Below are 121896 nucleotides of genomic sequence, written 5' to 3'. Positions count from 1 at the left end.
TTTTCTTGTGTTTGATTTCTAGTTCCATACTGTTGTGGCCAGAAAAGGTACATCGTATGATTTTAATCTTAAATTTATGTGATTTGTTTTATGGCCTAACATGTGATCTATCCTGAGAATGTTCCATACACACTTGAAAAAAATGTGTATTCTGATATTTTTGGATGTAATATTCTGTATGTATCTGTTAAGTCCATCTTGTTTAATGTGTCATTCAAAGGCATGGTTTCCTTATTGATTTTCTACCTGATCTATGAATTCACTGATATAAGTAGGGTGTTAAATTCCTCTCTAATTGATTGTGTTACTGTCAGTTTCTCCCTTTATGTCTGTTAATATTTGTTTTGATTTAAAGGCTCAATATTGGGTGCATAGTTATTTATAGTTATTCTATGTTTTGTTGGACTATCATTAAGTAATATCCTTTTTTATTATCTCTTGTTACAGTCTTTGTTTAAAGTCTATTGTCTGATATACGTATTGCTACTCTGGTCTGTTTTATGTTTCTTCCACTTGCATGGAATATCTTTTTTCCATCCTTTCATTTTCAGTGTCTATATGTATCTTTAGGTCTAAAGTGAGTCTCTTATCGGCAGCATATAAGTAGTTTTTATTTTTTCCAGCCATATGGTGATTTAAAAATTTTAAATCTAATCATGCTATTACTTGCTCAAAATTCTACAGGATCAAGCTGAATTCCTTACTAAGCATCTCAGGCCCTTTGTAGAATAATGGAGCATAGGTTTTAACCTTTACTACTTGTATATTTGTACTCTTCATTTGAGTTGTTAATCTGTTAAAAATATTAAATTCTAATAAAAGGCTAGGTGCTCTAGCAATTGTTGCTGTCTTAGGCAATATTCTGTAGCCTACACATTGATCCCATAGGATTGCCCTTAATTCTCTGGATGTAGCTCACCTCTTCTATCTTGATACTTGTTCCAGTTTGTGGCTCAAACATCTCTGTCCCTCGTCTGGTTAATTCCTACCCATACTTCAAAATTATAATTGGGTACCATTTCCATGTCAAGCTTTCCCTGACACCACCTAGGTAGAATTAATCACTTCCTTCTCTCTTTTCTCACTGTACACTCCATAAATCTTGTGTCCCTTCTGATATTGCTCGGATATTGAAAAAGTTTGGTCCTTGGCTATTTCAGCAAGTATGTGGTTAGTTGTTGAGGACAGGTGTTCATCATCTCTGTATGTCTGTGTCAAGTCATTCACCTGCATGAGAACTAATCATCAAATCCTTGGTAAATAATCTCCAAATTATTAGGTAAAATAAAAATCAGGGATGAGAATATGTGCTAATAACTAGATTTGTTTTCTGAAATAAGAAATAACCACTTAGAAAATTCAGTCTCGGGACGCCTGGGTGTCTCAGTGGGTTAAGCCTCTGCCTTCGGCTCAGGTCATGGTCTCAGGGTCCTGGGATCGAGCCCCACATTGAGCTCTCTGCTCAGTAGGGAGCCTGCTTCCCCCTTCACCTCTGCCTGCCTCTCTGCCTACCTGTGATCTCTCTCTCTCCATCAAATAAATAAAATTAAAAATCTTAAAAAAAAAGAAAATTCAGTCTCAGTTGAAGAAAAAATTCACAGCAAGTATTTTATATACTCCCCCCCCCCCAGGATAACTTAAAAGAATATGCCAACTGTGCAAACTTATATACAATGGTTTGTTTTTCTAATGCCCCTCAGCATAGTGACACATAATAACCACTAAAAAAAACTGGTCTTTATTGTTACAATCATTCATAGATCAGGTGTTTGTATTCATCTTGTTCACCCAAATACTTCTAAAATCTACACTGCATGATCAACTAAATTTGGCACTAGTTGTTGAATAGTAGTTGATATATCAGTAACAAACTTTTTTTCTTTCTAAATTTTAATTTAGATTTAATTAACATATAGTGTATTAGTTCCAGGGGTAGAGTTTAGTGATTCATCAGTTGCATATAATACCCTGTACTCATTACATCAAATGCCCTCCTTAAAACCCATCTCCCACTAACTTTTAAGACAAATTAAGACAGACCTGTCTCTTTACCAAATAACTTTTGGCCATAAATCATATTAATCATAGATACTAACTATATTAGAAGTCCTAGACCCTCAGCTATCAGAATAACAAAATACACTATAAATAAGTCAACAGTATTTTTACAGCTGAAAGTTTATAATTTCCACAAGTGTTTTCATTATAGACTTATAAATTTAGAGGACAGAGCTTATAGTTATAGTTATACATGATAATGGAACAAATTAAATTATCCTGTATTTATCCTGATTTTGTTATGATTATAAAAGTCAAATAATATTTTATTATGCAGTAAAACTTTTTAGAAAACACCTTTTTAGTAAATCTTATCTAGAATTTAAAAATATTTAAAAAGTCTAACAAGCTTACTAGAAAAAAATGAAAAGCACTGTTTGTTCTAACAAAATTTATTATGCAGTAATTACAAAGGTTAAAGACTCTTCCATTTCAAATAAAAATAACTGTTATAATTACACACATAATATAGTAGACTGATTCCAATAAATATCACAGGAAATAGAGTATTTTCAAATTGGAAAGACAAATACTTTCTCATTCACAGTGTTTGACATAGGAAAGCCTGTACATGTAATGGTCTGTATAAGGTCATGCTTTTAGTAATTGTCCATACAGAACTAGCTGTTGCCAACACAATTCTTTCAGAATGTGAAGTACCGGGCAAACCACTCCTGGCGCTGGGGATCTGGAGAAGCCACCGGGGAAGCTTCATTCTGAGGAGGACTGAATTCATAAAAAAAGAGAGACATGTAACCCAGCATTAAGCTGTTTTTGCAAAACGAAGGGAAAAGCACAAAAAACATCACCGTAGATGACCACAATTGGTTCCCTGTGTTAGATGTGTTCTGTAGACCCCTCTACACTAGATTGGTTTCTCCACTCCATGAGAGCATGAGAGTGCATCAGCAGCTCAGATGAAGTCAGTTAAGGAGGAGCCACATCAAAACAATTACAAGAAGTTACAAAAAGACAAAAATCAGACAGCTGAAAAAAACTTTGAATAAAAAAATTCAGGAGGAACTATCAGAAATAAGAACAAGGTAACATTCCTCTTTTTCAGCACCTTTTTACTTAATTAAAATTTCAGAATCTGACACAAGCATTTGATTTTTTACAGATGTGCCCTCAAATATAACTAACTAAGCCATGGCATAGTATTTTTACTACATGTATAGTTATATTAAACTTTCATAATTCCATAAACAGTCTAGGGCAAAAGGAGTACCTTAAGAAGCCCATTTCCCCTCCATCTTCAAAGTTATATCATTTATACTTAATTCTAACTAAAGATTCTTTGGGCTAGTTGAGAAAATAAAAGAATCCCTACCGTCTTTGGGGGAAATTACAAGGCACGCAACAATGTGTAATGGAAACTCCAGTGGTCAAGTTCCTTGAGCTCATGCACATGCATCTTACTGATACCTGAACATACCCATGCACAAGGGAAAATAAGCAACACAAAATATTTAGCAGGAGGCACATTCAAAATTGTATGTGACTATTTTTATTCTTCCTACTTTTCTCTATTTAAAATAATTAGTCATCAACTATGTCATCACTTACCCTAGAAAAAGATTGTGTCTACCTGTAAGATTATTACTAGTGACACTGCTGAGACTTAGTAGGAATAAATTTAAAAAATTTAAAGCAGCACAGACTCAGTAACAGTAAGGCAAACCTAAAACAACAATACTTTGACATTATTTAATGGATAAACAATTGGATTTCATTTAAATTCTCCTTGTTAATATATTTAATTAAGTCTGAGGTTAACTTCAAATTGGAATATCACTTGTAAAAAAATTTTCTAAATTTATTTTTTGCTTATATCTATTGTTAAATTCCCAGAACTTACATATTTTTTTTATTTTGGCAGTAAGCATATATATTTGTAAATAAGCCTGGTAAACAAGAAAGTGAAAAAAATATGTAAGAAAAACAAAAAAAAATTTAAGTTCTGTAATAAAGATGGATTATTAGTGAAAAATTTGCTATAATATCAAAATGAAGCAGGTATCAATAAATATCAAAATTCTAAGCATACAAATTACATTAGCACCTCTTTCAGCATATAGAAAAATTGACAAGAAATTAGAAAAAAATCTTCAGAGCCAAAAAGGAGTTCTCTAGAGAAGTGATAAATGAATTTTAAAAATCTTTCACAGTGATATTTCTTTTCCTAGGCTGGTCTTAAAGTAGCAAATTTCTGCAATGTAAGAAGGTAAATTTTTCAAGTAAAAAAGAAAAGAAAAAAATCACTGGTGAGACGGGGCTCACCTCAAAAATGTCTTGGGCTCTTTAGGTGGCACTGGCTGTGGAAGTGGTTTGCTGCTGTTGAACTCAATATCGTGGACTGGAGAATTAGGAATGGGATCCAGGCGGTTAGGATGTCCATTGCCCACTCCACCAGATTCCAGAGCACTTAGATTGGGAACACTCACAAACCTGTTTGTTGGTGACTTATCATTCTTCTTCTTTTGCTGCATTAAAAATAATACATGTGAGGATAGTCCCTGCATAAGGACAAATGAGAAAATAGGAATAGTAGAAGATATAATTTGGCATGGGTAGATTTTGGAAACTTTATGTTAAATTGGATGTTAAAATGAACCAGTGTTACCCAAAGTGTGGTCTGGGGATCCTTGGAGGTGTTCTTTATCTACATGGAATCCTTAGGACAGACATGCTGCTGGGCCAGAAAGAATGAGAAAGAAACACAGAATGGTGTTCACGGGGAGGGGAAGAGATGGGAAGAATGTCAAAGGGAAAAGACTACTTAGAGGAAAGGGGAAAGGAGCAGGTCTTGCAGATACCATGTGGTTAAACAGACTTAGGCTAAAATTAGGAGAAGAAGGTTGTAAAGTTAAACAGTTTTAAAAGGGAGGTCGGTGAACTTTAGCTTTCTGTCAAAGGGAGGCACTCCTTGCCTGGAAATAAAAAGGGAATGGAAAAATACTTGGAGAAGTAGTTTGAAACATACCCCACATTCCTACTTAAGACCTAAAGGCTGACTCAAGTAACTGGTTTCAAATTTGCTGCACCATCTTTTTGAAGAGAGAAAATTAAATCTGCATAAATAGGTCTCTTTTCCTAATTGGTGGTATCAATAATTGGATCATAATCTTTTAAAACTTGTGAAAGATGGTATTAAAAATGTCTTGCAAAAGTAAAATTTTACTGTGTACAGCAAGATAATGCTCATTGATTCTAGAGGTGTGAATAAAATAGACTTAATGGTTTGCAAGACATTTTTAATACCATCTTTTACAAGTTAAATTTGTGCTAATTAAACTTATGAAATATTTTTCTGCAAAATGATTCAAGTGTTTAAAAAAAAACCAATAGCCTGATTGGCCTTTTTCCTTTATTTACAAAGTAATGATCTTACTATCTAGACATTGCCCTCTCTATCTATGTCATATTCTGTGAATCACAGTCTCTGACAAAAGGTCTACTTTGCATAACTGAAAATACAAGGGAAGAATAGTGTCTTCTACAATCACAATTATTAAAGCTGAAGTCTCTCAGAATTGAACAGATGTATCTTTTGCATTTTCTTGTTCTAGTCACTAGAGGTTGTAAATAAACCTACCGTCAGTTTCTATTTGAAGGAAACAAAAGTCTCGTTGGTAAAGTTCTACAGGAATGGTTTTATAGCTAAAAATTTTATTCCCAAAAATATATTAGAAACATTTTCATTTTATTGGGGCACGTGGGTGGCTCAGTTGTTAAGTATCTGCCTTTGGCTTCGGTCATGAGGGTCCCAGAATGTAGGGTCCCAGGGTCCCCGGATCCAGCCCTGCACCTGGCTCCCTGCTTGGCGGGAAGCCTTTTTCTCCCTCTCCCACTCCCTCTGCTTGTGTTCTCTCTTTTGCTGTCAAATAAATCTTTAAAAAAAAGAAAATATTTCCATCTTATTATTTGTTTCATCAAGTCTTGTAATCTTGCTTTGTAATTTAAAACATATTTCACCCTAAAATATGAACTTAAAAACTAACTATATTAATTCGTTCACCAATTATGAGAGCCTTCCATGTGCCAGGTAGTATTTTAAGCTCTGTAGAATCAGCTATAGGCATCCCTACTTTAGTCGTTCCGTTTCATAAAACATTTAAGTCATTCTATGTTAAAGGATTACTTAAAAATTTGGAGCAGTTTAATTTGTGAAGGGAAGATGTTCTTAACAGAGAAGTTTTTACGAGCACTGAAAGTAAAAATTTCTGGCTAAGGACGCAATAGAAATTAGGCATAAGGGGCAAATTAAATCTGAATCCCAAAATAGCTTTAGCACTAGTACTTTATTTCTACTACTGATTTCAGCCAAAAGATATGTAATCCCTGGGGCACCTGGGTGGCTCAGAGGGTTAAAGCCTCTGCCTTTGGCTCAGGTCATAATCCCAGGGTCCTGGGATCAAGCCCCGCATCGGGCTCTCTCCTTGGTAGGGAGCCTGCTTCCTCCTCTCTCTCTCTGCCTGCCTCTCTGCCTACTTGTGATTTCTGTCAAATAAATAAATAAAATCTTAAAAAAAAAAAGATATGTAATCCCTATAAAGCCAATATACATAATTAATTCATTATTTGCTTTATTCAGTTATTTGTGGCCACTTACAGAAAATGTGATGAAATTTGCAACTGAATACCTACCATACCATAGGAAGCTATGGTACAAAGATGTGTAAGACTTAGCCATGTCCATTTTACTTGCCTATAATGCTCTTCTATCTGTCCTGAGAGAGTAACAAAGTCTCAGAATAGACCATTTTCAATTTTAAGTGTCAAGAAATGTACTGAGAGAAGTAAAGCACTTCTCCAAAGACTGGTAGACAACAAGGCCTAAGGCCTTAAGTTAGGGAGTGCTGTTAGGTATACAGGGCTAGAGTACCTTTCAGGACCCCTCCCCATAGAGGATAGTGAACACCAACAAAATGATGTTAGTTTTCTTTGGAGATGTGAAAAACCAAATGACAGAAACCAAGGTTTTACAATAATGTCTTAAGGAGTATGAATTCTCAACAAAAAATATTAATCTCATTCTGTGAAAATGTATACATAAAATTCATAGATTTTAATCCTAAATACTAAATTTAAGATTTGGAAGGTTTATCCTATACTGCTCTGAATATTAAAAATTTTAAACAAGTTTTAAACTACATCCCTGTTTCATAATGTTTATAGCACGTACCTTAGTCAATGGATTAATAACACCAACAGTAGGGCTTGAGTTAAACACTTTGTTGAAGTTAGTTTCTCGATTGACTAATTCCAGCTGATAAAACTTATTATCCTCCTAAGCAAAAGAATTATAAACACCACTTAGACATTTTCTATTGAAAATTTAACACTGTTTAAATGCCATTTCATTCAGAATTTACTATAAAACCTGAGTGAGGATTTATATACCTCGTTCATCAAAGATTTCTAGACTTGACTGCTAGTGACTTAATGACAGCTGGTGGGAAGGTTTTCAAAACTTTTCAAAACCATATGCTTTGGGGTTCTTCTCTACCCATTAATAACTTTTTTCCCCAGGTGGATCTAAATATTTTGGCCCTATTCTCTGTTCCAAAGGGCTGACTATGCAGTTTGAGCAGCTTAACTTACATTCATGGAGTTGTGTATATGGTTTCGTTGTTTCTATAAAGGTGACACTGATTATCATTATTCTTCAGTACTGGAATACATTTGATCTTGTCTAATCTCCTCTCTGAGACCTCAGTGTTGACTTTTGAACAACAACGGTTTGATCTGCGTGGGTCCACCTACATGCTGATTTTCTTTTTTTGGATGAATGAAGTACTATAAATGTTATTTTGTCTAATGGTTTTTTTTAATAACATTCTTCTCTCCAGCTTACTTTACTGTCAGAATATGGTATATAATACATATAATATAGAAAATAGGTGTTAATTGACTTTGTTTTCAGTAAGGCTTCCGGTCAACAATAGTTTATTAGTAATCCAGTTTTCGGGCAGTTAAGTTATATGTGGATTTTCAACTATGCAGGGAGTTGGTGCCCCATAACCCCTGCACTGTTCAAGGGTTGACTGTACTACAGCAGTTCTAATCACTGACCAGAGAAAAAGTGACCAACATACAGTTAAATCCTCTGCCTTTTACTTCACCACCAACATGTGTCAACTGAACAGACTGTAAGAAGTAAACACATGAGTGTGAAATGCACGATTATGCTCTAGTAGAACCAGATACTTCAGCCCCTTCTTAGTTACCACTGTCATTTGCACCACCTCAGCCCATGTGCTTCAGAGTCTGCAGAATTGGTGTGTAGTAGGAAGAGTATAGAACAATCCTTACCTGGATTTCTAATCTGTCACCAACTAGCTACGTTGCTTTGTGTTTGCTTTATTCTTTGAAGTCTAATGCCTATCCTGTTGTGAGGATAAAATACAACTCTATCTTTAACATCTGTTCACTAAGAACTGGAAAAGCTATTTCTAGCATAGATGAAATAAATTACATTTAATCCCTGTGCTAACTTCATGTGTGGAATAAAAGGTAATCAGAGGAATCTATGAGGACTGTGCTCATGTTCACAATGCCTGGAAAATCCTGCCAATGTCTGCTCCTGGGTTCCATAAGGAACCCCAATTGATAACTGGCTGCTTTTAGCAGGAACTTAATAGTCCCAGCCAACAGGATGAGTTTCCTAAATGCCAGAAAAGAGAAAGTTAAAGAAAAGACTTCAGAAATAAATGCTTCTAGGCTCTCTTTGCATGCTAACATCCATAGTTTTTAGTTGAAGAGATCAATGAACCAGTAGAGTGATTAACATTCTATGTTAGTTTTACCCTGAAAAAAAAATTTTTTTTTAGTGACTATAAAAATTATTTTAAGTATTGATCAGGATATATAATTTTAGAAAACTCTAAAATGTTTTATGAGTTATTAAGACATTTGCATATTTCTTATTCTTCCATCCAAGTACTAACCAGGCCCTACCCTGCTTAGCTTCCGAGGTCAGATGCATTCAGGGTGGTATGGCCATAGACTGTATTTCTCATTCTTGAAGAATAATGAAGTCAGTTTATTTATTGTTAAAACTGTATTTCCTTCCCTAATGGACTGCTCAGAGACCCTAATACCTCATTGGACCAAGATTCTCAAGAGAGGGGCGCTGGGTGGCTCAGTCGTTAAGCGTCTGCTTTTGGCTCAGGTCATGATCCCAGGACCCTGGGATTGAGCCCCACAGCCCCAGCAGAGAGCCTGCTTCTCTCTCACCCACTCTTCTTACTTGTGTTCCCTCTCTGTGTGTCTCTGTCCAATAAATAAATAAAATCTTAAAAAAAAAAAAAAGACTCTCAAGAGAGAGTCTGTATCTTCTCTTAGTTAGAACCCTAAGAAAAATGGATCCCTTTCCTCATGGAGTATCTCCTTGGATCAGGGTAAAATAATACAACTAGCTGGAAGTACACAGTGCAGGCTAATGTGTGCATGTGTTCCTTCCTATCTAATTCTAATTCTACATGAACAATACACACCTTCAATAACATATTAACTGTATGTTGCCAAGGCACAATCCTCTTACCTAATACCAAATTTAAAATTACTTTATGTTTCTTATCCTTATTCATGAACATTTTTAATAAACTTTTAATCACAATGCACATATCTTATACTTTCAATTTTCATTTAGCATTACTTAATACTTAGCCAATAGACTGTTGATTGGCAAACATGGTAACTAACATGGTTACATCCCTCCCACCCCCAAATCTTACAATTAGTTTCTTTATGACTTGGTCTCTTTCTGTAAGCATGGCTTTTAATTCTGTAATCATCTGTATATCTTCTGGTTTTGATTCTCTCATTAGATATTTTTCTTCCATTTCTTCTAGTCTGAAAACAAGAAACCTTTTAGTTCATTGACAGGATTCAGACACATTCTTCTGTAATATCTACATTATTCAAATTAGTCCAATTGAACACATACAAAATTTAAAAGCAAACTTTTCTCCTTAAAATTTTTCAACATAATAACATGATTGTCTCAAATAGCTGTAGTATTATTAAAGGCTCTAAGGGGGTAGATGATGTTATTAAAGACTTTACAGATTACTTTCAGAAGAATTTCACCGATTGTAAGTCATTCAACAGTATGTCAGAATGAGGTGAGGTAAGCTCTGTAGAAGAAATGATATACTGAATAATACTAAGCTCTAAACATAGGTATGATGCTGGAATTGTGGTTTCACCATCAGGAGAACTTACCAAAAATACACTCCTGTGTGATGACATAAGGCTTGGTAACATAGAAGAGAGACAAGAAAAGATACAGAGAAAAGGGAAACAGGACACATACACGACATCATTCTTTCCTGGTTTACGGGAAACACAATTAAAAAATTCTGTATGATCAGCTAATACATAAACACTGTAAAAAAGATTAATCAGATAAGATAATTATTTTCTAGGCTGCTTCTGCCCAGAATGAGATAAGAAGGCAATAGGCCTGAATGCCACTGAAGACTCTAGAATAACGAAGGTTCCAAAAAAAAAAAGACTCTGGAATAGAGGCCACCTTTTATAAGCAGAGGCACCACAGGCCCTGCAGAGTCTAAAAATATCGATATCGGAAAGGGCAGAATGAAGAGAATGCAAATGGAAACTGCTGGCTCAACTAGGGGTTTGGGCGGGGGGAGCAGAAAATTTAAATAATGACAGCAATTTAAAAATTTACTGTTTTCAAAGTAAAAGGACAGAATGTAAGCTCAATAAAAATTATGGTGAATGAAGATACACAGAGAAATGTATTCAACACACACTGAGTAACTTCTAGACAATCTATCATCTATCAGTGATCTACTCCCACTTCCCAATTCTAGAGGGGTCCAAGAATCTCTGTATTTTAAGAATTTTAGTAAAAAACTCCACTAACTCGGCCCAACCTAAAGTTCTAATCTCTCGGGTTCGGGAAGATTTGTGGGTAAAGGGAGGTGTGGGGTTAGGAAGTCAATGTCTCAGGATCAGAGATGACTTTGTCAATTCAGTTTGAGGTTAGTTTCACTATCTTTTATTCTTTTGTGATAATGCAGGCTGAGTGAAAAATCTGCTTCACTGGCTCACACAGAGGGACCTTGCATTTTATCATGATATGGCATTTTACGGGCAAAATTTTAAGAAGCCTGAGAAACAATGATCTGGTCAAGGAAGAAGGCATTGGGTTTATACCAGAGTCGCCACAAGATGTCACTGTGGTACTTTATTGTTAAAAGCAAAAGAAGCTTTTTGAACTGCATCCTACAGCTGAACAAAAATACTTGGCAGTAAGTAAATAGTTGCTAAAAAGCTCAATTTAATGCCTTATTTAAACCTATTATTAAACAAAATGAAAAATGAAACTATTATTTCTATTCTTTTGTTCTAGTACAATGAGAGGTTAAAGTAAAGGGAGTCTAAAACAGTCACTTAAAATCCCCAAACCACCTTTTTTGCTCTGGTGTATGTTCTACATACATTCTGCATACATATGTTCTACATACACCTCAATTCTAGTGTATGTTTTCATTTACCTACAAAATTGTTATCAGTTAAATATCACCAAAAAAAAAAAAACTTTAAAAAGATACCTTGATATTAAAAGGGAAAAAATAATTGATTACATTGAAGAAAAAATTCATATAAACACAAATGGGAAAGCATTAAAGGAGAGAACAAGTAATATGATCTAGATTTAAATTGCAAATATACTTCCAGAATTGCTAAGTCTTTCAAAATTCTAATAGAACACGTGGCATTACTCTGATCCATTTCAAGTCAAAGCCTGGTCCCTTTCTTCAGCTGCCCCAAGCAGCTCTCTAGGCCTGCCTGGTTTCCCAAAGACTAGGTGTTAACAGCTGGTGCTACAGGAATGATCTTACTTTGTTCTTCTTTAATCTTTCTGGTCACAAGAAGGAAGAGTCTTAGTCTGGTTCTGTATCTTAAATGGCTTTCACAACATATGCGTATCACCTTATTTCACAGGGCTCAGGCTGGCTTGCAGCAGCAATAACTAGCTAGAATCTAATAATATTGGTTTTTTGTCACATAATTTACATATTTTTAATTATTGCCTAGCTTCTGTTTAGAAAATGGATACAATTTTTCAGTAGTGATAATGGTTTTACTGCAGATATAATCAAATCTTCCTGCTAAATTTTTAAGTTACAATGAATCAATTAAAAATATGAAAACTGTATCAAAGATAGTCAGAAATGACCAAATTCTGAAAGATTAAAGCCTGGAAAACACTGTTTTGAGGGAAACATACAAGTTAGTCTTTTACTCAAAATATAGATTTCCATTAAAAGAAATACAGAGAGAAAAAAACAAGTAAAACATATATAAATCTAATTAGGTCATTGTTGGATTCTCCCCTGGCATGCATGCCCTGATTTTTTTTTTTTTCTCCAACAATATATAGGTCAATGTCTAGGGTTTGTGAACAACAGAACCAAAAATATGAATACCTAAAAAAGTTGTATGAAATGCATAAAAATGTTTTCAAAGTGGCAGTTCTCCCATGCTTTTTTAAAAAAATAATTGACAAAGTCAGTAAACTGAGATTCTAGGCCAAACAACAGTATTGGCACAGAGGTATTTTAGAATCTTAATTGTATAAGGATAAACTCTATTATATCATCCTCTTGGGAATTTAAGAAAAGAAATATATAACGGAAGAAATTTAATGTTGCACCTTTAGTTCCCCATAATTTATGGGCATGGACTCTGATGCATGACAATAGAAATACTTTTTCCTTACATCACAAAGTTTATGAACACACCAGAATGGTAATTTAAAAATCAAACAACAACAAAGAACAATAAGGTATTATGGATAAAAGAACTCAAACAACTTTTAAAGAGTAAGCCATTTGGGCATGGTAGAGTGTTACTTTTCAATTAGGGATTCCTGATCTATGTAATAGCCCTGTACAGAAAATTTGATGTTTCCCCCAAGAAGAAACTATCTTTTGTTCCAGTACAGTGAGAAAAGTAAGCTTAGACAAACAATAATTATCTCTGAACCCCCTTTTCTGCATAAAAAAGATCGAATATGATTCCAAGTTCTTTATATGTTTAGATTTAGCTTAAAGTTCTTTAAAACCGTTCATTCTTTCATTTGTTTCTAAAACAAAAACTGCGACATACTAGACACAAGGTTTTTACTATAGTATCACTCAAAAATGAAACTATTTCTATAGAATATCCAAAAATCTAAGACTTTAGTACCCAGCATTAGAAAAGAGTTTTTTAAGTAATCATTCCATAAGAGCTACAGCACTCATTACCATTTCTACAATGTTTAGATGATACTTTCTGGTGTTTAAATTTCTAGTCCCCTCTTCCCTGATGTCCAAACAGGATTTGGGGTGGGAACAGAAGCAAGAAGCTTCCAGGTGCCCCAGAGGCCCCTCCACTCCAGGATTCAGCCCGACCCATGTTCGTTTCTCCAGTCCTTCCACTACCACCCACTTCCACAAATCCACAGGGTTTCTCCAATTTCAAAGATTTAAAGTCAGCCTGCAGTTGGTTAGGAACTTCGGTAAGATGCCCTTAGTCCTTTGCAATAGGCTGAGAACATTCAAGTCTTGTCCCCCAGCTTCTTAAGCTGGGATGCACTCTCCTTGCTCACCACCTCTGATCTAAGCTATTCAGCAGATTCAAGCAGGCTTCATTTAGGAATATGAAACAGAAATATCCAGTTGTATAAAACTGTGCTTTCCAGTATGGTAGCCAGTAGGCCATTTGTGGCTATTTACAGTTGAATTAAAATTAAATGAAAAATTCAGTTCCTTGGTTGTACTAACCACAATTCAAATGCTTACCTGCCATTGTGTGTGGCTAATAACAATTATACTGGACAGAGCAAATATAGGACATTTTCATTACCACAGAAAATCTACTGGACAGCACTGGTCCAAATATATTGGTATGTATGTTTGGCTTCAACTAAAAGAATAAATACCTAAGCTAAAGACTAATTAATTATATGATAGTGGTAGTTTTCTGTTGAAAAAAGAAATACAGTCGGTTAGCATGGACCTAATCTAACCTAGCATAAAACAAATGGTAGATCTAGAAAAACAGATAAAATATTTGACTCATGAGTAATACTAGTTCTTTGATCATTAAAAAAATCACAATATAAAAAAGTAATTTGTTATCTACTGAAAATTCATAATGTGTAAAACCACATAAATCAGAATAAAGTAGAAACAAACCTTTAATCTTTGTAAATTAACATTCCTAAGGAGACAGGACACATGGACAGACAGAGAGGTTCTTTTTGTGAGCATGTTTTTTCAGACTGTGAAGAGGGGGATGCCAGGACTTCAGCCTCCGTCCAATGAGGCCAAGAGAAGGGAAAGTAAACAGTAGGGTTTATTCTAACTAATTTTTGCAAAATGCCCAAGATTATGAGCACTTACTGTGGCTCAAAAGTATTTAAAAATTACCTCCCAAACACTAAAGAATCACTTTGACTGAGAAAATGATCTCATGAGTTTCTTCAACATTTCAAGTGTTACATCACGAAGTAGTACATGCTATAGGAAATCCTCAAAAAAATTCATTCAGGAAACATTAGCATGCCTATTAATGTGAAAATTCTGTGTGTATCCAGGAGAGGGTGTCTCACTTTAGGAGCTACTGAAGTAAACGCTAACCACTTGGGGCTGGGGGAGCAAGGAGAGGGGAGCAAGGTAGGGGGTGTCTGTTTTTTGTTTCAGCTTAAGTGTGGGTATATATACTACATATATGTAACACTATTTATCATGAGGCTTAATTAGTTAAATGGGTAAAATGTGAGAAGATGAGTTGGAGATTGGGGGGAAGGTAATCAGGTAGTAATGACACAGATTATTCTAGACTGTAAACACAGAATCAGAAGGAAACTGAGGTTGGTGTGGCTGACATGTGAGGATAAGGCACAGTGACACTAGGAGTTTTAAGTTTTACTTGGAGACTAAGGTTAATGGGATTAGTCACTATTTTGACTTTACTAAAGTATGTGGAGATATCTATATATTTTTATGCAGCTTTTTTAACTGGTTAGAAGAAGAGAGACTAAAGGTGAATAAATCATTTGCAGCAACAGCTTAGAATAGACTAATTCTGAGATCATTTAAGTTGAACTAGAGTTCAGGCCTCAGAGATGGGAGTGAATGCTATTTGTACAGTGGCTGTTAACAGTTTATAAGTGTGTAGGAAAGAGAGGGGCTGTTAAATACTTCTTTAAAACATTAAGCAATAATTAGAAATCTTGGTTTTAACAATATTGGAGTTATTATATATGAGTAACTATTTCTGATATTTTATTTTCATTAATTTTTAAAATCAAAATTAAATGCTTATTTGTAGGAACTCCAACAATATCTATACAGAGCATAAAAAATAAAAAAGGAAGATTTTGCTCTTCCCCACCTCTAATACGGTGTAATCTACTCCCTAGAGGGAAGTACTATCATTAAATTTTGTATTTGTTTTTTAAGCTCTTTTGATTATTTGTATATAAAACATGTATTATTAGTGCATGTATGGGATCATAATATTCCTATTGGCCACAATATGCTCTTTTTCCTTAACATTATACAATGGACATCTCTAGAGTTTTCAGCATAGCATGACAGCTCATGATTCAGACAAGCTTTAGGCAAGGATTGTCCTAGTGGAACTGCAGCCATGGCAGCTGAGAGCCACTCAACTGCCTTATCCTCATTAATGAAAATATCACATTACAATTACCATCTGTAATACAGCACTTAAGTTTTCTTTTTAAAGTATCAATTAGATTTAAAAGAGTAGCTAATCTGAGGTTAGACACAGTCTCCTCAATTTATATCCCACATATGAATTTTCTTTAATACAATATGACTTACGACACTTGCAAAGCTGCATTTATTTCCTTGAGTAGCTCGTTAGTCTTATTAAAATCTGCCCGCATGATATTTTTCTCTCTGAGATGGTCTGCTGTCATGACATCCAGCTCTTTTTCAAGTCTCTTGTTTAAATCTTGTTCATGCAACCTGTTTAATTTATTTTTAGTTAAGAATATGTTATTCTGAGGTCAAGCTTTCAAAACTTTCTATACTCTACCAAATTTGAAATGGTTTTAGGTATAATATATAGAAAACTAATGGAAACAGCCTAAAGTAAGTTACTTACTTTGCTCTAATCTTCTAGCTTGTTAAAGTTGTCTCCTTTAATGCTTTTTAAATTCTATTTTATAAAGAGTTTAGTTAATAATACAATTTCCAAAGTTACTGAATGCATACACATTGTTCAAAATACAAACACTTCATCTATGTTCTAAATTATAGCAGTCAAGAAAAAAAGTAAGAAATGGTCTTCAATATCTGCTAGAAGACAGTTTAGTCATAAAAATAAGCTTGTATTTCTAACTACTATACAACAGTCTTTTGGATTATGCTGTATATTGCTTCTATTGTAATTAATGGCATACCTCATCTGTTGGTTAGATTCACTTCGTATTCTGAGAATTTCTTTCCCCTTAAATTCCAGTTCTTTGGTTAGGGCACTTATGTTTTCATGAAGGTGCTGCACCTCCTTATCCAAGTCTGAGATGTGATGCTCTCTGTGCCTTAATTCCTCTTGTAGATCTGTTATTCTACACATATGTTCCTTACTCTGCAAGGTACAAATAATTTTTTTTTAAGTCACCTCTATGAGGATTAAGAGTCACATGCTCTACTGACAGAGCAAGCCAGAAGCCCTACAAATAATTCTTAAAAGTTTCCTAATATTTGCTTTCTGCATTTATCTAAGGGAAAGAAAATGACAAATGTAATGACACTGCTTTAAAACCAAACTGCTAAAATAAAACCTAAGACCTCCTCTCTTCCCATCTGTAAGAAGTGTTTATACGGATACAGTTTATATGGATAATATCAGGGTGACAAGAGACCCAAAAGACCATAAAAGCACATCTCCCACACACTTTACAGATGAGGAAACGAATACCCAAGAGATATCTGTTCAAGGATGATTTATATGAACAACAGAGCTGAGAACAGAATGCAGGTCCCCTACACACTCACCAAGTTATATGGGCTTACAATAAAATTCTGGCACCATTATCCCTTCATTTAAAAAGGCCCTGCATCACGGAGGCTAGGCCAAAACACACACACACACACACACACACACACACACATCCTATGGCTCAGGAAGCAGACTTTCTGCTTAGTGTTGATGTAGCAGTTGCCTTGTCTGAAATATAAGCTCCCTTCCATTTTCCTAGAAGTTACCATTTTCTACAATGTCTATCTATACATTGTCAATTCCAGTGTTGGCCTAGTTAGGAGAAAATAAAATTTCCCTCCATGGTTATAAAGTGACTCATTTAAAACTTCATAGCAGTGAAGAGAAAATTTGAGCTGATCATTTAACATAGCTAAAGACTAACAAAGTCAAAGTTTTAAGTCTAACAAATGAGGGCCTTCATTGCTCTATGCCTAGAAATCCATCCATCCAGACATTTAAGATCATAAACTCTCTAACTGAAGGAAGTACACTTGGCCAAAGAGTAAAGTTTAAAAAGCATAGGTAGTACCTGTGTTACAGTGATATGGAAATATCAGTTATCTTTTTTCTTGAGCACCTGCTACCTCTATAGTTATGCTATCCAGTATGACTACTTAAATTCAAATTTAAATTATTTAAAAATTAAACAAAACCAGACATATAAGTCACACTAGACATACGGCCATGTGGCCAGTGACTGCCACAGTGGATAGAACAGATATAGAACAGGTCTATCATCTTGGAAAGTTCTATATATAGTGCTGTTTCATAGTGTTCTGTCTTCACTCTTCATATTATTTATATTTTGTCTGCTTTCTTAAAATGTAAGTAAAACTCAAAATATTCAATTAAAAATTCATAAAATAAAATGAATTTTATGACCAATATGCTAAAGTCAAGTTACCGATTTCCCTTTAAAAATAAGACTCTTCAATATAGATGATAAATAATAACTAGTGAAAATACTAGTTATTACAAAATAATTTTCAGAAAACTGTCAACATTCACATCTATTCACATTTAAGGAATCATCACATAACAGAATGTCCTCCTTTACCTGTCTTCTGCTGATGTCTATGCTTCGCTCTAATTCCATTTTAGCAGCTGCCAATTCTTGATGATGACTATGCCGTAACAAATCAATTGCAGCTGCATGCTGATGGTTTAATTCTGAGCGCAAAGAGGCTGGAATACAAGGGGAATAAAAACTGTCCATGTATTTTAGAAATATTATTGATACTTCACATAAAAATTGTAAAAGTCACAGAATATTATTTTTTAAAATTAGGACACTTGTATATGCCCATTTAGATATCCTAGACGATCACAGAATATCATGAATTTAAAGGTTATCTAGTTTTGATAAGGATAAGAAAATTTTCCAACTGCTCAAAAGGATCAAGGTGTTTCATATAGGCTTTTGATTTGCCAGTAAGGTGTGAAAGGAGACAAAATGTTTTGTTTTGTTTTGTTTTTTAACTTTTCTCATTCACTATTGGAATACTAACATTTTAGAACTGAACAGTACCATAACATATGTTCATTTAGGAAGCACCTTCCCACCCAGGTAAGAATTCTTCCACATAGTTCTGAAAGATGTTAAAAACTGGCAGGTGAATGCTTTGATTTGTAAGTCATGAGTTTGATTTGAATTTGAGATTATTTGATACAATCCACACTTATTGAATGCCACGTATTACATGAAGGGAGAACAAAATATGGCCCTGTTCTAATAACTGCATGGGTTAGAGGGAAAGGCATCATGCCAGAGAATTAAGTGGAACAGCAGAGACGAATATTAGCTATAATGAAAGCACAGTGGTAGAAGAATCCAGATGTCCTAGGAGAAAGAAATTGGGAATGCTATCACAAAGGAACTATCACAATAACTCACTCTAAATCACTTGAGCAAGGGTTCTCCCAAGTGGAGAAAGAGAAAAGCATTAATGAGGAGGGGATAACATATGCAAAAGCAGAAAACCAAATCTATGAGGTAAACTGTAAAAAGATTGGTATGCTGGGTGCCCACAGAGCACGTGGTCAGAGTAGAAAGAAAATGGGAGCCAAGTCTGAGAGAGTTTTAGCACAAAATGCTGTTGACTTTATGTTTGAGTTTATGGTTCTCAATCTGGGATATATGTGGCAGTACATCTGAGGGAATTTTAGAGTATGCATGATCGTCTTCTGAAACATGATTTGTACTTGAAGATTTTGAGGAAAGCCATTACTTTCACGTTAATACAAAAGAGATATGAATAAAAGGCAAATTGTACATTTTAAAGCTAAAATATGAGACAACTTCAAAAAAAAAAAATGCTGTGCTTGGAGCTAGTCATGTTAGGCTCTTCCTGAGGCCTCCATGTAGGTTCAGTCTCCCTGGTGTTAAGGGCTACTTCTGTGAAAAAACTTGACAGGCACTGAGGTAGGACACGGGAGTTACTGAAAGATTTAAAGTTGGGAAGTTCCATGGTGAGATTTGAGTCTTAACAAAGATTAGCCAGATGGGAGTCTGGAGGGTGAATTGCAGGAAAAAGATCAATGAAAAGGTTATGGTAATTACCCAGGTGAAAAATGATATGACCATGAACTGCGTATGACAAAAGGACTCAAGAAGAGAACAGATATAGGGAATATCTAAGGGAAGGAACTAACAGGGTGTGGAAGCAAAAGAAAAGAAGTTAAACACATCTTCTACCTTCCTGGCTTGGGCAACTGGTAAACAGTAATACTCTGAATTAAAATGGGAGCTATAGGATTTGGACCTGAGGGAGATGGTAAGCTAATATTTAAAAATGTAAAATTAGAATATCTAACTTCCTAATGTGCAGTAAGAAGCAGAAATCTAATTCACAAGGAAAGCAGTTTGGTCTTAAATACATATTTGGAGTTACTAGCAAAACAGATGGTACTTAAAAGCCATAGTTGTGAATCCAAACAACCAGGAAAATCCTGAAAACCAAAAAACGGAGCAGAGCCCTGGGAACTAAATCCTGGGAAACAGCAGTATTTAACAGATGCATGGGAAACAGGACTAGCACATGAGATTAAAGAGCAGGGAACGGAAAAGTGGGAGTGCAGTGGAATTTTGAAGTTAAATGGTGACCTCAGGGAGGGTAATTTCAACGGATTAATGGGGGCAAACTTAGACCAGATGGATCCTGACAAAGGAATTAAGTATCCAGAATACATGAAGAACTCTCAAAACTCAACAGTTTTTACAAACAATCCAATTAGAAAAGATATAAAGATGGCAAATAAACACATGAAAACATGTTCAACATCATTAGCGATTAGAGAAATGCAGAGTAAAATATACAACACAGTGACATCAAATGTTGGTGAAGATGTGGAAGAAAACTGTCACTCATTCACTGCTGGTGAAGATGTAAAATGGTACAGCCATTCTGGAAAATAGTTGGGCAGTTTCTTTAAAAAAAAAAAAGCTAAGCCTACATCATCATATGACCCAGCTCCACTCCTGGCATTTATCCCAGAGAAATGAAAATTTACACTTACACAAAACTGGAAACACCAGATGTCCTTCAATGGGTGAAGGACAGCAACTGTCCTTCAGCAATAAAAAGGGACAAACTGCTGCTACATACAACTACCTGGACCAATCTCTAGGGAATTATGCTGAGTGAAAAAAAGCGATCTCCAAAAGGTTACATGCTATTACATTTATAACATTTTTAAAATGACAAAATTACAGAAATGGACAACAGATTAATGGTTACCGGGAATAATGGTGGGGAGGAAAGGGAAGTAGATATTGCTATAAATGGACAACAGGGATCAACACGGTAATGGAAGTATTCTATGCCTTAATAATGTCAGTGTCAATATTCTGGTAGAGATAAGAACTATAGTTTTTGGGAAAATGGATAAAGGGCGCAGAGTATCTCTTTGTATTATCTCTTACAAGCTGATATGAATCTATGACTATCTCAAAGTAAACTTTAATTTAAAAAAATCATAAAAAGTCCTTTTGCAGTAGAGAGGCACTGAAATCAAGTTTCAGTGGACTAAACAATGGTGCTAACACTGGGCCTGTTTTACTTCTCACACTGCTGTGGAAAGTCTGTGCTTCCTGTGGACGAGAATTTTATAGATTGCCTCTACCTTTGACTATAAGCTGCTTCTTTATAAAGATAGAGCTGCAGTTCATTTTTTAATTCTTCTTTGCTCAGCAGTTTCTGTAGCATGTAAAAAGATATCTCACAAATGTCTGATAAATAGTCTCAATATGATTTTCACCCTAGCTATCACAGTGGCTTGTAAAGGAGGAAAAGGAGAGAGCTCTGATGACTTGGCCTAGGGCTCCCAGCAACAGTAGAGACAATGAACTGGGTCAAATGGCTTTGCTTTTGGGGCCCAAGGTATCCACAACACTTTGTCTTTTTTATTCCCAATTCCTATTGGAAAGGGTACACCACTGAAATGTGACAACATACAATAAAAACTCTTAAGAGAATTAGGGGGAAAAAAAAACAAACAAAAGGAAAATGAGATGGTAGGAATAAAAAGTTCTTGAACAACACCAAAACAATTCTTTAAATACATATGCAGTTTTCCTTCAAATCTCAACTGATCTCCTTATAAAAAGGGCAGTGATTTGATTACTTCAAAGATTAAAATCCCATTAAAGAAATATCTGAAAAATATCTACATAAAAAGTCAGACCTGAACATGAATTTTCTTCTAAAAACAAAATCCTGGAGTGGAGAATACCATATGACCATCAAGTCTAAGGACATGTGGCTCCATGCCTATTTACTCCTTTCAGTCACTAGGGAATGGAAAGTTTGAATGTCCTGACTCCGTTTAGTCCCTTAGGGTAGGTAGAAGCACCAGTGAGTGTTGTTTACACAGCCAGAGTACGGGAAAGTTGAGGGGACCTCCCCTCACTGTTTCTGTTCTAACCATTCTACTCCTCCACACTCACCTCTTCATCTGGTAACTTCAAATATACAAAACACTTTGTATATACAAAATACATATTCATTTTGGTGTTTCAAAAATTTTTAAAAAAGCTGTGATTTCATACTGAGTTTTAAAGGAGAACATGCAAATAAATATGACAAAATTATAATCCTTTCAAAATACCAAGCATAGCCTTTCCTTCATCTTCTAATTCAAACCGAAGAGTCTGAAGTTCCTGTTCCATTTCTATCCGGAAGCCCTCCATTGACTCTCTGTGTGCATCTTTTAATGACTGAAGCTCTGCAGAATGTTTTTGTTGTAAATGATTTTCAAGAGCCTAAAACAGGAGAAACATACTCAAATTATTCAGGAAGCAAATGCAAACAAAATAAAAAATTACTAAAACTCAGTTATTAAAAAAAATTTTTTTAAATTAACATATAATGTTTTATTTGTTTCAGGGGTACAGGTCTGTGAATGATCAGTATTACACAATTCACAGCACTCACCACACTACATATCTTCCCCAATATTCATAACCCAGCCACCCTATCCCTCCCCCCACCTCAGCAACCCTCAGACTAAAACTCAGTTATTAAGAAAATGTATTCGTAATTCATTTTCAGGAAAATTAGATAAAAGAAAATGGCCTTTAGAAAATAAATCAGTAGGGTCACTTCAGTAGAACAAGCCTTATGAAATCAGTTTAATTCAATACAGCATGTCTGAATTGGGATATGGGTGGGCCCTTTACCTAAGGTCCTTTTCAAATAAAGTCACTGTCTGAAGTTACCTGAAGGGGGGTAAGCCACCTAAATTAATGCATAATTTCTCTGTGTGCACAAAGTTAGGAAAAAGAGAGGAGAGGGGCATTAATAAGAAAAGATCTTTTGATCAGAAAGAGATGGCGATGGCTTTTACAACTGCAACCTTATCAAACATTTTGTAGCACCTTTCTATAGGCATTTGCAAACAGAAGCGAAGGTGTGAAAGTAGGTAACTGGAAAAGTAAACAAACCTCTCATGTGATTAGTTCTATAAGACTGAACAGAGAAAACATACCGCATGTCACTGAGACTAAAAGAAGGTATGTGGTCACAGGAAAAAACAGAGCTCAGGGTACTTCAAGTTTAGAGACTAAACTAAGCCAGGAAGGGTTTTTCTTAGCATAATCAGCAACATGATGGGTTTCTGAGAAAGACAGGGTTATATTTCTTTAACCATTACTCTATAAAACTCTATAAAATACTGTTTTATAAATTAATATTTGGCTACTAATGCTCACTGTTTCTAAAGTGTTTTATTTCTGAAAAATAAAAGCATAGGTTTCTTCAAATACAGCAATATAAAGGGCTTTTAGTTTAGATGTTAGCTTAGCAACCTAATAACAATAAAATTGCAGGTTCTGATTTCTTTTGAAACAGGATTCAGATTTCACAGAGTCTGAATATATAAAATTAAAGTACTGACACAAGAGCTTATGTGTTCTAATTCACAAATGATATCAATGAATAGGTTATTTACCATTGAGGGCTTATTGTGTGTTTATGGGCCATACTGAAGAACAGTTGACATAAAATACTAGGCTCAGCTATACAACGTAGTGATTCAACACTGATGAACACTAGGAAATAATCACCACGGTAAATCTAGTTACCATCCGTCACCATTCAAAGTTATTACAATATTATTGACTACATCCCCATATCTTGTCTTATAACTAGAAGTTTGTACCTCTTAATTCCTGTCACCTTTTTTGCCCATCCCTCCCCATCTCCTCCCCTCTGGCAACCACCAGCTTGTTCTCTGTATTCATAAGTCTGTTTAGATTTTGTTTGTTCATTCGTTTTGCTTTTAAAATTTTCTACATATAAGTGAAATAATGCAGTATTTGCCTTTCTCTAACTTATTTCACTTAATAGCCCATAGGTCGATCCATGCTGTCACAAATGGCAGATTTCACTTCTTTTTAATGGCTGAGTAATATTCCATCACTCAGATTCCACAGCTTCATTATCCATTCATCTATCGATAGACACTTAGGCTGCTTCCATATCTTGGTTATTTTAAATAATGCTGCCATAAATGTAGGGCTCTATGTATTCCTTTGAATTAGTTTTTGTATTCTTTGGGTAAATACTCAATAGTGCAACTGCTAGATCATAGAGTAGTTCTATTTTTAACTTCTTGAGGAAACTCCATACTGTTTTCCATAGTGGCCGCACCGGTTTGCATGCCTACCACCAGTGCAAGAGGCTTTTCTCCACATCCTTGCCAATGCCTATTGTTTCCTGTGTCACTGATTTTAGCCATTCTGATAGGTGTTAGGGGATATCTCATTCTAGTTTTGGTTTGCATTTCCCTAGTGATAAATGATGTTGAACATCTTTCCATGGGTATGTTGGATATCTGTGTGTCATCTCTGGAGAAATGCCTGTGCATGTTTCCTGCCCATTTTTAATTGGATTATTTGTTTTTTTGGGTGTTGATTTATATGTTCTTTATATATTTTGAATATTAACCTTATATCAAGATATGTCATTTGCAGATATCTTCTCCTATTCAGTATTTCCTTCATTGTGCAGAAGCTTCCTTTTTTGATGTAGACTCAAAAGTTTATTTTTGAGTTTATTTTTGCTTTTATTCCTTGCCTAAAAGGAACCTATCTAGAAAAAAGTTGCTATGGCCAATTTGAGAGAAATTACTGCTTGTGCTCTCTTTTAGGATTTTTATGGTTTCAGGTCTCACATTTAGGTCTTTAATTCACTTTGAATTTATTTTTTTGTATGGTGTAAGGAAGTGGTCTAGTTTTCCCAACATCACCTGTTGTGGAGACACTTTCCCATTGGATATTCTTTCCTGCTTTCTCAAAGATTTATTGACCTTATAACTGTGGATTTATTTCTGGATTTTCTATTCTGTTCCATTCATCTGTGTGTCTTTTTTGTACTAATAGTGAAATGTTCTGATCACCACAGCTTTGTAATGTAACTTGAAGTGTGGAATTGTGATGCCTCCAGCTTTGCTTTTCTTTTTTAAGAATGCTTTGGCTATTCAGGGTCTTTTGTGGTTCCAGCCAAATTTTAAGATTGTTTTTTCTAGCTCTGTGAAAAATGCTGTTCGTATTTTGATAGGGATTGCATGAAAATCTGTTCTTCCAACCCATGAGCATGGAATGTTTTTCCATTTCTTTGTGTCATCTTTAATTCTTTCCTCAGTGTTTTAAAATTTTATTTTTTCAGAGTACAGGTCTTTTACCTCTTTGATCTGGTTTATTTCTAGGTATCTTATTATTTTTGGTGCAATTTTAAATGGGATTGTTTTCTTAATTTCACTTTCTGCTGTTTTGTGATTAGTGTATGGAAATGCAACAGATTTCTGCACATTAATTTTGTATCCCGTGATTTCACTGAATTCATTTATCGGTTTTAGCAGTTTTTTGGTGGAGTCATTCAGGTTTTCTCTATACAGTGTCATATACATCATATCATATCATCTGCAAATAGTGAAAGTTTTACTTCTTTCTTCCCAATTTGTATGTCTTTTATTTCTTTTTGTTGTCAGACTGCTGTGGCTAGGACTTCCAGGACTATACTGAATAAAAGTGGTGAGAGTGGACATCTTTGTCTTATTCCAGACCTTAGGGGAAAGGCTCTGTTTTTCCCCATTTTGGATGATATTAGCTGTGAGTTTTTCCATGTACAGCCTTTATTATGTTGAGGTAGGTCTCCTATAACTTTGTTGAAGATTTTATTGTGAATCAGTATTACACTTTGTCAAATGCTTTTCCAGCATCTACTGAATTGATCATATGCTTCTTATCTTTTCTTATTGACATGATGAGTTTTCTGTATAAAATATCATGTCATCTGCAAATTGTGATAGTTTTACTTTTTCTTTATCAATGTGGATGCCATTTATTTTTTTCTTATCCAACTGCTGTGGCTAGGACTTCCAATACTATAAAGTGGCAAGAGTGGGCTTCCTTGTTTTATTCTTGGTCTTAAAGAAAAAGCTTTTTGTTAAGTATGAGGATAGCTGTGGGTTTGTCAAATATGGCCTTTATTACGTTGAGGCATGTTCCATCTATACTCATTTTATTGAGTTATCATAAATGAATGCTGGTTTTTGTCAAATGCTTTCCCTGCATCTGTTGAGATGATCATGTGATTTTTATCCTTCATTTATTAATGTAGTAATTACTCTGATTGCAGATATTGAATCATCCTTATATCCCTGGAATAAAACCCATGTGATCATGATGTTCAGACTTTTTTCAGTGTATTGTTAAATTTGCTTCATTAATAATTTGTTAACAGTTTTTGTACCTATACTTATTAAGGATAATGGAAAAAAGGCCTAATTTTGACTAAAGAAACTTCCTTAACTTTTTGGACAAGATTGAGAGACTACAACTTACTGTATAGGCAAATTAATGGTTTTTAAAGGAATATGACTTTTTTGTTTTAACAATTTCTTTATAGCCTACCAGTTCTTTGGTAGTTCCACAACCAAATAAAGGATTAAGAGCAATCTATATCAGTAACAACTACATATGGGGAAAGTCATTGTTAGTAAAACTTCATTTTTCTATCAAATATTTATCTTAATTATCACAAGGTCCTTAGAAGAAATTGAAAAATATGGTATAAAGAAAGAAACCGAACCAAAATTAATTACACTAAGACTATGTCAAACTAGTGTTTTCAAAAGAAGGAAATAATGAATATGGGGAGATTTCAGCATACAATTTAATTCCTCCAATAATGTCTCTATTTGATTTAAATCTCTTTTGCATGATCTGTCCGTCACTACTTTTCACATAGCCTTTGGGGCTGTATATAGGGAAAGGTATCATTTTAAAAATGTCGCCAAATTTAATTTCATTGTGAATTTTGTATATAAGGGAGAAGAAGTGTAAGGAAAAAAAAATGTGGTATTAAGAAAAAAATAAATCCTGGATATATATGTGTCTTTTGTAGATCCAGCCTGAAAGAGGAAAATTAAAAATTTGATGAAAAACTTTTATAAAAGTTCAAAATTATACTAAGTGATTACTGTGGTTACAGCTCAGTAGGACCATGCTAAATTTATTTAACCGCTGTTAACTATATGACAAAGCAGATGGTGTATTAGTCTCATCATGAACTCAGCATTATGTTGGGAGACAGAAATAAAATGTTGGCCTTATTTTAACTGTGTAACTGGGGTGTATGTTTAATCATTCTGACCCCCAGAAGAAGTCAGATTCTAGAAAACACAATGAAATAAAGCAATATATAATTTGGAGGCAAAAAATGAATTCTTAAGAATTTGAAAGCTGGTGATTATTAGGCTGTTGGATTACCCTTGAACATATATCATATTAAACTTACTCTTTGTTCCTTTTCTTTTTCTTCTTCCATAGTTTGAAATGCAAGGACATGTGCTTCTTTTAAAGATTTATGTCTCTGTTGATGTTGTTCCTCTAACTCTTCAAGCTCTTGTGTAAGTCGTTGTCGTTCTTGTGTAAACTGGGCTTGCAGTTGCTGCAAAGAAGTCTGAGACTGGGAAAGCTGCATTTCCAGATTCTGTTTCAGCAAGGAAATCTATGCCACAGAATGGTACACAATGAAGAATAAGTACAAGGCATATTTCACAAATTGCCAGTCTAAGGGAAAAAAGCATGTCAACAATATTAACTATGGTAAAATAATTGCCTTAAATAAGTATCCACTTAAAATGTTTTAAAATATTTCATAGATACTTAATATCTATGGTAGTGATATTAAGTGATACTTAGGTATCACTACTTTAAAATCTATTTTTAGTAATTATCTTTAAAAATAGACTGTTTTAGTGGTATTAAGTTTGTGGACTCTCTAAAGAACACTGTAGCCCATGTTTAGGAATATACCTATTTGTTACAATGAACACCTATGTTACACTGCAATAAAAATTTATAATATGAAATAAAAATGGGACAACAAATGTTAATGTATTTATTAGGTTATGGTTACCTCAAGGAGATAGTATAAAAAGCTAAACTGCTTATTTGTGAGGTGGTAAGGTTGAGTAGTTAAGAATGTGGGCTCTGAGTTAAAATCCTAGCTCTGCCACTTGCTCTATTAATACTTCACCAGGGTGTTTCAGTTGAAGAGTGTTACTACACATAGTTCACTTAGAATGGCCCCTGACATGTAGTAAATGCTCAATAAATATTAACTAAGATTATTTGGGAATTTAAAAATTACTCTTTAACAGATTTATCCACTTATAACTTAGAATCCTTATGTAAACAAAAAGGATTTTCACTTTTGAATTTTGATTTAATTCAAAAGATTTGCAAACCTTCAAGCTTTTTAAAAACCACAAACATCCCCAAATCCTCTATTTATAGCCTCGCAATGACAGGTACTCTTCTTTAATTAAGGAAAGCTAATCTGTTACTCCTTTTGTACACAGACATCACGCTTAATATGTCTGCATATTATGTGAATTGCAGAATAGAAATATGAAACGCTTGTATATGTATGTGTGTGTATATATATATTTTTTTCCACATATACATTTGATATAACCATTTAATTTTATCTATTTCTCTTCTCATAAACAGAAAACTGTAACTTGGAATTAGATTACTCAACCATATTCTAATAGAAGTCTGAAGCTAAGGAGAACATAGGAGAAGCAGATAAAAGTTGTCAAATGTGTTCCAGTCAGTAATTTAAGATACATGTTTACACACAAGTAAAACACTTTCTATGGCCAAGAAGGCTAAGGGAGAAAGGACACTATAAAGTGAGTATACGTAAATGGGAAAAGATTTTTTGATTGATGGAAGGCAGATATAGGATGCTTCAGATGTTTCACAAAGGAAAAAGGGTCTGGGTAAGAAAAAAGGGGAGAATCACCACAGATGCAAAAAAACAAGAAGGAAAAATAAGGACAGTGTTACAGCAACAATTAAGGCCATATCTGTACAGCTGGAAGACTAAGACAAATTATACTATGTGACTTACCATTTTATGCAAAGAAAATCAGAATGAAATGAATATTAGGAACAACCCAGAAAGAAAAAGTAAATCATAAAAGGGTAAAGGGCAATAAAAATGTGTGTTTGTGAACACTAATGTGTAACTGGTAGAGTCATTTTCTTCCCAGCTAGCTGGTTCTTGAAATAGAAAAGGCACCTGCCTACCCTACTCTCTTCCCAAGTTCAACCCTTGTCACAGACCCAGCATGGGGACCCATGTGGCTGCCTTGTCTGTGGTGAAAACTTTTAAAAAACATATATGGGAACATTAGGAAAAGACTATGTTACATGTAGAATAATGATTGATATTGTCAAAGCTACTAATTGGCCCCTGGCTAAGTAGGGACAAAAATCCAGTCAGCGAACAAACTACTCATGAAGCTGTCTACCCTGACAAGCATTTGCATTGACTCAAAGGGAAGGGGCCCGTTTCTCCAATTTGCACACAGTGCTACATGCGCTAGTAGTAGCCCTGGGTCCAGTACTCCAGTTAAGTGTGCACTGAGGGATAAGCCAGTCAGTTCATAGCAGTGTATCTGATTTTCTGCAATACCCACTTCAAAAATTCACTGCATTTGTGGAATTTGAGAAAAGGCAGAGGATCATAGGGGAAGAGAGGAAAAATGAAACAAGAAGAAACCAAAGAGGGAGAAAAACCACAGAGGACTCATAATCTCAGGGAACAAACTGAGGGTTGCTGGAGTGGAAGGGAGTGGTGGGAGAGATGGGGTGGCTGGGTGATGGACACCGGGGAGGGCGTGTGCTATGGGGAGTGCTGTGAACTGTGTAAGACTGATGACTCAAAGACCTGTACCCCTGAAACAAATATGTGTTAATAATAATAATAATAATAAAAGAGCTCTTATATGTTAATCTGACTACAAGTGGCTCACACTTTAACTATTTAAGGATGAAACCTATGAAGAAATACAACATTTAAAATGAGGTATTATAGTCGTATAGTTATATATTTAAAATCAAAGCACACTTTCAAACCTCTCTAGCTTAAATAAAATATACTTAAATATTTTACTTAATATTTTATACTTAATATACTTTACCGTGAAAGAATTCCAAAGTATATTTTTCATTTTAGGATATAAGATTAATCTTTGCAACTATGCTGGATAAAACACACGCAAAAAGACATTATCATGCAATGTAGTGTTCAAATACACTTGGTTTAGATATTCTGTATTCTTAACTTTGAAAGCACACCAAAACAATATTAAGGCTATCTAAAATCTCTGGATTCATGCTCAAGACCATTACATGAATTATATGCAGAAAGCCTTTATCATGCAATACAGCATCAAAACTTCTTTGTTGATTTTATAAATAAATTAGTAGCACTGCATTAAATTGTCAGCCTTTATTCAACATGAAAATTACATGGCACTTTAAAACAGAAATAATGAGCAAAGCAATGTAAAATGAACTCCTGTTTTATAGCTGTAATTTAAGCAGCTGAATTTAGTATATTTTATGGAAATACATATTAATATACAACTTCATTAATTCAAAATAAAAGAAAACAAAAATAGACTATGTGTCAAATAGTTTGGGCAATCTTGTTCAGTATTTTTTTTTTTAAGATTTTATTTATTTATTTGACAGAGATCACAAGTAGGCATAGAGGCAGGCAGAGAGACAGAAGAAGCAGGCTCCCCGCAGAGCAGAGAGCCCGATGCGAGGCTTGATCCCAGGACCCTAAGATCATGACCTGAACTGAAGGCAGAGGCTTTAACCCACTGAGCCACCCAGGTGCCCCTTGGTCAGTACTTTTATTACAAAATTATAGAAAGGGATTTGTTGACTAAATGAAAATTGTTGTTCAAATTTTATGTTCAAAGTACGTAGTATATGTATTAGTTTCTACACATTTGTTCTAATTTTAAATGTTAATGCTTTTTATTTTGTTGGTTTTAAATAAACCAGAAGAATCCTTATTTCAAAAAAGAATTTTAGTCCTCTGTTAAAAATTCATACCACAGGTGTTTAATATACATTTTATAACATATTCTACTGATTGACAGATATGAGGTACTTTGTAAATAATTTTAAAGGCCAAAAGTAATTGCCACTCTGATCTCTACCATTTAAAATACTGATGTCTTTTTGAAAATAGTGCTGTAAAATTTTCAAAAACATGAAAATTAATATGGATATTAATATGTGTACATTTTTGTAGAGAAAGGAAAGCTTTACCTATTTACTACAGTCAGTTTCACAAGGATTCTGTCTCTTCACAGCGGTGCATGAAAAAACACCCTCAAAATAGAATCAAATCTGAGTTACCGGATCTGATAGGATGTCAACATGGGACATGGAATTATGTTAAGTCAAAATATTTATCATTTTTGACAAGAAAGGTCAACGCAAATTCTTAGAAAGTCTAACCATATGATATTCAGTTCAATACTTTCAAATATATAGGGCAACATTAAAAACTGCTAACAGAGGCTTGGAGGACAGTAAAGATAATTTATTAGTATGTCAAAAACTTAGATAAATGTTCACGTAAAATGTTTGAAGGTCCCTGAATATTTTAATTCCTTTCCCCCCCTTTTGAACCACTAATTTGCTATTTTTAAAGAGTCTAGCTAAGAAAATAAATTTAAGTGTAGGGTAATTATGGCCATTCTGAGAAAATTCTGAATTGCTCATAATTTCTTGTTATTTTTCTAAGAAAACCTATGAAGTGAGTTTATCAATTAAGAACCACAGCAATGCCTACTTAATGTCCTTAAGCTATTTTGGTAGTATGTTCCCACTCACCCCTTCATTCTTTGTTGAAAAAAATTAGAAAGCTTTTATAAAGGACAAAGGTATCCATAACCACTTGTTTTTTAGAACAAGACACTCTGTAACAGAAAACTTGCATGGAAGGCTGGGAAAGAATGTGTGGAAGGGGTGGGGAGATGCTCACCCTGCTCAACAGCACTGACAAGATGGTATTTTGTTTGGATGATGACAGAGTGGAAGAACTGATCCTCAGTGACTATGTTACAAAAGGAAATTAATTAATGGGAATTTCATTGTGTCACCAATCCCTTTTACGTTTTTTGTAAGAGATGAATCAAGGTGTTCCCTTTCTAGTTACTAACATTTAACTTCAATTTAAGATAGTTTTTCATTTATAACTATTTAAGAAAATGTAACTATGTTGTCACAAGTATTCTGAAATACAGTTAATTCTGATAATAACCTTATTTATAGATTCTTACTCCTACTCCAGTTAGTACATATGGTTTATATACAGTGGTTCTGGTTTAATATAGTGGCCCAAATTGTTACTATATGTGAATTTCTTTTTTTAAATATGTGAATTTCTAAATGTAGCCTTATTTCACCAACACTGAAATATCTTTGTTGCATATTTTTTAAATATATTTTTAATGGTGTTAAATGTATTCATGTATTTATTTTTTTATTTTATTTTTAATAAAGATTTTATTTTTAAGTAATCTCTCCACCCAATGTGGGCCTCGAACTCACAACCTCAAGATCAGGAATCCCATGTCCCACCAATGGAGCCAGCCAGGTACCCCTTTGTTCATGTATTTCTAATTATTTTTTACACAGAAAACAAGGTTTAATATTAAAAGTAGACAAAATGTTTTCTATATAGTAGAAAGAATTTAGAAAGGTATGACAAAATAGTTTCACTCCAGAAGTATCAAAATTTCACAGAACATCTCCCAACTCAAGCTTTGATTTTCTTAAACCAGGAGTTGGCAAGCTGTAGTCTGTTTTTATAAATAAAGTGCTACTGGAACATGGCCACCCAGATTCACTTGCATATTGTCTACGGCCACTTTCATCCTACCACAGCAGAGTCAGTAGCTGCCAGAGAAACTGTGTGGCCCACACTGCCAAAAGTAAGTACCATCTGGCCCTTTACAGAAAATGTCTGCAGACCTCTGCCCTTGGATATCAAGAAAAATATTCAAGGATGTTCAGCTCTGTTATTTTTAAAGAACAACTTTGGGTATGGTAAAAATAAATCTCATTTTTTTCTCTTCATATTACATATGAAGATTTTAAATGTGTGTTTACATTGGAATATTACTTTGAAGTTTAATTTCTACATATTTAAGAACAATAGCTTTGCCAATTCATAGAAAAGGGATTTGCTTCATTTCACTTAAATCTCTTAATAATTACAACATCAAAATGTAAATTATGTTGGGAAATCACATGAACCTTCTCAACTAACACCTGTTTGATACTACTTTCTTAAAAAAATAGTTCAACAAAAGAAAAGCAAACGTACATTTATTTGCATTGTTACAACAGTCAACTAGTTTATAGTTTTCAAAAATGTTTTTAAAGTAAACTTTAAATAATGAATTTTTATTCATGAGAGGTAAAATCTTGCTTGGCTCTGTAATAAAAATATACTCATTAATACAATGTGGTAGATGTATGCACATACACAAACGAATGGCTGAAAGCTTTTGTAACCCATATACAAAACATGACTTACTGAATGCAGAAGTGTATTTTTTATATCATAAGTTAAAGCTTTAAAGCAGTGATGATATTTATGCAAAATCAAAAGTGCAACATGCCCTTGTGTACAAACTGTAAGTGCCGCTCACTTACATTGTTGATAGATTTATGCAAAGCTTCACCCAGAGAGTGCCGCTAGGAAGAAAAAAAATCAAAGGAATAAAGGGAAAACATTCAGAAATCAACTAAGTGAAAGAAAGAGGGATATAAAAGGGAGAGTAAAACACAGGACATTATTTATAATATGCTCAAGAAAAAATAAATTGAAAACAGTTCTGAGAAAGGAATTAGACAAAATAAAAAAAACAAGACACACAATCTAAATTATCTGTAGTCCCTTAAAACAGTAGCTGATGTTTGTGGGATGGCAGACTTACCTATGCAAAATACTGAAGACCAGTGCATATAAATCAGAGTTCAGCTGAAAAGATAATGGTATTGAAGGATCTAGAAGAAATATTACTGTTCTAAGTTGCTCCCAGAAATCTAAAGCTTTATCCTCAGTACTGATATAGAATGCTCATGATAGATTTCTCAAGAGAAATGAGCAGATGAGAACTCAAACACTAACTTTATTGTCTGCATAATTTGGAGGCCAAATATTTAATCATTAAAAATATATGAATATTTAATAATACTCTGATTTTATGCTTGGGGGAAAGAAAGAAGAGATGCCTCTATAATCCTATTTTCTAGGATATATTCGGCAAAATTGTTTATGTTCTGGGTTTATTTTTCAGAAGTTCATTGCAATTTTGAGTAATATAAAACAACTGGAAAAACCCACACCCTCTCTTTTCCCCAAATATGGGGGAAAATGTGATTTCACTTTTAATTGCCTCATTTTTTTTTTTTTTTGCTTCCCCAAAATAGAAAATAGTATTTTAAAGCTATATTAGTAATTTAAGTAGAAAAGTTCCTGTGAAATAATTTTTGCTTTGGGCATTAATCAAACTTTCAGACAGAAAATAATCCTTTTTTCATAATGTGATTATTCCTTGGTGTATTAGAAACTAAAACTTGTTATCTGGTAAATAATTTTTTACTAATAATTTAGACTAATACAAGATGTAACTTAAGATATAGTATACTAGAGTTATAAAAATAATTTGAGAGAAAAGATTAATTTCTACCTGGTTATTCTATAGGTTCTCAATTTAAAGTTTCTCATACATACTACATAAAATTATGTAATGCATAATGTACATTTTATATATACATACACTTTTTCTTTTATATATATTAGTTGTATTAATTCTATTTACTTGCTCATACTTAATATTCTTTATATACTAATAAAACACTTTTCCAGACTTTATAAAATGTATGAAAACCTAAGGGATTTTTAGTTGTGTTTTTTTGTTTTTTTTTTACCTCTTTGTATTTCTCAGAACTGATGTCCTTGTAATAGAAGTTAATTTAAAATGTATGGCATTTACTTATGAGGCAGATTTTATTTTTCACTCTTTAAGTAAGGTATCATCAGACAAAAATATGTGTGTTACTTAGGATTCCTGAGCTAACTAATAAAAACGAGGCTAATATGACAGATCATAAAGTGGCATGCAGGTCTTCCCTTAGGAATTCTTGATCTTAGATTTAAAACAACAGAAGTATATTAAAACACTTGGAATCTAAACTCACAGGGGCACTGCCTCCATTAACTCACTGTCACAAGCTATGGAAATAGCTAAACCAAAAGAAACAGTCCTTGAGTGGTGACCTGGGGTGACTCACATCACTGACCTGGCTGTGCCAGTGGGGAAATGCACTAGCACTATGGGGTCATGACCCTTATTGGTTAATATATAAATGAAGTAAGATTTTTTCCATTTAGGAAGATCTTTATTGGAGTACTACTAAATTGCAGGAAATATCTTAAGTAGATACAGAGTGATATAGAGAGTTGAATAAGACAATAAAACAAATATACAAAAAACAATTAAAAATAAAGAAATAGTTGATTAAAAACTATGATGGGAAAAAAGATTGCTTTGATAGAAAAATGACTAGAAGTGATTCTGGGTTAATCATAAGAAAACATCTGTAGGAAGGAGTGACATTTCAACTTGGAATCAGTGAAAAAGCCAGCCATGAAATGTGATGATCCTATGATCCTGGGTAAAGTGTAACCAGGCAAAAGGATTCGCGAGCACAAAGACCTTGAGGTAGAAGTGAGCTGGGAGTGAGTGGATGTGTGTGTGTGTGTGTGTGTGTTGGGGGGGAAGGTTTGTAAGGATGACATGAGATGGGTGATTTTTGCAGGGGCCAGATGGCTTATGGTCTTATAGGTCCATGAAAACAAAAAGCCTAATTCAATGAAGTATCTTGAGAGCATTTTAAGGAGGGGAACGGCAAGATCTGATTAGTCATACAAGATTACTTTGAGTGCTCTGAAGAAAAGTGAAGGGAGACTATGAAAATGGTGGCTTGGCCTACTGTTTACTACGGGCGATGGAAGCAGATGAAGCTGGGGTGTTCTGGAGGCGGAATAAACAGGATTGAAGGATAACATGAGAGAGAAAGGAAAGAGAGATATCAAGGAGAATTCTTCAGTTTTTGTTTTGGTAAAACGAGCAGTGCCAAGAAGTAAAGATGATGGGTTGGGGGATGGTGAGTAGGAATCAGTATTTGAGTCAGACATGCGGAATTTGAGATGCCTGTTAACCTGCCATGTGATTCTGAGTTCAGGTGAAGATATCAAGGCTGGAGATTTGACTTTGGAAGTCACTAACATTTGGATGGTATGTATGCCACAACTCTAGATGGGATCCCCTAAGTTGAAAGAATACTTGCTGAACTAAAAATCTGTATGCAAAAATACTACTTGGCAAGCATTCTATATGAGCAAGATCCATGTTAGTAAAAACCGATGTGCTATATAATAGTCAATTTGTTTCAAAACATCTTAAACCAGTCAGTTTCCAAAATGAGTGAAAAGGGCCTCAGCACATCCCCTTCAACTGACAGCGCTCAGATACCTCAACATAGAAGGCTTACTGAATGTGTCTCAGGACTTTTTTTTTTTTTTTTTTAAGATTTTATTTATCAGAGAGAGAGAGGGAGCACGAGCGAGCCCAGGCAGACAGAGTGGCAGGCAGAGGCAGAGGGAGAAGCAGGCTCCCTGCCGAGCAAGGAGCCTGATGTGGGACTCGATCCCAGGATGCTGGGATCATGACCAGAGCCAAAGGCAGCTGCTTAACCAACTCAGCCACCCAGGCGTCCCTGTTTTCAGGACTTTTCTTGAAGGATGAATATAATCAGACTTTCACATAAGTGAGAAAGCTAACTAAAAAAGTTGCTGCACTTAATTAGAAATTTAGAGCTTTGTTTAGAAGAAACCATGCTCTTAGGAGTCATCTCACTGTTCTAAACTTGAGTTTATTCATTTAGAAAATAGCACAAAGTTTTACATGTTTGCGATTTGTAAACATATCAGTATATACATATTGAAATCCATTGAATTACCAGCTTTTGGAGAACAAAGACTATGTCTTATTCAGAGTTTGTATCCAAAGTCCCTAATGGTATGTGGCAAAAAGTAAATAGGTCAATAAAGGCTTATTTCAAAACTACATGAATGATACGAACTTTTATTTAGGTTTTGCTGCTCCCTACCTTACTTTTCCTCTCCCCCATAATAACAGAAGCAGCAAAGAAAAAAGTTCAGTTAAAAAGAAAAAAAGTTATTTAGAAAAAATACATACATCGGTATTATGTAGAAATTCTGTAGACAAGGCCAATAGATTCTAAGACTTAGAAATGTATCCCCAGAGAAATGAACGAATGAGTATACCAAATATACCAAATATACTAAATATTTGTCCAGAAAATATTAATCTGAACAAAGATTGCCTAGAGGGAAAAATATTCATTGAATGCACCTAACTTGTCCCAGTATAGTCTATTCTCCATAGTGTAACCAGAGTTCTGAAATTGTAACATTTGGATATTTCACACTCCTGATTAAAAGCTTTCAATAGCTTCTCACTGCTCTGTAGACCAAGTCCCAGCAAACCCCCAAGTTATCCAATCTCCCCAACCTCCTGGCTCTCTGCTCTCTAAGCAAAGGTATTTGGGGGCTGCCTGAAGGCCTTGCACATATATCCCCTTCTGCTCAGAATGTTATCTCCTCTTCTTAGCCTGACTCCTGCTTCTCTTTCAGGTCCTAGGTAAAGGATCCCACAGTCAAAGAAACCTTCCCCAAATTCTCATACTGTGTTTGGTCCCCAGGGTACACACGCTGTGTACCACAGTTGTAATGAGTTAATGTGTCAAACTATTATTTCTATTTGTCTTCCTTTCTAGATTATAAGCAATGAAAAGGCAGAGATCGTTATGACTCCATTATGGGTTTAGCACACTACATGTCAAATCGGAAGCACTAAATTTTTGACAAATGTCAAATGCCATCAAATGTCAACAGAATAAAATTCTCATTACTAACATAAGAAATGTCATTCATCAAATGTTTAATTTCCTTGAAATAATATTATACTGATCTTATACTGCAATTAAGGTAAAATATGTTAAAGCTTAATAAAATGTTCTAAAATTCAATTTAATATATAATGGCAATTTTTAAAAAGATTTTATTGGGGCGCCTGGGTGGCTCAGTGGGTTAGGCCGCTGCCTTCGGCTCAGGTCATGATCTCAGGGTCCTGGGATCGAGTCCCGCATCGGGCTCTCTGCTCGGCAGGGAGCCTGCTTCCCTCTCTCTCTCTCTCTGCCTGCCTCTCCATCTACTTGTGATTTCTCTCTGTCAAATAAATAAATAAAATCTTTAAAAAAAATAAAATAAAATAAAATAAAAAGATTTTATTTATTTGAAAGAGACAGACACAGCAAGAGAGGAGTGGGAGTGAGAGAGGGAGAAGCAGGCTTCCCACTGAGCAAGGAGCCCGGTGTGGGGCTTGATCCCAGTACTTTGGGATCATGACCTGAGCTAAAGACAACCACTGAACAACTGAGCCACCCAGGTGCCCCTATAATATGGTAATTTCTTAAAGCAAATTATGTAGTCTTTTTAAAGTATTAATTACAAGGTTTTCTAATATCTACAGAAAAGTAACCAAACAAACCTAAGTTTTAGAAGTGAAAAATCACAATTTAAATAATTCTCCTAAAGACAAAAAAAATCATGAATATTGATAAAAAAATCTTTAGTTCAATATTTAAACTAAAGTAGTAATAACAGGCATATAATAAATGAAATTAAGGTGAAGACAAACTAATATGTTAGATAATCCTTTTTTAAAATTTTTTATAAACATATAATGTATTTTTATCCCCAGGGGTACAGGTCTGTGAATCGCCAGGTTTACACACTTCACAGCACTCACCATAGCACATACCCTCCCCAATGTCCATAATCCCACCCCCTTCTCCCAAACCCCCTTCCCCCAGCAACCCTCAGTTTGTTTTGTGAGATTAAGAGTCACTTATGGTTTGTCTCCCTCCCAATCCCATCTTGTTTCATTCATTCTTCTACCCCCTTAACCCCCCGTGTTGCATATGTTAGATAATTCCTAATGCTTTTCTCAGAGATTTTTTAAAATAACTTTATAATCATATACCCAGTGAACCCTTTCATATCCCCAATGCTTTTTTTTTAGTATTTTGTCATCTGAAATTAGGAATATGCTAAATTGATTTGTTACTACAATGGTATCTTAATATTTGTAGGTCTTTTTCAGGTGTGTTCTGGGTCTTACTACCTCTGAAGGCACAAACTGTTGCCTACAGTATTTTGCAGAACAGATATATACTTAGTACACATTAATAATTCCCCAGTATTTTAAGCATCTCTTTTTAAAGCCAGTGTAGATATCACTGTTCTATCTCTTCACTCTCTTCTCTAAAAGGTACCAATTTAAGAACTGGATAAACTTAGTCTAAAAAAGGAAAATTTAAATTTTAAATAAATTTAGAAAACAATTTAGTGCTGTTAATCTTGGGGGAAAATCTCAAGAGCAGGAACACTAACAATATTAAATCTGATAAAAGAAGATAAAATACAGTTAAAGTAAAATATCATTAAATTTTTTTGACTGAAGATAATTTAAAAACAAACTTCCAAATTTACTGAGGAAAATGCTGCATATTAACTTTGGATCCAAGAACTGCAGTAAGAAGAATAATGGGTGTTGGCTGGTTTTTTGTGGACTTTAATCCCATTCTACATTTTCTGGGGTCCTGACTGTAATTCCGACTCTCTGTTCTAGCTGCTTTCTCTCTTTCTCCATATATTATTTCCCCTCAGTCTTTCTGCTTTTTCTTTGACTTCTCTTTTCCTTTCTCCAGTCATCTCTTTTCCCAGGGCTGAGGCTGGATCTCTGATGTTTGCTGTATATAGTTTCTTGTTCTCCTAATTTCTACAGAGATGATTCAGAACTGGAGGTCAGCTTCATTGATCTCCAGTCACTGCTCAGGACTCTGTCAAGGTCTTTAAGTTAGCTGGGAAGATCTGATTATTCCAGCTCACTTTCTAATCCCTTTACCTCCGAATGTATCTATCCTTCCGTTAAAAAGTATTATTGTTATTCTTTTAAAACAAACATAAAAACTGATGTACATATCATCTTCTTTCAGTAGGCACAAATGCAATTTCTAAAGAGAATTCCTTCCTTCCTAACATCAAACTTAAGTTAAGAGATGGAGATAGCAGAATGAGCACTGCACCAAATTTACCCCAAATTTTTGTGACCTAAATAGTGTAGGCCAGTGTTATTGAATAGAATTGTAAATGAGAGCCATGTGTGTAATCTAAAAAGTTTTTAGTAGCGTATGTTTTTAAAAGTAGATTTTTAGTCATATATTTTACCCAATATATCCAAAACATTATCATCTCAACATGTAATTATAGCTTATAAATATATTAGTGAGACACTCCATCTACATTTCGTACTATTTGAAACCCAGCAGACATTTTACAGTGACATCTCAATTTGGATGAATCTCATTTCAAGTGCTCAATGGTCATATGTGGCTAGTAGCTATCACCTTGGACAGCACTGGTCTAGAAATCAGAACACAGTCTGCAACAGCCTGAAGAGGCTGGCTTCTCAGCTGCTCTTGACCAACAGCACTTATTTTAATCTCTGTTGCTTACTCATGACATTGCCCTTTCCAAATGAGTGCGAAAAATTCTAAAATCTCCTGTGATGAAGAATCAGTATGTCTAAAACCAAACTTACCATCTCGTCACCCCACTTGCCCTCAGTTAAGTGGTTCATGACCTCCCTGTCTCAGATAATGCTCTTTTTTTTATTATTCTGGCTTTAAATCCTGAGGTAACTTTAACATTTCTTTCTCCTTTAGCAAAGTATTCCATCAAATCCCGTGATTTGTTCCTTTATAGTTTTTCTTGTAGTTTCAGTGAAATAAACTTAATTCAGGTCCTAAATGGGTAGAATTATTTGTACTTCATGTATTTGACAACTTTGTCTTCAGTCACTATGCCTCAGTTTTCATACATTCCATTCAACAACTATTGAGTGCTTACTATATTCCAAGCAGTTTAAGCAGCTGGGTATGCAAATGTGAACAGTACACACAGAGATCCATCTTTCACGGAACTACATTCTAATAGGGAAAAGAATCAGTATGAGGCTATGTAGAAATACATGCTCTGAAGAAACACAAAGAATAAGAGGACACAGAGTGATGGAGGGTGCTATTTTAGAGAAGGAGGCTAGGGAAGATCTTTTTGAAGAGTTAGGATTGAGCAGAGAATTGAACAAAGTAAACAAAGTAACAAGCCATGAAGATCTGGGGAAAGTGGATTCCATGTGGAGGGACTGGCAGGTGCAAAAGCCCTGCGATAGATTAAGTTTGGTGTGTGTGTGTGTGTATGCCAGAAACTCCAAGTCTTCCAGTAGGATTACAGAAAAGGAAGGGAAGAAGTGACAGGAGATGATGTTGGCAGGGGAAAAATCATAAGGCTACTACAGGCCACAGTAAAAGTGTGGATTATAACCTAAATGTAAAAGGTTTGAAGCAGGAGAGTAACATGATTCAACTTAATATTTTAAGGGCATCACTCTGGCTGGTTGAGAAACAATATGAAGGTGGCAAGAGAAGAAGCAGTTCCATCTGCAGCGTGGGAGAGAACTGCAAGTAGCTTGGATAGGGTGATAGTGGAAATGGGCAGATCCTGGGTGTACTTTGAAGGCAGAGCAGCAGGAAGTGCTGATGGACCAGCTGCACGTTGTGACAGAGAGAAGGCTGAGCAGTAGACGGAGGGCAGTGTCTAGGAGGAGCAGTCTAGCTTAGGTTGAGGGGTGATGGTTGGGTGCATGATGTATATTCAAGAGTTCTGTTCAGACACTTTGGATTATCTGAGATGTCTCCATTTCAACCTCACTTCAATATCACAGCCATATTAAGCTATGATAAAACTAAACTAAGCTAAACTAGAATAAAATAAAAAATTTCAACATGTTAGTCTCCTATCCATAACCTTACTGAGTGAACTATCAACTCCTATGATTAGAAGCAAAAATTTTTCACAATGACCTATCTCCCCAACTGCCCCACCTCATTTTTCTGTATTCCTCATAATGCCTGGATTATGAGTATATTCAATAAATGTCAAATGAATGAGAACATTTATGTTCATCCTTTACCCTATTTGAAAGTCACACTGAAGTTGATCTCTTTAATAAAATTTTTCCCAATCACATTGGCTGTGTCACTCTTTTTCTACTCTATACTCCCACCCAGTGGTATATTGATAAGTACGTAATAGCTCTCTGAAAAATAAAGCCCTGTTGTGCAACAAGTACTGGTACTGTGGTGTAAATACTCCCACCATCATGACTTCTGGCCACCAACATGTCCCAGAATATGGAGCTGAGAAAGCCTGCACACAATCAGGGCTATGTGAGCTGGCCGGAGCCAGAGCCAGCACTTCACTGTTCCTAGAGTACAAACTGTCCAGACCATTTATGGTCACTCATGCAGAGGGATTTTTACTGCAGGTAAAATCCTATCAGATTGCAAATAATGTGGAGGCTAAAAACTGTGTTACATACATACACAGTGGCTAACCAGCTAAATAACCTTTGGGGCCTCAAAGTTCAAAATGAGGAGTCAGACCCAAACTCCAGAGTCCCACAGTTCTATATGTGAATGTTGTATGTCTCCCAAATTGCTCAGTCCACTGCTCTGAATGCGGGAATTAGAATATTAAGTCATCAGACCAGACCCAAAATAAAATTTGCCTTGAAAAAGGTGAAATAAAGGAATATATGATATTTTAGGATCATAAACAGAAAATATAATCACAGAGCACTCTGTATACTTGCTTTTCTTTAGACAGAGTTGAAGAGTAAAAATGTAGTTATTTTGCTCTAAAGGAATTCAAAGATATACTGGTTAGCCCAGGAAGTGTACCTAGTTTTGGACTAAGGGGTAGTCATTAGACAGAAAAAAAGAACACAATGAAACATTTAAGGAAAACTAAAAATATGAAGTTAGACTCTGATCAGAGCACAGAATAAAAATAACAGCTTTGGGAAATTTTGATAAAATAAAGAACATCTGTTTGAAGAAAAATGAAACTGTTGTGCCTTTCTTTGCCCATTTCTTGATAGGGAAGTTTAAATCAAATTTAACTTTCAAGAGATTAAGGTCACATGAAAGATAAATTATTTCTTCTTTGCTCTAAGCAGAATGAAATACAAGTAAACCAAAGCACAAAAATAGCCGTGTTCAGTTTAGTCAGAAATAGTTAAAATCTGTGAAAACACAGATCCTCTGATACTTTTCACAATACAGGTTTCTGCCTAAAGCCTGGCTGTTCCAATTTTGTTCTCCACTCTTACTCCTTAAATGACCCAAAGTCCAAGGTAGATCTGTTTTCTCTAAGGGCAGAGGAATGCTGGCAGTGCTAGGAACAAGGAGATGAATGAGGCCAGTAGTAGCAGTAAATAGAATGAGATGGTTGTAGGGCTTGGAGCTGGGGGAAGACAGCATGAGGACCAGGACTCAGGAGTCAGGCAAGTGGAAAGTAGGAGAGCAGGTACAGCACTCTGGCTCTAGGAATCCATCCACAATATCAAGAAAACAAGATCCAAAGGCCCAAGAAGGATGGAGGGGGTTTTGTCCATAACAATGTTCCATTAAAAAGACTGCTAGTCCTGCTGGAAGTTTAGGTCTTCTGACGTACTTAGAAAGAGTGCAACTTTGATCACGTAATGCCCACTTTCACTTCAGTGTGGAATCATTTGTTCAACAGTTTTCCTAATTTTCTTCAGGTACAGAAGATCCTGAGGTGTAACAGCTATTTGCCAGTTTATCTATGGGAATGTGTAAGTCTCCTGGGTTTTCAAAGTGGGGAGAGGGGAAGATATTGTCATTTTGGAAATGGGACTGATGGCATAGAGCAGAACAAAATAGCTTCATCTTTGGAGACAATTCCTGGTTATACTTATATGTACAGTTAATCTGCTTTGAAAATTGATCAAAAATTATTTCTGTAAAGTTGGCAAAATTGGAACTATTATGTAATAAATTACTTTACGACAAAGAACTAAAATAATAAGCAAAACATTATGTTCTCTCAGGAATAATCAATGCAAATAGATACTAAAAAAAATATCAGAGAAGCATGGATGAAATCTGACAATTTATTATAAGAGAGATTACATGAGGAATGAAATAATTTAATAGAAAATAAGTGGGAGAATTTGTAGGTCCTCTTTAGAGTGCCAAGTTCAGCCAAAAAATGTCTATGTCAATACTATGTGATTAAAAAACAAGGCAGACTTTCAGGGGTGTTTTACATCTTTATCATACAACTGAACTAATCTTTTTAAGTATAGAACATCATAGTAGAGTAGGACCTCTCTACCCCAAGAAAATATGTCCTTTTAGGTCTCTGAATAAGAATGTAAAATAAGTATACAGAAGGTAACCAATAATCAATGTGAATCTGGTGCCCAACTTCTAGTGAGAGTGGTTTTCTTTTTTTTATTTTTGTCTGAATTTCAAAGGTTTCAAAAATTCATGTATATATACTTTCTTTTCAGGGTAACATTAACTATTATGAAAGGCCAGACACAAATCGGCAGGCCCCAAGTACTCTTGAAAGATACTGCATATATGTACCCTCTGTAATAAGTTATCTTACAGAAAGCCTATCCTGTTTATTTTGAAATTCATCATGATCACAAATAGAAAGATAATAGTAGATTTCTCACACTAAATTACAGAGCTGCTTCTTGTCTAAGTTCTGCACTTGCTTATCAACTAGTGACTCATGCAGTCAGTCTTATTTAATAACGGGCTTTGCAGAAAAGTGCTAAGAACTCAAAATTTAGAAGTTGTGTAAATGAGTGAAAATTCTTTTAATTATAGTGAACATGGATATAAGTGAACCTGACATAAGAAGACAGATTTAGGACGTAAGACAGACTTAGAAATATCACTACCTTTTGTTTGGATAAACACTGTGAAGTGTAACAGGCAACACCCTTTTGCTGAGAAAGAAGTAAATTGCTCACTTCTAGTATGGCTTTAGACAATCAGGATGCATTTAATAAATTTTACCTTCTGGGGCCCAAGTGATAGCTAATGGATTTTATACTTTCAAAATATGGGTAACTTTTCTATTTAAAAATCTCTATAATGTGTTCAGTTGAAATATTAAACCAAAAACCTATAAATTCTTCTCAGAATTTAGGACTGCATATGAACATTATTTAGTACAAAGTTTTTGCAAGTTAATGAATATACCTCCTTGATTTTATACATTTTTAAAATTTAAAATTTGCCCTATGAAAAATAACATAATACAGTGAATTAACACACAATGTTTTATAATGTTTTCCTGGCTACAGAATGTCAAGGAAAATGAACCTTCAGAATGTAAAGACTATTAATTACCTGGTTTAAGAGATCTTCTACTTTCTTCTGCCATGAATCTCGGGCTGCATTTTTCTCTCGCTCCTTTAACTGCAAAAGTTGAGACATGGCTGACTTTTTATCCTCTTCATGTTGAAGTCTTAACTCTTCACGAAGTTTAGAACACTCCTGTCTAAAATAAAAGGAATGCCTTTATTTTTAAACAGAATTATTCCTCTCAGTAGCTATCATATAGTTATTCACGGTTTTTTTTTTTTTTTAAAGATTTTATTTATTTGACAGAGAGAGATCACAAGTAGACAGAGAGGCAGGCAGAGAGAGAGAGGGAAGCAGGCTCCCCGCTGAGCAGAGAGCCTGATGCGGGCCTCGATCCCAGGACCCTGAGATCATGATCTGAGCCGAAGGCAGCAGCTTAACCCATTGAGCCACCCAGGCGCCCATTCACGGGTTTTTTAAGTATTCAATTGATTCTCCTAAAAAGTCAACTCAGAATAAAAGTTGATTATTTTTTTGGTCAGGCTTATAGGACTGTAAGGTAAGGACTGTAAGATTTTAACTTACCTAAGATCATTTGTTCATCAGTTATTAATGGCAGAACAGCTATTAAAACAAATAAATCTTCTGACTTGAGGTTAGTATTTTATAAAGAAAATAAAATCAGAAAAAGTATTGAAGCAGAAAAAGAAAATAACCATTTCTCTGCATCTAATCAGGAAACAAATTCATTAAAAATGCTGTCACTATGATTTTAATGATAAGACAACACATACCATATAATAGAAAAACATTTTTGCACATCTGTATTGATAAGATTACATTACAGAGTACAAAAGGTACCTAAGGTTTTCAGTCCATTTTATTTCTAAGTCATGGGCCATTCTGTCCACTCTGTGCTTCTCTTCCTCTTTCATGGCAGCAAGTGTTTCTTCATGCTGTTGCCTTTCTTGTTCTAGCTCACCCTGAAGAATAAAAACTTTTCAATGAAAACAAGTCTTCAAAAGCAAAGACATTGCTGGTTATTTCAAATAAGCAGAATGCTTGCATTATAACTTAAATTCCTATATCATAATAATTGATAGTGCCATCTACAATGATTACTGGAGATTTTCGAACAATACAGGGCATATATTTTATATTTTAAATGTCCTTTTGCAAGCTATGTTTCATTAAGACTTCTAATTTTACAAATCCTTTTAAATAGTTTAAAGCTAGCATAATTAATAATCTTAACTTTCCATATCATGGGTATCTATTATCTTCATATATATATATATATATATATATATATATACACACACACACACACACACACAAAAATTACATAGATAGATATCTTATTCAAATTCACTCAAATTTATATACAAAGGTCTGCTATTTATTCAGAACCGAAGCATTATAGCTATACCTCACTGACATGATTAAAATAATTGATAGTACGATATAGATGAAATGCCTGTAGATTAGCATAAATCAAGTGGCTCTCTGGAGCCTAGGGATAGAGGTGACCTGTTTGGACAACACGGCAACCTTCGGTCCCTGCCAGCAGTGGAGCTGCTCTTCGGCTATAGCAGAAGAGGAACAGTTGTAACAATGACCCCTTCTGGATCACCTACTTACTAATAGCATGTGTTGGAGTATTGCTGAAGGGCATATCCAGATTACTGGGAGAGAAGAAAGTCTGTTCAAACTGCCATTCTACACTGCTGACCTGACTATAAGCCATAAATTCTGAAAACTGGATCTGGCCATCTTAGCCAGCTGTCCTTTTCACTAAGCTTTCTGCCTCTAGGAACTACTACTTTTTCCAACACAGGCAGCATAAAATGGGGTAGAATTTCTTGAAAAGTATTTCTTTTACTGAATGCAAAGCATCTTATTAGACATTAGTGGGGTAAGAAAAGAGGTAAAGAAAATTTGCTCTTTTTTTTCCTCAAGTGTTTCCATATCCATCATCCTGGGATCCTCATAAGATATGGAGGGTATAGTGAGGAAACAGCCTCAGCAAGGTTTTAGTAATGTCAGAAACTATCAACTCCACACTACAGATTTGCAACTGTTAAACCAATATTACCATCATGGTCATCAGCATCTTACCCCTTGTTTACCAAACCTGACCTAAGAAGTCTTAGGATGCGGTCTTGCCCGTGTCTGGATCTCCCAAAGGTACCAACAAGGTGACATACAGTCAGGGACCAATATCCACTTGATGGCAGGTACAGTTATATCACTCACAAACGAAACTCAGCGGGGAGGAGGGAGAAAAACTCCTATCCAGGCAGAACACCTGTTAAGGAGCATTCCTAAAGTTGTGGTAAGCCTTGATGCAGCACCTACATTTTCTGGATGAAAACTGCCCAGCAGAACAAAAGATGAGCAGTTGCTAAGGTTTTGCTTACAGTTTTTTTTTTTTTAAAGACTTTATTTATTTATTTGACACATAGAAAGAGAGAGAGAAGACAAGCAGGCAGACAGGCAGGCAGAGAGAGAGGGGGAAGCAGGCTCCCTGCTAAGCAGAGAGCCCGATGCGGGACTCAATCCCAGGACCCTGAGATCATGACCTGAGCCAAAGGCAGAGGCTTAACCCACCGAGCCACTCAGGCGCCCTTTGCTTACAGTTTTTATGAAGTTCTACTACTTGATAGGAGAGTAATGTAAATATGTGCAAGGACTCTAAAGAAATGAAACTGATTCCAATTCTAAGCTAAAAAAATTAAATTTGAAATAATATTAATAAGAGGCAACACCTCCTAAGTGCTTACTATCTTACTAAGCACTGTGTTGTAAATGGTTTATCTCATTTAATTCTTATGGTGATGGTGTGAAGTGTATTATTATCCCCCGCCACTCCTGCATCGTGCAGGTGGGTAAATTGAGGGGAAGTAACTCATCGGCAGTGACACATTAAGCAGTGGATCAAGAATTCACACCCAACCAAGCTGACTTCAGGGCCCACACTCTCATATGCCTCTCTGAAGGAAGAGTAAGAACTCTCTGGATACTATCTTCTTAGTTCTAAGGGATGCTTTTCTCTATTTTCTGAGGCGATGTAAATATTTGCTCTGCTCTCTGAGAATGGAAGACCACAGAGCCTTTGGAAATTTGTAGGTCACAGAGAATTGCTTTGTTGCTATACATGAGAGTTCAAACACCTACCAATAAAAGAACTGTGCATCTTAACTTTAATAGGTTGAATTGTGATCCCAAAAAGATATATGGAAGTCCTAACCTCTTGTACCTCAGAACTTATTTGGAAATAGGGTCAGTGAAGATATAATTAGTTAAGAGGAGGTCATACTGGAATAGGGTGAACGCCTAGTCCTACGGGAAGGATATCCTCCTATGAAGACATGAAGACCCAGGAAGAAAGCCACTGACCACCGAGGAGGAAACTGAAATGTGCCACGAGCCACGGAAGACCTGGGGCTACCAGGGACTGGAAAAGGCTAGGAAGGATCTGCCCTCTTAGGTTTCAAAGGGAGAATGGCCCTTGATTTTGAACTTTCAGCCTCCAGTCTGTGAGAAAGTAAATTCCTATTGTTTTAAGCCACTTAGATTTAGTACAAAGCCCTGCAAAACTAATACACTTGGTAGCAAAGTCCTGCGAAACTAATACACTCCATACAAGGTGATATTTACAATAAACCTTAAGCAAAGTAACTAAATATTTTTACCTTGGTGATGTTTAGATTACAGTAGGTATTCTAAAATTACCTCAACATTTAACAGAGCATCTTTGGTCTCCTTCAGCCTGCCTTTAGTCAGGTCAAGCTCATTCTGAAGTCTCCCCTGGGTGTCCTGAAGACTAGCAATGAGGCCTTCTGCCGAGCCAAGGCCTTGTTCACTTTTCCTCACCAGATCTTGGAGACGGCCAATCTGCAAGGACATACAGCACTTTAATATACTTCACTGTTATAGACCAGCAAAACAGCCACGTTTGTTTTCTTAGTCTTTTCTTTAGTGGTAATTTTACTGAATGGATCTTTTTTGATGAATTTGGAAGAAGCATTCAAATAATATGATAGCTTTCATCTGTTCCCCCCCATCAAAGACCTCCATATTTATGATTTCCCTCTTTCATGACAATCATGTGAATAAATGGATGATTCAAGCCCCCATTTTAACAAAGAGAATTCCTAGTTCCATCAAATAATCAAATCCCTACAAAAAGAAACTAGAACAAGATGAAAATTATATCAAAGACAAAGGAAAAAATATTATTTTAGATAAAAGTATTTTTAAAACTGCTTTTTTTTTTTTTTTTTTTCCATTTATAGCATATTCACAGAATATGCTATTTTATTTATTTTTTTTTTTTTTATAATTTTTTATTTTTATAAACATATATTTTTATCCCCAGGGGTACAGGTCTGTGAATCACCAGGTTTACACACTTCACAGCACTCACCAAATCACATACCCTCCCCAATGTCCATAATCCCACCCCCTTCTCCCAAACCCCCTCCCCCCGGCAACCCTCAGTTTGTTTTGTGAGATTAAGAGTCACTTATGGTTTGTCTCCCTCCCAATCCCATCTTGTTTCATTTATTCTTCTTCTACCCACTTAATGGAATCACTTATACTTCATTTGAGCCCACTTTTCCTGCTGGTTATAAAGGCGACTGATTTAGGTCAATATTGATGAGCTGCAAAATGCACATTACAGTAAGTTGTGATTTCTTCATTTCCATACAAAATTTCCTCATGAAATTGTTAAGAGTTGAATTTATAGGGGGCGCCTGGGTGGCTCAACATAAGTGTCTGCCTTCGGCTCAGGTCATGATCCCAGGGTCATGGGATCTAGCCCTGCATCAGGTTCCCTGCTCGGCGGGGAGGCTGCTTCTCCCTCTCCCCTTCCTCCTGCTTGTGTTCCCTCTCTTGCTGTGTGTCTCTCTGTCAAATAAATTAAAAATCTTTAAAAAGAAAAAAAAAAGTTGAATTTATACATTCTTGAAATTAGGAGCTAATATGACAATTTGTTGATTAGGCAGATTCATATCTTCAAGTTATGAGAACTAAAACCAATATGTGAAATACTTTATCTAGGAAAGTGCTATGTAGTAAAAATCTCCTTTTTATAAAACAGCCAAATTTATCAAAACCCTATAGAAATGAAAACTTGTAATTTTAAAATAACACCTGAACATTTCTCATTGTAAATACAGGCATCACATGGAAAACTGCAAACATTCTCTTTCAGCCTCCTCTCAAATGACCACCCCTTTCTTGTCCCCTTTCTATGCAGATGTTTATGTACTAAACAATTCTGGTGATGGTAACATTTTATCTTGTTACTATCTTTAAATGGATGCCAGCCTGATACATTGAGCTGGAAAGAGTCCAATTTTTTTGTGCTCAGAAATATTTTCAGTTAAAATTTATCTGTTTCTCAAAATTTTAATAAAGTCCTCCATTAAAATCCTCTGGGCCGGGGCGCCTGGGTGGCTCAGTGGGTTAAAGCCTCTGCTTTCGGCTCAGGTCATGATCCCGGGGTCCTGGGATCGAGCCCCGCATCGGGCTCTCTGCTCAGCGGGGAGCCTGCTTCCTCTTCTCTCTCTGCCTGCCTCTCTGCCTACTTGTGATCTCTGTCTGTCAAATAAAAAAAAAAAAAAAAAAATCCTCTGGGCCTAGTGCCTCTCTAGATACATGTTGGGAGTATTTATTTCATGGTTATAAGTGGTTCTATCAGGTTGATCAACTACTTTGAGTCATTCTAGAAAATTAAAATATTATACAAAGACATCTTTTTTCCCTAATTTAAAAAATGTAATAGCATATTTACATTTAATATTCATTTACCATGTCTTAGAATTTTTTTTTGTCCCTGAATTTATGCCCCCTTTCTTTAGTCTATCTAGCTTATTTGTATCTTCCCTGCTTTTTATATTGCTCTGGCTTGCCATAAATGTGTCACACGGGTGAATGAATACTATAAGGAAGGTGTAACAGAGTTAAGGAGTATTGAACCTGGGGCTCTGCCAGCTCAGTCTGTGGACCCTTGGAGTTTGAGCCCTATGTTAGGGGTATACTTAAAAAAAAGAGTACTGAACTTAGGCAAAAAATCGAGTTTCAAGTTCTTGGTCTGCCACTATAAAGTAAGAATAATGACACCTACCTCACAGTTATTATAACATTTAAACTCAAGGATATATGGGAAAAGATTCTTTAATTAGAAAGCAACATGCAAATACCAAGCACCAGTCAGTCAGTAAGGGGGGGACGACCAAATGTATCAACATGGAGAAAAATCTTGTTCCACAATCCAGGTAATTTTCAAATGAATAAGATTATATGTACAAATGGAATACATGAAAAAACTTATAAAGAACAGTATTCTAGCTATTACACAAAGAATTAAAAGAGAAAGTCTGTTCAAGAAACTAAGTAGAGACACAAAAGAAAAAAAACTTTAACATGCTGCACAATTAAACATAATAAGCAAATAATAAGTAATGAACACAACCAATTAAACTTTGTTTTCTAAAACATAATGAAAGTGGATATGTAAAGGAACACATCTGTTGTCATATCAAAATCTCTTTTTGCCATGTGCATCATCTACCTTTCTTCTCTCTGGGTCCATGTCAACTCAAACCCAGGAATGAAAGTGGCATTTCCTTGAAGCATAAACCAGTTCGGTAATCTCATTCTGTTGGTCATGAGGACTGGATCAGAGGCAGGCACATGTAAAAGTTCATCTTTACACAATGATCTCCAGACTTTTAAAGGGGTTCCTAAAAAAGGTCTTTTTCCAGTTGCACATATAACCTAAGAAAATGTATGACTGAAACAGGAAGTCAACACTTCTAAACTGTTCTTTGTTCCAAAGAACAAATCCAACTGGAGAAAAAGAGAAGCTGAGTTCCAGTGTAAACAACTTCAGTTCTGAATCTGGTCATGCCTGATGCTAACATTCCCCCTGACTTTTCCAGTCAACATGATTCAAAAAATTTCCTTAGGCTAGGTTTGAGCTGGGATTTCTGCCACTTGCAATAGAGATCAATCCTCTGACTCCTCCTAACACTGAAGGAATACAGTATAGAGAAACCTCTTCCTTGGAATATTCATTCATGCATGCTCTTCTCTGATCAAATCTTCTTGCAGTGCCTGTGTCACTTTTTTATAAATTACAAATACAGACATGAGTATAAGCCCCAAGACCAAGCAAGCTTCCACTTATTTGTACTCAGCATCCTACATATAGCTGTCCAGCTTTCTCAGCACCACTTATTGAAGAGACTGTCTTTTTTCCACTGTATATTTTCTCCCATTTTGTTGAAGATTAATTGACCATAGAGTTGAGGGTCCATATCTGGGCTCTCTACTCTGTTCCACTGGTCTATGTGTCTGTTTTAATGCCAGTACCATGCTGTCTCAGCGATCACAGCTTTGTAGTAAAGCTTGAAATCAGGTAACGTGATGCCCCCAGCTTTATTTTTGTTTTTCAACATTTCCTTAGTGATTCGGGGTCCCTTCTGATTCCATACAAATTTTTGGATTATTTGCTCCAGCTCTTTGAAGAATACCGGTGGAATTTTGATCGGAATGGCATTAAAAGTATAGATTGCTCTAGGCAGTATAGATATTTTAACAATGTTTATTCTTCCGATCTAAGAGCATGGAACAGTCTTCCATCTTTTTGTGTCTTCTTCAATTTCTTGTATTCAGTATCCTCCAAATTCTTCGTGTTTCTCTTAAAATAAAACTCAAAAATCTTTCAAGGGGTTACAAGGCCTCTGAGGCATAGACCCTGCCTCAGTCTCCAGCTTTTTCTTGCCAACTCCCTTCCTCGGTCTTTACGCTCCTTGGGTTAAGAACTGAATTCTGAAATCACACTGCCAGGATTAGAATTCTGGCTTTACCCACTTACTATGTGACTTTGGAAAGTTCCGCAGCTTTTTTGTGACTTGATATCTAGTAATTACAGCATGGGGTTATTGAGAGAATTAAAGGAACAAAGAGTATAAAGGAGAGACTATATAAAACAACACCTGGAACATCGTAAGAACTAAATAAATATGAGTTATTATTATAGTTGTGATAACAGTCCCACCCACACTGTGCCTCAGGGCCTTTGCAGATCCTTTCCTCAGTTCATTCCTGTTTATCAGCAACATTTTGTAGTATTTGTCAGACTTGTTGTTTCTAAATTTCACCTATAAACAATGATGAAATTTTGTCAATAATATTTAATTATTTGCTTCAGTTAAATACAGTGAAATTCAGGAGTCAAAGGACATGCTCATGTTTAAGACTTTTAATAGTGCTAAATTCTTTCCAAAAAAATTATATGATTTTCTATTCCCATCAGCAACTTTTTGTGCTTATTTCTTTGCCCTTATCAACACTTCATGGTTTCAATTTTTATCATTAATTTTATGGTAATGGGAATGACATCTCATTAATTTCATTTCCTGTTTTTAAATTATAGCAGTTAAAATTATCTTTTTCATGTTCTCTTTTAGCTCATTAAAAAAATTCGGTATCTGTATATTTTGTATATATTTTTAAGTTGCTAAAGACATAAATTTTGTTACTCATGCAATTTGCCAATCATTTATTTCACCCCTCCCCAATTTTTCTTCTCTAATAATTTTACTTATGGTGTATCTCGATATACAAAATTTATAGCTTTCACTGTATAAATATGCTGTGCTTTTAATTTGTAACATTGCCATCATGTGTTGAAAGGCCTTCCTAGTCCTAAGCTTTATCACTTGCATTTTCCTATTTTATTTATATTTATATTCATGATTTGATATGACATTTCAATCTTAGCCCATCTTGAACATCTCTGGTATGAGGTTGAAGAACTTCATTTTTCTCTCTTCTTCCATTTATATATAGTCCTAAAAGAGCATTCAGATTAAACCTATTAAATCTAACTTTTGTCCCACCTTTCCACTGACATTGTAGGAAGGTCCTCAGAGAACCCTTGATTGCATGACCTTTCCAGGTCTCATACTTTGGCTTCTAATCATTGTGTGACTTTGTGAGGCCCTAGGCACTTCTACCTCTTGAAAGTAACTTTTCATGTTGTTCTCATATCCATCAATTCTCATTCTCATGCTTTTGATTTCTCCTTCTCCATCTCTTTCCCTGGATCTGTTAATTCAGTACTGGTGCTCCTCTTTGTTATCAGCAATCTTCTGGTGAGCTCTTCTGTGTTAAAGGCTTCAGTGACTTCCTAATCTTTAGCTCTAAGCCTGGCCTCTCTACTTAGTTCCAGCCTAGATGTCTCACAAATCCCTTCAGGTCTGAACAATTCAATATCTTGCCATTCTTATGTAGCTTTCCTCCTGTAATAACCATCTTCCTAGAGTGGCATAATTACCTGTCCAAACACCTGAGCCAGATACTGGAGTCTTTTTCTACTACTTATCACATCAGGTCCTGTAAATTTTATTTTTGAATAATCTTCTCCACTCCCCTGTTTTGCTTTCCTAGTCAAGAAGCTAATCAACTCTTGCCCAGACTAATGTAATAGCATCTTAAGTCATCTACCCAACTCTAATGACCAGTCCCCTCCCCATACAACTCATTCTCCTACTGCCACCAGAATTCTTTTCCTGAGATCATCTGAGAGTATCAGTTGCTGCTCTGTTGCTAGCACTCTATCATTAGGACAAATTCTGAAGCTTTGCTATGGCACAGTCACAATTTAGCTTAAACTTCCTTTTCTACCACATTTCTTGACAAGTGCCATATTGTCAAGTACACTAATTCTCAACCAGGGTCAATTCTGCCCCCAAGGACAGTGTCTGGAGACATTTTTCCTTGTTACAACTGAAGGGGAAACATTGTGGCACACGCTGCTAGAATCTAGAATGTAGAGACCAGGGATACTACTAAACACCCTAAAGAATTATCTGCCCAGTAAGGAGTTCTGGGGTTGAGAGACTGGTGAACTGAACTTCTACAGTTCACCAAGGCATTATAACGTGAGTGCCAACATAATCATACTTACACTATTCCTTGTATCTATATTATCTTTCATCATTCCTACATCTGCAAATTTCCATTTACCTTTGAAAGGCCACCTTTTATACCACATTTAAAAATTCTCTAACATCACATTCTCTGGAGCTTTTCTGAATGCTTACGGTAGAGAAGCACTTCCTCCCCTAGAATTTAAAAAATGCACTATATTTATCACCAGTCATAACAGCCACTTGAAGCCATGAGTTCCTTGACCTTTTGTCAAAGTATCCCTACCACCTAGAAGATACCATGCAGTCAATAAACATTTCCTAAATCATAAAAGATATGTAACTACTACTAACTTTTCTGGAGACCAATTTAGTAATAAGTGTCAGTCATACAACCACAAATTAATTAATTCTGACAAACAACTGACAAGCTTGAAAATGGACCCTGTGCCTCACATGGGACTGCAGTGTGGCTGTCACTTTGATTTCAACCTTGTGAGATCCTGAGCAGAGGATCCAGCTAACCTATACCTGGACTCCTGACCCATAACACTTTTTTTTTGTGGTAATCTGTTACATAGCAATAGAAAAACCATTAGCACTCTTATTTATAGAAGTTGACTTAGTTTTTAAGGATGAGTTTTACTCATTCAAAATATATTTCATTTATAAATACTGACCTCTTACCATGTGTCAGGCAGTAAATTAACAGTGATAAAACATTTTATAATAAATAAATCCAAATGATTTTTAAACAAATACTGAACTCTATATATATGCTTAAAAAACTTACATCCAGAAGAAAATCTACAACTTAAATGTTATAAAAACATTTTAAAAGACCACAATAGTTAGATTTATTGATCATTCCGCCTAGTATTCTGTCGTCAAAGGTGATCCCAAATAACATTTGATGGGATAATAGGATTCTCCTCCATCTGAGATTTTAGACTCATTAGCTTCCTTTAATATCCTAACACAACTCTGGCTTTCATGAATTGATCATTGAAATCCACAGTAGACCTACTTATGGTTTTGGTTTTATCATTTATAAGAGTATTAAGATCCATCTTATGAAGAAAATACATTCTTTAATTTTTTCTAAAATAATCATTTTCATCTTTATGAAGTACCCCCTAATTCTTTCCTCATGTTTTTCCATATACCTACTTTCTATCCAATAAATATAAATGGAATAAACTCTATTTAAAAGGAAAAAAATTCAAGGGCACCTGGGTGGCTCAACTGGTTGGATGTTTGACTTTTGGTTTCAACTCAGGTCATGATCTCAGGTGCTGTGCACTTGGTGCAGAGACTCCTGAAGATTCTCTTCCTGTCCCTCTCCTCCCTCTCTGCTCCTCCCCTCACTTGCTCTCTCTTAAATAAATAGCAAAACCTTCAGACTAGATAAAATGCAACCATATGTGTTTGGGAAGAGGTGCGTGTAAACATAAGGTTGCAGAACAATGAAAGGTTGGTCGATGGAAAAAGATATAACAGTCATATCAAACTAAAAGAAAGCTGGTTATGCAGTATCAAACAACAGAGACTAAAACAAAAGGTATGATCCATTAAGTAGTTAAAGAGTTTTATATTTGTATGGATATAAAAAGCTTCTAAATAGTCAAAGCAAAACTTGACAGAATGTAAAAAGAAATAAAGAAATCCACCATCATAGCATCAGTTTTTAGTAAATGATGGGTCAAAAAGATAAAAGTCTTGCGACAACATGGATGGAACTAAAGCGTATCATGCTTTGCGAAATAAGTCAAGTGGAGAAAGACAACTATCATATGATCTCCCTGATATGAGGAAGTGGTGATGCAACATGGGGGCTTAAAATTAATCTAAGGTACCACATTAACAAAGAAAAAAAGTATGATCTCAATAGACACAGAAAAATCAGCATCAGTTTGTGATTTCTTTTTAACTTAAGAAACTAGAATTATAAGAGAATTTCCTAAACTAGTTAAAGAGCATTTATAAAATAAAACTTTAGGGACGCCTGAGTGGCTCAGTTGGTTAAGCAGCTGCCTTCGGCTCAGGTCATGATCCCAGCGTCCTGGGATCGAGTCCCGCATCGGGCTCCTTGCTCAGCAGGGAGCCTGCTTCTCCCTCTGCCTCTGCCTGCCATTCTGTCTGCCTATGCTCGCTCTCTCCCCATCTCTCTCTCTGATAAATAAATAAAATCTTTAAAAAAAAAAAAAAAAAAAAAAAAAAAAAAAAAAAAAAAAAAAAACTTTAGAGAAGCATAGTATTTAACTTCACTTTAAAAGCAGGAAACAAAACAAGAAAGCTTATCTCTAGAGATCCTATCCAGCCAAGTAGGACAAGTAAAAAGATGTCCAGGCTGAAGGAAACAGCAGGTGCATGTGGAGGGATGAGCCAGGCAGATTCTTGGGGAGCAATTCTAATATGGCACCAAAACATTACCAGGGTGCTAAAGCATAACTGAGAACATATCTAAAAGGAAAATCAATTACGTGTTTCTTAGAATTCTTCTCAGTGAAATTACAGTGTGTAGAATGGAGAAATATTTAAACCATTTCAAACAGAGAGTAGACCCTGGGGACCTTCTTGAGAAACACAGATAGTTGCTAAACTGCCTTTTAATGAGAGTGGGACATCATGACTACAAGGATCATAGTCTTCTGGGAGAGGTGTGCAAATCTGGGGCCAATGGTGAATTATCTTGGACAAGAGGAGAGAGGCAGAGCCAATACAAATATAGCTATATCCCTTGCTTTTTCAAAGTTCATGTTACGTCACTTCACTTTCATAAAAGACCTATGATATTACTTTTTGCTAACCAAAAGTAATCTGGAGAGATTTTCACTTTTACAGAAAAAGGCAAAAAGTAAAATCGCAAGCCCTTATAGAGGCAGTGCAGTACGCATTGCAAACAGGGAGAGCAACCCCGCTGAGTCCCTATCCTGAGAACACTCAGCATCTCAGTATCGTGCCACCATAGTTGTGAACTCTGTGAGCATCTTTGCATCTGTTAGCAAGAAGGATCCTAAGGTATCAGAAAAGCCTAAGAGAGTGGGCACCTGGGTGGCTCAGTGGGTTAAGCCTCTGCCTTTGGCTCAGGTTGTGATCCCAAGGGCCTGGGATCAAGTCCCACATCAGGCTCTCCCTGCTTCTCCTTATCTCTCTCTGTCTGTCTCTCTGCCTACTTGTGGTCTCTCTCTCTGTCAAAGAAATAAATAAAATCTTAAAAAAAAAAAAAAAAGCCTAAGAAAGGTTAGTTTTGGGGTTTTGGAGTGCTCAAAAGTTTTTCTGTATGAATTAATGGTAACTACTTATTCATTTTATACCATTTCAGCTTACAAAATGTTTCACAGGGTGCTCCACTTAAAAGCAGGGACAATCTGCAACAGTCTTAATTCTATCATTTTCAAATGTGATGATTGGTGCCTCCCTGGATAAATGTTTAAAGATAATTAAAGAAGGCTGAATGCAAATGATTAGCATGCCCTGGAGCACTCATGTTTTGGCGTGGTTTTCCTGAGCAGAAGCAGAGTAATGAGAAAGTAGGATTTAAAGACTTTGGTAGAGGTGATGCTAGTGAGGTAGGAGCAGTTGACAAGATACGTCCAGGCATGGTCTTGTTTTAGGAAGAGCACTCTACAAGACAAGACTGTTCACATGAAGGATGAACTGGAATGAAGGACAAGAAGACAACAGGGAGGCTATTCTAGGGCATAGGTGAACCCAGGCAGTAAAGAGAAAGGAATAAAACAAACAATATTATAGTTTTTAAACTGTCTTTACATTTGTTTTATTCACAACTTCTTGATTTATAATATTCTTATTATACTCTATTCTTAGTCTTTCCTAAGCTAAACAATACTATTTTCTTATGGCATTTAAAAATTATGTTAATGTCACTCTGCAGAACTTATAAAAGTTATAAATTTATAAAGTCTCTCCTTTTAAAACAGAGATACAGTATAGAGGATAGTAAGTCACTGTTTTACAAAAGGTAGATAAACCTCTTCTGTTTTCTTTCTTACAAAGTGATGTCATCCTTGTTTTGCTTTTTCCTCACAAAGGCACCTTGGTCTGGTGTTTTGAGTAGTAAATTTTTATCTGGTGAGATATAACCAATGTATTATGAAAAACTCAGCATCAGTGAAAGCATGTGATTATTTTTATTCTAGATATTTTACCATCAGTGAGGCTCACCGACATACACAATGTTACCAAATAAGATATTACTGATAAGATATAATACAGGTGATAAGCCTAAAGAATTCTTGCCTCGTGATTGGCTGTATTTAGCTTCTCTTCTAATGCTTCCTTCAGGTTTTCCAGCTCTTGTTGAAGTTGACTTTTATCCTCTTCCAGGTTTAGTTTCTCCTTTTTGTATTGTTCCTCCAATTCCTTAGGAAAAGATGATAACAAATATTATATACTTCAAAAGACTCCAAGAAAAAGGCCATTCTGTTTTATATTTTGATACTTAAAAAAATATTTTTTATTTATAAATATATAATGTGTTATTAGCCCCAGGGGTGCAGGTCTGTGAATCGCCAGGTTTACACACTTCACAGCACTCACCATAGCACATACCGTCCCCAATGTCCATAACCCCACCACCCAATCCCTACTCCCCTTCCCCCTGCCTCCCTCAGTTTGCTTTGTGAGATTAAGAGTCTCTTATGGTTTGTCTCCCTCCCAATCCCATCTTGTTTCATTTATTCTTTTCCTACCCCCAAACCCTCCATGTTGCATCGCTACGTCCTCATATCAGGGAGATCATATGAGAGTTGTCTTTCTCCGACTGACTTATTTCACTAAGCATAATACCCTCTAGTTCCATCCACGTCACTGTAAATGGCAAGATTTCATTTCTTTTGATGGCTGCATAGTATTCCATTGTATTATATTTTGATACTTTGCTTTTCGAATCAGCCTTATCTTTAAACAATAATACTGGAGTTATTATTCTAATTAATCCTACGGGCTTAGAGTCTATCATTCTGAATCACTTATGATGTGGTTAAATAATTATTTTAAATGGTAAGAATATTTGACTTCTCTAGATCAAACTGAGCCAGCAACAGAAATATATGATGTAAGTGATAATTGGGGAGATAAAAAAATTCTATCTCTTGAATACAGAATTCTTTTATATTTACATAAAAAACCAAAAATCCAGGAACAGTTCTGGAACACTGGAACATAGTCAAGAACAGTGTATATTACCAAGTACAGTGGGAAGTTGGAGAAAACTGGTGGTGGGTATTATGGAGGGCATGTATTGCATGGAGCACTGGGTGTGGTGCATAAACAATGAATTCTGTTACACTGAAAAGAAATTAAATTTAAAAAAAAAGAATTACCAAGTACAAAATTAAGGTATCAAAAGAAGCAAGACCTGTAAAATAGATACTTACTGAAGAGAGCCTACTATTTGGCATGCTACGTAATACTTGGGATACACAGGCAGTAAAACATGAGGTCTGTCCTTAATCAGCTAAAGATAACAAGCAACTAAAGAATATGTGATGAAAGTTAAATGAGCATAAGGACTCAAGGGTATATGGATGGAGAACTGGTAAGTTCTAGCTTGGTGAGGAAATCTGCACATAGAACACAATCCCTAAGTCAAGTCTGAAGGAGTGCATCAGTAAGAAAAGGTGGTGAAGCAAGAGGGAAATCGGAGAGAGAAGAAACCCGTGCAAAAACCATGGCAGTACAAAGACCTGGTACGTTACACATGGCTCAATGTTTCTATAGCATAAGGTAAGAAGAGGAGTTAACAGCGCTCTATGGTGCTCCAAGGCAAAGTCCAGGTTTGAGGATTTGCTGGGATGACTCACAGGATTCGGCATCTAGTTGTACTCACAGCTACAGTTCATCATACACAGCAAAAGGACCCTAAGCACGATCAGCAAAGGGAAAAGGCAACAGGGCGAAGTCTGCAGGAAACCAGGCATAAGGTTTTTTTTTTTCTTCGAGGCATAAGTTTTTAAGAGTTCTGTCACTCAGGACTCTCCAGAAAGTTGTGACAATAATGTGAAATGCTGTCTATCAGGAAAACTCATGAGTGACCCAGTGCCCACGTTTCTCACTGGGGGCTAATGACATGGGTACCCTCTGACTAGCATGTGCCAAATTTCCAGACTTCAAGAAGGAAAGCAGATGTTCAGCACAAACCATATTGTTTGCATAAACGCTTTAGGCACATGAGCCATCCTTACCAGGGAATGGTGGAAACCCTCCTGAAATTCAAGTTCCCAGACACTAGCAAGGGCCAACATTGCCCCCTGCCTTTCTAAGAACAGCAGCTTCAGGCCTGCTATGTTAACTCTTTTCTGCATGGATTCTCTACATACTCAGTTTCAAATAGGGTGGATAAACTAGAATTATGAAAGAAAATATAATCCCTTTTGATACTAATAAGGAATGGAGAATTCACCTTTCAGTAAATGTTCTTTAAAAGATAACTTGACATTGGAGAAAGACTATTCTAAAAGGAGGGTGGTTTGAGCTTATGCTCAGAAATGAGCTAGCTAAGCAAGAGAGGAATGAAGCGGCAAGTGATAGGTTATTTTGAGAAAAGAGAACGGTACAGATAAAGCTATCATGAGTTTTGAGTATGTTCGCACACAGGAAATTCATGTCATCTGTTTTATAGCAACCACATTTTAAAGAAAGATTACAAGAAATGTAAATAGCATAAAGCAGATTTTTAGGAGGCTCAGAAATTGAAATTCAACAGGCAGGGGGATAATTAGGAGAAGTAAGGAGGAAAAAGTGATATTGATGAAAGATGCCTTGATTCTAGTACTTAGAATGTAATACAGAGGAATAAAGAGAGACAAAAAGCAGAACACCTGCAAGTTAAATACTACGAAAAGAGAGGATAAGGCTAAGATGAATAAGGGACGTAGAAATGAAAAAATAGTAACAAAAAATAGCTATGGAACAGCTAACTGAAGCAGCAGTTACCACTAAATCCTTCCCTCTAAATCTCTGAGCACTTGGCACATATGTATAGTCAGTGAGCACACACATCCACCACGTAATTAAAGCTGTACAAATTTGTTCCGGAATAGCAACCTGGCATAGAGAAAACAGCAACCACAATTTTGAGAAATAACATGTCATTAAGTTTTGTCTCCAGCTACATAAACATAAAATAGTAAGTTTAGATAGAAATAACACTCTAACAGGAAGTTTTATCTGAATTTTTAATTAAGTTCAGGTGTTGAATATTCTTTCCAAATAGCTGAATCATAAAAGGAAGAGACATAGAGGCAAAGATCTCAATTCATATCCAACCTCTTCTATTTACTAGGTTAGTGGTACTGAATACATCATTTAGGTTTACTAAACCTATTTCACCACCCACATACTAAAATGACATTAATCTCCAAGTCTTAAGTAATAAGAAATATACAATAAAGCTTGGGAAACTGTAAAATGCTATTACATAAAATATATAGCAACCATCATGAATACATGCCTATGTGTGGTGGTTAAATGTCTTAGGATTTGATATCTGAGACCTGAGTTCAAGACCTGACTGAATCTTATAGTTGCATGTGTTTGCACAAGTGTTTAACCTCTCTGTCCTCCACCTCCTCTCCAGGAAGAAAGGTAGAGCAATTAAGCCTATGAGAGTGTTGTGAGGATTAAATAAAACAGATGGAAAACATGACTGCAGCGCCTGGCACACAGAAAGAAGGACTAATAACTAACATTTATTTGTCATTATATGCTAGGACTTGTCTGAATTCTCAACATTTTATCTCACTTAACCCTCATAAGAACATTACAAGATGGATTTTATCTTCCTTTGTCCACTGAGGAGCCTGAAGCGTGGCTTTTGAGACCCAAGATTAGGCAACTATAAGCCAAGAGCTCAGTGTAAGGCCCACATCTGTCAGACACCTCGCTTTTTCTACTATGCAACAGGAAGCAGACATCTACAGGAGACTAAGTGCTCCAAGCAGCTGAGGCTTCCTGAGGAGCACACATCGAAGATGCTATCTCACGAGGAGACAGCTCAAGATCAAGCATGTATTTCTGCTACAGCTTAAACAAAGTAGGAATGCTTCATATCAATTTAATCAACTACATTCCATGTCAACAATTTTTAAGTTACTCTTTGAATCATGATTTACACAGTGATTATGAGAGAGCAGCCATCAGAATGAAGCAACTCATTTACTCCACAGTATGGGTCACACTGGATCAGTACAGAAACCCCTCCAGTTTACCAATGCAAGGCTACGTTGAATTTGTACTCACCACTTGCAGTTTCTTCTTATCCCTAATTGCATTACTGTGGACAGCCTCAATTGCCATGTGGTGCTTCCAAGCTAATTCTTCCAAAGTCTTAGAATGAGCCTCATTTAATTGAGCTACCTCCCCTTCGAGTCTATTTTGCAGGTTTTTGAGCTCCATCTCATAATATTCTTGCTGAGTTTTCTTTGCTTCATTTACTTTCTAAAATTAAAGCAAATAAAGATCAATAATTGCACCTTTTTTTTTCATTAATGCTATTAGTATTCTGGATACTCAATAAATACATAAACTTGAAAAAACTGAGCACTATGGGATTTAGACTTTGGACATGAGATTACATCATCAGTATTCTCAGAAAATGACAGGGTAGCACAGGCAAAATGAATAATTTTAACACAAGTGATAAAATAGACTATTACTAGGTTAGAACTAAGTACAAGTTAGTACATCTGTGAGCTTAAGAGAAAGGCTTCTCATATGTCAAAGCTGCACACAAAATGGCTTACCAATTTACCCATTCAGATTATATTATTCAATCCAATCTTTATTGAGTGACAGTTACATGCCTTTTAAGCAGTCACAGTCTAATGATGGGAAAAAAGCAACAGACAGTGCCAATATAATTTTATAAATTCTATGAAAGGAGTATATATCATGTGTTGTAAGAATATACAGTAAAGGAGCCTAACCTGGAACAGATGAGAAAGGATGTACATCAGCATGTGCATGTGTGTGTGTGTGTGAGAGAGAGAGAGGGAGAGAGAGAGAAAGAGAGAGAACCTGGAAGGGGTGGGAAAGGATGTGTGTGTGTGAGAGAGACAGTGACACACACACATGCACACATACATCAAGGAAAGCTTTCCAAAAGAGAACACATCTGAGCTGTTGATGACACATTCTCTCATTTAATTCTCACAAGCCCATCAGGAAATGAAAGATGAGAAAGTTTCAAATCTAGATCTGATGTCAAAAGCCTAAATTCACAACATTTCCAGCATTCTGAAAGATGATAGTCTGCCAGGTGGTCAAGTTCAAGTAAGATAGGAAGACCATGGAGCTGAGCAGTGTGGACAGAACAGAAGATACGTGGCTGACAGTGGTGAGGGATAAGGCTCAGCAGGAAGCAGGAGTCAAATGATGTGAAAGGGTCTTTTATACTAAGGAGTCTGCATTTCATCATGGTAGGAATGAGAATCATTGCAATTACATAACCGACATATTTTTGACAACAATCACGTTGGCAGTAGGCTAGGAAATTGTAACTGAAATCCAGGCCACAATGACCTAAACCTAAACCTAGAATCTGTAAAAGGCAGATGATGGAATAGTACATTAAAGGAGTAGAAAAACAACAGGACTTGGTAACAGATAAGAGGTTAAGGAAACAGTAATCAATAATGACTGACTTACCAAACTAGATGGACTGTCGTGCTACTGGTTGAAAAAAAGGAGTTAAAAAAAATACAGTACTTTTGAGGGAAGAAAGTTCTAGATATGCTGATTTGAAATGTTTGTGAGAAACCAACATATCTTGTGGGAGTCAGAGACATAGCACTAACTAACTAACTCTTTCATGTCTTAAGTTTAGGGAAAAGATCGGGCCTATACCATCAGATTTGGGAGCGATCCCTGAACAAATTTTATGCTACTAGAATGGATGAGCCTATAGAATGAGGTGAAAATGCTGGGGAGCATCAATGATTAGGGAACAGGTCGAGAAGGGAAGCTGCAAAACAAGACTGCAAGGCCAGGAGACAGGAGGAAAACATGTGAGAGTGTGAAACACCAAAACAGGGATGCTGTAAATCAGAGAGGAGTAAGTACCACAGTAGGACAAGATTCACCAAGTCCAGCAACCAGGATGTCACCGAGGCTGGGACAAACACAGATTCTGTGGAGTGGTGGTAAGAGAAACCACATGACACTTGGGTAAGGAGTGAATGGGAGATGAACAAGGGTCAAAGTTTTGAATATGCTTGGTTGTTGAGGGAAAGAAAAAGAAGTATCCAAAACTCCCACTCGATATTGTAAATATCTGAAAAACTCCAATAAATATTTAGCAATTACTCTACAAATGATATGTCTTATTTGTTTAATCTAGAAGTTCAATATGTTGGTATATGAATTTTCAGAGCTTGATGCTTTTTGTTCTTTTGTTTTACAGAAATTTCCTAGGTGGATATGCAATAATATTTTTCATTAGTACAAAAACATATATGATTACGCACAAATGTACATGCCACTGGAATAAGAATTTATTCAGTTTCTGGCTGAAATAGGTTGACATGTCTTGAGTTTTTACATTATAAACTATTAATATTCTGAACATATACACAATATGGGATAGTTCAGCTGTATACCATTTTTCTCAAAAACGAAAATTTACTAGAATTAAGAGATGGACTGTTATTGTCAATTTGGCATAAATACTTTAAATCAGATTTGAAAAAGATGAAAACTGAACTTTTTTTTCTTTTCCTTTCTTTGGTGGGGGGCGGGGGTAGATGGATTCCACTGCTTTTTACCTTCTCCAGTTCCAAAATCTGCTGCTTCTGCTCTTCATCCAGACTCTGAGTTTTGCTTTGCAAAAAAGCTCTTTCTTCTTCAAGCTGAGATAATCTCTCATTGGCCCTTGATTTTTCTGATTCTAGATCTTTAATTGTAACCTCCTGGGTCATTTGAGTTGCTTGAAGCATTCCAATATGACCTATGCCCCAAAAAGAAAACCTTCACTTTAAAATCTATTACATTGTGGTACAAAACAGTTTATATTTAATGACACAATTGTGATTACTACCTGAGGGAAATAAATAGTCTGCATATACAAATTGTACTTTGATTTCTTCACTGTATAAGATAGAAATACTTGCCATGGGAATACTTATCCAAGTAGACTATTTAAACTAGAAAGAAGTTCAGTTTCACATTACTGATGTCCCTGCCCCACCTGCCATACTCAAGAATCTTTTTTTAAGATTTCCAACTAAAAAATTTAAGTGGAAGCAACTCCTCAGGGCTGTATATAAAATCCTTAGGAGTAAAAGAAGGAGAGAATGCACTGATTAATACTATGGCGCTAAAATGAGTAATCTGTTCTTTTCTAATCTCTTTTTTCAAATTCTCATAAAAGATAAATCTGTATGTAGACAGTAAATATGGCAGGGAGCTATTTTGTTGAAATTGAATTTATTTTAAACAAGAGAAGTGATAAAGAACTAAGCTGGATTAAGAGACAGATAAGGACAGTGAGGTTATCAAAGAAAGAATAAATGGCAACCAAAAAAAAAAAGCAGAGTGGACGAGAGAAAGATGAAAAATGAGAATGAGAAAAAGGGTCTCAGAAAGCTTGTGTTAGGGCAGTGATCCTTAGTGTGCTCTGGACCAGGAGACCTGGAGCCCTTGCTGGCAGTGAAGAACATCCCCGACCTACTGTCTCAGAAGCTCTGAAGCTGGAGCCCAGCACCTGTGGTTGCACAAGCACTTTGGGGTAATTTTGTACACATTAAAGTTGAAAAACTCCTACTTAGGGGAAAGGTTGTATGGGATTCACTGATGAGCCAATCAAATGGCATCCTCAGAGAACTAGTTCAAATGGCTTTACCTGGCACCATAAATACTTGGGCATATGACATGGGTCAGCACTTCCTGTAGTAAGGGCTAAGAAAGGAGCACATTAGCCATAGTAGAATGGACAACTCAGGTTTTATATGTAAAGTGATCCCTATTAATAAACTAAATGAAATGAGATACTGTGATTCACATATAGGGTAATTTAAATACATATGGATTTTTTTAAACGTATGTTTTTAAAGAATAAAAGCCCTTAGAAAGAATGCTTCATTGTTTTTAGTGAGTGATTTATTGCTGCTAACTCTTAATTTTTTATAAATATATATTCCTAATAAGTTATTATTTGCTTATCTTACTTATGATTACGAAGAAGTTAGAGACCTTCAACATGTTTAGAGTCTAATTTTAAAGTATGAGTAGGAAAGGCAAATTTTTTCTTGAATTAACGTTTCAGTGTTGGTTTTAGCTGAGGAATAGACCAAGAACTGTGGTCACACATACTAGCTTTGAGGACAAGGTCTGAAGCTTGTTGTTGTAAACGTTCTCTGGCTGCTGCTAGCTCACTTTCCACTTCCTTGTGTTTGCTCAACAAGGCCATCTCTCCCTCCTTGGCATCATCAAGCTGTTTTTGAAGAACCTAAGAATGATCAAATAGCCATTATTAATATGCAAGAATGATGCTGACCTAATTAGCTAAGCTAATGATAATAATTCACTTAAATTACAAGCATCAACTTTCTCTTATTCAAAAGTCACAGTTAATAATACCTACTTTTAAATCTGTTTTGATAACACTTTTAACTTATCTTCATAAATCATATGACGCAATCATGAAAGACTATTCTACCGCTTCTAATCCACTCAAATACTGTATAGAAACAGCTATGAAATTTTCTATGCCAATAAAACAAAATTTGTAGGGACTTCTTGGCCTTCTTTTCAAATGTGACATATGCCTATTTAATTCAGGTTTATAAAGCAATCAATTTTTGTTCATTGTCTGGGTAGACCATTATTAATGAAGGTAAGGAAGAAAACACAACTAAACCCAAAGCCCAATATTTTAACTCTCCCAAGTCACTTGTGAAAAATATTAACATGATATTTCAATATAATCCTGTCATAATCAGTAAGATTTTTAACTATTCTTTATATCTGAAGTTCTAGTTGGAAATAATAACTACAGAGTAGTACAAATTATCCCTTTATTGGTTTTCTCACAAAGCAAAAGTTGGAGAAAGCAAAATGGAAAAAAAAAGTTAAAGTAGTCTAATTGGAAAGATAAAGACAAAACTGAGGGGTAAAAATCTGTATGTTAATGTGGCATTCTTTACTTACCTGAACACTGTTCTCTGCTGTAACAAGTGCTATCTGAAGCTTTTGGCATTTGTCACGAAGACTTCCAGCTTCATCCTGTACCATCTGTAACTCTGTCTTTAACTTTCCTATGGTTTTTCGTAAAATTGCTTCTTGTCCCTGAAATTCTTTTCTAAGATCAGCTTCCTTTTCTTTGCTAGCCTGTAGGCTTTCTGCAGTAAAAAGCTGTGACCTTTTCAAAGTATCAAGCTCATGCTCATAAAAAGACTGAGCTTTATTCAACTTGCCTTCATAATCCTCAATGAGCTTTTTCCGTTCAAGTCTTAGCTCTTCCAAGGTTTGGTTTAAGGTCTCCACCTCCATTCTGTGCAGCTCCTCTGCCTTCTCCTGCCCTTTACTGACCGAGGCACTGTGATCCTGCTGTGACTTCAACAGCTCTTGGATCTCCCGTCTGTGAGCAGTTCGCAAATCTTCCAAGGCCAAGCGTTTGTCTTTCTCAAACTGTACCTGGAGTTGTCCAAAACTCCGTAATCTTTCCTCAAATTTCCTTCTAATCTCTTCAACCTCTCTAGACATGGTTACTATGCGTTGGACATGCTGGGCTTCTGCACAAAGTTGCATGTCCTCAACTCTGTGCTTATAAGCTTCAAATTCTGTCAAAGCCTGCTGCTTCATTTTTATGTGATCTTCTAATGATGCTTCTAAAACCTGAATCTTTCGCTTAAGGTCTAACTCCTCCGTTACTTTGCTTTTATACTGCAGTATTTTTTCTCTTGTTTCTGCAAGAATCTGCTGGATTTCTTCTTCATGAGCATCTTTGAGGGCTTGGATTGCAGATTCATGCTCATCATTTTTAGTGTTTAAAGCATATATTACCTGCATGATTTTGAAAAAGGGAGAAGCAATTCAGCAAACCACATTCTTTTCTTATTGGAAGTTAATTCTTTCATTTGGACTGATATTTTTCAACACACATAATATTGGCTATGGTAAATACTAAATACCGAAGCTTCATGTATTGTTTTGGATTCATAGATTGATTTACTTGGCTACTTTTACCTTACCCCAACCTTAAAAGTTGCACCTGAAGACTCTGCTACAAATAAAACAGCAAAGAGAATAGCAAGGAGTTTTCCATATGGCCCTGTCTAGCTTGGGAGTGAGTGTCAGGAGAAAAACCTCAGAGTAAGTGTATGCCCTACATGAGTGTCCCAGAGGAAGAGAGGCTTTGCATCTAGGTCCTAACTCTTCCATCTGTTTAATGTCTGGTAGGTTCTAAATTTAGAGAGGTTCTTTTCTAATTCTCCTATGGTCTGTTTTTGAGGCTAATCCTCTTCAAGCTCATAGTGGTCTCCTTATAAAATCCATTCACATTTTTCTGCTCAACATCAAACACTGTAGTTTTACTCACTCCCTAATTCTTCCTCTGTTTCCAGGCAAGCCAGGTCCCTAGAGCCAGAGTGTATTGAGTACAGGTCTTTATTTTTATTTTAGTCCCTAGATTTTAATGATTCCATTAAGATTTTCCCAACCTTAATTCCAAATGACAACACAGTCCCTTTATAGTAATGCTCCCATTCTTGCATGTTCTTTGATCCTCTCCATCATACCATTGTGGTCAAATAGTATAATATTCATGACTATTACTTAACGCTGAGATGCACCCACTTTCTTCTGAAGTAAAAAGAAATGAAACTACACAATCCGACCAACCAGAAGCTAAAAATCAGTGTCCTAGAGCTTTGCTCATTTTAATGTGATCTTATTCTGGCTTTAAAAATGAATCCTAGCACCAAGAGCCAGAAACTGTAATGAAGATGCAAAAGCACTGCCATTTTTGTAGAGAACTTGTTTACATAGCCTGAGGCTATGGAGATAGACTCCCTGGCTCTTCAGATACCCTAATAAGCCTAGAACATACTGCTAAATCTAGGTGGTCACCTGCCTGGCCTATAGCTATATTTATGCAAGGAGAAGAGTCATTGGAGACTTACCCCACTACAAGGGCTTCACTCTCTCCACATAGGGCCCTGTCTTCCAGAATCAATTTCTTACCCATATATTCACTTGGTCTGCGCTATTTTGTGAGATGTAATCATAACAGAGGCAAAAAGATTGAAAGATGGCAAGATCCCATTATTCTTGCCAGCTACTTCTCCTGCTAGCTAACCTCCAAAAGGAAAATATATGCAACAGAAGGGAAATAAATGCTAATTTACAGCTTCTCTCTCTCTCTCTCTCTTTAAATACCTCTAATTCCAAATCCTAGGTTATATCCCTAATGAGCTAACAAAGATCCCCATGGAAGACTCTTTCATTTATACATTTAAGCTTAAAGGTAGCTTAAAATCCAGGAAAGTTGGTGGTCTCCTATAACCCTCCCTCAGGGTCATACCCACCTGGCATGTGGATGCCCAGAAAAGGCTAAAGGAGGCATTAAGGAAAAACACACCACCCAGATGGAGAGTCCATTTGCCAGAGTGGTGTAGAGAGAGCACAGCTCTAAGACCTTCCCAGGGCAGTCTGTGTGCTTCCCTTATCTACCACATGAAGCAGGTGGAAGGATGAGAGATAATGAGAAGGAATCCCTAGACAATGAAACCTGGAACACTACATCAAAAACTAATGATGTACTGTATGGTGACTAACATAACTTAATATAAAAAAAAAAAGTCACACTTTTCATCATTTTAACCCAGGAAATGATCTTGAAAAGAACCATTCTGTGGTGGGATTCCATATAACTAGGGATGAAACAGTATGGGAAATGGGAGCTTCCCTTTGTCAATAATTTATTTAAATACTCTTCTTTAGGGGGGCACCTGATGGCTCAGTCAGTTAAGTGTCTGCCTTTGGCTCAGGTCATGATCCCAGGGTTCTGGGATCAAGCCCCACATCAGTCTCCTTGCTCACCAGGGAGCCTACTTCACCCTCTCCCTCAGACTGCCACTCCCCCTGCTTGTGTGCTCTGTCAAATGAATAAAAAAAACTCTTCTAAAAAAATAATAATACTCCTCTCTTTTTACCTTTTTTAAAATTTTTTAATTTATTTAAAGAAAGGGAGAGAGAGAGAAAGAGTGTGTGTGTGATAGCATGATCATGGAGGGAGGAAGAGGGAGTAGCAAGTTCCCCACTCACCAGGGAGCCCAATGCAGGGCTCGATCCCAGGACCCTGTGATCATGACCTGAGCTGAAGGCAGAGGCTTAACGGACCGACCACCCAGGTGCCCCTAAATATTCTTCTCTTTTTTCTAATACTTAATTTCCCTGCGGTCTTTGAAGGGTCAGCTCAAGTTCTATGTCCTTTAATAAGTTCCAAGACCACCCAAATCCATGGGAGTCTATCTTTTCTTTAAATCCAGTACCTTCGTTTCCTTACCACCACTCATTCCTGAGACTCAGTAAATGTTCAATTGATGACATTTGGGGGTCTTGACAACAATGTTGGAAAGCTATGTATGGATGTTAGAAAGCCTACAAAAGTAGCTGACAATATAAAAGCACAGTAGCATGCAAAATGAAAGCATTAAGTTAAAAAGAATAGAATTTAAGTAATAAAGCAGCTGACATATAATAGGGAAATATTATGGTGAAGAGCTGTATTTCACTTGATATTCTAATCCAAGGGTCAGCAAAGTGGGACCTGTAGGCCCAATATGGCTGTTGCCTGTCTTTGTAAATTCTTTTATTGGAGCACAGCTATGCCCCTTTGCATATGGAGAGCCTACAGCTGCTTTCCCACTACAACAGCAAAGTCGAGAAATTGTGAAAGAGACCTTATTACTGACTTCTGTTCTGATATACACAGGCCAAGCCATCTTACCAGCCCAAACTGGCAGCCAAAAATAAAAAGTAACTGAATTTGCAGTGGCTTTGTTTAGTATCAAAGAGTCCATGGTTCTAACTGCAACAACTCATATGTTAAGAAAACCAATTATTTGATTCTGAAACTATATTATATAAAAGAAATATAATATTCTACTGGTCATACATCCTATTGGCTATATAACAGTATCCTGCAGGACAACAATGTTAAAATAAAGTTTCTAAAAACTTAAAAAGGAACAATAACAGGATGCCAAGCACAATAACAAATTAATAGTGCTTTTATTTATCAAAAGGATTTTATTTATTTGAGAGAGAGAGGGACAGAGAGAACATAAGACGGAGAGAAGGAGAAGCAGACTCCCTGCTGAGCTGGAAGCCCAAAACAGGACTCGATCCCTGGGATCATGACCTGAGTCAAAGGCAGACACTTAACTGACTGAGCCACCCATGTGCCTCAATAGTGCTTTTAAATGACCATTTAAAATATACCACTATTTAATGATATTTTTAAATAAGGATGCTAATATGAATTTTCGAATGACATTAACAAGATATATCCTCTAACTGCTCACTTTTCTATGTAATTACAAAGGTAACCGTCTTAAAGTATCTTTCTCTGATTAATTACCATTACTCAGACCAAAAAAATAGATTCTTTGAACACACAGAAAATATGACTTGAAGTAACAGAACTGATCCAAATGGAATTTTTTTTTTTTTAAGATTTTATTTATTTACTTGACAGAGATCAGAAGCAGGCAGAGAGGCAGGCAGAGAGACAGGAGGAAGCAAGCTTCCCCCTGAGCAGAGAGCCCCATGTGGGGCTAGATCCCAGGACCCTGGGATCATGACTTGAGCCGAAGGCAGAGGCTTTTAACCCACTGAGCCACCCAGGTGCCCCCAAACCGAATTTTTGACCCTAGGTAAGATAACTTTATTTCTCCAAGCTTCAAGTTTCTCAATATTGAATAGAGATCATATTTATTCTATTCTAGTGACATTGTTATAAGATCAATCTATCACTGACATTTAAAAAAATGATGTTATACAATGGTTTTTCAAAAAATATAAAGCACTATAAGATGGTAAGCCTTTTTTATTAGTTATATCACTTATGGACAGAATGAGACTAATCTTAAAAGAAACTTTGGTAAGTGATAATAATCACCCATAAAATTGGCTATTATTTTCCACACAGGAATAGGAAACTCTCTAATGTCTCTTCTCATAAAAGATAGTAAGAGCCACTTGCAGTTGTTCTGGAACTATGAACATTCAGAAAATAGGACAATACAATCATTTCAGTAATTTCATGTAATTTCACACTTCCATTTTACGCCAATAATGCACAATTTAATTATATATTCCATGATGAAGAAGAAATAGTTGGAATTTTTACTTTTTCTGTGAAGATTTTCAGATAATCTTACCCATGGATAATTGAAAACAATTCTATGTCCTAGTTTTTAAAATGTTACTTAGGGAACAACAAATAGTTTCTGAAATAGTTCTCACTGTTGGCTGCTATGGACCAAACTGTGTCCATCTCGCTCCCCAAACAAAATTCATCTACCGAAGACCTAACGTCCAATCTGACAGTATTTGGAGACAGCACCTTTGGGATATAATTAAGTTTAGACAAGATCATGAGGGAGGTGTCCTCGTGATGGGATCAGTGCCTTTATAAGGGACACGAGAGAGTTTGCTTCCTTTCTCTTTCAGACATGTGAAGATACAGTGAGAAGGTCTATGGTTCTATATCATGGCAGACTGAATTAATATATTGGCAATATATAAATATGTTCTCACTAAAATTTAACTCATTAGTAATAACATTTTTATTGATGAGTATATGTATATTAGCTTGAAATATGTTAAGCTATTATACCATTATATTTTAATACCATTAAAATAACAGAGTCATTGAATAAATGATGGTAAATTCAAACAATGTAATATCATAAAGTCATTAAAATGCATATCTCATTTAGGAGAATACTTCGTAATATAAGCAAAAGCCTGTAAGAGACCACAAATATGCAATGCTGTATCAATGAGATCCAATCTTATAGAGGGAAAAATGTGAGTGTGTATGTGTGTGCAGATACATATTAAAGGTATATAAAGAAATAAGCCAAATTTTAACTGGGGTATTCAGTATTTATGAACCTTCAATAAAGAATGCATGTTACTATTACAGTTAGAAAACCTTAAACACTTTTAGAAGATTAACATTAATTATGCTAAAATAACAATCAATATTCAAAATGCTCTCATTTTTAAAAAACCCGACAATCAAAATAGAGAAAATTAAAGGAACGCTCATTAATTACCAACAGATATCCTGAAATTTTCCTTAAAAATCACCCACTGAGGGTACTTGGGTGGTTCAGTGAGTCTTAAGTCTCTGCTTTCAGCTCAGGTCATGGTCTCAGTGTCCTGGGCTCCAGTCCTGCATCAGGCTCCCTGCTCAGCAGGGAGCCTGCTTCCCCCTCCCTCTCAGCCTGCCTCTCTGCCCACTTGTGTTATTTCTGTCAAATAAATAAATCAAACCTTTAAAAAATTTTTTTTAAAAAGCATAGCCCTTTAAAAAAAAACCACTGAAATAAAACATTTACAAATGTCATTCTTAAAATCTTCAAAGAATATTGAATATTAATCATTTAACTTTTGAAAAAGAACATATATTTTGAGAAAATTTTTCAAAAATCCAATTACCTAGTTAAAATTTGATAACTTACTGGCAAATCTTTAATGGTCATTTCTTACTTCATTTATTCTTTCCTACAGCAAAAATATATTGCACACCGGTTATGTGCCAAGACCTATCCCTGGCACAGTAAACATGACTGCGAACTGGATGCATATACGAGGTATTTGTTCTCATGCTTGGTGGAAACCGACCTTAAAGAAATATTTACTTCATTAGTCAAAGTAAAATTTCAATGAGTTATACATAGGAGAAGAAATACAAAATGAGTCTTTGTAAGGGGTAATGTGTTTCCCATTATTAACTGAATGAAATGAATGAAATGTGTTTCCCATTATTAACTGAATGAAATGCTTACTTTATCTTAACCAGGATCTCTTCATTTAGTCAAAATGATAAAGGGAAACCTACAGCGATAGAATACTGGACCAAAGGCTCAGTAAGAGCAGAAGGCACAGAGATGGAAAAGCCTATGACTCTGTGAAGGGAAAAATGGGTTCCAGAGCTGGAAATGTAGACATGCTCATGCCGCAGAGGTACTTGTAGCAGTTGGGCTGAATGAAATCTAGAGGGGAGAAACTACTGAGAAAGAGTGAAAAAGACTGAGGACCAGGCCTTGGACAGGGTTTGGGGGCAGCAGGGAGGATGAGGACCCACAGACAGAGGGAATGTGCTGGACAGATGAAGACCCTTAGATGGAGGACCAAGGTCTAAGATGTGAGGAATGGACAGTAGCTCTTGTCCAAGGCTGCATAAAAATCAAGAAAAATGAAGACTCAAACTCTCTGCATTCAGAACCTAAATCTCAGAAGTAGGTCTTTGAGAGCACATTTGGTAGAATGGTGCCAGAAAAGCTGGAAGACAAGTGGCAAAGTGGGTGAGTGGATGGTAAGTGAATGGAGTAAATCCATTGATAGAGAAAAACTCCAAGAAACTGTGGGTAAGAGAAACACCTAGGGACACTAGAATGATAGCCTAAGAAGCAGCAAAATCCAGGTAGAGTGCTTTTTTAAAAAAGAGGGTTTGAAAATATGAACCAGGAAGGGCCAACTAGGGAACCGAAGTCATGGAGAAAGTCTGAAATCAGGCTTCCCTGGCACAGGTGGAAAGACTGATGTTGGCTCTGAGTAGGAAAATGTCCTCCCAAGAGAGCAAGGCTGAAGACTGAGGTTTTAGGTAGAGAGAGAAGATGGACAACTGCTTTCTGATGGCTTCACACTCCTCCATAACAGGGAGATGAATTCATCTTCCTGGTGTGCAGGAGCCATCAGCACCTTCTCTCCATTGGCCATAAAGGCCGCCACTAATGTTAGTTAGTGAGGCCAGTCTCCGCCTTCCCAGCATGCCTCACTAAAGACAGACTCAGACACACAGCAACCGTTAGCAGATCCTTCTCATCAATTCTCTTCTAAATGTTTTCCTGCCCGTCTCAATCTCTATTTTTTACTTATTTGAAAATTCTGGAAACTTGTTCACTTTTCCTTTCTTATCAGTGTCAGAGACAGAAAACACACGAACAGGAGAGGGAGGGAGGAAGGATTTACCCTCAAGCACATAAGCACTGTATGAGGCACAAAGGAACTTAATAAGTAATAAAGGAGCAATCTCAGATTAATTTTAAAAAGATCCTATACATCTTAAACAAGTGAAGAAGATGGTTTTTTAAAATATTTTATTTATTTGACAGAGAGAGATCACAAGTAGGCAGAGAGGCAGGCAGAGAGAGGAAGGGAAGCAGGCTCCATGATGAGCAGAGAGCCCCATGTGGGACTCGATCCCAGGACTCTGGGATCATGACCTGAGCCGAAGGCAGAGGCTTAACCCACTGAGCCACCCAGGTGCCCCAAAGAATATGTTTTTATCATTAAATACTCAGTTCTTCTAATTGAGCTACTCACCAAAAAGTTACTTTCGGCCTTAAGGCACCAAAATTAAAGAATGCTGAAAAGAGACCCTCAAACTTCTCAAAAATAGTGGATTATCTAACTCTGCCATGTAATTTCTATCCTCTCTGTTCTAGAGCAATAACACAGACCATTGCTCTATACCACAATTTATATCCCAAAGTATTCCCAGACCTGCTGTATAAGTAAAATTTTCACAAATTACCAAATATTACAAATGAGTTCTAGGTGGCTTACTTAGGGAATCTAATGTTTCTATGAAATGGTTCATCTTTTGAAGCTGGTATATTATTAGCATACTTACTATATAAGGGCATGTTAATAAAATGTGTTTACAAATTCTCAGGATCTTGAGCTCACCTTCTCCCATGGACACTCTGATGTAACAACTACAAATATGCAGCTAACTCTGAAAATGACCTGAAGACTGGGAGAACAGACCTCCCACGACTAATCCTAGAGAGGAAGCCACACTGAAAAGGGTAGAAGGGCACAGACATAGCTGGGAACCAAACCCCTCTGTGAAACTAACCACAAGCAGGATAGACACCACAAAGAAGTGAGAGGATCAGACCCCATGCCACGCACTCTAGGCACTAGGGACCTATACTAGGAATATGAGTCCCCATAAAACCTGGCTTTGAAAACCAATGAGGCTTAACTTTGGGAGTTTTAAAATTCAGTGGGCTAAGGGCACCTAGGTGGCTCTGCTGATTGAGCACTGACTTTGGATTTTGACACAGAACATGATCTCATGGTTGTAGGATCAAGCCCTGTGTCAGGACCTGTGCTCAGCACAGTCTGCTTCAGATTCTCTCTTCCTCTCCCTTTTTTTTTTTTTTTTAAAGATTTTATTTATTTATTTGACAGAGAGAGATCACAAGTAGGCAGAGGCAGGCAGAGAGAGAGAGAGACTTCCTCTCCCTTCTGTTCTCTCCCTCTCTATAATAAATGAATAAAATCTTTAAAAAAAGGAAAAAAAGGAAAAAAAAAAACAGTGGGCTTAGCGCCAAAAGAACTGAAGGGCAACAGGAATCTGAGTCCCCATCTTTAATGAGCCAGTATAATAATTACTTCAACCAGAGACACATACCTATGGTATACATGAAGATTTATTTACTAATCTCAGAATATGCACTGGAGGGAGAGGGATGTTCAGATTTCTCCAAGAATAATAGTGCTGACAGACACCATTTCTCTTCCCCTCCTCCAGTCTCGATTGCTGGACACTTGCTGGAGCCAGAGCTAACACTCTCCATCTATGTTGCTGTATACATTCCCTGTAAACCCACCTCAGCAGGCATCCTCCAAAACAGCTTCTACCCCAACACTCCCCACATGCAGCCCCAGCAGGGACATGTACTAAAGTGGCTCCTACTCAGGGGAAAGGGGAAGATGGAATCTAACACACCAGCATGTCTGCAGACCCAGCAGCTGAACATTTTAGCTGCCCACACAGGAAGCAAGTCCTGTAGTTATGGCAGAGAGGCTAATGGTAGATAAATAGGTGACCCCAACTTCACCCACCAATGAGCTCTAGGCAACCTCAGAGAGGCCTTTCAACTGTGTAGGGACCAAACCCTGCCCAATATGCCTTTAGGAGGAAAAGCAAGTCAGTGCAGCCACCTGAGCTGTAGGTAAATATGGCTTAGTCACAACAGTAGGGGGCACACAGCCCAAACAGGAGACACTCAGTGAAAAACCTGATTTTGTACCAGGGTACAAAATTACAGGACACCACAGACCTCTTTTACACAAAGTCACTACTTTCAAGATCAGGAGACATAGCTGACCTCCTTAATACACAGAAACACAGAGTTAGACAAATTGAGGAGACAGAAGAATACTTCCCAAATAAAAGAATGAGACAAAATCATAGCAAAAGAGCTAAGTAAAATGGAGATGAGCAATATGACTGATAAAGAATCCCAAGTAATGGTCATAAAGATACTAGGTGACTTGAGAAAAGAGTGGAGGGTCTCAGAACTTCAACAAAGAGATAGTAAATATAAAAAAATAACCAGAGAAGAAGAATTCAGTAACTGAAAAAATTCCCTGGAGAGAATCAACGGCAGACTATAGGAAACACAAGTTAAACATCAAAAGCAAGCAAAAAAAATAATAAAGAATGAAAACAGGCTAAAGCAACTCAGTGACAACATCAAGCATAATAACATTTACTTTATAGGGATCCTACGAGAAGAAAGAAAGAGAGGGAGGGAGGGAGGGAGGAACAAAAACTTATTTGAAGGAAGAACAGCTGAAAATTTCCCTAATATGGGAAAGGAAACAGATATTCAGGTCCAGGAGGTACAGACAGCCCCTAACAAGATGAACCCAAAGAGGTCAACTCAAAGACACATGATAATTAAAATGGCAAACTGTAATGATAAAGAAAGAATTTTAAAGCAACAAAAGATAACAATTATATACAAGAGAAACCCCATAAGGCTACCATCCAATTTTTCAGCAGAAATTTTGCAGGCCAGAAAGGAGTAGGATATTCAAAGTGCTGAAAGAAAAAAAAACCTGCAACCAAGAATACTCTACCCAGCAAGTTTAAATGTAAATAGATGAAATGCTATAATCAAAAGACACAGAGTTACTGAATGGATTAAAAAAAAGAAGAAGAAGAAAAGAAGATCCATCTATATGTTACCTACAAGAGACTTCAGACCTAAGGAATCAAACCAGACTAAAAGTGGAGGGACAGAAAAATGGAAGGGAAAAAAGAAAAAAAAAAAAAAACCCAACACACAGAAAACACAAAAGTCAGGGTGGTAATACCTATATCAGACAAAATGGACTTAGAAGATAAAGACTGTAAGCAAGAGATCAAGAGAGGCACTACATAGTGATAAAGGTATCAATCCAACAAGAGGATATGACAACTGTAAATGTCTATGGACCCAAAATAGGAACACCTAAATAGAAAACAACTACTGACAGACATAAAGAAATTGACAGCAATAAAATAATAATAGGGCATGGTATTCACATCAGTGGATAGATCATCTAGACAGAAAATCAATATGGAAATAGTGCCTTTGAATGATACATTATACCAGATGGACCTAACAGATACAGACAGAACTTTCCATTCCCAAACAGCAGAATCCATATTCTTTTTAAGTGTTCATGGAATATTCTCCAGAACAGAGGACATGTTGGGCAACAAAACAAGCTTCAGTAAATTTAAGAAGACTGAAATCATATCAAGCGTCTTTTCCAACCACAAAAGTATGAAACTAGAAATCAAATTACCAAAACAAAACAAAACAAACAAAAAAACAGTAAAGAACACAAACACCTGAAGGCTAAGCACATACCACTAAAGAACCAATGGGTCAACCAGCAAGTCAAAGAGGAGAACAGAAGATACATGGAAACACATGAAAATGAAAACACAATGGTCTAAAATCTTTGGGATATAGCAAAAGCAGTTCTAAGAAGGAAGTTTATAACATGACAGGCCTAACCCAAGAAATAAATCTCAAAAAAATAGCCTAACGTTACAACAAAAGGAGGTTCTCTTTCTAACTTAGCTAGAAAAATAAGAAAAACAAAGCCCAAAGCTAGTAGAAAGAAGGAAATAATAAGGATTGGATCAGAAAGAAATGAAATAAAGTCTATAAAAACAACTGAAAAGATTAATGAAACCAAGAGCAAGTTCTTCAAAAAGACCAACAAAATTGATAAACCTGTGGCCAGTCTCAAGAAAAAAACAAATAGATAAATAAATCAGATACAAAAGAGGAAACTGATGCCACAGAAATACAAAGGATGGTAAAAGAGTATTATAAAAAAAAAAAAAAAGCTAACAAATTGGGCAATCTAGAAGAAATGGATAAATCCATACAATATTCCAAAACTAAATCAGGAAGAAATAGAAAATCTGAAGAGACCAATTACTGATGACAAAATTGACTTGGGTAATTAACTGCCAACAAACAAAAGTCCAGGACCAGATGGCTTCACAGGTAAATTCTATCAAACATTTATGGAAGAGTTAATACCTGGTCTCCAACTACTCTAAAAAATAAAAATAAAAAAGGAAAGAAAAGTCCCAAATTTATTCTAAGACTGCGTTATTCTGACAGCAACACCAGACAGACACTACAAAAGAAGAGAACTACAGGCCAATATCTCTGATGAACACAGATGCAAATATCCTCAAGAAAATATTAGCAAACCAAATTCAACAGTACACTAAAAGAAAAAAAAATCATACACCATGATCAAGTAGAATTTATTCCAGGGACATAAGAGAGATTTAATATTCACAAAATAAATATGATATATCACATTAATTTGAAGGATAAAAATCTCAACAGATGCATCCCAATAGATGCAGAAAAAGCATTTGACAAAATTTAATACCCATTCATGATAAAACAAAACAAAACAAACAACCTCTCAACAAAGCAGGCTTAAGAGGGAATATACCTCAACAGAATAAAGGTCACATATGATATCCACAGCTAACATCATACCTGATGGTGAAAAACTGAACTTTTCCTCCAAGATCAGTAACAAGATAAGGATGGTCCACTCTCACCGCTTTTATTCAACATAGTATTAGAAGTCCCAGTCACAGACTTCAGATGAGAAAAAGAAATAAAAGGCATCCCAACTGATAAGGAAGAAATAAAACTGTCACTGTTTGTAGATTATATACTATATAGAGAAAGCCCTAGACGCTCCACCAAAAATATACTAAAACAAATATGTGGATTCAGTAAAGTTGTAGGCTACAAAATTAATACACAGAAATCTGTTGCATTTCTACATTCTAATAACGAAGTAGCTGAAACAAATTAAGAAAAGGACCCCATTTACATTTGTGCCAATGAGAATAAAATATCTAAGAGTAAATTTAACCAAGGAGGTGAAAGCCCTACACTCCGAAAACTGTAAGACAATGATGAACAAAAATAAAGATGATGCAAACAAATGGGAAGGTATACTGTGCTCATAGACTGGAAGAATATCATCAAAATGTCCATCATACCCAAAACAATCCATAGATTCAATGGAACCCTGTCAAGAGACCAGTAAGCATTTTCACAGAATTACAACAAATACTACTTAAATTTTTAAACAACAACAAAAGATCCCAAATAGCAGGGCAAACTTGAGAACAAAGAACAAAGTTGGAGGTATCACACTCCCAGATTTCATGATACCCTCAAAGTGACAATAATCAAACAAGTACAGTACTGGCACAATACCAGACACCTAGAATAACAGAACAGAACAGAGAGCCCCCAAATAAACCCATACCTATATGGTCAGTTAGTACAGGTCAAAGGAGGCAAGAATATACAATAGGGAAAAGATAGTCTCTTCAGTAAATGATTCTAGGAAAACTGGACAGCCATATGTAAAAGAATGAGACTAGACCACTTTCTTATACCATGTACAAAAATAAACTCAAAATGGATTAAAGAGATAAATATAAAATGGAATCCATAACACTCCTAAAACAAAACAGGCAGTAATCTCTTGGGCATCAAACTTAGCAATGTATTTATAGATATGTCCCCTTAGGTAAGGGAAACAAAAGCAAAAATAAACAATTGGGATTACACCAAAATTAAACACTTTTTGCACAGCAAAGGAAACCATCAACAAAATGAAAAGGGAACCCAGTGACTGGGAGAAGATGTTTACAAATGACATATCCCTTAAGGGGTTAATAACCAAAATATATAAAGAATTCATACAATTCAACAACAACGAAAAACAAGCAATCCAATTAAAAAATGAGCAGAGGACCTGAATAGACATTTCTCCAAATACAGATGCTCAATAGACACAGGAAAAGATGCTCATCATCATTAATCACCAGGAAAACGCAAATCAAAACCACTATGAGATATCACCTTACACCAGTCAGAATGACTAATATTAAAAAGACAAGAAATAAGTGTTGATGAGGATGTGGAGAAGGAATCTTTGTGCACTACTGATTGCAAATATAAATAGGTGCAGCCACTGTGAGAAACACTAAAGGGTTTCCTTAAAAATTTTAAAATAGAGGGAGGTGGGGGGCATGAGGTAACTGGGTGGTGGGTATTAAGTAGGGGACTTGATGGAATGAGCACTGAGTGTAAAAAGCAGGTAATGAATCACTAAATTCTACCTCTGAAACTTAATAATATGCTATATGTCAATTACAATGAATTTAAATTTAAAAAAATTTTAAATGAAAAATAGAAATATCATACGATCTTTTAATCCACTACTGGGTATTTGCCTGAAGAAAACAGAAACATGAATTCAAAAAGATATACAAACCCCTATGTATATCACAGACTTACTTACAATAGCCAACATATAGAAGCAGCCCAAGTATCCATGATAGATGAATGAATAAATAAGATGTGATATATACACACAATAGAATATTACTCAGCCATAAAAACGAATGAGATCTTGCCATTTGTGACACAAATGGACCTAGTGGGTATTATGCTAGGCAAAATAAGTCCAACAGAAAAAGACAATTACCATAAGATTTCACTTAAATGTGCAATCTAAAAAAAAACAAAACAAATTGGTAGAGCTGGTAGAGCATGCAATTCTTGATCTTGGAGTTGTTGGTTCGAGCCCCACATTGGGTGGAGAGATTACTTAAAAAAAATAAAACCTTAAAAAGTAATAAAAAAAATAAAACCCAAAACAAATGAATGAACAAACACACAAAAACAGACTATAGGGGTGCCTGGATGGCTGAGCCAGGTAAGTGACCAATCCTTGATTTCAGCTCTGGTTGCGATCTCAGGGTCATGAGATGGAGCCCCACGTTCGGCTCTGTACTGAGTGTGGGGTCTGCCTGAGATTCTCTCCCTCTTCCTCTCTCCCTTGTCCCACTTACATGTCACATGCTCTCGTGCTCACTCTCTAAAATAAATAAATAAATTTTTAAAAAGAAAAAAAAAAACAACAGATTTTTAATACAGAGAACAAGTTGATGGCTGCCAGAGGGTAAGAGTGTTAGGTGGGTGGGCAAAATAAAAGAGATTAAGAGGTACAAACTTACACTTATAAATAAGTCCTAGAGATATAAATTACAGTAAAGGGAATATAGTCAGTAATATAAAAATACTGTATGATAATATAATAGTGCTTGTGGCAAGCACTGAGTAATGTATAGAATTATCAAATCAATGTTTATATACCTGTAAGTATTTAACAGATTAATTATATTTCAATTTTTTTTTTTTAAACTTTCTTTCAGGGACACCTGGGTGGCTCAGTCAGTTAAGTGTCTGCCTTCGGCTCAGGTCATGATCCCAGTGTCCTAGAATCAAGTCCCACATCAGGTTCCCTGCTCTGCTGGGAGCCTGCCTCTCTCTCTTTCCCTCTGCCCCTCCTCCCTGCTTGCATGCTCTCTCTCTCTAATAAATAAATAAAACATTGGCAACAAAAAACTTCTTCTTTTATAGGTGATGAAATTACACAAATCCTTCTATATTTTCTTACCTATTCTATGGGTGATCTATAACAGAATTTATTTTTACAGCCTAGATTACAGGCTTAATCACTGCAATGTAAGAAACGGTTTAAAAATAAATGACATATTTATAGAATTAATTCAAGGACTAGTCCCAAGTAGCCCATGTAGCAGAATGAACACAAGGAAAAAAATAAAAATTAAGAAGTCACCAATACACATGCATCCTAAAGAAAAAAAAAAAAAAAAAGCAAGAAGCAAAAAAGAACATCACTTAGTGTAAAATAAATGTCTGAAAGAGAAAACCCCTAACTCAGCACCAAGGATGTGCTCGCATATGTGCACACACACACACACACACACGTACACACAGACACACACACCATACACACATTTTCTTTTTCTGAACCATCTCAAAATAAGTTGCAGATATCAGGACTAATCACCACTAAGTACTTTAGTATATATTTCCCAAGATCAAAGACAATTGTGTTATCATACCTAAGAAATTTAATCCAAGTATAGTATCTAATACATAGCCTATACTCAAATTTACCAATTATTCAATAGTGGAATTTATAGCAGCTTTTCTCTACTGATGCAGATTCAATCAAGGATCCCATATTGTACTGAACTGTCATATTACTTCAGTCTCCTTTACTGTACTGAAGACAAAAAGCAAAACTAAGCGTTTTTTCCTTCATGACATTGATATTTTTTAACAGAACAGGCTAAGGTGTCTTGTAGAATGCATATGATAAAGATTTTTATAGAATTATGTCAAGTTCTCTTTGTGGAAATTTTATGCTGTGTTTTCTCAACCATCCTGTTAGTTTTGGGGATACCTAATACCTCAATATAAGGGCACATTTATCCATCTGGTTTTCCAATATAACTCTCCTCCCAACTCTGCCTTCTTCCAAACACCTGTCCCTCCTTTATGATGTCCTACTCAGTTTAAAGCCATTTACAAATGAGGACAAAATGAATTTAATTTTGTTTACAAAAAGTTTAGTCCCTAAGAAAAAGCATCTTACCTTTGTGTGGCAAGCCCTTTGAGGGGGAGTGTCTGAATAATAATCATCTCTGTCCTTTCTTTTCCTGCGTGAAGGAGTTTGTAAGCCAAAGGCCAGGCTTGAACTGCTCCTAACTATGGAGGGGATTTTTCTAAGTCTTTGAGAGTGGTGAAGAGACAAGCTGTCTGGGTAGTTAGAGAAGATCTTAACACCCCTTTATATTATGTGAGATGTAAACCCTCTTAACCCATATTCTCACAAAATATTCACCCACATAGCATTTGCCACTAATGACTGTAGAACTAGGGAGATACAATGAAGATCTGGAGTTTAAGGTGAGTAGAAAGGGAAAAATAGAGTAGTTTAGCCTGGCAACAAATCACTTCCATATTTTTTCTTTTCTTAGTACAGGTTCTATTGTTTTAAGTTAGGTAGAAAAATTTTAAAAAAAAGGCTGTTTTCATACATTATGTAATCTAATTAATTCCATCAATAGACTTATGTCTAAAGGAAACATTTACAAGGCGGGATTAACAAAAAAATGGTCATTTGGATTTATTTAAGCCAAGGGCACTATAGAACCCTAATTTAAAAAGAGCTTTAGGGGCGTCTGGGTGGCTCAGTGGGTTAAGCCTCTGCCTTCGGCTCAGGTCATGATCTCAGGGTCCTGGGATCAAGCCCCACTTCGGGCTCTCTGCTCAGCAGGGGGCCTGCTTCCCCCTCTTTCTCTGCCTGCCTCTCTGCTTATTTGTGATCTCTGTCTGTCAAATAAATAAATGAAATCTTAAAAAAAATAAAAATAAAAAGAGCTTTAAAGTCCAATTGCTTTGAGAAAGAATTACCTTTGGAGATACATTTGTTTTCTATGATATCTATAATTATTGTTGGAAAAGTACACATAATAATGTAGAATACCTCTTTCCCCAGAAGATTTAACTTGACTTCTGAGATAGCAAACAAAAATCCCATTACAAGATTTATTATTTAGGGTTTGAGCAGCAGGGTCTGTACTACTGGACTTGAACAAAAAAAACTTAAAAATCAACAGACCTTTACTGACTACCTTCCTATGTGCTCAGTGTATTTTTATATATATTCTGGCAAAGAAACATATACATGTTCCTACTTAATCTTACTTAAATAGAACTACATAAAATGTACATAAAGTAATGGCAGACAATTTTAGATAATATATATTCAGTGTCAAGCTATAGAGCACAAAATACCACGCAGAGCATGAGAAGTTTTCAGTGGAGGAGTTTCACTAGATGAAGACTGCAGTAACTGTGAAGAAAGCAGCCCAAGTTAAGGTACAAGACAGAAAGGATTCTGGTGGTTGGTATGGTCAGATAATCCTCAACAGAGAGAATGGTGAGTGATAGGGAAAGTCAGTTAAAGTTAAAAATAAAAAAATTCAGGGCACCTGGGTGGCTCAGTCATTAAGCATATGCCTTTGACTCAGGTCATGATCTCAGGGTCTTTAGATCGAGCCCCGAATTGGGCTCCCTACTCAGGGGGGAGCCTGCTTTCTCTTTTTAAAAATATTGTATATATTTATTTGACAGAAAGAGATCACAAGTAGGCAGAGAGGCAGGCAGAGTGAGAGGAGGAATCAGGCTCCCCACTGAGAAGAAAGCCCGATGCAGGGCTCGATCCCAGGGCCCTGGGAACATAACCTGAGCCGAAGGCAGAGGCTTTAATCCACTGAGCCACCCAGGCACCCCAAATATCTACAATCTTAAAAAAAAAAAAAAGTTCCCAGTGATTAATTTTGTCCCTTTTATTTAATTGGGAAACAGATCTCTCTAGTAATGTTAAATTTAGATCTACACATATTTTCCTGTTTGCATGCTCACTAAGGTACTGGACAAAGATTTTTTTTTTTTTCTTAAAGATGTTATTTGAGAGAGAGAGAGAAAGAGAGAGAGTGAGATGAGCACACTAGCAGGGGTAGAGGGAAAAACAGGCTCCCTTGCTTGGCAGGGAGCCAAATGCGGGGCTCAATCCTAGGACCCTGGGATCATGACCAGGGCTAAAGGCAGATGCTTAAATAACTAAGATACCCCGGCAACCCTGGACAATGATTCTAAGACATACTTTGTTTTTTTTCATACTTAAACATCTCTTAAGTTTGGATGAATCTTGCAATAAATTGTGTATCATTTAGACAGCACTTTTATCCCCCTTAGTGATACATAAGACAATAATGCATCTTAAAAATCAAGCACTATGAATCGAGAGTGCTATGAAGTCACCAGGAAGAGTTGATGAGGGGAAAAGTGATTTATGTTTAAAGCAGAACAGAATCAATTCATAACTCTATTAAAAAAAACTGCCTGAACCTCTTGCCCACAAGAAACAGAAATGATCAGATGGTCTATGGCAGGAAGGGACAGGAACACATCTAAATTGAGTCCTTATAGAAAGTGAACTGTTGAGACCAGAGGAAAGAAAGCAGACGAAGAAATGGTAAACTTTTTCAGAGTAGAAGTTGTAAAGCCTGAGCTGAGAGAGAGAAATGCCATTACCAACACACCTCTGGAAAGCAGGGGTAAAATCAGGGCATGATGATATGGGGGTTGTTCTCATGTCAACAGCAGTTAAGTCCCCAAGTCACCACTTGGATCAAGCAGAAAAACAGTTCACTGGTAAAAATTAGAAGGAAAGTGATCTGGGAAAATTGAGCTGAAACAGCTCCAGGGTGGATAACACTGGACACAAAAGAGCAGGGATGAGGCATGGGACCAAGAGCAGAGGATTTGGTGAAAAATCTAACAAGCCGCCAAATGGCAGACAATATTTGCAAAAGACATACCTGATGAAGAAAGGATGATTATCCGAAATATACAAAGAACTCATAACAAACAATAAGAAAATGAATAGCGTGATTAAAAAATGGGCAAAATATCTGAAGAGATACCTCAGCAAAGAAGATATGAAGGAAGTAAACAAGCATATGAAAAGATGCTCAACATCACATAACATCTGGCAACTGCAAATTAATCAAGGAGATATTACAACACACCTGTTAAAATGACCAAAATCCGGAACACCATAACATCAAATGCTGGTGAGAATGAGAATTAACAGGGACTCTGACTCATTGCTGGTAGGAGTGCAACATGGAATAGCTACTTTATAGGCTGTATAGACTTAGTATATACTTAGTGTAAATGTAATATAGTTTACTATAAACTTAGTATAACTAAGTTTATATAGACCTGTGGAATCACTATGTTGCACACCTAAAACTAATGTAACATTGTGCATCAACTATATATATTTTTAAAGTTCAGCAGTTTCTTACAAAATTAAATGTGCTCTTACCATATGAACCAGCAACTTGCTTTTCAGTATTTACCCAAATGAGTTTAAAATATGTCCACCAAAGGGACGCCTGGGTGGCTCAGTTGGTTAAGCAGCTGCCTTCAGCTCAGATCATGATCCCGGCGTCCTGGGATCCAGTCCCACATCGGGCTCCTTGCTCAGCAGGGAGCCTGCCTCTCCCTCTGCCTCTGCCTGCCTTTCTGTCTGCCTGTGCTCGCTCTCTCTCTCCCTCTGATAAATAAATAAAATCTTTTAAAAAATATATATGTCCACCAAAAATTGCATACATTATGTTTACAGCAGATTCATTCATAACTGCCAAAACTTGGAAGCAACCAAGTTATACTTCTCTAGGTGAAGGGATAAACCGTAGTACATCTAGACAGTAGGCTATTACTCAGTGTTAAAAAGAAATGAGCTACACCTAAAAATCATAAGGTTTCTTGAAACTTTCAGAGAGCTGAGGTCACTCTAACAATGCTCTTAACAGTTTTTCACCTCACAAATAGAGAAAAGAAATCCTTTTTGTGACCTTCAAAGTTGTACCTGATTTGGTCCTCACTCCTGACCTAAGTCATTTTCCCCAAATGAATCTACAAACATATCACCACCAGAGACAAGAGAAGCAGCAGCACTAGCTGAGAGACCAGTACTGCACAGACTGTGTTGACAGGCAGTGTGTGCAAAACTCATGAAAAAGTTGAATTTCTATATATTGAATTTCCTTAAAGAAAGTGCTACGATACAATGAATCAACAATCAAAGGTCAAGGTACCAGCACCTTTTAAGAAATTCAATAAATACATCCTTTTTGGTAAGTAATGGGAGAATTGGTGAGGGATTTCAAGCAGAAAAATAACAATCTGACTGGCATTTTAGAAAGTAAAATTCTGACTGCACTAAATAACAGTCAAAATGCATTAAATTAACTCAGGAGACCTCATGAGGTTCCTAACATAAACCCTGGCAGGGAGAGATACTTCATTGTTGTAAGCTATTTAGCAGTCATACACAGCAAGAGAACCAAAGTGGGAGGAGATAGAGCTTCTCCCAGTGTTCAGGCTGAAAGGGAGTTATACACTTCTATAAATTTCATTCTATCTTCAACCATGGCTCATATGTGATGCGTTACAGGGGACTTGTTCAGCATCTACTAAATGAGATTACCCTCCCCTCTGCTTCTCACCCCCACCCCCAGTGTCCTTGTTCAGATAGACCTGGGCTGGAATGAACAGAACTCAGAAGCCTCTGGCTCCCAGGTCCACAGTTCTGGATTTAGCTTCTACCTTCCCAGCAGAGCAGGCATTGTAAAAACACATCATTCCAAATTTCTCAAGCCTTTCTAAAGCTATTTGTCCTTAACCATTTTTCTGCTCAACAACCAAGGGGATATTACACTCCCATTAAACTTTTTGATCACTATCGCAGCTGTTATTACTTTGATGTGGGGATAAGTTGCAGTATAAGAATCACCAAATGGCCTTTTAAAACTACACACTCATTACCCTCTCCCTTTCTGATAGCTACCAACACACCCACAGAGGGGAGGGATTAAGTGGAAAAAAGATTGAGAACCACCTACTGCTTTACTAACCTATTCTATAAGGATAAGAATTCAGATATGTAATAGGAGTATTCCAAATTGAATTCTGAGAACTTACTCTGTATTTCTGATATACTTTTTCTGTTATTTCCTATGGTGACAAACATTCTCAGGTCTCAATCTACTTCTCAGCAGGAACTACACATAGTTTAATGAGACCAGTATTATGATGACCTCCCTACTGAGAAAAATCTCAGTGCCATTCTGAAAAGATCTGAAGTTAAGAAAGGTAATGAAATACTAGGAAAGCTTTAAAGTTGTCCATATTCAAATTCTTTACAGAAAAAAATTCATATTTAATTTAGTAACTCAAAACAAGCAAAACACATATTCCTTTACTGACTTATCTCTACTTTTTTTAACAGAATTTTTTTTTTTAAAGATTTCATTTATTTGAGAGACAGCACAAGCAGGGGAGGAGCAGAGTGAGAGGGAAGGGCAGGCTTCCCACTGAGCAGGGAGCCCATGTGGGGCTCACTCCCAGGACCCTGGGATCATGACCTTAGCCTAAGGCAGATGCTTAACCAACTGAGCCACCCAGATGCCCCTTTAACAGAATTTTTATATAACTCTGAAAGGGAAGCTAAGGTAAATGAGTGAATTACAATAAAATAAAGCACACTAGCTTGGCAACGACATGCAATGATTCAGATTTTCCCAAAATGTGGCACAGGAGATGACTTCAAACAATCAATACATTTATCTTAATGGTCACTAAAATAAAACAAGTAGCTCACCAAATCTGTGAAATAACATTGTTTAGGGGAAGATGAAAGTAGGAGGAATTCACAGATTTCTTATCTTAGAGGCCCTATGCTCAAAAAATGCTCTTGTTGAGCCTTAAGCAAACGTGACTTAAAAAAAAAAAAATAACAGCTTTGACATATAATTCACATCACAAAATTTATCCTTTTAAATTATGCAATTCAATTGTAGTAAGTAAATTCACGAGGTTGCATGACCATTACCACTATCTAGTTCCAGGAGACTATAACCATTTGTAGTTACTTCCACTCCTCTCTGACCCCTGGCAATAGCTAATCCACTTTCTGTCTCTATGGATTTGCCCATTCTGGACCCTTCAGAGAGATGAAATCAACAATATGTGGCTGCTTTCACTTAAATGTTTTCAAGGTTCATCTGTGTTATAGCACAGATCAGTACTTCGCTCCTTTTTTATGGCCAAATATTACATCATAAGGACATGCCACATTTTTGTTCACCCACATCAGTTGATGGACTTTTGGGCTGTTCCACTTTTTAGCTACTGTAAATAATGAACACCCATGTACAAGTTTTTGTGTGGACATATTTTCAATTTTCTTGGGTATATACCTAAGAATAGAATGATGGGTCATGTGGTAATTCTATGTTAACTTACTGAGAAACTGATTAACTATTTTCCAAAGTGGTTGCATCATTTTTGGATTTTGAATTCCATAAGCAATATATAAGGTTCCAACTTCCCCACATCTTTGCCAACATTTTACTGTCCATTTAAAAAAATATATTATACCTGTATTAGTGGGTGATTTCATTGTAGTTTTGACTTGCATTTTTTCTAATGACTAGTGATGGCAACTAATTCTTTGTATGTCTTGGTTACCTCCCCAAAAGCCATGTTCCTTATCTATTAGCCTACTCTCTTCTTCCTCCTACAAAGCCTGCAGTCTCCACTTCATCTCTGAGACCAAGTCCCCCTTCTGTCCCTGCTCCCACCTGCTCCCACAACCCATACTGAGCTTTCCTTCACACAGCCTTGCCCTCATCCCAGCAGCCTCTCTCAAACCTACCTCTGTAGACTTTAGCTTTTCTCTTTCTCTCAGTTCCCTCTTCTGTTTCGCAGTCTCAAGTCCCACATTTCCAAAGTCCTTCTTAATCTTCCCATATTCTAAACCACCTGTCCCTTTGACTCTAGGCTCCTCTCTCCCCCTCCATGTCCTTCTTTCTTAATATGCATAGGCAACAAGCTCTGCAGACCTGGTCCTTTACCTACCCTTTGTCCTTGGTACTGTTAAATGTTATCCCATTCTTTCTCTATTCCTCAGTTTCTCACTAGTCTGCTGTCTTTCTGCCATTTGATTTGTGAGTAAAAGCAATGATGGAAGAAAACCATTCCAACTTAAGAGCTGTGATGGTGAATTTTATGTGTCAACTTGGCTGGAACATGTGGTTCCCAGGTATATATATGGTTAAACATTATTCTGGGTGTATCTGTGAGGATGTTTCTGCATGAGATTAACATCTGAATTGGTAATCTGGGTAAAGCGAATTCATAATCACATAAAAAAAATTGGCAAAAGACATGAGCGGACACTTCTCCAAAGAAGACATACAAATGGCTAAGGGACACATGAAAAAATGTTCATCATCATTAGCCATCAGGGAAATTAAAATCAAAACCACATTGAGATACCACCTTACACCAGTCAAAATGGCCAAAATTAACAGGACAGGAAACAACAAGTGTTGGAGAAGATGTGAAGAAAGGGGAACCCTCTTACACTGTTGGTAGAATGCAAGTTGGTGCAGCGACTTTGGAAAACAGTTAAAACAATTAAAATAGAGCTACTCTATGACCCTGCAATTGCACTACTGGGTATTTACCCCAAAGATACAGATGTAGTGAAAAGAAGGGCCATCTGTACCCCAATGTTCATAGCAGCAATGGCCAGAGTCGCCAAACCGTGGAAAGAACCAAGACGCCCTTCAACAGACGAATGGATAAAGAAAATGTGGCCCATATACACTATGGAGTATTATGCCTCCATCAGAAAGGATGAATACGCAACTTTTGTATCAACATGGACAGAAATGGAGGAGATTATGCTGAGTAAAATAAGTCAAGCAGAGAAAGTCAATTATCATATGATTTCACTTACTTGTGGAGCATAAGGAATAACATGGAGGACATTAGAAGAAGGAAAGGAAAAGTGAACTGGGGGAAATCAGGGAGAGACAAAGCATGAACTCTGAGGAAAAAAAGCAAAGCAGTGGACTCTGAGAAACAAACTGAAGATTTTGGAGGGGAGGGGTTGTGGGGATGGGTGAGCCTGGTGGTAGGTATTAAGGAGGGCATGCACTGCATGGAACCATGGGAGCAGTGTATATACAATGAATCTTAGAACACTGGAAAAAATGAAATTAAAGACTAAACAAACAAACAAACAAACAAATAAGCTATTGGTTCTATGTGACCCAAATAGAACAAAAAAGGCTAAGAGGTAACTTCTTTGTCCTGTTTGAGCTGGAATATTCGTCTTCTCCTGCCCTGGGACTAGAACTACATCATCAGCTCCCCTGGGTCTCTAGCCTGTGGACTATAGACCCTGGGACTTCTCAGCCTCCATAATCATGTGCGCCAATACTTCATAATATTTAATTATATTTATGTATTATATTTATTATGTAAAATATATTTATATAAGCTAAATATGTAAAATTCACACAGAAGAATTTAGATTTGGTTCAGTGAATAAAAAAGAGACCATGAGTACTTATGTAGGGGTTATGTTTGTTAATAGTACGACATCACTAAGCAAGACAAATTGAAATAGGGAGAGCACAAAAGTTAGGAGACTACAAAAACAAGGCCTACACAGATTCCTGCCTGGGGCAAATGCAAATGCAATTGAAAATCTTTAAAAAAATATCAGAGAAACAAAAATGCAAGAACAAAGAAGACAATTTAATTCCAAAGTTCCACTCTAAAAGAAGAGTAGGGTCAGACAGAAATGCTACAGTTGAGAAAGGACACTAGGTTTTTTGGTTTATTTATTTATTCTTTGGCATGTGGGAGAGGTCCGATGGAGAAGATGATTAATTGAATTTTGGACATGTGGCATTTGAGGTGATGGCAGACATCCAGGTACAGATGACAGTCTTAAAAGATGAAATGGACAGAAGCTTCCTAAAATTAATTTAGGGTTCTACCATCCCACAGCAACATTTTATGCTCAGCAAAATATATCCTTATTCAAGGGCATCCCTGGGCATTGGGCATCAAAGTAACTGGTTACTGAACATGGTTCTACTGTGCAGTCAGTTTATCAGCTCCATCACTAAAATCTTCAAATATCTCCCAAACTGATGATATTCGTATGATCTACTGAGAACTTCCTTTCCAAAGTGATATAAACTTGGGCACTCACACATGCTGAGCATTTTATTTATGTAGTGATAAAAGGAAACCAAGAGATTAAAATTATCATAAATATTCAGCATTCAAACCACAAGATCACTAACCCTCTTAAATCTTCCTAGATAGGATTATGTCCTATGTAACTCTGGTCTGGGGGGCACCCACCAGTGTTTTAAAGATTTGACTTACTTTCTTCCTGACACAGCCACTACTTGTGTCACCATCTGCCCCTTTCTCAAAGGGGCTAAGAGGACAGAAAAAAGAGCTTAGTCCGACTGAGAACTTCATTCCACAATATGGTTAAAAATTAATGTAGCATAACTTGAAACCAATAAAGGCCGCTGCCCAAATACATACTACTACTACTGAGACAAACGATGCAAAATCTCAAAGACCTCAAGTCCAACATCTCAAAGTCTTCAAATTACGGTCCTCTTGCTTATTGTCCAATAGGCAGAAAACTGACAGGTGGTTAAGGAGTGACAGTATCCAAACCACATGCCATTATATAGTGTAAGCTTTAACTCTCTGCTACGCTTATAATAAAAAAGCCTCTCTTATTACAATATATTACCACAAATCTAATAATGCCTTTTTAAAATGCTGCCAGAAAGTGTTTCTGCTAATCTGAGGATTCTATATTTGTGTTCAAATGGCAGCAAGAGCTCTTTCCTAATAACTTATATTAGGTTACTAATCTTATTATTTTATTTTTTTAAAAGTCTGTGGCTAATCACTGAAAAGACTGTAAATGTGGTTAATTTTTCCCCTATTCTCATAAAGTATACATTTTAGCAGACTGTGTTTTCCCCAAATGGTCACAATATTTCCCATCCCACAGGCTCTTCGGCAATATGACCTCTCCAATACCCCAATAAGGAGTCCAATTCTCTTGACTCTAGGCTGGCCTTAATGATTCACTATTTTTTTTTTTTAAGATTTTATTTATTTGTTAGAGAGAGGGAGAGCGAGCGAGCACAGGCAGACAGAATGGCAGGCAGAGGTAGAGGGAGAAGCAGGCTCCCTGCCGAGCAAGGAGCCCGATGTGGGACTCGATCCCAGGACACTGGGATCATGACCTGAGCCGAAGGCAGCTGCTTAACCAACTGAGCCACCCAGGCGTCCCTTTAATGATTCACTTTTAACCAACAGAATATGGCAAAAGTGATAATGAATGATTTCCAAGCCCAGATCAGTAGAAGCCTTGCAGCTTCTTTCTCAGACTCTTGAAGACTCAGTCTCCAGACACTGCCATGCTATAAAAAACTAAAGCTACACGGAGTGGGTGTGTAGGTCCTCTAGCCAACTGCCCCAGCTGAGCCCAGCCTTCAAGTCACCAGAGGAAGAAAGAAGTCATCTTGCAAGAAGAATCTGCAATGCTGTTGTTTCAATTCCCTGTGAAGCAAATCACACCCATCCATTCCAGTCTTCCGACCTGAAAATCCAGACATCATGGAACAGATAAACCAGCCCCTCTGTCTCTGAATTTTTGGCCAAAGAATTTGTGAGAATAAGCTGGTGGTTGTTTTTGCAAGACTTTTGGGTGGTGTAAAAGGCAGCAATAAAAAATGAGAGCAGCAACAGTTAATTGGAATGTGTATGATGGGTAACATGCCCATCCCTTCATTTTAGTGACTGCATTTCACATTTTTCTTCCCCTTCACTTTACTGAAAACTTTCATTTTCAAAGAAATTTTATTTGCCAATTTTGTTTATTTACCCATTTATTTTGACAGTTCAACTTTAGAAACCATAATATCCAATGAAATCATTTCCCCAGGTTTGATTTCCAGCTTATTTGTTTTAAAAGCTTGCTTCTAACATTCTCTCCATTTATTGGATTTCAGCCTTTTTCACCCTTTTATTGTAATCTATGTTTGAATTAGGTCATGACTAAAGACATAATTACTTGAAGCAAGATGTTGTGCACCCAACTATAACCATGATATAAGTAAACATTCTGTAAGGCAGGCATAAGAATTATTCACCACTTACCGTAAATAAAGTGCTATAACAGCACTTCACATTTAATCATTATAAATGCTTTATTATTGAGTTAGCCATATTGAATTCTATGTATCTACTCTTGTCTGCAAGTCATATTTTGTGAGGAAAAAGCTCATTTTCCTGTTTAATGAAAAGGCTATTCTTAATATATAATCTTAATACAAACTCTCTAAACCATTGCATTTTTATAAATACAGTCAATTTTATAACTTGCTATTATATTTAATGGGGAAAAATTGGTCCCTCACAAATCATAGCATAAAAAATCAAGGTCTTTGTTTTCCTGAGAGAATTTCATTTTCTTTATGAATCTTTATAACTACTTGGCAAAGAAAAACTTAGTCCTGTTGTTTCTGTTTAGTCACTTCTAATTAAAGTTTAGGCCATTCAGAAGATATTCCATTAAAACCAAGTATTATCATCTCAGTTACATTCCACCCTTGGAACTCACTCAGTTCCAAGAATCCCCACCAGGGTCCCTTCTGCTTTCACCCTGCTCAGCTGGGCCCTTCTAGAGGTGTCTACAAGGACATTATGCTCTCTTACTGATATATGCTAGGTTGAACAAGCTGCACATCGGGCTAATATTATCCTCTTGCTGGTCTTGAAAGTGTATTGGACAAACACTGGGCACAACAGTGGCTGCAGCGACAGTGCAAACAGTCTAGGACAGATAAAGAATGAAGTGAAGAAAGAATGGGTTCATGAATAGGAAGAAAAAGAACCAGGGGGGCTGGAGAATGAGTAAAGTGTGAAAAGGAAGGGAGAGATGAAAGGTTAAGAAGTTCATTAATTTAATCAACAAATATTTATAATATCTTTCATATGGTTATTCTGGAGTTTAAGATTTAGAGGAAAATGTGTACGAGTAGCTTGAATAAAGGAAAAGATCACAGAATTTGCAAAGATCAAAAACTGTGAGACTAGAATGATAGGCCACCCGTAGACAGCGACTCTCGCTGAGCGTGGGAAGCAACAAAGAGAGAGGTGCAGGAGGAAGACATGGTTGGCCTAAATCTTAAGAACTACTTACAGAAGAGTCCAGGAGCAATGGTTTATAAGTTGCAATGAGAGCTAGAAAAAAGATATCTCTAGGAGCTCTGACAGATGCAATGTGTGAAAATGAGTAGTGGTCACCTGCAAAGACAGCAGAAAAAGCAACATCCTGGGGAGAGAGCCAGGTTTTCAAATGACAATAAGCAGAAAGAGTACCTGATGAAGAGATGTGGCTGCGGAGGACTCTGTTCAGCAAGGAGCAAGAGCTGTAGAGAGCAAGTATAAAAACTCTAAGCATATAGGTTAAGGAAGGAAACCTGAGAATAAGCTAGATGAACCAGGGCCCAGAGTTTGCAGCCAGGGCCCAGGGACAAAGGGATAAGGTAAGACAGATAGACAGAATGAGCTGACTTGAAGCTTCCAGAGGTACTCTGATCTTATCATTCTGAACTTAGCAGGCTATGGATTTTATACAGAAGCCTAAGTATGTTAGTGACAGGTGACCAAGGTTAGCCTTACTCACAACTATATAACTGTGAGAAAGTCACTTTAAACCTCTCTAAACCTTAGGGTGTTTTTTTTTTTCTTCTGTAAAGTGAACAGTATCTAGTTTGTGAAGCTATGACAGTGAAACAACATAATGTATGTGAAGTGCTTAACACAGTGTCTGACACACAGTACTGCACAATACACTTTTTGGTTTAATTGCTTTTGCTTATTGATATGGTCCTTCCAAGGAATTGTAACCAAGTATGCATGAGACGAGCTGGCTGTAAACCCTCAGACTCTGGGTATTATCTACATTCACACCAGTGGTCCTCTCAATTCCTCTCCCATCTTGTGGCAGAAACAGCTGTACTCAGTAGAGGACATGAAGAGACTCAGGAGGCTCTTAGTTATCTGGCCAGAGTTTCATTCAGGTAACATGAAACATTAAGAGCATTGCCAAATATTGCTTGGGCATACTCTGGTATTCTCGGGTATGTTCTGTCTTGTACATCTGTAAAACTGCAAAGTCCTGAAGGATGAGCTCCAGGACTTATTTATGTTCCCCCAACCCACACTCTAGCATTTATTAGACACTCAAAATGGCTACTGAACAACTATCCATATAGGAATAAAGTAAAAGGAGCAGAGTTCCATACCTCAAACATGTTAATTCCAGAGGCTATATTTGGCACAATATTAGTTCTTTTGTTAAAGAAATTCTAGACTAGTTTTTTAAAAGATGTTTAGATTTTATAAAATGTGACTTTCAGATTTAAGTATCAACCAACAAAAAAGTAAAACCTAAAAATATACCCATATATCTAATAAATAGGATATTGGTATTTTTATTCATGCTATTATTTTAAGGAAGACAAACTATGTAGAAGTTTTCTATAAATATCAATAATCAAGTTAAAAAAAAAGCATTTGATCAAATAATTCACAAATGCATTTTTCTTAAAAAATTCTAAAACATATTAATCAGTTAGAAAAGACAGTTTGATCAAATAATTCACAAATATACCATGTTTTTCTTAGGAATTCTTGCTTCTTTTTTTAAAAAATATTTTATTTATTTTTGAGAGAGAAAGAGAGAGGCATTACAAGTAGGCAGAGTGGCAGGCAGAGGGAGAAGCAGACTCCCCACTGAGCAGGGAGACTGATGTGGTACTTGATCCCAGGTCACTGGGATCATGACCTGAGCCTAAGGCAAATGTTTAACTGACTGAGCCACCCAGGTACCCTGTGGTTTCTTGTTTAATACAAATTGAGTCTTAGAACTTTCTAGCTGCTAATTTTAAAAAAACAAAACAAAACAAAACAAAAAAACAAACTTAAGCAAAATAAGATTCTGCATTCTGCATTCTTATATTCCACCTTATTTAGCCACATGACTGCAGAACGGCTGCAAGCTAAATTCTGGTACCCATCTTCATCCCCTGGTTCCTCCACCAGTGCCCCCCTCCACCCCCTTCTTATTATAATCTTTGCAATCTCTGAGCCAATATTAAAATACTAGATCAAACACCCACCACCCACCCACACAAATAAAACTCCTTACATCCTCAGAAGCTCATTTTTGGCCCTCTCAGCCAAAGCCATGGATTCTCTTCCACCAAAAGCAACACTATGTTTTGCACCTAAATCATTATGGGATCTAGAAGTGATTTGTGCATACACGTAGCTACCCAATGCTGCCTTCTAAAAGGCACAACATGGCACAGTTAAACAACTTGTTCTTTTATTTAGATTTCTCACTCCATCTGCCTCATGAGAGTAATACTTTTTTTTGGGGGGGGGGGTGGCTATTGGGCACTCATTGCAAACAGAATATCTGAGGTTTGAGAAACTGACCTGGAACCCACGCCTGCCGTGGCTATGATGGGGCAGTCTCACCTCACCCTACACCAGGCCCCTGGCACTATGGACCCAAAGCAAGCTGCTAAGGGCAGGGCCCCACCCACTGAAGTAGGTGCATCTTAAGCTCCACAAATACAACTCCCCAGGCTTGCCCAACTCCCACACAGATCCAGGCCTGCAGGAGAGGAGGTGGGGGGAAGGCAGGCCCCTGACAAACACTGCAGCCTCAGAGAAAAGGCACTTCCTGCCTGCCCGTCCCAGGGATAGCCCAGCAGGCAGTGTGGGGAGAGGGCAGATGGCTGCCAGCCAGAGGCAGGTGGGGCAGGGATGGGGCAAGCCAGGCTGTTTTGGGGGAGGGGGGTGTCACTGCTGTTCCAGGCAGTCCTTGGTCACCCCTGGGCACCACCTCTGCCAGCACATTCTGCAGGTTGTCGGGGTCAGTGTAGCTGTGGCCTGTCATACTGCCTACATTCAGTGTAGATCTAGGCATTGGAATTCACAAATTTCCCTCCCGTCATTACCTTTGGAGATTTCAAAAATGCATGTAGACTCCAAAGGACCACACTTAGAGTTCTTAGGGATTCTTAACTCTAACAACTATCACTCTCCTATAAACATTCTCGAGACTGTATCCTGCATCTCATTTTAACTTACTCCACCTCAGAAATAGCCCCTCTCATGTTACAACACCTTGATGTAAACCTTCAACCTCTTGGCATTACCTACATTCACACCAATGGTCCCCTCAATTCCTAGAGTTCGTCCTAACCTCACTTCCTTTCCCATGCAGACCAAGGGTACATTAACCGAACTACCTATCAAAGTTCTTCAGCTCTCTTACTGCTATACCCAACAGACAAAAACCCAAACTCTGGAATAATACTTTAATAACTGCCCTCCTCTCTCCTACATTTGGTGAACAATAATCCTTTCCATAGGACTTCTCAGAAAACTGTGAAGCATTTAAATTAAGATCAAATACCACATCTAATTTCCTCTTGGGACAACAACACATCTCTCTGGATCTTTTCTCTGAAAAGATCTGGTCCATGATTTCTCTTCTTTCTCCTAGCAACTATACTAAATAATTTCCACTCTGTGTGAGGCCCCAGCCACTTTTTACTTTAATTTAATTGTCACCTATATGCCAATGACTTTTACATTTGTATTCCTACTATTCTCTACTTTTGGGTTAAAATGAATATCCAAATGTTTGCTATTTCTACCTGGATATACAAGGTCATCCTCAAACTCTGAACTCATTCTCTCTCTCCCATTAATTCTACTTCTCTTTAGGGATAACCAGCCTCTAAAATGGCCTACACTGATTTTTGTCTCCCGACAGCCAAATCTTTGTGTAGTCACTATCTCCAGTATACCATGGTTAGTTTGTATAACCAACAGAATATGGCAAAGGTGATAGTATGTCACTCTATAGGATTATGAAAAGACAACAGCTTCCATTTTGGTCTTTTTCTTCCCCATCCCCTCAGATGACTTGCTGTAGACATGTCAACATGGTGAAGGACTAAAGTCTCCTGCTAATAGTCATAGGAGTTAACTTAAAAAAAAAAAAAAAAAAAAAAAAGGAGCATCTCTCCCTAGTCAAATCTTCAGCTTGACTGGAACCTGATGAAAAACCCTGAGCCAGAACCACCAAGCTAAGTGACACCTGCATTCCTGAACCTCAGGAATTGTGAGATAATAAATGTTTATTTTACTAACCTGCTAAATTTGGGAGTAACTTGTTATACAGAAATGGATGTTCTTCTTACATTCCTATCTCAGTTGACATTAATATCCATCTAGTCACTAATTCATTAATGCTCATTCATGAGTACCTACAGTGTAACAAAAGACCCGTTATCCTCAATCTTCCACTACAACAGACTGTCACAAATTCCTGACAAGCTTACTTCCCATATGTTTCTTAAATCTGCCCCTCAAAATTTTCCAAATTTCGGGTGCCTGGATGGCTCAGTTGGTTGAGCCACTGCCTTCAGCTCAGGTCATGATCCTAGAGTCCTGGGATCAAGCCCCATATCGGGCTCCCTGCTTAGCAGAGGGGTCTGCTTCTCCCTCTGACCTTCCCCCTCTTATGCCTGCTCTCTCTTTCTCTGTCTCTAATAAATAAATAAAATCTTTAAAAAAATTCCCAAATCTCTCTTCTCTCTCCTACTATAGTCCTAATCCAGGCCCTCATAATCTCTCATCAATACTGTATTCCAATACCCTCCCAATTAGTTTCCTAGATTCCTACCTGTCCCTACCATGAGTTAGCTATTTAAGACATAGAGAAGCAGCATATACATAAGAGTTAAGGTGAAAGAACCAGGAAAAGTTCTCACAAGTAATGAATGACCTCAGCATCTTTGTAGACAAGTAGCAGAAGCTTGATAGTCTTGACAGTTTTAGTAAAGCAGAAAGCAGCTTAATTTACATGATGTGTACGAAAGGAAGCAACGAGTTTCCTCTTGCTGCTATAATAATATGTCACAAAACTAGCAGTGTAAGGCAACACAGATTTATTAATCATACAGTTCTGGAGGTCTCAAATGAGATTACAATCTGGAGGCTCTTGGGAAGGATTCAATTCCTTGCCTTTTCCAGTTCCTAGAGGCCACCTACATTCCTTGGCTCACGCCCACACACCATCTTCAAAGTCAGTAATGGCTAGCGATGGCCTTCTCACATCCCATCACTCTGGCACTGACTTACCTCCCTTCCTTCCTCTTTCACTCAGGAGGATTCTTGTGATTACACTGGCCCTATCCAAGTAATCAAGGATAATCTCTCCAAATCAAGATCCTTCATTTAGTCACATCTTCAAATGTAAAGTAACATATTCAAAGATTCCAGGGATTGGGATGTAGACACCTTTGGGGGTAAAGAAGCAAGGGGTGGCATCATTCTGCCATAGTCTAGTTCCATAATTTTCTCTGGCTATGCTTCACAATCCAGAAACAGAGAAAATAAATAGCAAGAGAGACTCAGGATTGAAATTTAAGATACGCTGGGGTCCTGAAGAGAGCAATATCAAAGTGACAGGCGTGGCTTCAGATCAAAGTCTTTTTCTAGGCCAGTTAACCTTGCTAACTCCTTCAAGACCACAGCGTGCTCTTAACCAGCATTTTCTGATAATCACCAGGGCGGCGGGGGGGGGGGGGGGGGGGGGGGGGCTAAGAAGATACCGAAAGATATGAACGTTCTCTACTATTAAAACTGAAAGTACACATTCTTCTCAGTCATTTAAAAAAGGTATAGGTCAAGTCTAATTATCTGCCAAAATATTTTCTATTTAAATATCTTAAGTTTTCTGTGTGTTGCATAAAGTCACTTCAGAGACTTCCAACCAAATGTGCTGAACTCCGGAGAGTATAAGATTTCTAGTTATCTTTAGATACCTAGACAAGGCTTTTAACAAAACAACTCCCACACTGACAGTTTGTGTTGGGAAGGAACCGCAAACATATTTTAAGCAAATGATGAACTTAAAAAAATAAGGGTTTATTTTAATTAAGTCAACATTGTATTTCCAAAGGTTTCACTCCATGCTGTGGAATAATTTATATATTTTATTCCGTCTGACCTAGGGCAATGTGGTAGATTCAAGTTCAGATTATGAAGATCACAGTTTATACACAAGGAGAGAATCATGTAATTCTGTCCCATGCTTATGATTGTAGGGCATCTGCTTGGTGAACGGCAACTCACACAAAAGGTGAGTATTCCTGCCCCCACTATCCCTTCCACCCCTTTCATCTGTGGGTGCTTAGTGAGATAATAAGAGTCAAACTCACAATCATGTGAGGGTGTTCAGGGTATTAATAAGAGTCATAATCACAGAGGTCCATGACAACAGCTGAAAAACAAAAGCAGGGGCTAAGTAAACAGCAGATGCAAAATTCTATATCCATTTTTAGATACAGTAGATCCTCACTATTGTGGATTCCATATTTCCAAGTTTGCCTACTTGCTAAAATTTATATGTAACCTCACAATCTAACACAGCTTGTTAGATAAGCTTCATTCACGCATGAACTATAATGCTGTTGCCTAAGAGTTCACTTTAAAAAAAAAAAAAAAGATTTTATTTATTTGAGAGAGAGAGAGAGAGAGAGAGTGCAAGCACAAGAGCGTGCACCAGCACAAGCAGGGGGTGGGGCAGGCAGAGGGAAAGGGAGAGGCAGGCTCCCTGCAGAGCTGGGAGCATGAGGCAGGGCTCCATCCCAGGGCCCTGGAATCATGACCTGAGCCAAAGGCAGATGCTTAACCAACTGAGCTGCCCAGTACACTCTATGAGTTTACTCTTAATGAATAAAAAATATGTATGAAATAAGGTGCCATTAAACAGAAACACACATAAAACAAGGTTATGTATTTACTGGTTGCTGAAAATGTGACCAGAGGGTATCAGGAACATAACCCTGTATTTCTTCTAGAACATAACTTGATAGAATATAACTATCTTAATGAGAATCCCCTGTATTTTATTTGCTGTTAAACCTTTACTTCTGGTAGCTGTAGTCCCTAGGAATATAGAATATACCTCCATCAAAAGAGAAAATGCATATAAAAACATACTTATTTATCTGAGAGAGAGAGAGAGACAGTGTGCATGGGCGAGGTGAGGAGCAGAGGAAGAGAGGGAAGGAAAGCAGACTCCCTGTTGAGCACAGAGCCTGACATGGGGCTTGATCCCAGGACCCTGAGATCACGACCTGAGCCGAAACCAAGAGTCAGACGCTCAACTGACTGAGCCACCCAAGTATCCCGACATACTTAATTGTTAAAGACTTAATTGTAAAAGGCTGAACCAAGGAGAAGGGGCCTGGAAAATGGGTAGGAATTGACATTTACTGACCTCTTCTCCAACACAAATTATCTTATTTAATTTCTACAATACTTCCATGAGATTGGCTTTGTTATTCTCATTTTACAGATGAGAAGACTGAGGCTCTCACAGGTTAAAACTTATTAAAGGCTAAACACTAATAAGTGGTGAGCCTGAAATTCAAACTGGGGTCTGTCCAAACCACTGAACCTATACCTCTGACATACATGATAGGCACTGCTGCCTCATTGGGCCATATAGCTCTGGGACTGTGGTTCTCTGGCCTGCCCAGGAGAGACCTACACCTAATACAGACCCATTAACTCCTGGGTTTCAGAAGACTGAAATTTCCCTTACCTCCTTTATCCCCTGGACAAAAACATTACAGATCTGTAACCAGAGAACGTATCAATATTTTTCTTTAAATTATTTTTTAAAACCTTATTGAAGAAGACACAGGAAGGCACTAGCTTCTTTATCTAAGAAAATTAGATATATAAATTCTACTCAAAACAAGCCAAACAGTTGTCCATAATTAAGCATTTAAAATTTGTAAGATTAATCTGTTGATTAAAATGTTCACCTGCTTTATTCTGATATTTTCTCAGAAGTCTACTGAAAAAATGAAAAACACATGTAGTTCAGAAGTGGAATAATAAATTACTAGAATTAAATAACTAATAGTGCCTAACACAGCATCCTTCAAGGACCAGGCATTCAACAAAAGTTTACCAATCATATGACTCCATATGCTCTATTTTAGTCATATTTAAGTATACCTACTTTTGTTACTCTGGGTAGACCATTATATCAAACACACATACATAATGTATGCATGCACGTGCCTGCACACACACACACACTCAACTTCCTTTCAAAATTACATGCATTTTCAGGGGCCTGGGTGGCTCAGAAGGTTAAGCCTCTGCCTTCAGCTCAGGTCGTGATCCCAGAGTCCTGGGATCAAGCCCTGCATCAGGCTGTCTGCTCAGCAGGGAGCCTGCTTCCTCCTCTCTCTCTGCCTGCCTCTCTGCCTACTTGTGATCTCTGTCTGTTAATAAATAAAATCTTTAAAAAAAAATTACATGCACTTTGTTTTTAAACTGTTTCACTAGGAAACATTGGAATAGGAATGGGATACTATTTAGGGTTCCAGTTAGGAAATTCTGTTATGAAGTGTTTCAGAAGGAAGAGAATGAAAAATGCAAATACCTGTGAGCACACAGACAGACATTCAACAGAATAAACTAAATCTTCCCAAGCAGAAAGTCAATGTCTAGACTGTGCATATTCAAATTTACTTTATAAGTAAATTCACTTTATAAGAGAGGGCAAATAAAATACGTAAAAGAATTTATTCAGAAGTAAAATTTTAGCCTTTGCCGTAGGATTAGTACAGGTTTGGCCTAATCTTCAATGCATATACTAATGATCCTAACAACAATCCAGAGATAACAAATGACTCCATGTCACTTATGAGTGGTATGGTTTAATGGCAGTTTATTATTTTGGAAAGTGGAAAATTAAATTACTTATGGTAACTTCTAGTCAACTAAAATAACTCATTCTCCAATAATATTAGAGTTTATCCCGATATTTTACTAAAATAGTCAATTTTAGAGATGACTTAAATATTAGCAATGTACTTTGTAAACCAAATTTTCACTTTCAAACCCTTTAAACCTTAAAATAGAAATGGTACATATAAAAAAATATACAGATTTGTAATTTTTAAAAGTCATTAAAAATACTATCTCCTTTATAAATAAATTAAGTGGCACATTAGGACCTGACTCTAAGCTGTCCAAATCCCAAGAATTCTGGTTAGTCATGAAGTTTTTTTGCTTTTCAATCTACTATAGGTCCTTTGGTAGTTTTAACCTCCTGTTACATCTCAAGATTAAAGTAAATGATGTAGGATGAAAAATTTACATATTCAACTTTGCTAATTTTGTACATTTTGTCAAAGCTTTAGTAGGAAAGATATAATCAATAATGAAGTCTGAGAGCTACAAATGACAATACTCACCACTGTAGTTTAATAGAAAGCTAAGAATAAAAATTTATCTTCTAAAATATTGGTTTTGATCTCAAATGGTAAGTATACCAAAATACTGACTATAACTGGCAATCCCCAACCTGCAAAAACTGGTGTTCCCCAAATTCACTTTAATATACTAATTAATTGGCAGTCAGAGGCTATTTTCCAATAATATTTAAAGAACTGTTAAGCTCCCAGGTCAATCTAAAAAAGCCTTTGTGGCTCAGGTCACACTTGCAATACAAAATAAAATTTGATAGTAATATTTCCCCCACATCAAACTACCATGTATAACACTGTTTTTATTGACCAAAAAAAAAAAAAAAAATCTGAATTCAGTTAGCAATTGTCTCCCACCTTTTCTCAGGTGTTTATCTCCAAAAAGGACTGGGGAGTAACAATTCTGACAGACTTACTTTTAATGTTCTTCTCACTCATAAGTGGTCTACAAAATAGAAACTTCCTATAGTGAAAAAACAAGTAAGCCTTTAACAAATATCCATTATTCCCATCAGTTCTATTTCATTATGTAATATCCAAGACTTGATTTCAGCTCAGGTCCTGATCCTGGGGTCCGGGGAGGGTCCTGGGATGGAGCCCCACCTCAGGCTCCTCGTTCAGCCAGGAGTTGCTTGAAGATTCTCTCTCCCCCTCTGTCCCTCCTCATGCACACATGCTCACTGTCTCTCTCTCAAATAAATGAATATTATCTTAAAAAAAAAAATTACCAGATTGCTTCACTTACATTTTGCTGAACCTTCATCTTTCATACCACTTTTTAAGAGGTTGGCAATTAGATCGAAAAGGATTTTCATAAGCAAAAAAACACAAAGACAGGGAAGGAGGGAGAAAAACGGGAAAACCTCCAACTTCCTGCCTTTGGGAAGGAGACCTAAGCAATAATCCAATCAAGAAATCAAGAGTCAAAGGAAAAACATTTAAAATAACCACCTAGTAGTTACTCTGATACCAAGCATAACAGTCTCCAAATCAAAGTAATTAAAACATTTTTTAAATCTGGAATGACTAAAGCTGTTAATAAAAACATAAAAATATTGTGACATTCATCTGAGAACACATAAAAATAGCAGTTACAAATTTACCAAAGCCACAGTTACATACTGTACAACCTATAAATCCAGAGGTTGTTCAGTGTATGGGAGGGGTGGCTCATGGGTTCACTGTCACCAGAAGTCTGTGATTCAGATGGTCAACAAAACATGGGTCCAGTGTGAGAAAAACACCATCAACTCTGTGGCTTCTTAGGAAATGAATGAGTAGTATTAGCAAGAAGGCAGACACAGGGAAAAGAGACCTGCTAGCACAACCGCCCTTCTCTTAGACTAATCCAGAGACCTGGGTTCATGTTCCGGTTCTGCCAGTGACAAGATGTGCAATTTTCAAATGACTCTGGGCCCTCAATTTCCAAACCTATAAAATGAGAGCGTTAGGCTGGTCAGAATCTGTGGTTTCTTTCAGCTCTAAACCTTTTCTAAGGGCAGTCCCTTTATAAACATTGGACAATTGATAAACTGTATATTAAGTTTTTGTGCCCAATGGTAAAATACAAGAAATGAATTCAAATCACTCAACTACAACTAAGAGAGTACAGAGAGAACGGCCAAGCTGCAATGAAACAAAGGAGGGGGAAAGACGCCACATTCAGTACGTGCTAAACCAAAACAACCCAGGTCACAACCAACACTAAATAGTATTATAAAACAGTATCTGGGTAATTCAAACTAGTGAAAAATGGGTTGTATTTAATGCACAGAAAATACAACTGTTTGAAAATTTCACTGGTATATTAACATAGTCTGGTTTGGATACAGTAAAGCAGCAAGTATTAATTGATCATAACACCTTTTTTTTTTTTTGCTAAGACTCTAGTATCCATTACCTACCTTTGCAATGACAAATAATATTTATATTTAGACAGGGTACTCTATATTTCTTTTTGCATCAAAAATATATTATGAATATAGGATTTGAAGCAATGTAAGAGGAAACCAATAAACATTTAAATCCTTAAAAGTAATCTAATCAGCTGAAATGATCTAACATTAACCCAGAAGAATAGCAGATATAGTCCCAGAACTATTTACTAACCCAACTGTATAACAAAATTACTTGGTACAGCATCATTACCAACACCACCACCATCATTACCTTCAGTATATATTTATTAAGCTGTGATACTATGTGTAGGTAATTCATACTAAAGTTACATGAAAATTAGTCTCCAAAGCTGAGGAAATTACATTCAAATTACAGAAACAAGATATATTTACAAACATTTCACAAATCTATATTACTAAGTACCAACAAAAAGTACAGACAATAAATGTTATAGTAATTCAGAGGCAAGCCTAACGGGGCCTGGGTTGGTCAGGGCAGCTTTGGGGCCAGGATGGGGTGGGGCAACTAAAAGAAGACTTTTAAGAAGGACTTGATGCTGAGGACAGGGAATGGAAAGAAACTACTCCTGCTCTTTGGAACCATATACCCTACCTTATACTAGTTACATCAGTGATACCTAGACTGAACAATATTGAAAGCACAATCAACTAAGATGGCACTGGATAAGCAGCTAACATAACAAGATATTAAAAGAGAAGTTTCTATTGAGAACCAATGACAACTGACAACTCAAACAGATGGCAGAATATTCTCAAAATTTCCAAAAAAGAAAGAAGGAAAGAAAAGGGAAAAAAAAGTCAGTCTAAAAAGAGGGATCTTGAGATTATGCTAACTTCTACACCCAATATTAGTGAGAAAAGCCTCAAAGAGGTTACAGAGCAGGGTTTTGGGAGGTTTCCTTGGGGAGAGATATAGAACAAGTGCCCTTGCCTTCAAGAGAAAGGATGATTGTCACTCACCTAAAGCCTAGAGGAAAAGGCTTTGATGGGAGCACGTGAAGATCTCGATATGTGTTTCAAGCACTTAGAAGAGCATACTGAAGTGGCACCTGATTCATCCTTGAAAAATCGAAAGGATCAGAAACTGGATGAAGAGGTATGTGAGAGTAAATGAGAGATGCTGAACTGGGACCACTACCAGAGTCTGTCTGGACATAGAATGAATGTTCCCTAAGGACAAAGATGGGCCCTGTAGGGAAAAACAAAACAAAACAGAGTAAGCTGGGGTAGGGTCACTGGGTCTATCCAAGGTGAAAGCTTGAACAGCCTTCACAAAATAAACATGAAGTTCCTGCCAGATCTAAGAGGCTGAGGAAGGAGTACGCAACCAGCCAGAATAAAGATGCATTCTCACTGTCTAGCAACCTGAGGTGAGGAATCCTGAGCAATGGAGGTAGGTGGTAGAAGATGCAGGAGGGAAAGAATTAGTTTTAAAGGTGTGCAAAGTCTACAAAAGCACTAAAACCAGATTACCATGCCCTATTCAAATAAAGTTTACTGCTAGTCCTTCCTCTCTTCCCTCTTCCTTTTCCAACAGGGGAGGGGAGGGTGTTAAACTAGGACTGGATAGACAAAGCACGAACAGTAGAAAAGCCTACTCAGAAGACAAAAGTTAGTGATGCCCCCCCCTTCCCTGATTATTGGCTGGGAATGGGCATGGGGGAGAAGCTCCATACTTAATTTAAGTTTGGTTTGGAGTTTTTACTTGTTGGCACTGGACATTTTTATTTTTTAGAAGATTTTTTAAAGTAATCTCTACACCCAACATGGGGCTCAAACTCACAACCCCAAGATCAAGAGTCACATGCTCTTCTAACAGAGCCAGCCAGGCGTCCCAGCACTGAAAATTTTAAATAATTGAGACTTATGCAATTAAGTTACTGAATTTGTATTATCTAAAAGTAACCAGAAAAGTCAAGTGTATATATGGGCAAGTGTATATATACTCGCAGGAGTAAACTGAAAGGAGCAGTGAGTAACACAAAAACAGCTGTTTTGTAATTACTTTCCACAAGTCTTGCTTTTCACCCTAATGCACCAAAGAGGCAACACAGTGGAGAGTAGAGAAGTACACAAATGTGATCCTACTAAACATAACTCAACCCATCCAGCTTCTCTGCCTATCCTGAGATGGTTCAACCATCAAAAGTCCCAGAAATTTGCCATAACATGACTCAAGGATCTAACAGTAATTCTTAAAATTTACTAAGAGTATCCTAAGTATAATAGATTCAGTTTAAAAGGCAGAGACTGTCTTGCTCCCTACTGTATCTCTTAACAGTTAGCAAAGTGTCCCTTTCATACAAGGTGCTTTAAAAACTATTGTTCTCCTTTCTAGGAGATAGCTGCTATGTTAGGTTATAAGGAAATAGAATCTGAACAAATAGGTCTGCAGCTGAGATTGCTTTTTATTTAAACATCTATTGAATACATAGTTGTATGAAATTGTAATACAGCTTAGTTTCATCCTTATTCTTTCATAGCCAGCCAAGTATCAGGAAAATGCATGTATTTTCAATACTGTACTACAACAATGTGAGATACATGTGAAAATTTTACACTTTACTATTCAACTAGAACAATTACCGTATATATATATTTTTAAGGGTTTCATAGAAAACTCTTAAGAGAAATACAATAAAGCAATGCTCTCAAATGCAGACTAGTTTAAAAAGACAGAAACATTTAAAAAACATACTATCCAATATTTTACTAATACTTCATTGGTACAGAGTCTCTCTTTTCAGCGACAGCCTGAATTAAGAGCCTACTACCTTAGCTGTTGTATCATCAGCCCTCTGTTAAAGATTAGGAAGCAGGGGCTCAGAATTTAGTGATTTGTTCAAGGTCCTATTACTAGTAAGCAGTAGAACAGGAGTTTTAACTCAAGACAGATTCCCAAGCCATGCTCACCATAATGCTGAAAAGCTGAGTACTACTGACTCATTATTACTAAAAGAAATAAAATCCTATTTTAACTATTATGATATCTAATTTTGAAATATAAGCTAAGCTTCCAACCTAACTCTACAGATGTGAATTTATTAATAAACTCTTCATGAGTGAAAATTCTATATAGTAGATACTGGTAGTTTCTAACAGTTGAAATATTACTGAGGATATCATTTTTATGATACAGTATTTACAAGAAGTACACATAACTGTAAAATTTGACAGTTTCCAAAACGGTACATAAGGGAAGCATGTCTTATTGTATGTTTCAGAAACTACATGGTGTTAGCTCCAACAGAGTCCTATTATCTGATTATTTCATTCTCACATCTTATCTTAGTAATAAATGCAGGGAACAGGTGGGAGAAACCCTAGATATTCCAGTATAAGTTAGTACTTCTCAACACAGGATGAGTCCTCACACTTCCCAAGGAACATACAGCAATGTCTAGAGACATGTTTATTGTCATAATGGTGTGTTTCACACAGTGTGGGGTGCCACTGCAATCTTCTAAGTGGCACCAGGAATTCAGGAATGCTGTTAAATATCTATAATGCATAGGACACCCCTGCCTGCTCCCAACAAGGAATTAGCCAATTCAAAATGCCAAAGTGCTAAGGCTGAGAAACTCTAGTGTAAGGGATCAAATGTCTGAGGCACTTAGCAGAGCAGGTGGCAAGAGTGTTTAGAGATTGTAAACTATAAACACTAAGTCAGAGTCCAGGTAACACTCAGTAAAGATGAGGTATAGCACTCAAACCTTGACAAGCACTGATATGGGGGGCAGCATTCTGCCTCATTAGATTTAAGGTGGGTAAACAGAACGTGAGAGCAACTTCTATCAATATTCTCACCTTTAATAGTTGTTAATTTTTTTCTTACAAAAGAACAGAAAATTGAAGAAGCATAAATAAAAAGAGAAGTTGTTTACTGGAGAGATGAGAAATCTCATTAAGCGGCACCCAGTTCCCTACCAACTTAGAATGTTTCTATTACAGCAGGAACCTAGAGGGTTACAATCTAAAATCAGGACAAAGGGTGTTGTGGACCCACCATAAGAAAGTCAGAATACATAAACATCCATGTGCTTCATTCTGAACATCATTATTCTGAAGAACAAACATGATTTCAGGAAACCAGGCTTTGAGCTCCCAAATGTATAAATGCCCTGATGATACACTATCTTCTGGATCCTTTCTTTCCCTGAATATGGGGACCATCTGTCAGAAAAGGAAACAGTAAAAACCGAGCACACAGCAAACTCCAAGACACTATGGATCAAAAACAAAAATCAAAAAACAAAATTTCCACCAGTCTTGCCTTGTCTGCATGGCTGTTTTACCATTAGGTACTTGTCCCTTTTTCTTTGCTCTTCTGTTGGAACACTCACTCTTCAGTCCTTTCATGCTACTTTTCTTACTACCCACAATCATATTTCTTCACCAAAATCTTTTTTTTACCCTCTTCAGATCCCCATTTCACTCCCATTTCCTTTCTTCCAACTCTGTTTTACTTTACTCCCACAATAGTGTCAACTAGTACTGGAATTATATAATGTGAATTTTGGAGTTGAAGAGAGACTTCAGGGCTTACCTATTAGTAAACACCCAGGATGCCCACCTCTCTTCATCATACCCACACCATCACCAAGTGGTTAGTTGATTCAGCTTAAACATTTTAAGATCACCTCTACTAAGTTTCAGACACCATGGATCACCTGTTCGAAATTAAGGGTTATTGAAAGATTACTGGTGAGAGCTAAACAAAGCAATAAAACCAATCTATCTGAATTGCTCTTGCTTCACAGATACCAACTCCTTCTCATGATCAACATTAACTAGAAAAAGGCCCACCATCCTAAACTACGGCTGACCAAATATGCAGATTACGCTCTGAAAATTATCTTTTGATAGACTGAAACACTTACCTAAGTGCAGACACGTGAATCATCTAAATAGCCTTGTTTGACATTGTCAGCATAAGGAATGACTCATTAAATCCCCCAAATGCCATGCAAGGTATGTTTTACCCTCCTACATTGCTCAGGTTTATTCTCCCCTTAATTACGTTAACAACAGAAGATACTGATTAATTGGGAAGATTCGGAGTTATGTTGGGTAAATACGGTACTGTACTTTCATAAAGCGGTGTAAAGGCTCGTGGAGTCTGGGCAGACGCATGAGCCCAAAACTAAAGTGATTGATTGTTGTGCAATAAAGGAAGTAGTTCCTAATTTGTTCTGTGCTGGGTTACCCCTAAAGGGCAGCAGGATGTTAAGTCCCATAAACCCAGCCGTGCCGCTGAGTTGTCTCGTTTCAATGAACATCTCCAGCGTTCCACGGAAGTTTGAACGGTTCTTGGAGCTTAGTCTCCAGCTGTTGCTTCCCCGGAGGAGACCCCCCCCCCGCCCCGCCCCCGCTTCAACTCGCCCCGGGCCGGAGGGCGCGCAGCCTCCCAACCTGGCACCTGAGCCCGGCGCGGCCCGCACAGGGTCCCAGCCGTGCCGACCCCGCTGCCGCGCCCTTACCTTGGTGAGCTGAGCGATTTTCTTGCTCATTTTCAGGTGCAGGTCCTGGCTATAGTCCATGCTGTGCCCCGCCTGCTGCGCGGCGGCCGGCGAGGGCGCGAATTTGGCTGCCGAGCTGCCGTAATAGTGCTGCTGCCAGCTCATGCCCGGGGTCGCCATCTTCCCGACAGACCCCGGCCGGGGCACCAGTCCTCGCGCTCCAGGGGCGGCCCGCGGAGCAACGGCGTCTGGGAGGCAAGAGCCGGGACGGCCGCTTCCGGACCCGACCCCCGATGTCTGTCAGGTGCAGCCGCAGGCGCCCTCCGGTTCACGACCCTCCGGTAACCCCCGTCCAGAGACGGGGCAGCCCTGACGGATCGAGGCCGCAGGTGACACCCGCGCGGGGCAGATGCCCGCGGTCCAGCAGCGCGGTCCCGGGCCCGGCCCGCCCTCTCCCGCTCTTCAGCGGACGCCCGGCGGAGGCGTAGTGGGCAGCGTGGCCCGGCAGGTTCCACTCCCCCCCGGCACCAGGGACCTAGCGAGACGGCCGCCGCCGGAGCTGCGAAGGGAGGTGGAGACGGGGCGGGCTGGTGCGGGGGAGAGGCGGGGACATGGAAGAGGACTCGGGAGCCGCGGAGCTGCCGTTACCAGGACGCGCGGCCCGCGATGCGCGCGGGGACGCCGACGTCATTTCTCCGCAGCCAAGCCCCGCCCCGCGCCGCCGCCGCCGGCCCCGCATTCTCGCGGCGGGGCCAGGCGCTTCGCGACGGCCTGCGGAGACCTTGCCGCCAGGTGCCTCCGAACCCTGCGGTGGGTATCCCGAGCCCCCACCTGGGCGCTGAGCCGCGAGGGCCGCGCGTGTGAATCTACGTAAAAAATTCCGCGAGAGAGGATGGGGCTATCTGTGGTCCTTTCGGTTTGCGGAACGCGTGCGGATTTACTGAGGCTTTCCACGTGCAACATCGCGTGCACTGGGGCCAAGTGGCTCTTCCCCCAAGAAGGGCGTCAGGCTCGCACCCAGTGCGTTCCCAAGGCTGGCCTCAGCACCTCGGACATGGGTAATGAAATGGCCCAGAATACAACAATCGCTGCCTTGACCTATTCAAACTCATATAAATACGATGGTTACAATGTTCCAAGTCGACCACTGTCCTAAATTCAAAGCTAGTATCTGTGTGTGAACTCAATTAGTATAGCACTACACTCCTACTTTTCCCCAGTCTTAATGGAGACTGAGACAATTATGTATGAAATCTCGTTGGCTGGAAGTAAACGGGGAAAAACAAGATGCCTACTCCTTAAGGATTTGGGGCTGAGCCAAAAAGTGTGTCATTACTTGTGCATTTCACCTCTCCAAATGTGTTATTTCCTACTGATTGACTCCTAACATCTCTACTCCTGTAGGTCAAATGATTCTTCTTTTTTAAGTGTATCCTGTGTTGAAGTAAATAAATCGTTTTAGGACAGTGTTAACACAAACTTTTAAAATGTAGAATTTTATCTATTTTAAGAATGCTTTCTCCAGGCAGTTTTGCAGACCTGAATTCCCCCGTGTGATTTCTCTTTAGTATGCAACTAACAATCATTGTTTAAGTCTAGATTATTAACAAATCGAATTGGGAGCCAAATTATCATAAAGTGTCTGTTACAATACCTAAACCAACAAGGTGAATATTGAACAACATCATGAAATACTTCCAGAATTGTGGGAATTCCAGAAAGGAAGACTGAAATTGGCTTACATTTTTTCCCCCAGATGCTAGGTGCTCAGCACCTCACACACCCCCCATTCCTCCATTCCCCCATAGACTTTCCAGAAAAAAAGTTCTCTAGTTCCAAGGTTCTGAATGCAGCAGATGGCCAGAAACAAATATCATGCAAATTTTGCTCTGTTCTTAAGCTCTAATAATTCAATGAAATTAAAGAGAATTAGGAGCTAGTGTTATTTCATCAAATTCTAGGCATATAAGATTCACAAATCATTTTAGAATTCTTACATCCTTTACATTCTAAGCAGAAATAAACACTCCAAAGATTCCTTGTTTCCTTAAATTTTTATAACTCAGTCTTTTTTTAAAAGAAAGATTTCATTTATTTGACAGAGCATGTGCATAAGCAGGGGAGCCAGAGAGGGAGAAGCAAATTCCCCACTGAGCAGTCAGCTTGATGCAGGGCTTGATCCCAGGATCCTGGGATCATGACCTGAGCTGAAGGCAGTCTCTTATCCGACTAAACCACCTAGGCTCCCCTATAACTGAATCTTGGTAGGGCAATGGAGGTATTTCTGGTTTTGTCTCTATGATATAATGGAAAGAGTATAATACTGGAAATAAGGAGACCAATGTATAGCTTCAGCTGAGTCATTGAGCCTGTTTGTCCCTCAAATGCCTCCTCTGAAACAAGATGGTATTTATCAGTCTCTTCCCACTCTAACTTGGTAGTTAGAGGTTGAGGCCCTGGTTTACTCTGAACCCTATCACATGAGTTCCTGCCTTCACTATCCAGCATAGCCCGAGAGGAGACTTTTCCTAAATATTGTGCTCACAAGACACCTAGTGTCATTCCATGAATTGAATATTTTTTGCCCTACCACAAAGGGATAACACAGGTCATCTGTATAGAGTTCTATTCAATTATAAATAATAAATAGAAACATAATAATATAATAATATAATACACTCATAATCCTATTACCTAGAATCTCACTTTTAAAAAATCCAGTAGAGGAGGTGTGCAATAGGAGAGAAACAGGAAAAGCTAGTTAGGCAAGAGATCTTTGTTTAGTACCTGTTTCTCTCATGAGAAGGTTTATGCAGAAATATTTATTAAATGCCTGTTGTGTGCCAGGTGCTGAGGTTGCAGTACTGACTAAGGATCAGCCTCTGTTCTCAAAAAGTTGGTATCTAGTGGAAAAGACAATAGGGGACACCTGGGCTGCTCAGTGGGTTAAGCCTCTGCCTTTGGCTCAGGTCATGATCTCAGGGTCTTGGGATTGAGCCCCACATGGGGCTCTCTGCTCAGCAAGGAGCCTGCCCCACCCCCCACGCCTGCCTCTCTGCCTACGTGTGATCTCTGTCAAATAAATAAATCTTAAAAAAAAAAAAAAAAAGACAAAGAATAAGATGCAATGCAACATGGTGTTAAAGGAACTCTCAAGAGGGACAGTTGACCTCGCTTGAGGTGTCAGAGAAACTTCACACACGAACAAAGGCAATAATTGAACAGATTGCTGAAGTATGAGTTTTCAGAGAAAAAGGGGTGGTAGGAAGGTGGATTACAAACTCAGAGGATAGCAAGAGCAAAGCCCTGAAGATGAGAGATAACATAATCTCTTTAGGAAACAGCAAGAGGTGCAATATGGCTGGAGCAATGAGTTTGATGGAATGTCAAAATATGAGATAGAGCAGGTGTCAAGATTATTCATGGGAGGATGCTTATTTGCCTTGATAAGGGATTGGGTCTTTATCTTGAAAACAATAATGAGCCACTGAAGGCCTTTACACAGGAGAATTAAATAATCAGATTTGCACTTTAGTAACATAATTCTTGTGACTATGGAAAATGGACTTCAGAGGCAACTTCATAGGCAAGGAGACTAGTTATGAGGCTATTACACTTATTGAAATGAGAGAGGATGAAACATTGACCTAACCTATGACAGTGAGAATAAAAAGAAATGGATATATCTGACACACCCATAAGGTAAAACAGACAGGACTTTGAGGCTGTGGAAGAGAGAGTAGTCAAGGGTGCCACCTATGATGGGCTAGAGGAGAGGCAGGTGGAGAAAGTGGTAAGTTTGGGGTAGAACATGTTGCCTTTGAGGTACCCTTGGGACATCCAAATGCAGATGTTCAGTTGCAATGCAATATAGAATAAAAGAGGTAATATAGTAACCAAATTGGAATACAAGAGAAGGTAAATATTGCTTACAAGAGACCAGAAGCTCTTGGTATGTGAAAAGAAGCATCTGTTTAGGCAGTTTGTAATTTATAACATCCTCGAACCTCTCTATGAACAGGAGTCATAACCCATGGTTGGTCATAACTCATGGCCAAAAGGAACAATACCAAAGTCATGGACTCATAGTTAAACAGGAGTAGAGGCTGGTGTGGGGGAAAAGTCACTGAAAGCAGGTAGAGGAATAAGTTGGAAATAAGAAGAATTATTGCTTATTAGAGCTGGAAGAGAATTTCAAATCCAAATTCAAATACATTATTTTATACATATTGTGTATCCAAAAGTTTGAGTTGCACAGATATTCAAAACCAATTAGTAATAGAGCTAGAATTATGGCCTAGATATTTTAAACCCCAGTTATTCCTGGTTTAGTAAACAATAGTTTAAAGCTATTTATAGGAGAATCTCTGTTCTGATATTCTTTGACTAGAAATTTCTTATTCTAAAACCATGCACCGATATTCCAATTATGATTTATACTCAGAATGATGTCTCCCAGGCTCTCAAATTCCCTACATACTTTCTAAAATTGTTAGAAGTGTTTTGGGGAGGGACAAAGAAAGTGGTAGTGGTGGAGGTAAAGGCTGGTCAATGGTAAAGCTAATGAAGGTTTCATGACTCCTTCCAGAAGGGGTCCTAACTAGTGATAACATGGTTACAAGATTTAGTAAAAAAATTATGAAAATCACTTTCGTGTATTTTCTCTGTCTTCCAAATTGTTCATACTTCAGACTCCAGAGAACCTAGCTTAACCTGACCAGCAGTATCTAAAGTTAAGAATTAATATTAGGATTAAAGTTTGAGCTTAGAAGTTAGTAGACCAAAAGTACAGGCAACAAAAGAAAAAATAGCTACATTGTACTTCATCAAAATAAAAAAATATATGTATCAAAGAACATTACCAACAGAGTTAAAAAAAAAAAGTATCCCACAGAATGGGAGACTATATTTGCAAATTATATATCAGATAAGGAAATAATATTCAGAATTTAATGGTCAACTAATCTTCGACAAAGCAGGAAAGAATGTCCAGTGGAAAAAAGACAGCCTCTTCAATAAATGGTGTTGGGAAAATTGGACAGCCACATGCAGAAAAATGAAATTGGACCATTTCCTTACACCACACACAAAAATAGACTCAAAATGGATGAAGGACCTCAATGTGCGAAAGGAATCCATCAAAATCCTTGAGGAGAACACAGGCAGCAACCTCTTCGACCTCAGCCACAGCAACATCTTCCTAGGAACATCACCAAAGGCAAGGGAAGCAAGGGCAAAAATGAACTATTGGGATTTCATCAAGATCAAAAGCTTTTGCACAGCACAGGAAACAGTTAACAAAATCAAAAGGCAACTGACAGAATGGGAGAAGATATTTGCAAACGACATATCAGATAAAGGACTAGTGTCCAGAATCTATAAAGAACTTAGCAAACTCAACACCCAAAGAACAAATAATCCAATCAAGAAATGGGCAGAGGACATGAACAGACATTTCTGCAAAGAAGACATCCAGATGGCCAACAGACACATGAAAAAGTGCTCCATATCACTCGGCATCAGGGAAATACAAATCAAAACCACAATGAGATATCACCTCACACCAGTCAGAATGGCTAAAATCAACAAGTCAGGAAATGACAGATGCTGGCGAGGATGCGGAGAAAGGGGAACCCTCCTACACTGTTGGTGGGAATGCAACCACTCTGGAAAACAGCATGGAGGTTCTTCAAAATGTTGAAAATAGAACTGCCCTATGACCCAGCAATTGCACTACTGGGTATTTACCCTAAAGATACAAACGTAGTGATCCAAAGGGGCACGTGCACCCGAATGTTTATAGCAGCAATGTCCACAATAGCCAAACTATGGAAAGAACTTAGATGTCCATCAACAGATGAATGGATCAAGAAGATGTGGTATATATACACAACGAAATACTGTGCAGCCATCAAAAGAAATGAAATCTTGCCATTTGCGACAACATGGATGGAACTAGAGCGTATCATGCTTAGCGAAATAAGTCAAGCAGAGAAAGACAACTATCATATGATCTCCCTGATCTGAGGAAGTGGTGATGCAACATGGGGGCTTAAGTGGGTAGGAGAAGAATCAATGAAACAAGATGGGATTGGGAGGGAGACAAACCATAAGTGACTCTTAATCTCACAAAACAAACTGAGGGTTGCTGGGGGAGGGGGGTTGGGAGAAGGGGGGTGGGGTTATGGACATTGGGGAGGGTAGTGCTCTGGTGAGTGCTGTGAAGTGTGTAAACTTGGCAATTCACAGACCTGTACCCCTGGGGATAAAAATATATGTTTATAAAAAATAAAAAATTAAAAAATATTCAGAATTTATCTAAAAACTTCTATAACTCAATAATGACAACAAAACAATCAGATTAAAAAATAGGCACAGACACCAGGCTGACTCAGTCAATGAAGCATGCAACTCTTCATCTGGGGTGGTAATTTTGAGGTCCATGTTGCGCATGGAGATTATTTTTTTTTAATGGGCAAAAGACTTAAAGACACATTTCCCCGAAGAACACAAAGAAATGGCCAATAAACACGTGAAAATATGCTCAAGAAAATATGCTAATAATTAGAGAAATGTGAATCAAAATCACAATGAAATACTACTACACACCCATTAGAATGGCAGTTATGAAAACAGAACAGAAAATAAGTTTTATGAGGAGAGATTGGGACCCTTATACATTGCTGGTAGGAATTAAAAATGGTACAGCTGCTGGATAAAACTATGGTAGGTCCTCAAAAAATTAACCATAACATTGCCATATAATCTAGCAATTCCACTTCAGAGTATGTACCCAAAAGAATTAAAAGCAAAGATTCAGAGATATTTGTACACCAATGTTCATAGGCGTATTATTAACAAAGCCAAAATGTGAAACCCAAGTGTCCATCAGCAAAAGAATGGATAAACAATATGTGGTATCTCCATACAACAGCATATTATCCAGCCTTAAAAATGAAGGAAATTCTGACATATGCTGCAGTATGGACAAAACTTGAAGACATTATGCTAAATGAAATAAACTAGTAACTAAAGGACAAATACTGTATGACTCCACTTACATGAAGTGCCTAGAGTAGTCAAATTCAGAGACATAGAAAATAGAAGTTTGGTTGCCAGAGACTGGGAGGAGATGGGAATGGGAAATTATTATTTAATGGGCACAGAGTTTCAGATTGGGAAAATAAAAAACGTTCTGGAAGTGGATGGCAGTGATAATTGCACAGCAATGTGAATACACTTAATGCAATGAATTGTACTTTTAAAAATGGTTAAAATGGAAAATTTTATGTTATGCGTACTTTACCACCAAAAAAAAGGACACTAATTTCTTCAATGAAAGTTTCCTTCACTAACTTTGGGATATCTATTCCAGAGAACAGATCATCAGAAACTACTGTTCCAAACCAACATGTATCTATTGAATGCTTCCTTTATGGAGTGAAATAGTCATTTCCCATCCCAGGTCATGGTTAGCTATAGAGGACATCTAGATATTAATTCTGAAAAAAGGAAGAGTTTGAAAAATGATCTTCTTTCTCTGTTTTTCTTTTCCCACCCATTTGGGATAGAAGAGTCATAGAATTCAAATCAGTCAATTGAGAATGGAACTAAATATTTACAAAAATGCCTGACAGACAGTTTTGGGCAGGTGATCTCCAAGGAAACTTACCAACTCTCATCTTTTCTGAATTGCATTGTTAAACCTCTTAGGAATATTCAGTACTTGAATGAAACTTAATTCAATGTCATGCGACAAGGTTTAATAGCGTAAGGACTCAATCAATAGAGACTGTGTACAAGAAAT

At 37.0% G+C, this 121896-nt stretch overlaps 1 protein-coding gene across 8 annotated transcripts; it reads right to left on the bottom strand.

Moving 5' to 3' along the window:
- Nucleotides 1–2434: 2434 nt before the first annotated feature.
- On the bottom strand, nt 2435–114760 carry FAM184A (family with sequence similarity 184 member A). 8 transcript variants are annotated; one of them, XM_045071170.1, is made up of 19 exons: nt 114111–114760; nt 68518–69372; nt 67681–67816; nt 66135–66316; nt 63613–63810; nt 59611–59733; nt 49133–49294; nt 46259–46380; nt 45443–45593; nt 33647–33688; nt 27399–27611; nt 22207–22360; nt 18158–18285; nt 16520–16704; nt 15936–16082; nt 9798–9915; nt 7244–7348; nt 4339–4574; nt 2435–2784 (listed from the first exon to the last, which is right to left on the bottom strand). In XM_045071170.1, exons 1-19 carry the CDS (start codon nt 114267–114269, stop codon nt 2703–2705), a joined length of 3498 nt encoding a protein of 1165 aa, XP_044927105.1. In that variant the 5' UTR covers nt 114270–114760; the 3' UTR covers nt 2435–2702. The 8 variants fall into 8 exon arrangements, with proteins under 8 accessions (XP_044927105.1, XP_044927108.1, XP_004740152.2 ...); XM_045071173.1 differs by having other exon boundaries at nt 4507–4541; XM_004740095.3 differs by having other exon boundaries at nt 4339–4541; nt 114111–114725.
- Between the last annotated feature and the right edge of the window lie 7136 nt (nt 114761–121896).

Source organism: Mustela putorius, unplaced genomic scaffold, assembly GCF_011764305.1.
Source record: "Mustela putorius furo isolate JIRA1106 unplaced genomic scaffold, ASM1176430v1.1 tig00003983_pilon_pilon_pilon, whole genome shotgun sequence".
Lineage (NCBI taxonomy): Eukaryota > Metazoa > Chordata > Mammalia > Carnivora > Mustelidae > Mustela > Mustela putorius.
This window is presented reverse-complemented; position numbering and strand designations above follow the sequence as displayed.

Excerpts from the sequence above, each read along its gene's own strand:
- FAM184A (XM_045071170.1), bottom strand. The coding sequence starts at position 114,269 with ATGGCGACCCCGGGCATGAGCTGGCAGCAGCACTATTACGGCAGCTCG. Across the intron at positions 69,373-114,110 it reads AAATCGCTCAGCTCACCAAG|GTAATATATGCTTTAAACAC; the intron begins GTAAGGGCGCGG and ends AAAATCATGCAG. Across the intron at positions 67,817-68,517 it reads CAGCAGAGAACAGTGTTCAG|GTTCTTCAAAAACAGCTTGA; the intron begins GTAAGTAAAGAA and ends GATCATTCTTAG.